The sequence below is a fragment of the Schistocerca serialis genome, chromosome 1 (genome assembly GCF_023864345.2).
Source record: "Schistocerca serialis cubense isolate TAMUIC-IGC-003099 chromosome 1, iqSchSeri2.2, whole genome shotgun sequence".
NCBI lineage: Eukaryota > Metazoa > Arthropoda > Insecta > Orthoptera > Acrididae > Schistocerca > Schistocerca serialis.
The window spans coordinates 664,070,372-664,214,550 of record NC_064638.1 but is presented as its reverse complement, the minus strand read 5'-3'; the positions used below and the strand labels follow the sequence as shown (position 1 = coordinate 664,214,550).

The following is a 144,179-nucleotide window of genomic DNA, read 5'->3' as shown; positions in this document are numbered from 1 at the left end:
TTTTCAGCAAACTCCAATCTAGTCTGTTTATGTTATGGCTTTAGATCAGATTTCTGTATTTGTTTCTTTAATGCAAAATGTTTGTCACGTGACAAAATTTGTCGTACACTCTTGGCAGTTACTGGAAATTGTAAATCAGCAACAAGCTGAGAATAACAACGGTTTGTGGCCCTTGCTTTGCACAGAAGTAACCGTTTCGATGGCTCAGGTAATTTTCTACTTTGCCCATATTTCCATGCTGTCCATATCGTGCGCCCAATCTAACGAACTTATCAGTTAGTGTACTTGAACGGTTCACCCTCTTGGCGATTTCACAATTAGAGGGTTCCTTTTTCATGTACATACTGACTTTTGCTTTTTCATCATATGATATCTTCCTAATGGTTTTGTCACAATCGTGGTTTATGTACACAACACGCTCTGTCACTAATTTTGTCAGTTTCCTATCTGCAGTAGAGGCACCGGGCACAGGGCCGGTTGCATTTACACCGAGTTCCATCCTTTACGACTTGAATCGTTGATGGATCGTTATACGCTGCACCACTGACATCAAATGCGATACCATTTCACTGCATTTGTTGGTATACTGGCTCTCGTACTGTTGCGTATACATTGTGCACCACTATTCCAACGGACAGTGTTAATTTTCGTTCAAATGTCCATGCATTTATACTGATTTCCACTACGTTATGTAGTTAATACTGTGATGTACCAACTGTTGCAGTGTGGATAGAGAGAAGCTACAGCCTCTGTACAGTCGAAAGGTGAGTGACTGATATAAACTGTCTTGTCCTCTGTTTGGTAATTAGTGAATATATGCACGTTCTATTTTGTAAGAAGCTTTGTGCAAATATAAGCAACGGCGTCAAATATTATAATAAAAACAATAACGAAATACCAGTGAAGTGCAAGAGGCGCCTGCAAATATGAAGAAATTAGTGTTTGTGCCTAAGCAAAAGTATATCAGCCTTTACTTTGTGCGTAATCCATGGAAATCAGGGTACAAAGCCAGTGAGAAGCTTCAAACGACCCAACAACAGTTTGACATGTACTCAAAATGAAGCTGAATATGAAACAAGCATAATTCAAATATTACAGGAATTGCAACAAAATACTATGTCATACGTGCGAATTATGCTACAACGACGCTGGCAGCGATGTAGCAAGAAACATTTGTTTCATGTCTCATGATTTGCAGTGAGGCAAACTTCCATGCGTCACCGCGGTTAAGTGGCACATCATCCTCATATGGGGTACATGAAACCCTTGAAACATAACTAAACATCAGCGTGACTCACCGACGATTAGTGCTATTTTTGTGACGTCAGAAGCGAAAAACGTATGGTCGATTACTCCAGCCTGAGCTAAGAGATGCCACTGACATTTACCCAGACAAGCCAGAACCGTGCTCGATGCAGCAGCTAGAGACGGATTCCAACAGTAACATTTTTCAGTGAGATGCCTTTCCCCCACACTAGGATATGATGGTTCGCACGTTTCTATATCAGCTTCTTCCAAACTGCTAGCGCGGTTGTTCTGAATATGACGATGCTGCGTCGTGCACTCGGCTACCTACATCTCTGGACCCGTCTAACGATACGGTGTCCAATACCCCCAATCCGCGAGCTACATAGCAACAGATGCTAGTTGGCGAGCCTCACTTTCTTGAATCTTCTGCAGGCTCCCAGCCCTTCCAGCAAGACAGGGCATTGTCGTGTCGCGACAACAATTCGTGATAGTAGCAAGGCGATAGTGGGGCAGACGCTGTCGAGTAAACATGTAGTGAAATTGTTGTGAGTCGGAAACTCACGAAGTTGAATTATAATGGGCACTCAAACGAAAGCGAGACAGATGGTAAAAAAGTAAGTAAACTGTTTATTATTTCAGAAGTAATCGCTATAACAGTTTCTAAGTTAAATTACACTGTGAGACAAGATGGAAAAATGAAAAAGATGGAGAAATGTTTGTTGTTGCCTACGGCACCGTGACTCTACACAGAGGTGCAGCTCTTCGCCCGAAGCAAATCGACAGTTACGAATGTCTTACTTGAGAGCTCCAAAAATATAGAAATCGCGTTGGGATGGTTTAGAACGGTATGGAGGATGTATAAGGGTATCTGATTAAAATTTACGCAGCTTAGTCGAAATATCCTTGACAAAATGAGGGCCCGACATTTGTTGGGTGACTGGTCGATTTGAGTGACTTGACCAGACAGTGAGGTCATCGGTCCCGTCAGATCAGGGAAGAATGGGGAAGGAAATGGGCCCTGCTCTTTCAAAGGATCCATCCCAGCATTTGCCTGGAGCGATTTAGGGAAATGACAGAAAACCTAAATCAGGATGGCCAGACGTGGATTGGAACCGTCGTCCTCCCGAATGCGGTGGCAGTGTGCTTAATCACTGCGCCATCTCGCTGGGTCCCAACATTTGTGGCCGTCGATTTGCTTCTGACGAAGAGGTGCACGCTGGATACGATCATGGTTCCGTATTCTCCATGAAGGCAATGACCGTCTTGTTTCAAAGTGGCATAAATGTATTAACAGTCATGGCGGTGACTTTTGAAATAATGAACATTTTACTTACTTCTTTTCTATCAGTCTCAATCGCGCTTACTTTTGAAATAATTAACATTTTACTTACTTTTTTTCCATCCGTCTCATTTTCATTTGACTGCCACTTATACAAAGTGCTTAGTCGCGCATTGAGAGAAATGTTTCGTTCGAATAGGAATGTGGAATCTTACGAAGTTTATTTGAAGTTGAGGTATGACATGTTATTTTATTGAAAATGATGGATTACACTCTCGATCCTTCTAACCTAAGAAAGATGTTCATGACATTTAATAAACATTTTTATTTTTAGTTCAGTTTCGGACAACATATTGTAGGAGAAATAATTTACTACTCGTATCACTTGTAGGTAATGCAAGGTGCATGGGTGCAGAACATCTGCAAAATGGGACGACGCGTTTAGCGTCTCCAACTGCTGAAGGCCGTTTGTTCTTAGACGTCGTGGCCCGGAAGTGTGTTGTGGCCACGGAAGAACGATGCTCACAATAACAACAGTGACGTCGTAGAAGCAAAACAAAAAAACTCTAATTCTGTCTTACGTTCTTGGTCGTTTTTCTCGTCATAAGTTTTCTGGTTGTACAAGATATTCGTATCCAAACATTTATGATGCGATTGTAATACACACACCCAAAGAAAATGAGCTCATTGCACAGAGAAGCTTAAAATAGATGGTTGTTGAAATACGGAATATTGTATTACCGAGTATTACAGCTTTCTTTCAGCCTCTAGCACTGAAGACAATGCAAAGGAGAAGTCCTCCAGCAAGAGCAGAAGCACGGTTATCCGTAATTTACTAGCTTATCCAGATACACTGCGGTGACAAAAGTCGTGGGATAGTGATAAGCACATATACAGAGGGCGGTACTATCGCATAAATAGGGTATAAAAGGACAGTGCACTGCCGGAGTTGTCTTTTGAACTTAGGTGATTCATATGAAAGGGTTTTCAACGTGATCATGGCCGCACGACGGGAATTAACAGACTTTGTGCGCAGAATGGCAGTTGGAGCTAGACGCATGGGGCATTCCATTTCGGGAGTCGTTAGGGAATTCAGTATTCCGAAATCCACAGTATCAAGAGTGGGCCGAGAATACCAATTCAGGCATTACGTCTCACGATGCAGCAGCCGACGGCCTTCACTTAACGGCCGGGAACAGTAGCATTTGCATAGAGATGTCACTGATAACAGACCAGCAACATTGCGTGGTACAACCACAATGAATGCGACGAACGTATCCGTTAAGACAGTGCGTCTAAATTTGGCGTTAATGGGTTATTGCAGCAGATGATCGACGCGAGTACGTTTGCTAACATCGCGACATCGGCTGCAGCGCCTCTCCTGGGCTCGTGACCATACCGGTTGAGTCGCAGACGACTGGAAAATCGCGGCCTGGACAGATGAGTCACAATTTCAGCTTGTAAGAGCTGAAGGTAAAGTTCTGATGTGGCACAGATCCCACGAAGCAATAGACCCACGTTGCCAACAAGGCGCTGCGGAAGCTAGTGGTGGCTCCATAATAGTGTGGGCTCTATTAAAATGGAATGGACAGGGTCCTCTGGTCCAATTGGACCGTTCATTGACTAGAAATAGTTACGTTCACCTTCTTGGAGACAAATAATAGCAATTAATAGACTTCATGTTCCCAAACAACGATGGAATTTCTATGAATGACAATGCATCATTGCAACGGGCCACAGTTGTTCGCGAATGATTTGGCCACCCATCAAATTTTTATGGGGCATAATTGAGAGGGCAGTTGGTGCACAATATCCTGTACCGGCAACACTTTCACAATTATGGGTCGCTATAGAGGCTCAATATGTCTTCAAGGAATTTCCGACGCCTTGTTGAGCCCATGCCACGTCGAGTTGTTGCCCTGTGCCTGGAATAAGCAGCTCAGATGCGATATTAGCAGGTATCCCATGACTTTTGTAAGATCAGTGTATTATACAACGAGACGGAATAAACTCCAAAATATGCAAATAACACTCCATTTTGGCTCAGTTCCGCGGTAGGACTAACAAGGAAACATCACCACCTCGATCTCGTATTTTAAGAGAAAAAAAGCACACGCAACAGGGATGTGAAAAAACGAGGAAGTATGGGATGATAAAGCTTGCTATGAAGATGCAATATTGTCGAATACCACTTTGCTCCTGTTCATAACAGAGGAGCTTATGAAACGAGCTTTCGCCCTTTGGAAAAGTGGAAAGAAGGGGAATCTGTCTTTCGGGACTTTCAAGAGGAGCTTTGAATTGTTACAACAAAAAATAACCCACGTTACTACAACAAAAAAGCTGAGTAGGGAGACAGCCATACTTGCTGCATATGAAGAGTTTGTCGCTACCACCGGAACTATAAAGGAAACGTTCGGTAGACAGAATGAGTGCAATATGGATCAGAGGCGTTTTAATTTAGAAATCACATCAGATCTTCTCTTGCCAAGAAAGGGGCAAAGACGTCTACATAGTCGTGCAGTCCATCAGTAACAAGACGCACACTAGCCAATAATGCCAACGGTATCTGTGGAAGGACACTTGTTGTCACCTCCGTAGTTTTAGAAGAGCCAATCACGACGTCTGGGCTGTGAGTCAAACAGAACCTGTTTCATGAGAGCAAAATTGTAGCAGTCGCTTCAACTTACGGAAAAGTCAACAAGGAAAGTTTATGGATTTGGCAACATAAGGTTTTTCGAAGATCGTGCAAGATGACAACAGAACAGAGTTAATTATGGTTTCATTTTCTGGCCACCAAACCTTTACCGTCAACCGCTGGATATATCTAGCTTTCGCGTATTGAAAGGGATTCGTCCACAGGTTTACAAACTCGACACGACTTCTGGACGCCGATGTGAACTTGACCAGCGGAACAACGTGCTTCAAAAGCAGTCTCTTCTTTACTTGTGTGCACCAGTATTTCGGCCACTCTTCCAGTATATTTGGTGTTGCACCGGCTACTTCAGTAAGCCGCCAGATTACTTTGAACACCAAATGAAATACCGTTTTGACATTGGTAATGTGCTTCTTTTTTTCTTTTTCTCAAAGAACGTGGTTCCTGGCACGTAACTGGTGCCAGAGGTATCTTGGTTTTGAACTTCTTTATGCTACGATTCACAGATGCATTGAAAATTAATGGAACTGATGAGTGTGCCATTAAAAAAGCAGCATAGCGCTATTTGGTTATTAACAGCGCTGTTGTGCGATATTTTCATTGGATTCTAAAGCTAGGATTGTTAAAATGAAGTACATTTTCAAAGGGTGCGCTGTTCTTCAGTAGGAGGCCACTGTCACCCCGCTATGCAGTACTTCGTGCTCGGGAGATAAGCGGGCGCAGTGGGGCGGAGCAAGTGACAAACAGATATCTGAAATAGTACTGGAGGGAACTGACACCATGAATCTTGTCCATAAATCCGCAAGAGTACGATGGGGTGGAGATCTCTTCTGAACAGCACGTTGCAAGGCATCGTAGATATGCTCAAAATGTTCGTGTCTGGGGAGTTTGGTGGCCAGCGGAAGTGTTTATACCCAGAAGAGTGTCCCTGGAGCTACTCTGTAGCAATTCTGGACGAGTGAGGTATCGTATTGGCCTGCTGGAATTGCCCAAGTCCGTCGGAATCCACAATGGACATGAATGGATGCAGGGGAGCAGAGAGAGTGCTTGCGTACATATAATATGTCAGATTCGTATCTAGACGTATCAGGTGTCTCCTATCACTCCAATTGCACACGCCCCACACCATTACAGAGCCTCCACCAGTTTGAATAGTCCCCTTCTGACATGCAGGGTCCATGGATTCACGAGGTTTTATCCATACCCGATGAGCCATGTGCGGCTAACGTTCATGTCGTTTGTTCTTTGGCATTTTACCTCCTTGAGAGGCAGCAGCAGCGCTTATCGATACTAGTGTTGTCGTACTATCTTTGGTCTGACCGCTAGTATCTCCGGGTGGTGGTGGTGTGTGTGGAGTGAGTCGGTTGGGACGGAGCAGCGAGGAAGTCTCCATGGCGCGAGGCCAGGCCCGGACTGCTCGCAGCGTGCACGCGATGTCGGATCGTGAGGCACTAACTGCGAGAGTGACAAAGTTCGTTGCCCACCAAAACTGGACGCTGCAGTTGTGTGATCAGTTAACCTGTTATGGAACCTCAACTACTGTGACATCTCTTCGTTCATTTGCAGGTTGTTGCTCCCTGGGCCATTTGGACTAGCAGCAACGTATGATGTGTTGGAGTCGCCGAAATCTTGCAGCCGTCTTCCTATATTGTGATTAATTTTTAAATTGACTATTACTTGCCAGTGAACTGCACCAGCGGTATTTTCTGCTCTGTGGCCGTTAACGCCCCAGTTACCTGCCCTGGTCGTTAGCATAGTTTTCCGGCAATGTGCCTTTCCTCGTCGTGTTGATGCTGTCTGGCATGGCGTGTAGTTCCATAGCCTTTTAAGTTGTTTGGTTCATATTTTGCTTAGAGTCGGCATTGTTCCCTTGGCTGTTTTTAGACGCCAATTTCTGAAGACGTAGTTCCGTGCGTATCCTCGTCCTCGACCGATATTTTCCATCGTTATGCCGTTGGTCGGATGGACGGGAACTGGTTAAATTGTTGGTCGGTTCTTGGGCCGTCCCTAGTTTGGGTTTCCATCCGATTATTTAACTTCATCTCTTGGCTTCCTGTCTCACCTCACCTTATGTTTGAGCTACCTTCTCAGGCCGACCCTTGGAACACTTCTGAGCACCATTTGTTCTGTTTCTTTTAGATTGTGATTTTCATTTTAGTTTGAAGCAATGTGTGAGGCCTTCGGCCGTGTATTAATTCAGTTCTTTTAAATTTTACATAAAGGCCTTCAGCTGTGTTTAATTAAAAATTTTGAAGATTCATTTTATTAAAAAATTATTTTTTCCTCAAAATTCGTTCTATCTGAAATTGTTTGGTTCCAGGCCCTATGCCGTTAGTTGTTCGATGTGTTATGTGTGGCCTTCAGCCGAGGATTTACGTGAACCTCTTTCAAAAAGGTCTTCAGCCGTGTGTATTCTTTAAAGGTAAATTTTTTTATAAGAAGGAAGGGGTTTATTTTAAATTGTTTGTCTGCCTTGTTGTTCAGGCCTTCAGCCATTGTTTAAATTTGTTTAAATTAGTTTGTAGCCTTCAGCGGTGCAATAAATTAATATTTCTTTAATTAGGCTTACGGCCATTCTGTTGTAAGTTTAAAAAGAAATTTCATGGTTAGAAAAAATTGTTTATTAATGTGTTTTAGTTATAGTTGTCCTTCAGACGTGCAGTGCAGGCCTTCAGCCGCTAATTGTTTTCAGTTGCATGTTTCTTTAATTTTTACCTTCTATTTTTAATTGCTTTTTAATTCTAAGCCAGGCCTTCAGCCGTTCTTGTTTCTGGTGCGGTTTTGGGCCTTCAGCCATGAAAGTATCTCAAATTTTCTTTAATCAGGCCTTCAGCCGTATTGTCTAATTGTGATCTTTTAAAGCAATGTGTAAATAAAAGGTTCTTAGAAAAATAAAGTTCTGTGTTTGTTTGTGCAACTCACCATAACCGTTTACGGCCCCATCCACAATCGTAACGGTCCCGGAGGAGGTTCGAGTCCTCCCTCGGGCATGGGTGTGTGTGTTTGTCCTTAGGATCAATTAGGTTAAGTAGTGTGTAAGCTTAGGGACTGATGACCTTAGCCGTTAAGTCCCATAAGATTTCACACACATTTGAACATTTTTTAACAACACAATCGTAACCTTATCCTGGGTGCTCTCTGAGTACCTACCAAACAGGTTTCACCCGCAGAAGTTCATCTGCTCGAGACAATTTTAAACGACGCTCGTCCGACCAGGCAACATGTTTCCAGTCATCAACAGTCCAATGTCGGTGTTTACGGGCCCAAGCGAGACATAAACCTTTAATAGTGCAGTCATCAAGGGTAGGGTACACGAGTGGACCTTGGTTTCTGAAAGACCATATCCATGATGTTTCGCTGAATGATTCGCACTCTGGCACTTGCTGATGGCCCTGCATTGAAATCTGCACCAATTTGCGGAAGGGTTGCACTTCAGTACTTCAGACACATTGAACGATTCTCTTCGGTCGTCATTGGTCCCTTTCTTGCAGGATCTTTTTCCGGCCGCGGCGATGTCGGAGATTTGAAGTTTTACCACATTCGTGACTTAAGTGGAAGGGTCGTGCTGGAAAATACTCACTTCATCGCTACCTCCGACATGCAGTGTCCCATAGCTCGTGCGCCGACTACAGCACCACGTTCAAACACAGTTAAACCTTGATAACCTGCCATTGTAACAGTTGTAACCGATGTAACAACTGCCCCAGACACTTGTTGTCTTATATAGGCGTTGCCGACCGCAGCGCCGCATTCTACCTGTTTACATATCTCTGTATTTGAATACGCATGCCTATAACAGCAAAAGATCTTGCTGAAAACCCAAGGAAATTATGGTCTTAAGCACAATCGGTAAGCGGGTCGAAGGCTTCCATCCAGTCACTCACTGATCAGTCTGGCCTGGCAACGGAAGACAGCAAAAGCTGAAATTTTAAATTTAGCATTTGAGAAATCTTCCACGCAAGAGGATCGTACAAACATACCGCCGTTTGAGTCTCGTACAGATTCCCGTATGGAGGGCATAGTGATAGACATCCCTGGGGTTGTGAAGCAGCTGAATGGGTTGAAAATAAATAAATCGCCAGGTCCTGATGGGATTCCAATTCGGTTTTGTAGAGAGTACTCTACTGCATTGGCTCCTTACTTACTTTGCATTTATCGCGAATCTCTTGCCCAACGTAAAGTCCCGAGCGACTAGAAAAAAAGCGCAGGTGACGCCTGTATATAAGAAGGGTAGAAGGACGGATCCTCAAAATTACAGACCAATATCCTTAACATCGGTTTGTTGCAGGATTATCGAACATATTCTCAGTTCGAATATAATGAATTTCCTTGAGACAGAGAAGTTGCTGTCCATGCATCAGCACGGCTTTAGAAGGCATCGCTCCTGCGAAACGCAACTCGCCCTTTTTTCACATGATATCTTGCGAACCATGGATGAAGGGTATCAGACGGATGCCATATTCCTTGACTCCTAACTAAGGTACGAGCATATGGGATTGGTTCCCAAGTATGTGAGTGGCTCGAAGACTTCTTAAGTAATAGAACCCAGTACGTTGTCATCGATGGTGAGTGTTTATCGGAGGTGAGGGTATCATCTGGAGTGCCCCAGGGAAGTGTGGTAGGTCCGCTGTTGTTTTCTATCTACATAAATGATCTTTTGGATAGGGTGGATAGCAATGTGCGGCTGTTTGCTGATGATGCTGTGGTGTACGGGAAGGTGTCGTCGTTGAGTGACTGTAGGAGGATACAAGATGACTTGGACAGGATTTGTGATTGGTGTAAAGAATGGCAGCTAACTCTAAATATAGATAAATGTAAATTAATACAGATGAATAGGAAAAAGAATCCCGTAATGTTTGAATACTCCATTAGTAGTGTAGCGCTTGACACAGTCACGCCGATTAAATATTTGGGCGTAACATTGCAGAGCGATGTGACAACCATGTAATGGCAGTTGTGGGGAAGGCAGATAGTTGTCTTCGGTTCATTGGTAGAATTTTGGGAAGATGTGGTTCATCTGTAAAGGAGACCGCTTGTTGTTGTTGTGGTCTTCAGTCCTGAGACTGGTTTGATGCAGCTCTCCATGCTACTCTGTCCTCTGCAATCTTCTTCATCTCCCAGTACGTACTGGAGCCTACGTCCTTCTGAATCTGCTTAGTGTATTCATCTCTTGGTCTCCCTCTACGATTTTTACCCTCCACGTTCCCCTCCAATACTAAATCGGTGATCCCTTGATGTTTCAAAACATGTCCTACCAAACTTACGACCTATTCTTGAGTACTACTCGAGCGTTTGGGATCCCGATCAGGTCGTTTTGAGGGAGGACATAGAAGCAATTCAGAGGCGGGCTGCTAGATTTGTTACTGGTAGGTTTGATCACCACGCGAATGTTACGGAAATGCTTCAGGAACTCGGACGGGAGTGTCTAGAGGAAAGGAGGCGTCGTTTTCGTGAATCGCTACTGAGGAAATTTAGAGAACCAGCATTTGAGGCTGACTGCAGTACAATTTTACTGCCGCCAACTTACATTTTTCGAAAGACCACAAAGATAAGATAAGAGAGATTAGGGCTCGTACAGAGGCATATAGGCAGTCATTTTTCCCTCGTTCTGTTTGGAAGTGGAACAGGGAGAGAAGATGCTAGTTGTGGTACGAGGTACCCTCCGTAACGCACCGTATGGTGGATTGCGGAGTAGGTATGTAGATGTACATGTAGATAACAGGTTCTTTGGCGCTGCAGTGTAGGTCGGTGGTATACTCAAGCAATTCAACGGAAGCCGGAATTGCCTATTTGCAATAGTCGTAATTTTATTCATTACGTATGTACATTTTCTGCCTACTTCCTCTATATGATGGGCAAACTTACGACGTTGGAGCAGAAATACTTCTAGGTAAATCGTTAATGCGCTTCTCTAACCGTTACACCATTTAATTTTCTTTTAGAGTTCCTTACTAGATGCCCTTTCAGTAGCAGGCACGTTGTTTTGTGAGAGGATGCAGAGATGAGCACCTTTCGCGTATGGCGGCCAGTGACCTGTGGACGGCCGCGCTGCGTAATCAGCGGATGGTGTAAAGCGCGGGGCGGCGTCCCCGGCGGGTGATCGCCCGTCGCCGGCCGGATTTATGGCGCCATTAAGCCTCCTTCGCAGGTGCGCGGCCAGCCGGCGCTCGGCTCACGCCACAATGGCCCGGCGCTGGCGCTAGCGCTGGCGAGTGGGAACGCTGCCAGGACTCCTGCAGCCGCAGCCTCACCTCGAGTGGAACACACAGACTCCTCAGCGCCACCGTCCCATCGTTTCTCGACAGCGCACCACGTCTCTTCTAAACAGTGGCCACACAGAACTACCAATTAACAAAACAGGGTCTGACAGTACAGGCCATTCAGAATGAGTATAGCAACTACAAACGGCTACACTCTGATGAGCCAGAACATAATGACCACTGCCCGCCGCGAGAACGAATGCCGGTTGTTGACGATGGAGCCGCGTTAAGGGCAGATGTAGGCCAAAATGCATACTAACAATAAAAATCCGGTATCTCGTACGATATCACCGCAAAATGTTAAAATCTGAGACTATCATGTGGAATATAGCGTGCGGTATTCTGTGCGCTTTTTGTTTTATAATTTTCATGGACATTAATTTTGTACGAATTTCTGTATTTATTTACCAGTGTACGTATAACGTACCTTTTTTCATAAATTAATCAAACGTTAAAGCTCAAACTTTAGAGATTAAAACGGTGGCAAAACATGTTTAACAGAGTTTTGTTTAAGCTGATACTTACATTCAAATGAATTTTTGAGTTTTATGTTAACCGAGACTGCTCTGTTTTTCTCATACGATAAAGGGGAACTTCCCTCAGACACAAGATAAAGGAAAAGTGCTGCACAGAATTGGAAGATAGGAACTAGAAATGGTAGAGGAATTTACCTATTTGGGAAACAGGTTTCAAGGTATGGTAGAAGCTGGAAGGAAACTGTGAGCGGAATGCAACAGGTCAAAACTGCATTTAATTTAAGAAAGAATTACTCACCAGCGAGAGAATCAGTCTGGAAATGGATTATGAAAGCATTTGTTTGGCGTGTGACCCTGACGGGTATGAAACTTGTATTATAAGAAAACAAGGGAGAGGATGGCTAAAAGCCCTGGAGATTTCATATATATAAGTATCATGAAAATCAGCTGGAGAAACAGAGTTACCAATGAAGAGGTGCTGGGAAGAATATAGGGCTCTGTGGAGGCACATGCAGAGAAGAAGACACAAACTCATACAATACATTTTAATATACAGTAATATCACTGGACAACAGCAGAAGGAATTACTGAGGGAAGGAATCGCCGGGGACAACCAAGGACGTCATACAAGCAGCTTATTATGATGAATTATGTCGGCTGCATTACATACGCGGAAATAAAGAGAAAGTCAGACAGAAAAAGGGAATGACGTACTACTACAAACCTACCTCACGATTGAACACCATAGAGAGAGAGAGAGAGAAGTAGTTTTGACAAAGAACATTTTGTTGTAACCCAGCGCCTGAGATCCAGAATCTAGCAAACAGCGAAGCTAGTTGACTGTTCGTGCGCTGCTTTTCGCAGCATCTGTGAGATGTGGTTGAGTGACTGTGGAACTACAAGAAGACGAGAAGATGCTGGACGCTCAGGCCTCATTACCGAACATGGATATCGGATCCTTGCCGGCTCTGTAACGCAGGATAGACAGCGGTCTGTGGAAAATACGACGACAGAGCGCAATGCTGGTGTAGGCACAAGTGTCTCGGAGCACACCGGTCAGCGCACGTTGTTGGAAACGAGACTCAGAAGCAGATGTGCCCCATGTGTCTTCATGATGATGGAATGGCACTGCCGATGATGACTGCAGTGTGCACGGGACAGGACAGTGGGTCAATGGAAACACGTTATCTGGCCGCATGGATAGCGTTCCTTGTTACATCAGATCGATGATAGTGAGTGGATGCCTGTCATCCAGGCGAACGTCTGCTCGAAACGTGCTGATGGAAGCAGAATTACGCTACGGGGGAACATTCACCTGGGCTTCGATAGATTCTCGACGTCTTGCTACCTACCGGCAGGACATCTATCTGTGCCGCAAGGCTACAGACGGTACTACTGTGGTTTGAGGAGCGTGATAGAGAATTCACGCGTCGATATTTTCGCCTCCAAATTTGCCTAATCTGTAACCAATGAAACACATCTGAGACCCTATTGAGCGTGAATTAAGTGCCCACAATTTATCGGTCTGTAATTTTCAGGAACTCCTTGAACTGTGCGTAGACACTGGTGCCATATACTTCCGGAAATCTACTAAGGACTTGTCATATCCATGCACGTGTAATATCTGCCTTATTGTGTTCCAAAGATAGATCAACAGGCTGTTAAGCATATGGTCATAATATTTTGGTTCAGCAGTGTAACTGTACATAGGTGAACAAAACTCAAGGACGAAAGTAACTTTCGCATTGTATGTCAGTAACACTGCTCTATGAAACTTGGGTGATACATTGAAAGAACTACTACGGTATAATACGCAAGGTAATCGACAGAAGGTAGTCCCAGTTTTCAAGAAAGGTCGTCCAGCAGATGTGCAAAACTATAGGCCTATATCTCTGACATCGATCTGTTGTAGAATTTTAGAACATGTTTTTTGCTCACGTATCATGTCATTTCTGGAAACCCAGAATCTACTCTGTAGGAATCAACATGGATTCCGGAAACAGCGATCTTGTGAGACCCAACTCGCTTTATTTGTTCATGAGACCCAGAAAATATTAGATACAGGCTCCCAGGTAGATGCCATTTTCCTTGACTTCCGGAAGGCGTTCGATACAATTCCGCACTGTCGCCTGATAAACAAAGTAAGAGCCTGCGGAATATCAGACCAGCTGTGTGGCTGGATTGAACAGTTTTTAGCAAACAGAATACAGCATGTTGTTCTCAATGGAGAGACGTCTACAGACGTTAAAGTAACCTCTGGTGTGCCACAGGGGAGTGTTATGGGAACATTGCTTTTCACAATATACACTCCTGGAAATGGAAAAAAGAACACATTGACACCGGTGTGTCAGACCCACCATACTTGCTCCGGACACTGCGAGAGGGCTGTACAAGCAATGATCACACGCACGGCACAGCGGACACACCAGGAACCGCGGTGTTGGCCGTCGAATGGCGCTAGCTGCGCAGCATTTGTGCACCGCCGCCGTCAGTGTCAGCCAGTTTGCCGTGGCATACGGAGCTCCATCGCAGTCTTTAACACTGGTAGCATGCCGCGACAGCGTGGACGTGAACCGTATGTCCAGTTGTCGGACTTTGAGCGAGGGCATATAGTGGGCATACGGGAGGCCGGGTGGACGTACCGCCGAATTGCTCAACACGTGGAGCGTGAGGTCTCCACAGTACATCGATGTTGTCGCCAGTGGTCGGCGGAAGGTGCACGTGCCCGTCGACCTGGGACCGGACCGCAGCGACGCACGGATGCACGCCAAGACCGTAGGATCCTACGCAGTGCCGTAGGGGACCGCACCGCCACTTCCCAGCAAATTAGGGACACTGTTGCTCCTGGGGTATCGGCGAGGACCATTCGCAACCGTCTCCATGAAGCTGGGCTACGGTCCCGCACCCCGTTAGGCCGTCTTCCGCTCACGCCCCAACATCGTGCAGCCCGCCTCCAGTGGTGTCGCGACAGGCGTGAATGGAGGGACGAATGGAGACGTGTCGTCTTCAGCGATGAGAGTTGCTTCTGCCTTGGTGCCAATGATGGTCGTATGCGTGTTTGGCGCCGTGCAGGTGAGCGCCACAATCAGGACTGCATACGACCGAGGCACACAGGGCCAACACCCGGCATCATGGTGTGGGGAGCGATCTCCTACACTGGCCGTACACCACTGGTGATCGTCGAGGGGACACTGAATAGTGCACGGTACATCCAAACCGTCATCGAACCCATCGTTCTACCATTCCTAGACCGGCAAGGGAACTTGCTGTTCCAACAGGACAATGCACGTCCGCATGTATCCCGTGCCACCCAACGTGCTCTAGAAGGTGTAAGTCAACTACCCTGGCCAGCAAGATCTCCGGATCTGTCCCCCATTGAGCATGTTTGGGACTGGATGAAGCGTCGTCTCACGCGGTCTGCACGTCCAGCACGAACGCTGGTCCAACTGAGGCGCCAGGTGGAAATGGCATGGCAAGCCGTTCCACAGGACTACATCCAGCATCTCTACGATCGTCTCCATGGGAGAACAGCAGCCTGCATTGCTGCGAAAGGTGGATATACACTGTACTAGTGCCGACATTGTGCATGCTCTGTTGCCTGTGTCTATGTGCCTGTGGTTCTGTCAGTGTGATCATGTGATGTATCTGACCCCAGGAATGTGTCAATAAAGTTTCCCCTTCCTGGGACAATGAATTCACGGTGTTCTTATTTCAATTTCCAGGAGTGTAGGTAAGTGACCTAGTAGATAGTGTCGAAAGTTCCATGCGGCTTTTCGCGGATGATGCTGTAGTATACAGTGTAAAGTTGTTGCTTTAATTTGTTATGAAAGCGGTGCTGATAGACAATAAAAGCGGGTTTAAAAGCTGTGAGCTGTCTGGGGAAATTAACCTTGCATTACTGAGCAACTGTTCCACCAGGTGTCCAATCCAGCTTACCAAATTCCCAACCAGACTAACATTAATTATAATCTTTTAATCGTCATACGACAACCGGTGATATATATATATATATATATATATATATATATATATATATATATATATATATATATATATAAAGAGAATTTAAATAAAAAGAAATAAATCAGTTTATATTTGGAAATTTATTTTAACATTGATCATTGAAATTTCAGCATATTAAACTTGATTCATAACTAAACTGGTGCCTTATTTAGGATTGTGAAAATGTGAGTTTGTAATCTTACGGAACACATCAAATATGTAGCCAAGATTGGGAGACTGCATACAACACTGCATTCATAAAATAACACACGAAGAACGTTGAAACATATGCAAGAGGAAATTAACCACAATCAACCGATTCAATTTTCACCCAAAGAAGTTCGTAGCGCAATCCTGTCCGTCATGTAATTATCACACACTGGTATACTAAATTCATACTAACTCTCGGTGAAATCTTCCCGAAAAGAATTGCTGAGGGCTACTTTGATGATTACACCACATGCTTCACGTGGTCAACTTGGTTTACACAAAGAGTGTAACTCCACAATAATTTTGTAAATTAAAATAAATTACATCGAAAAGCAATTTACAAAAGAAAAACCTCGAACTGGTTACTATCGTCTTACTATTAACCTGTTGGGTCAAACAATTGTATAAGCACGTGGTACTTGTCTCACAAAGTACACCCCACGTGGGTTGAACATAAAGAAAGGTTGCTATATTGAAAAATATTGTCAAGACGAGACGTTATAATCTCACCCACATTCGCATTTAAGATTGATGATCTTAGTTAGAGTTACTGATCAACACGTGGTTCCACTTTACTCACAAAGTAGTGACAAAGCAACTACTGGAAGATATTCTGAACTTCATACTCGAAATACACTGCGTTGCGATTTAAGATAACATTAGATATTTTAGATCTAAACCTGAAATAAAGGTGATTAAATTTTCAGTTAGGCTGAACTTAAGAAATCCATTGTCCTACGGACTTAGCAGACACGCGCTTAGCCGGAGATCTTACCACTTCACACGCTCGCCGCGGACAGACTGACCAGCGCTCCTACCGAGCGTGCTTCCCAGATACAAACGGAAGTGACCAGAGAGACAGCTTCCTATGCCAACATGACAAGGGACGGACAGGAACATACTAAGAATGGAAACCTCTCTGCTTTTAGAAAGCGTAGCTACCTGTTCCGACGTTGGTCCTACTGTTCTCTAGCAGACAGGCTTGTCTGCTACCATCAAGCATGCAACTAGAAATACATTTGCTCATTCATACTCTCACACAGAAGGGAAGGGGGATGGCAGTATCTTATTATATACAGAATATAAAAGAAAGCGGATGTAGGTTCCGTACGAGACTGTGTGACATGAATTACTTATAAACTGTGTTTATAGTGTAGTAGTGTGACAGCTCGTTCTTGTTTATGTGTAAAAGTAACACGTTTCACTGCTCAGTCTCCTCCCAGATAGTCAGAAACACCACAGTAAATTTAGAAGAGGAATATATGCCGTAAATGACAACAGATTTAAGAAATTAACATGAAAGGAATCCAACAGAGATTTTTCAACAGAGATGTTGCAGCATTAGAAAATTGTAACGAAATGCAGGAAGATCTGCAGCGGATAGGCACTTGGTTCAGGGAGTGGCAACTGACCCTTAACATAGACAAATGTAATGTATTGCAAATACATAGAAAGAAGGATCCTTTATTGTATGATTATATGATAGCGGAACAAACACTGGTAGCAGTTACTTCTGTAAAATATCTGGCAGTGTGCGTACGGAACGATTTGAAGTGGAATGATCATATAAAAGTAATTGTTGGTAAGGCAGGTGCCAGATTGAGATTCATTGGAAGAGTCCATAGAAAATGTAGTCCATCAACAAAGGAGGTGGCTTACAAAACACTCGTTCGACCTATACTTGAGTATTGCTCATCAGTGAGGGATCCGTACCAGGTCGGGTTGACAGAGGAAATAGAGAGGATCCAAAGAAGAGCGGCGCGTTTCGTCACAGGGTTATTTGGTAAGCGTGATAGCGTTACGGAGATGTTTAGCAAACTCAAGTGGCAAACTCTGCAAGAGAGGCGCTCTGCATCGCGGTGTAGCTTGCTGTCCAGGTTTCGAGAGGGTGCGTTTCTGGATGAGGTATCGAATATATTGCTTCCCCCTACTTATACCTCGCGAGGAGATCACGAAAGTAAAATTAAAGAGATTCGAGCGCGCACGGAGGCTTTCCGGCAGTCGTTGTTCCCGCGAGCCACACGCGACTGGAACAGGAAAGGGAGTTAATGACAGTGGCACATCAAGTGCCCTCAGCCACACAACGTTGGGTGGCTTGCGAAGTGTAAATGTAGATGTAGATCAATGAAACGAACAGGATGACACTTTTACTCTAAGACAGTAACAACAAACAAACCACCGCTATTGATGATGACCCCCGGACATTACAAAAGGCGGGACACGGCTCTTAGTAAGTTGAGTGTTCATTACGGACTACAATGCATGCTCTACAATGTGCTCCCATACTGGCCACAAGAGTGATAAGGAGTTGTTGTGGTAGGACGTACAGCTCGGTTAACGAGCTCAAATGGCTCTGAGCACTATGGGACTCAACTGCTGAGGTCATTAGTCCCCTAGAACTTAGAACTAGTTAAACCTAACTAACCTAAGGACATCACAAACATTCATGCCCGAGGCAGGATTCGAACCTGCGACCGTAGCGGTCTTGCGGTTCCAGACTGCAGCGCCTTTAACCGCGCGGCCACTTCGGCCGGCCTGCTGCTCGTTAATGCAGGTGAACGCGCTGCAGAACGTCTCACCATTGCATCCCGCACATGCTCGATGGGATTTAAGTCGGGGGAACGAATTACATACCTGGTGCTTGTTTCTGCTTTATTTGTGAGTTTGAGAAGAGTAGAAAATGGGTTCTCATCTTCAATCCTCAGCCTCCGTTAATGAATCGTTGGTCCGATAAATACAGCTGCACCATAATCTGGGACTGTAGACTACCGAACGAATCGACAGATTTCTCTGCAGTCATAGTACCGTGAACCTAAGCTGCGCCAGCCATACCAGTAGCCGAATTAAAGCAGATCCCACGATGTCTTCATCTGATACTTTCATTACAGTTTTGGAAGATGTTGCTGTCTTTTCGTCTTTTGTAAGTGACAACTTGCCAACTTAATACTCGCGATTAACAAATGTTTTGCGAGAAGTAACAATAAGCTACGCAACGGCGCATCACTGCTTCATTGTGCTAAGGTAGATGCACCAGACGTAGCTCTCTGGATGAAGAAATGGTTCTGCAAGAAGAATCCAGTAATGTTGTTAAGAATATCATATTCCTGTGGATATAAAATGTGCACTGGTATCATAATCTTTTCTTATTTATTAGGGTTCCGTACCTCAACTGGTAGAAACGGAACTGTTATAGGATGACTTTGTTATCTATTCTGTCTATCCGACTGTCCCTTTTTCTCATAAACTGGTGGGCTTATCAACTTGAAATTTAACTCACATGCTAATACTCACGATCCCTAGGCAATGTAAAAAATTAAAGCTCAAAAGTCAAAGCAGCCAAAAGATACGGCTATTCATGATACTTATTTTGATATTCGCAAACTCATTCATCAGAACTTATGGGGTACTTCCCGTTGACATAGAGTCATGAAATTTGACAGGAAGTGAGATTTCACACTGCAAGTAAAGGAAAAAATCCGAAAAGTGTTAACTCTTAACTATACCACACGAAAAAATATCTCTTTTGTCATTTTCTATCCGATGTCAAATTTTAAATTAAAACAATCCGTAGTTCTGAATTCAAGCTGACTGGGTCACAAAGGTAAAAGTCTAATATCAGCCAAGGAATGAGATTATTGCTCATATGACGTGTTTCAGAATTTGCCCACCATCAGATTCCCAGGAGCGATTGCTGCACCTAGATATAGCGTTTCAAATTGTATGTGAAACAAATATTCGCAGACAGTCTGCGACCCAGTCAGCCTGAATGCAGAACTACTGACTGTTATAATAATACCCGCCTACCTCCTGTGTAAATACGTAATTAAGTTTTTAGGGAATCTTCAGTGTACGAGTCCTACTCCCTCCTGGCCAATCCCTTTTTTTTATTTATTCAATTCAATGGTTAATGTAAATAATTTTGACTGCACGTTGTTAGTGGTTAACCTTTGCATCAGCATACGTACAATGTTGTAGTTCATAATGAGCGTATGGCATTGGTGGCCGGGAGACCCCTCGCGGGGCGGTTCGACCGCCGCTCCACAAGTTCTTTAACGCCACTACGGCGACTTGCGAGTGAAAGAGGATGAAATGATGATGAAAGACACACAACACCCAGTCATCTTTGTCCATTTGATCTCAGCATAATAAAAGACTGGTGGGCCGGGGGGGGGGGGGGGGGGAAACAGTTCTTACTATATTTCGAAACTGGATATCTGGTGTTCGAACGTCAAGCCTCCCCCAACCCCCCCCCCCCCCAAAAAAAAAAATCCCTCGTGGTGCTAAAATGTATTTTCACTTACCGCTTCTTTCATCTGTGGCTGATTTCTTAATGCGACAAATGTTAAGTTGTAAAAGAGTCTCCATGTTAATTGGGTAAGTCTGCTCCAAGACCGGAGAATACCAAGGGCAAACCAGAGGTATACAAGGAGGAGGGATAGGGGAGAGTGGGGGAAATAGACGCACCTAAGGAAAAATCGATGTGAGCCATTCGTTATGTCATTAAAACCTACGAAAATAAGTACATACCATACAATGGACATTTCTCTATATAATCCAATCGTGAGTAAATAGTTATAAACTGTACCTTAATTTTGAACATTAAAATAAAAAAGTGCAAATGCGTGGTATTCCCCACCCCTGAGGGTAATAACACGCAAAGTACTGGGTAATAACACGTAAAACAAACAAACCATAAAAATGTAGAATACTTGCTATTTTTATTTGCTTATTAGTTACTACAAATAGTAAAGTGTATATTTAAGAACGAAATAATGTAATTCTACAAACATCTCTTATAATTTTCGTTTTTTACATTTTTATTGATGTGAAAAGAGTTCATTTTCTCATACAGCAAAGATCGCACTTGTAACCTTTTGGACTGTTGCAGCCGCTACATTCTTCATGATTCCATCTGCTACAAGAAATACATCGGTACCATAGGTCTCCATCTTTCCCAAACGAAACAGACATCTTCTGAAATCGCCAATGGATCAATATCATCCATCCTCGCTGCTACTTTCACTTTCTTGGTGGTGTTTCTTGTTATGTAATGTCTGTTTCTTCTTCAATACTTTTTTAAGTTGCAGATTTCTGCACTTATCCGCTTTATCCTTAAGATTCCTTTTCTTGTTTTCTTCAGCTTTCTTTTTCATGGCTTCTTTTTGTTTCTTTATTGATAACTCAGTTAGCAGTTTATTCTTCTCTGGAGTTACTGTAAGGATCACTGACTTTCCCTTAGGCTCTCCCTTGGCTTGTTTCGTCTTAAAAAGAACTTGTTTTTGTTTTGGAAGAGGAGATATGTCAAATACACTAACGTGCTTGACATATGCACTTTTAGTTGATGTTGTTGTGACCTCTTCAAGGCCTACTAGAAGTGGAACATCTTCTGCTGAAGATCCAGTAGTCTGTTCTTGACTCCTTTTGGGGATATGTGGCTCGTTTGTGGATGCAACCACTTCATTTCCATTTGTTGCATTCGGAACCTCTTCATCTTCAAGGACAACATCTCTGAAGATCTCACATTGCTGTAAGTCGTCATGCTGAAATTTGTTTGGATTGAAAGGGCAAATCCCACATGCCTTAAGCCCTGACTGCCCTTTGTCCATGGTAGCAACCTTAATATATGCCTTATTAAAAAGTTCTGCTAACACATATGGTGTATTTTTTTGATACACCTGTGACTTCATATACATGTCACATTCACGAGTGAAGGCTGATTTCAAAGAAGAAAAAAATGTAACATCTAGTGGTTGAAGCTTGTGAGAAGTGTGTGGAGGTATGGTTACCATGACAATAGAACGTTTTTTACAAAATTCGAAAATATCAAATGAAATGTGGCTGCTGTGATTATCTAAAATCAGCAGCACAGGGTCATCAATAGTTGATTTTACATTGTTCTGAAAATGTTGGATTCATTCGAAAAATAATGACTCATTGGACCAGCCATTGATGGAACAATCATATATTGTTGCAACTGGCCCACCTTTACTTAAGAGATTTGACATCCTCTTCCTGTGGAAGATAAACATAGAGGGGATGTAGGTAACAGCAGCATTGAAACAACATATCACAGTCACGTTTTTCCCCCTTCCCCAAGACGTGGTCCCACCTCTTTGTTTAACACCTTTTGTACAGTATTTATGCCCGTTTCATCGACGTTGAACACTCACCCCTCTTTAAATTTATATTTTTCAAAGACATGTTCTAAATTTTTAAAAAATGCATTAACCTCTTCTTCATTAGATGCCTGTATTCTGTTATTGCTAGTTGCTTCAGGTTTTCTCATGCTAATACTGTTTCTTTTTAAAAATAGAGCTAGCCAATCCTTTCCAGCTAACCTAGATGACTTACCAAAACTGCTTGCAATGTTGTTAGCCTCTGCTTACTCAATGCAATCTTTCGCAGCTGGATGCATGTAATGCCATAGAACAGCTTGGCCATTGTAATAACATGATCCCTAATCTCATTTTCCTGTCCTGTCGAAAATGTTGGGTTTCTTCCAAGTTTTGGACCTTCCGTATTTTTAACCTTCCTTCTAGTTTGCAGAGTAGCTTGATGAATCCCGAAAGCTCTTGATACTTCTCTTGTTTTTCTTCCAGATTTGGTGGCGTCAAGAGCCTTACAAAGTTCCTCTTGTGTCCATTTTGCTCTCTGTGTTTTTCTTTTATAATATCTACCCACATGAAATTTAAAAAAAAAACTCGTTAGTATCGAAAATATAACCTGCAAGGGGGAATACCACGCACTTCAACATCTGCGTGGCATTACCCCACCGTAAGTTCAATGAATAATCTAAGCACAACTCGGTACCTAATTCAAATAGCGCGACAAATCTACAATTAAATTAAAGGTTTCATCTAGGGTTAGTAGTTGATACGCAAGAATTACATTAAAGCAACTTATGGTAGCACTTACCTTGCAAAATACAGCTGACCAAAATTACATGAGACACGCCGAAAGTAAACAATACTTCACTGCTCCAACAATGTCACTGGAAAATGGCTGGCATAAGCTGCGTAGTAGTTGTTACTCCTGTCGGCAGGATGTAGCACCAACTGAGAACAGCTTGCGCTATTCAAACTGCGTAAATCAGCCTGCGTGGGATTACCCACATGCGTGTAATTCCCCCACCTTCCCCTACTGTTTAACATCACACCGACATCGAGGTCATTAAAGACGGAGAAGAGGCTCGGATTACGGAAGGATGGGAAAGAAAATCGGGCGTGCCCTTTTCAAAGGAACCATCCCGGCATTTTCCTGGATCGATTTGCGAAAATCATGGGAAACTTAAATCTGGACGGTCGGACGGGGACTTTAACCGTTGTCCTCCCAAATGTGAGTGCAGTGTGTTGATTACCTCTGTCGGTAGAGGGAACAAGATCACTCCGGTGGCAGTAGTATTCATTTATTATAGGGTCTACTACCTGTGCACCCGTATTCGGTGGACCACTTTTAAGTGCATAGCAGAGGATATTTCCCATTGTATCAACATATTAGAGTTTCTTCTGTACGCTTCGACTATGCAGCGCAGGAAAAATGATTGCTTAAATGACCTTCCGCTCACGGTGATCAAGTCTTTGCAGTCCCCGCAGGAGTACTGAACAACCTGCTTTTCGTCATTTTCTTCGAAATACAGTCTGTAGCAACTACAATATCACAGTTGGCCTACAAGGTCGAAAAACTCGGTACAGGTAATCTACTTCATCGAAAAAACGATGTTTTAATCAATATTAATTAATTAATATTGTACCCGTGGTCTAGGGGTAGCGTCTTTGATTCATAATCAAAACGTCTTCGGTCACGGGTTCGATCCCCGCCACTGCCTAAATCTTGATAAATAATCAGCATTGGCGGCCGAAGACTTCCGGCATAAGAAGTCAACCTCATTCTGCCAACGGCCTTGTCTAAGACGGCGGAGGAGCGGATAGAGGTTCAGGGCACTCTCTTGTCCTAGGGGTGGGAAATTGCCCCTAAAGGCGGAAGAATCAGCAATGATCAACGACATGAGGATGCAGAAGGCAATGGAAACCACTGCATTAGAGACAGGTAACGTGTATCCACAGGACATGTGGCCTGTAATTGAAGAAGTGTCATGATGATCTCTCCATTGGCAAAAGATTCTGGAATAGTCCCCCATTCGGATCTCCGGGAGGGGACTGCCAAGGGGGAGGTTACCATGAGAAAAAGATTGAATAATCAACGAAAGGATAACGTTCTACGAATCGGGGCGTGGAATGTCAGAAGCTTGAACGTGGTAGGGAAACTATAAAATCTGAAAAGGGAAATGCAAATGCTCAATCTAGATATAGTAGGGGTCAGTGAAGTGAAGTGGAAGGAAGACAAGGATTTCTGGTCAGATGAGTATCGGGTAATATCAACAGCAGCAGAAAATGGTATAACAGGTGTAGGATTCGTTATGAATAGGAAGCTATGGCAGAGGGTGTGTTACTGTGAACAGGTCAGTGACCGGGTTGTTCTAATCAGAATCGACAGCAGACCAACACCGACAACGATAGTTCAGGTATACATACCGACGTCGCAAGCTGAAGATGAACAGATAGAGAAAGTGTATGAGGATATTGAAAGGGTAATGCAGTATGTAAAGGGGGACGAAAATCTAATAGTCATGGGCGACTGGAATGCAGTTGTAGGGGAAGGAGTAGAGGAAAGGTTACAGGAGAATATGGGCTTGGGACAAGGAATGAAAGAGGAGAAAGACTAATTGAGTTCTGTAACAAGTTTCTGCTCGTAATAGCGAATACCCTGTTCAAGAATCACAAGAGGAGGAGGTATACTTGGAAAAGGCCGGGAGATACGGGAAGATTTCAATTAGATTACATCATGGTCAGACAGAGATTCCGAAATCAGATACTGGATTGTAAGGCGTACCCAGGAGCAGATATAGACTAAGATCACAATATAGTAGTGATGAACAGTAGGCTGAAGTACAAGACATCAGTCAGGAATAATCAATACGCAAAGAAGTGGGATACGAAAGTACTAAGGAATGACGAGATACGTTTGAAGTTCTCTAACGCTGTAGATACAGCAATAGGGAATAGCGCAGTAGGTAGTACAGTTGAAGAGGAATGGACATCTCTAAAAAGGGCCATCACAGAAGTTGGGAAGGAAAACATAGGTACAAAGAAGGTAGCTGCGAAGAAACCATGGGTAACAGAAGAAATACTTCAGTTGATTGATGAAAGGAGGAAATACAAACATGTTCCGGGAAAATCAGGAATACAGAAAAACAAGTCGCTGAGGAATGAAATAAATAGGAAGTGCAGGGAAGCTAAGACGAAATGGCTGCAGGAAAAATGTGAAGACATCGAAAAAGATATGATTGTCGGAAGGACAGACTCAGCATACAGGAAAGTCAAAACAACCTTTGGTGACATTAAAAGCAACGGTGGTAACATTAAGAGTGCAACGGGAATTCCACTGTTAAACGCAGAGGAGAGAGCAGGTAGGTGGAAACAATACATTGAAAGCCTCTACGAGAGTGAAGATTTGTCTGATGTGATAGAAAAAGAAATAGGAGTCGATTTAGAAGAGATAGGGGATCCAGTATTAGAATCGGAATTTAAAAGAGCTTTGGAGGACTTACGGTCAAATAAGGCAGAAGGGATAGATAACATTCCATCAGAATTTCTAAAATCATTGGGGGAAGTGGCAACAAAACGACTATTCACGTTGGTGTGTGGAATATATGAGTCTGGCGATATACCATCTGACTTTCGGAAAAGCATCATCCACACAATTCCGAAGACGGCAAGAGCTGACAAGTGCGAGATTTATCGCACAATCAGCTTAACAGCTCATGCATCGAAGCTGCTTACAAGAATAATATACAGAGTAATGGAAAAGAAAATTGAGAATGCGCTAGGTGACAATCAGTTTGGCTTTAGGAAAAGTAAAGGAGCGAGAGAGGCAATTCTGACGTTACGGCTAATAATGGAATCAAGGCTAAAGAAAAATCAAGACACTTTCATAGGATTTGTCGACCTGGAAAAAGCGTTCGACAATATAAAATGGTGCAAGCTGTTCGAGATTCTGAAAAAAGTAGGGTTAAGCTATAGTGAGAGACGGGTCATATACAATATGTACAACAACCAAGAGGGAATAATAAGAGTGGACGATCAAGAACGAAGTGCTCGTATTAAGAAGGGTGTTTAGACAAGGCTGTAGCCTTTCGCCCCTACTCTTCAATCTGTACATCGAGGAAGCAATGATGGAAATAAAAGAAAGGTTCAGGAGTGGAATTAAAATACAAGGTGAAAGTATATCAATGATACGATTCGCTGATGACATTGCTATCCTGAGTGAAAGTGAAGAAGAATTAAATGATCTGCTGAACGGAATGAACAGTCTAATGAGTACACAGTATGGTTTGAGAGTAAATCGAAGAAAGACGAAGGTAATGAGAAGTAGTAGAAATGAGAACAGCGAGAAACTTAACATCAGGATTGATGGTCACGAAGTCAATGAAGTTAAGGAATTCTGCTACCTAGGCAGTAAAATAACCAATGACGGACGGAGCAAGGAGGACATCAGAAGCAGACTCGCTATGGCAAAAAAGGCATTTCTGGCCAAGAGCAGTCTACTAATATCAAATACCGGCCTTAATTTGAGGAAGAAATTTCTGAGGATGTGCGTCTGGAGTACAGCATTGTATGGTAGTGAAACATGGACTGTGGGAAAACCGGAACAGAAGAGAATCGAAGCATTTGAGATGTGGTGCTATAGACGAATGTTGAAAATTAGGTGGACTGATAAGGTAAGGAATGAGGAGGTTCTACGCAGAATCAGAGAGGAAAGGAATATGTGGAAAACATTGATAAGGAGAAGGGACAGGATGATAGGACATCTGCTGCTAAGACATGAGGGAATGACTTCCATGGTACTAGAGGGAGCTGTAGAGGGCAAAAACTGTAGAGGAAGACAGAGATTGGAATACGTCAAGCAAATAATTGAGGACGTAGGTTGCAAGTGCGGCTCTGAGATGAAGAGGTTAGCACAGGAAAGGAATTCGTGGCGGGCCGCATCAAACCAGTCAGTAGACTGATGACCAAAAAAAAAAATTAATTAAAACATACAAATGCATTAACAATTTGCAAACCACTTTGCTCTGAGAAACTCAGATTCAAATAAAAAAAGTGAAGCGCTCAGAAAACATCATCGGACGCCAATAACATAACGTCGTAAAGCTATGCGGATATGTGTACTCGAGTGAGACAGAGTTATCGGCACGAGACAGAATTTCAAAGTTTGTCATCATGGGTCTCCACCTGACCCGCTGGTCAAATCGTCCGGTATTCAGATTTGTGAGGCATTTAGTGTTGGACTGCATGGGAACGTGAGGGCGTCCACACTCGTTGTCAAGGTTTCGGTCGACCACGTCCGAACACGTCAAGGGAGTATCGCCGTATTGTGCATCAAGGACATCGTAACACCTTCACGGTCAAGTGCCCTGCCATCCGAGGGTTAGTGACGGGCTCTGTGCGTCATTCGGTGTTATCCTGTACCATTTGTCGGAGACTTGGCGACTTGTTACGGCGTTCCGTCTATACAGCTGGCAGAAGAATGTCACAGGTTGCCTACAAGGCATGCAATTGCTCCACACCAGAAGACAGTTTTGCAGCAGTTCCACTAGACTGCCCTAGCAATGGCACCAGGGATCACGGAACGGGGGGGGGGGGGGGGGGCGGGCAGGGGGGAGAGGGGGGCACCCTTTTGCATCTGCGATTCATGCGACCTACAACAGATCCTGTTATATCCCGCCGCGCGACAGTATTTAGGCTCGTGCACCGCTGTGCAGAGAGACTTCACGTCGAGCCACAGCTACAGTTGGACATCCGTTCCACCACGACGTCACTGTCTGCTGCCGACCAGCTGCGTCCTCGATGGACACCACCTGGCCTCTGCAACTTCGCTGACGGCCCGGTCTCCGTGGTTGCATGTCGTAACCTGGTTGACAAATTTTGGTAGAACATTGACTGTATGCTGTTTTTCGTAGGGTCTCACTGTGCACATACTAAACTCTTCTGAAATTTCATTAAATATACTCGCAATTGCAAATGTGGGCAACCATCAGCTGTAGACTGGAAGGACGGCAATGAAAATTTGTACCCGACCGGAACTCGAACCTGTACTTCCTGCTTATCGCGAGCGGTCGCCTTGTCATTCGGCTACCCGTGCATGACTAACGGCCAGACACGAACTTCCATATGTCGTCAAACATGTGTTGACAACTTCTACTCGTACATCCGTTATGTAGATTATCGTAAGGGCGAGACGTTTTACTTGAAAGCCGCTTGTCCGGTGTCGGCGGATAAATACGATATTGTAATCCCTGTGTTATTCCGATCATGATGATGATGATGATGATGTTCGGTTTGTGGGACGCTCAACTGCGCGGTTATCAGCGCCCGTACAAATTCCCAACCTTTGCTCAGTCCAAAGTCGTCACTTTCATGAATGATGATGAAATGAGGAGGACAACAGAAACACCCAATCCTCTCGAGGCAGGTGAAAATCCCTGAGCTCGCGCGGGAATCGAACCCGGGACCCCGTGCTCGGGAAACGAGATCGCTACCGCGAGACCACGAGCTGCTGACATGTGTTATTCCGAATGCGATGCAAAGCTCCTTCGGACATGCATGCATTTCCAGAGGAACTTAGCTTCGTATTTAGGCCTTCAGCCTGTCAGCTATTTTTTGAATGTTAATTATGTTTGTTCTTGGGAGCAGACGAGCATACTGTCTTTTTTCAGTGCACTGTATTTGCGTAAATTTAGTGACTTTAGTTCCGCCTACGGCCTGCGGTTAACATCGTAACACAACAGGCTGCATTTAGAGCGGTTGCGTGACCGGGAAGCCTGTAAAGCTGATGAATGGCACCGCACCGTGTCCTGTGATGAATCGTGGTGCCGCACTACACAGGATTACCATTGTTGGCGGGTGTGGCAACGACTCATTCTTCCAAAGTTTTGGAGAGCTACAGAAGTGTTATTCCGGCCGCCATGGGAGGGGGAGCGGTATGGGCATCAGGTATGAGTTCAGTTCACGGCCGATAGTGACTGAGGGAATTCCTTCGGCACAACAGTATGTCAATGGGTTCCTGTATCCTCATGCGTTACCTCTGATGCGGCATTTTTCAACAGAAAGTGCTCCTCCTCACATGACACGTATACCTTGAAACGTCTCTGTGAAGTCGTTTCATAAGACGCTTGTCGAATTCGGTACAACTTATTCACTTTACTACCCGATTTTAGCTCAATTCATGAACTGTTCCAGAAAGACTGGGCTCTCAAATAAGCCCTATTGAATATTATATGAGTGTTTTAATGTGGGGTTTCGGTTTTGTTTTGTGGGAAACGCTGAGTTGCCAATCGTCTACTGGGAGCAGACGATTTTGCTTCTCGTTCGAAGGAGAGCACGGGATGACCAACTTAGGTTTCCAGTACCTGAACAGAGAGGTTTACCCATCTTAGTCGAAGGCTGTGTCGAAGGCTGTTTTTGTGTGTGAGGTTGGTGACGGATGGATACTCCTCTGGTAGCTTCCGGTGCACGGGGAGCTAGGTAATCTCGAAAGAGAAAGCGGCATTCTTCGGTAAACGTTTGGTGAGTACGGATCGTAGCTTTTAAGGGGGGTTTCAGGTGATAGGAAGCAGGTTGAGTTAGGACTTCGTTATGTTTAAATGTTGAAATACTCAAGAACTTTAGCTTAACTGAAGCGTGTGAAGCGAGCTATTTTTCCGAATGTGCCATAATTACAGGCGATGAACAATGATGAAGTAGGATTTCAAACAGTAAATCTGATTAGGAAAAGCTGGTTAGGATCACTTCAACCGTACGTGAGTGTAATACTGTGTCGAAGCGAGTATGATTTTCAATTATTTTTAATCTTATATTTTGTGGAAGTTGCTTTTGTTTTTGTGTGTCGATTTTGTGCCACGTATTTGGAAATCAATGACCCTTCTAGTCCACCACAGCACCGTAATAGGCTTTATTTTAACAGTTTGCTTGTTTAATGAGCTATAATTTCTGCAAGAATATCCGTTCTTTCGTGCGCTTTCTACAAAGCAGCACAACAGTATGCTTCTGAGTGCACCACGTGCTCTATTTAGGCCGTTTGCAAGCAGCAGACTCAGTTAGTATGTTGAATAATTGTCGCACAACCTCGTGCATTGGTTAAACCTCTGTCCAGAATAGTGCATGCGTAGAATCGTAATGCGAATCTCACTGAGACATTTTTATGGTATGAATGCAAAGGAGATGATAGTATCATTGTCTCCCACCCCCGTTTTTTGTGTTTCTTCTTGCTGTAGTTAAATTGTGCTCTGTTACATTCTCACGTAATTCTTACTTAAATATTTCAAGTCAGGCACCAGTTATGTGTAGTTAGGATGTGCAACCAAATACTTAGATACAATAAATAATCTACGTGAAAGATAAATTCCGTGGTGTTGATCTTACTCACTTACTCCGATTTCCAATCCTGATTTAATCAAGTTGCTTCCTGCACGACATGGAGTGCTATTTATCTGGCTACTTAAAGAAATTTCCATACTTGTAATTAAATTATTAAAGTAATTAAACTAATAATTTTCCAGTTCCGTTTTTTTTCTAAATGGTTAGGAAGGGCTTGGGCTGGTAATGACCCTGAATTTTTGAATTTTTATCGTTATTTGTGTGAGAGAAGCGTATATCACTCGATGAGAAACGGCGTAAAGATAGTAATACGTTACAACCTACTACCCTTCTGCGCGATGTTGAGGTAATCCTTTGACCAGAAAGGTGCCCAAACCTTCCCACAAGATGTGCGGGACAATCTGCTCGGATGTTGACTCCGCCAAAGGGCTAGTATCCAGAATATGGAGGACGGGTTACAACAATTGTGGGTCAACGTGACGCATTAGAAGATACAACGGCTGTATGACACTCATCGCAAACGAATCAGTGCCTGCATCCAGGCCACGGGCCGCGCAGCGTCATACTGGCAAGTGACCCGATATCGTAATCACTGAAATGACATCACATACCCGTTCCATCCGTGCAATTTCATACCGTTTCTGCCTCTCCTCCTGGGTGCTTCACTATTTTGGTCAGGTACCATATACAGTGATTCTCGGTTTTCTATTTTTAAGCAACTTCAGTCTACGATTAAATCAATATAATTATTAAAATCGTAATTTTCATGTAAATAAAACTGCCAGTCTGTGAGTGTCTCCGAATTATACTTTGTTGCACTGAATCGTACAGAATTGGAACTGTATAAATGATCATTTCATTTGTAAGACACGTTGTAATTCTAACGTATGGTTAAAATCCACCATAATAAACGTTTTCTCCGACGCATGTGCGCAGTTGTAGACAGTGATAACACAGTCTTGCGTGACGACGGCTGATTACTTACAGAATGACAAGGGTAACAGTTTAGAGATTCGACTCTAATAAATACACTACTGGCCATTAAAATTGCTACACCAAGAAGAAATGCAGATGGTAAACGGGTCTTCATTGGACAAATATATTATACTAGAACTGACATGTGAGTACATTTTCACGCAATTTGGGTGCATAGATCCTGAGAAATCAGTGCCCAGAACAACCACCTCTGGCCGTAATAACAGCCTTGATACGCCTGGGCATTGAGTCAAACAGAGCTTGGATGGCGTGTACGGGTACAGCTGCCCATGCAGCTTCAACACGATACCACAGTTCATCAAGAGTAGTGACTGGCGTATTGTGACGAGCCAGTTGCTCGGCCACCATTGAGAGATCTTGAGAATGTGCTGGCCAGGGCAGCAGTCGAACATTTTCTGTATCCAGAAAGGCCCCTACAGGACCTGCAACATGCGATCGTGCATTGTCCTGCTGAAATGTAGGGTTTGGCAGGGATCGAATGAAGGGTAGAACCACGGGTCGTTACACATCTGAAATGTAACGTCCACTGTTCAAAGTGCTGTCAATGCGAACAAGAGGTGACCGAGACGTGTAACCAATGGCACCCCATACCGTCACGCCGGGTGATACGCCAGTATGGCGATGACGAACACACGCTTCCAATGTGCGTTCACCGCGATGTCGCCAAACACGGATGCAACCATCATGATGCTGTTATCAGAACCTGGACTCATCCGAAAAAGTGACGTTTTGCCATTCGTGCACCCAGGTTCGTCGTTGAGTACACCATCACAGGCGCTCCTGTCTGTGATGCAGCGTCAATGGTAACCGCAGCCATGTCTCCGAGCTGATAGTCCATACTGCTGCAAACGTCGTCGAACTGTTCGTGCAGACCGTTGTTGTCTTGCAAACGTCCCCATCTGATGACTCAGGGATCGAGACGTGGCTGCGCGATCCGTTACAGCCATGCGGATACAATGCCTGTCATCTCGACTGATAGTGATACGAGGCCTTTGGGATCCAGCACGGCGTTCCGTATTACCCTCCTGAACCCACCGATTCCATATTCTGTTAACAGTCATTGGATCTCGACCAACGCGAGCAGCAATGTCGCGATACGATAAACCGCAGTCGCGATAGGCTACAATCCGACCTTTATCAAAGTCGGAAACGTGATGGTACGCATTTCTCCTCCTTACACGAGGCATCACAACAACGTTTCACCAGGCAACGCCGGTCAACTGCTGTTTGTGTGTGTGAGAAAACGCTTGGAAACTTTCCACATGTTAGCACGTTGTAGGTGTCGCCACCGGCGCCAACCTTGTGTGATTGCTCTGAAAAGCTAATCATTTGCATATCACAGCATCTTCTTCCTGTCGGTTAAATTTCGCGTCTGTAGAACGTCATCTTCGAGGTGTAGCAATTTTAATGGCCAGTAGTGTAGTATGGTGGCAACACTGACGACGCCACGTTGAAGTAGAGAAAGATGTTTTGTTTTGTGCTGAATGATAATAAACGTTACGCTAAGTTCAACCATTTTAACTCGCCTCAGACGGCTTCAAATAGTGGAAAAAAACGTATCAAGTATAAATGTGTTCATTGGAATTGTGCATTTAATTATCTAATGATAGTGGCTCGTCTTTTATGCCCAAACAATGAAACAAAGGGAGATCTCATTATGTCAACAGAAAAAAGCAGCCTTACAGATTTTGAGAAGCCAGCTGTCTTGCCATACACCGTTACTCCTTCCAGGTAGTTCGCCCCTCTGTCACAGTGGTTTGCGGGCTTGGCCTACATTAAGGCGTAGGCAGTGGAGAGAGTACCTAGGGGAACCGACTATGCTCGTATCTTGTATCTGAACTCAGCCTCTGCTAGGACAGATCAATATTAGTGTTTAACCTTAACTGGGTGTTGTGGCTCGTGGTGTTCACTTAAACCGTACTAACTGATTTGGTAGCAGTGTTTCAGAACCCCGTTACTTACAGTGGAGCAGTGACAGGAAACAAACAGCGATATATAACTGACGACTCCTGAAGACAGCAGGTTTTCCGCTCTGAAATCTCACACATCTTTCCCTCGCTACTAGCGCAGAAAACGGTATTTTCTCATATGTAATAAGGAAATGTGGTTCTGTCCTGAGCAAATGCCGTTTTTTGTTTTACTACCCGACAAGTTTGGGAAACACTTCTGCATCTTCAGTGGGTTTTACTTATTCTCTTAGAACTACATATTGGTATTCAAAAGGCTGTTTGGTATTTGCAACACAGCTATAATTATTGCCTTCCAGTGTGTCATTATTTTGTAGATCTCTCGTTTTCGTGCTTCCGCGAGGTGTTTGAGTGGAGCTTACTAAGTCGCACTGTTTCACGTATTTATTTAACTGTTATATCTGCATCTATAGATGAAATATAAATGACCACACTTACTGTTTAGCATTGTGATGTTAAGAGTCTACTACAATGGTTCTGCTGTAAAAATTTTCTACAAGAGCCCTTCTATGAAGAACCTGAGCAAAGTTCCACAATAGTTCGCATCCACCTTTACTTGAGGACATCACCAAAACCGCTGATGTTCCAAGGAAATGACGTTCTGTAATGAATAAAAAATCTGGAGCCCAGAGGCACATATACCTCTTAGGTAAGTGCTCGGCTGACATCGAACGTATTCTACTCGTGACTACGTAAAATAACCATTAAACTTCGAGAGTAGCTTTCACAGTTCAGCATCATTTTATTTTAGCGCTCCAGGGAAACCCCCACTGCTGTAAGTCATTCAAGCAGAGCCCGCCGGGCTAGCCGCGCGGTCTAACGCACTGCTTCCCGAGCGGGATGGCGTGCCGGTCCCCAGCACGAATCCGGCCGGCGGATTAGTGTCGAGGTCCGGTGTGCCTGTCAGCCTGTGGATGATTTTTAAGGCAGTTTTCCATCTGCCTCGACGAATGCGGGCTGGTTGCCCTTATTCCGCCTCAGTTACATTCTGTCGGCGATTGCTGCGAAAACACTGTCTCCACGTACGCGTACACCATAATTACTCTACCACCCAAACACTGGGTTCAAATGGCTCTGAGCACTATGGGACTTAACTTCTGAGGTCATCAGTCCCCTAGAACTTAGAACTACTTAAACCTAAGTAACCTAAGGACATCACACACATCCATGCCCCAGGCAGGATTCCAACCTGTACCGCAGCCGTCGCGCAATTCCAGACTGTAGCGCCTAGAACCGCTCGGCCACACCGGCCGGCCCCAAACACTGGGGTTACACTCGTCTGAAATGAGACGTTCCCGTGGTAGGGGGGGGGGGGAGGGGAGGGGGAGGGGGTCCACTTTGGTGTGGGCCGAACCGCACAATAACGCAATAACGCTGGGTTCGGTGTAGGGCGGCGATGGGATGAGTGGACTGCTGTAGCCTGTTGTGGGGTTGTGTACCACTAAGGGCTACGGCGGGGACGAAGCGTCCCCGTCATTTCTAGGTCCCCAGTTCAGTACATACATAGATTTAAGTAGACGACATAACTTACTGCTACGAGAGAAATGATTATTGCGAAGCAGTTTCTGCTAACACTGGGGCGACGAGTGATCAATGAGAAATTTCATTTACGTAATCAAGCAGTAGTTCCTGTCCATCGATGGTCGCAAGTGATCGGAAAACAGAAATCTATATTGGCACATTAGTCATAACACTTTAGCAAACAAGTATAGTTAGCACGTACAGCAACGCACGATCTTGGTATATCTGGGACATTTTGATGATGCTGTTAGAACTTCTAGTTTTCTCCCTTAGTGCTATTTCCGATTTGTGACTGTGAAGGTACTTATCACATAACAGATATTAAATAATTGAACTTGCATTCCATTTGGAACTGATGTCTATCGTCAACAGCACTATGAGGTCTGACTACCACAGACACAAATACACTACCGTATTCGTGGTGGCATGAAAGCCAATAGCCTCCCAATGTCGTCTTTAGGAATTTCCTGCCGTGTCAATTCATAAAGACTGCTGGTTGGATTGTGGAGAAAAGTGTACTTGTCACTGCATCCCACACTCTCTGTGGGTGGTAAACCAGGTCAGTAGGCAGGCTAGTCAAAGATCTCGTACGTTCCTCCAAGCGTTTGTGTCCTGAACTGCAGCGTGGTATCTTTCATTATCTTGCTAATAACATGTCATTTGCTACCCTAGTCATAAAGGGTATGAAAACTGCCAGTCGGGCTCGGGCGGACACAGCGGGCTACCCTCGGCGGGGCTTACGTGATTGCCGCTCTGTGCTGGACAGTCACGCAGTCGAGCCGTACGCAGCTACTGCGTCGCCCAAGAACACGTCGTGGCTATCCCAGGGCAACCCAGAGAACTACAACACCCGAAGAATCGCTTATCGATTTTGGAAAGATCAATAATTCTTTTTAATCATAGGGTTCAGGTCACTTTTATTGATGGTAATAAACAGTCCAATCACCGTTCACAGAAATGTTTTCACATACACCATGATCTTTAAATCAAATACTAACAGCTTCGGTACCTTCTACCTTAAGTCTGCTAGGAGTACGGAGAGTCAAGGGAATATCAGAAACATAATATGACCTACCTAAGTCTTTGTTAACGACCTCACCAACATGATAAGTGTGATAAGAAATTGTATTATGCGAATCCATACTGTCCAACCTAGCAGCAGTAGAGGCAGTACTACCTTACCTTATTATAGCCACAGTCAACCAACGGTTATTATGACTAAAAGTATCATTGTTACTAATACTAAAATTAGATATACATTCTACAAAAACAACAGGACCGTCCAGGACAGAAGCGTGTGCAACTCTTTTCAGTTTATTTTTTGTTATACCAACACCAGTACCACTCTTCACTCCAATGTAGTTAATTGTCTTACAAACAGCTGAATGATCACGACAACGACGACAATTCCTACTAAATCAGTCTCACTGTCATACACTACTACCTATCTATGGACACGTTGACCGCCACAAAAAAGTGAATCCTACAGCTGAACAAAATAGAATCCCACTCATTGTACCAGATGATCCTGGCTCTACACCATGTAAGTCTCCATTGTCTATGATATGGTGTCAACGATAAATGACCCACAGAAACTAGAGATCTCAATCCAGATTCCAATAGTTTGTTACCGACGGTTCGTGGCGACACTTCGCCTTTAACATCAGTCCGGATTTCAGCTTTTGTCATCCGTCTTAATCAGAGCCAGTCGAGTAATCCTACAATCTTCTCGTGAAGAGAAGAACCCGTGGCTAATCGTCTTGCTACATCACCACCCGTTCTGGAAATCTACATGATTAGTGGCTCTCGAATTAATGCCGTTGAAAAGAAACTGTAGGTAGATCTCAACTGGTAGGAGGTAAGCAGCGATAATCCTAGAAAAGACGCCACAATCGGCATTGCTGACGACAAATCACAAAATGTTTGCCGTAGATAAGAGTTATCCTTTATCTGTTGAGTGAGACAGTCTGCTACAGAGGAGAGAGAATTTATAATAGGAGATAACACCAGCAGTGAAAAATGAGCGCACTGGGTAATGACAACGGCGTGAAGAGGAGAACCGTCAGAAGCAATTCATCACGGATTAAGTTCTAAGTAAAGTGTGCTTTTATACTCAGAATATCATGATATATAGATAAGAGGCATTAAATGCTAATCCGAGGTTATATTACTCAACACTTTCCGACTATCGCTGGTCTGTTCTTCCTGTAAGCTGACGTCATTGGAAATAAAAGACTAGAAGAATACACAAACTAATCTCTTCACTGCCCTGCAGCTATCAATGGACCTTGAAGCATTGTATGGGGACTAAAGTTTGTACAGGAATATGCTATCACCTCTGTTTTATAAACGAATCAACTACCTGGATGAAGGAATGGCGAGCTCTTTCAGAAATAGTGTCGAAAGATTTGACAGTTGTCCACGAAAGCTGAGAATGGTCTCTTCGTATTGAATTTGCGACGCACAATGTCTTTTCTAAGGACAAAAAATTTAGGCTCTAGTACTCAACGAGTGTTCAGGCCTTAATACTGGTCGTCTCCCACACGTCCATCGGTAAATGTCGTACGCCTTCATCATACACAAGTCGGCAAAAATACGAATGGGCTTTTGCGTTGTCACATACAATTATCAGCACTCGGCTTATGATAAAAGATGACATCCACTACAGTGATCCTCCAATAATAATAGAAAGATGTGTATCATTTAAAGTATGACATTTACGTTATTCGAAACGTTTTGTATGGTATCCTTTCGACTGGAGGTTTTTGGGACCGCGCCCGATCACTATTGTAAGAAAATAAAACACGTGCAGCCGTACTTTTGGTCTTATTTATTGAGTTGCTACCAGTTTCGGCACTGCAATGTGCCATCTTCAGACCTTAGTTGATGCTGCAGGGGTTATCACAATCAATATATACACTGCATTAGTAGCCAACATAAATGGTTTACACAGACTACCTGTAACTTTGGTATCAATGGCTGACAGCACAGTTACAGATAATCTGCGTGAACCAGTTATGTTGGCCACTGATGCAATGTTTATGTGAATCGTGATAATCCCTTCAGCATGAACTATAGCCTGAAGATGACGCACTGAAGCGCCGAAACTGGTAACTACACAATAAATAAGGTCATATGGGTGGTTGTAGGCGTTTCATTTACTTACAATTACTCGAAAGTGGTGAACTTAAATCCAAAGTTTGTCCAAGAATTTTTGATACACCCTGTACAACTTACCATCAGCTGCACTGTCTGCTGTTACATGGGAGGGCTTTAGATTGGCCAACGAAACAAGATGACTAAAGCCTCAGTCATTGATCATGGAGTAAGATACTTGTACCGGATCTCTGCTGTAATAGTGAACACTTTAATGGTAAGTGGGGTGTTTGACTGCGCTGAAGATGATATTAAAGTCCATCCACATGTTAAACGATCGATTCCTAAACACAGCTACGTGAAGGAATTTTTCCACTTTCATGTTGGTAAAGTGGGGTTCTCGTTAAGGAGCACCTCACTCACTGAAATATTCACTTGATCATCTTGAACGATGTTACTGCCCTACTACCACATGCATCGTAGTGCACTATCGGCACCGATAGCTGAATGGTCAGTGTGACAGACTGCCGTCTTAAGGAGCCCGGGTTCGATTCCCGGCTGGGTCGGGGATTTTCTCCGCTCAGGGACTGAGTGTTGTGTTGTCTTCATCATCATTTCATCCTCATCCAGCGCGCAGGTCGCCCAATATGGTGTCGAATGTAATAAGACCTGCACCAAGGCGGCCGGACCTGCCCCGTAAGGGGCCTCCCGGCCAATGACGCCAAACGCTCATTTCTATTTCCATCGTAGTGCACTATTCGTGCCATTTATCCTGAATAACTGTGGAAACCACTGGCAGCACTGGCGTCTGACTGTGACTGAACGATCTGGTTGTACTGTTGTTTGAGTATTGCCAACACTTAGACTGTGAGTGTCACTTCGAACTGAGCCCCGATGACCAGCAAAGACAGTGGTGGGATACATTGACCTGACTGTCACCCACCTTACTGCCCAACAACTATCCTGGGCTTACATTTCAACAAGATAATGCCTGCCCACATTCAGTGAGAGTTTCAACTGCTTCTTTTCATCCTTGCCGACCCTATCTTGACCAACAAGGTTGCCACATCTTTCCCCAATTGAGAACGTTTGGAGCATCATGGTCGGGGCCCTCCAACCATCTCGGGATTTAGGCGATCTGTCGCGCCCATTGGCTATAATTTGGCACGATATCCCTTAGGGGGGTATCCAACAATTATCAATCAGTGCCAAGCCAGATAACTGCTTGTATATAGGCCAGAGGTGGACCAACACATTATTAACACTCTCAATTTGTGAAATTCATTTTCTTGAATAAATCATCCGTTTTTTCTGAAGCTGTATTCATTTGTTTGTTTGTACATATAAATCAATCGATTTGTGTCTCATTCACATAATTCCTTCGTGGTAGGCGTTCTTTTGTTTTGTCTTGGACTGTATATTTACAGATCGTTCTTGTGGAGGGTAGCAAAGCTAGTAATTGAACCACATTATGTTCAAGAATGCGCTGAACTTTGGCTTGCTGAAGCAATGGTATGTTGCTTCCATCATCATATTGGGTTACTAAACATTGTAGACTTTCCAGGATGGCGTAGACGATATCAGTTCGTGCTGTTTTTACGTTTCTGCATCTACGTCCATGTCACTCTACAGCGGATAGAAGAGGGTGCTTACTACGTTATCTTATGATGTATAGAGCACAAAAAGAATGACAACTCTAATGCAATTCAGAGAAACAAAATATTAACATTCTATTAGTTAACTGCAGTTGCATGTATGGTAAGGTCCCGGAACTAGTCTTGTTTGGAAGCTGTAACAATTCCCACGTAGTAGGCCTGCTTGGGAGAGAAAGCTGGCTGACACCAAATGTCAATAGCAATGAAATTCTAAATTCTGACTGGAATTTATATGGCATAGATAGGTTGAACGCTGGTGATGGATGCGGTATTTATAGCAACCAAATAAAAAATACTATATAGCTACTGAGATTATTTTATATTCCTAATGCGAAATAATTTGCGCGTAGACAAGTGTGAAAGCTGGATCACACATGGTCATCAGATGTTTATACAGGCCCTCTGCCTAAGAGGCAGTAGTGGCGGAACATTAGAGGGGAAATTTGGAGAATATTTCAGGTAAATTTCCTAGTCATGTTCTAGTAATAGTCACCGGCTACAGACTGGAAGATTCAAGTGATTAGGGCGGGTAGTAGGGGCAGGGATTCGTGTGAAATTGTTTTAAATGCTTTATCTGAAAATTACCTTGAGCAATTAATCAGAGAAACGACTCGTGAAGGTAACATCTTAGGTGACGGACCCGAACTTTTCGATGCAGCGTACAACAGGGAATGAGTGATCATAAGGCCATTACAGCCTCACTGGATACTGCTGTAAATGAGATTAAAAGGAAAGGTACGAAGATCTTCCTGTTTAGCAAGATTGAGAAGAAACACATTTCAGTTTCAGATTACCTGAGCGATTAGTGAGAAAATTTAATCTCCAGCACTAACTACGATGCGTATAAATGGACAAAGATCAAGAGCCTTGTATAATAGTTTTAGGCAGTTCAGTGCCGAGAAAAGTTGTGAAGGATGGAAAAGACGACGTGGTTCAACAGCCAAGTCAGAAAGCTGCTACGAAGACGAAAAGAGCTTCGCTGCAAATTTAAACGTAGCCAATGCCTCACAGACAAACAATAACCAAAGAAAGTCAAAATTAACGTAAGGAAAGATATGCGTGAAGCATTCAACAAATTCGAAAATAAAATTCTCTCTGCCGACTTGACGGAACACCCTAAAATGTTTTGGTCTAATGTTAAATCAGTAAACGGATCGAAGCCATCTGTCCAGACACTCTGTAATCACAATCGTTTGAAACGGAGGATGACACAGAAAATGTCGACATACTGAATGTATTTTTCGGAAACTGATTCACACAGGAAGATCGCACTGTAGTACCTCCTTTAAATCGTCGCACGAACGACAAAATGGCTGATATCGAAATAAGTGACTACTTAACAGAAAAGCAACTGAAATCGCTCAGCGGACGGGAGGCACTGAACCTGACGGGATACCAGTGTGACTCTACACGGAGTCTGCCAAAGAACTCGCCCATCTTCTACCAGCAGTGTACCATCGCTCTTTAAAGGAGCGAAGTGTTCCTGATGATTGGAGAAAAGCACCAGTCATTCCCGTTTTCAAGAAGGGTCGTCGAACAAATGCACAAAACTGTGCGTCTATATCTCTGACGACGGGCAGCTGTAGAATTTGGAACGCGTTTAATGCTTGTGCATTATGACATTCCTGAAGACCGTAAATCACTTCTGCAGCAATCAAGATGGGCTGCGAAAACAACGGTCGTGTGAAACCTAGCTCGTCTGTTCGTCCACGGGACCCAGAAGGCGGTAAATACCGTTGTCCAGATAGATTCTGTGTTTCTTGTCTTTCATAAGGCATTCAACACAGGTCCTACTGCCACCTAATGAAGAAAATACGAGCCTACGGAATATCAGATCAACTGTGTGACTGGACTGAACAGTTTCTAGCGAACAGAACGCAGCATGTCATTCTCAATAATACGAAATCTTCAGACATAACAGTGGCTTCGAGCGTATCCCAAGGGAGTGTTAAACGTCTCTTACTTTTTATCATATATATAAATATCTAGGAGATAACGTTAGAAGTTCCATGAGGCTTTTGTCAGATATTGCTGTTGTATACAGAGAAGTTGCGACGCAAGAAAATTGTAGCGAAATGCAGGAACAAATGGTTCAAATGGCTCTGAGCACTATGGGACTCAACTGCAGAGGTCATTAGTCCCCTAGAACTTAGAACTAGTTAAACCTAACTAACCTAAGGACATCACAAACATCCATGCCCGAGGCAGGATTCGAACCTGCGACCGTAGCGGTCTTGCGGTTCCAGACTACAGCGCCTTTAACCGCACGGCCACTTCGGCCGGCAAATGCAGGAACACCTGCAGTGGATAGATATTCACTTATATTTACTCCAAGTCTCACATTTGTCGATTTAGGACTTTAGCCAGTTTTCTGTATCTACTATAATGTAAACTCCGCTGTTTTTAGGAGCGCTTTCAGCATGGTCTTGTTTTAGATCTGTGGAACACTGGATATACTTTCGAAGACTGAACCACTTGGGGAGCTACCTATCATACGAATGTATGAATGTCTACTTCGGACGGAATACCAATCCCAGAATTAGTACACCGATGCAAGATGGCGAACCATACGTTAAATTATATGCTTGTAGTTAGTTATGTGGGTAGAAAATAATTAAGAGGTACAAGAGACAAAGCAGTTAGCGTCCTCGTTTTGTCAGGGAAATGGAGGGGGGGGTTGCGGAGGGGAGGGGGGGGGGGTAGAAGTTGAAGCTATATCAACCGTAGCAGACGATCACATTTGTCGACTAGCTGTGACTCACGTCACTAAGTGAGAGCACCGCAATGCAATTGCGTTAATTTATTGACTATGACTGCGACGATGATTCTTCATATGGAGGCGTACCAACAAACGTTCTTACAGCGCATCATTCGCTATTGGAACAGGACAGGGGATCAGTGACAGTAGTACACAAAGTACCCTCCACCAAACGCCATGAGGTGGCTTGCGGACTGCACAAGGTGTACCAAAAAACACCGACAACGCGTAGTATGTTGTGAGGGAAGGCAAACATCGGTTTTTAAGCAGGAACCCATATCTGGAAACGCCCGGTTTGGGCGCTGGTGACCGTCGGAGTCTGAGAACGAACGGCAGTGACGGTTTGTTCAGATTCGTTTTGGCGCCTGAATACGGAAGATATGCACCATTTAGTCATCTGTGTACTGCGGATGGGTGAGGTGAGCCTAATAACATTCCTGCGCATGCGCTTCATTCTTCCACCCAGTCATTGTGCACATTGCACATCCTTCTGCGGACCTTGAGTGGTCTGGCAGTGCAGTAATGTTGCTGACAGCAGTGTGACATGTACCAGCACACAGCTGCGGAAACTACCAACATGGTGCTCGCATATAGCAAAGCGGATTGCTACTGGAGACGTGCTGCAAGACAATGTGGAACGTTTCCCAACACCATTCCACATTCTTGGCAGTCCAGAGACGCCTCAAAGAAGCCGGAAAGTTGTACTTAGGTATTATCTGTCTGAGATGTGCCCCTTGCACAGTAAAGTAGCAGCACTTTGTGTAGGCGATTAGTATCCCCAGTCTTTGGTAGGTCCCGAAACATGATGCGAGTCATCCACCCTCGGCTCGAACACTACAGCTGGAGGAGGACGGATTGACAATGTTCTAACCGAACTCAGCCACCAACACTCGATCCATGCCATCCGCAGAAAAGCCAGGCATTACGGGAGGAGGACTACTCATGACAGGTATAGTTTGCGCGGTGGTATTTACAACAATACACAGGCACAGACGGTGTTTAGAAAGGATAGATTGCATGCAACCGGTGGTGGCGTGTTTGTCGCTGTTAGTAGTAGTTTATCCTGTAGTGAAGTAGAAGTGGATAGTTCCTGTGAATTATTATGGATGGAGGTTACACTCAACAACCGAGCTAGGTTAATAATTGGCTCCTTTTATCGACCTCCCGACTCAGCAGCATTAGTGGCAGAACAACTGAGAGAAAATCTGGAATACATTTCACATAAATTTCCGCAGCATGTTATAGGCTTAGGTGGAGATTTCAATTTACGAAATATAGACTAGAGCACTCAGATGTTTAGGACGGGTGATAGGGACAGAGCATCGAGTGACATTATACAAAGTGCACTATCCGAAAATTACCTCGAGCAATTTAACAGAGAACCGACTCGTGGAGATAACATCTTGGACCTACTGATAACCACCAGACCCGAACTTTTCGACTCTTTAAGCGCAGAACAGGGAATCAGTGATCATAAGGCCGTTGCAGCATCCCTGAATATGGAAGTAAATTGGAATATAAAAAAGGGAGGAAGGTTTATCTGTTTAGCAAGAGTAATAGGAGGCAGATTTCAGACTACCTAACAGATCAAAACGAAAATTTCTGTTCCGACGCTGACAATGTTGAGTGTTTATGGAAAAAGTTCAAGGCAATCGTTAAATGCGTTCTAGACAGGTACGTGACGAGTAAAAACTGTGAGGGACGGGTAAAACCCACCGTGGTTCAACAACAAAGTTAGGAAACTACTGCGAAAGCAAAGAGAGCTTCACTGCAAGTTTAAACGCAGCCAGAACCTCTCAGACAAACGGAAGCTAAACAATGTTAAAGTTGGCGTAAGGAAGGCTATGCGTGAAGCGTTCAGTGAATTCGAAAGTAAAATTCTATGTACCGACTTGACAGAAAATCCTAGGAAGTTCTGGTTACGTTTAATCAGTAAGTGGATCGAAACAGCATATCCTGACACTCTGGGATGATGATGGTATTGAAACAGAGGATGACACGCGTAAAGCTGAAATACTAAACACCTTTTTCCAAAGCTGTTTCACAGAAGAAGACCGCACTGCAGTTCCTTCTCTAAAAACTCGCACAAACGAAAAAATGGCTGACATCGAAATAAGTGTCCAAGGAATAGAAAAGTAACTGAAATCACTCAACAGAGGAAGGTCCACTGGACCTGACGGGATACCAATTCGATTCTACACAGAGTACGCGAAAGAACTTGACCCCCTTCTAACAGCCATGTACCGCAAGTCTCTAGAGGAACGGAAGGTTCCAAGTGATTGGAAAAGAGCACAGGTAGTTCCAGTTTTCAAGAAGGGTCGCCGAGCAGATGCGCAAAACTATAGGCCTAATATCTCTGACATCGATCTGTTGTAGAATTTTATAACTTGTTTTTTGCTCGCGTATCATGTCATTTCTGGAAACCCAGAATCTACTCTGAAGGAATCAACATGGATTCCGGAAACAGCGATCGTGTGAGACCCAACTCGCTTTATTTGTTCATGAGACCCAGAAAATATTAGATACAGGCTCCCAGGTAGATGCCATTTTCCTTGACTTCCGGAAGGCGTTCGATGCAGTTCCGCACTGTCGCCTGACGAACAAAGTAAGAGCCTACGGAATATCAGACCAGCTGTGTGGCTGGATTGAAGAACACAGCATGTTGTTCTCAGGAGAGACGTCTACAGACGTTAAAGTAACCGCCGGCGTGCCACAGGGGAGTGTTATGGGACCATTGCTTTTCACAATATATATAAATGACCTAAGAGATAGTGTCGGAAGTTCCATGTGGCTTTTCGCGGATGATGCTGTAGTGTACAGAGAAGTTGCAGCATTAGAAAATTGCAGCGAAATGTAGGAAGATCTGCAGCGGATAGGCACTTGGTGCAGGGAGTGGCAACTGACCCTTAACATAGACAAATGTAATGTATTGCGAATACATAGAAAGAAGGATCCTTTATTGTATGATTATATGATAGCGGAACAAACACTGGTAGCAGTTACTTCTGTAAAATATCTGGGAGTATGCGTACGGAACGATTTGAAGTGGAATGATCATATAAAATTAATTGTTGGTAAGTCGGGTGCCAGGTTGAGATTCATTGGTAGAGTCCTTAGAAAATGTGGTCCATCAACAAAGGAGGTGGCTTACAAAACACTCGTTCGACCTACACTTGAGTATTGCTCATCAGTGTGGGATCCGTACCAGGTCGGGTTGACAGAGGAGATAGAGAAGATCCAAAGAAGAGCAGCGCGTTTCATCACAGGGTTATTTGGTAAGCGTGATAGCGTTAGCAAACTCAAGTGGCAGACTCTGCAAGAGAGGCACTCCGCAGCGCGGTGTAGCTTGCTGTCCAGGTTTCGAGAGGGTGCGTTTCTGGATGAGGTATCGAATATATTGCTTCCCCCTACTTATACCTCCCGAGGAGATCACGAATTTAAAATCAGAGAGATTCGAGCGCGCACGGAGGCTTTCCGGCAGTCGTTCTTCCCACGAATCATACGCGACTGGAACAAAAGGGAGGTAATGACAGTAAGGTGCTCTCCGCCACACACCGTTGGGTGGCTTGCGGAGTATAAATGTAGATGTAGATGTAGAATGAATAGCCACGATTCTCGAGCTTGATGCCTCACGGATAAATGCACGTTTACTAGAGACGGCGTATTAAACTTGCGCAATATGCATGTTTGGGTTGACGATAATTCGCGTGCTCGGAGGATTCGAAATCACCAACACAGCATCGGTAATTGGTGATCATATCACTGAGCTATATCTACTGCTAAACAGGTCAACAGGACCGATCTACTTCACATTTAGAGATGTTTTGCCTACCATATTGGATTTAGTGCCACTAGATGCTTGGTTGGACATGAGGGTGCAAAACGGCGGAGCTCCAGCACACTTTGATGTCGATGAGCGGAATCACCTCAACGTCGCATATTCCAATCGACTGGTAGAGATCTGCACCTCCTGATTATTTTCTGAGGCACACCTGTAACACCAACGGAGACAACTAAATGTGTTGACTCATGTGCATGAGACTCAGCATTGCCGATGTAGGCTCTGCATTGGTGTGGGAGGAATGTAGTTCGAAGCCCTTTTGTATTGCAGACAGCACGATGTGCTACTCGTGTTGGGTTTATTTATGTAATGTGGAACGCAAGCCCATCTCAGACACCGACGGTCTGCAGCGCCCAAGCCGCATGTTTCCGGATATGGGTTCCTTCTTGGAAACCGATCAGTGTGCCTTCCCGCAGAAAGTACTAAACGTTGTCGGGGATTTTTATTTTGGTCGCCTTATATATGTAGATTCCTCAGATGAGAGGTTCCAAAATATCCCAAGAGTCACGGAGACGTTGTAAGTTAAGAATCCTCAGACAGGTATATACACTATCTGATCAGAAGTACACGGATACCCCTATAAAATGCGTAATTGACCACAAGATGTGACAAGAGGCGAATCTCCCAGAGTAAAAGGAGGTGGGGATTATCGTGTTGTCAGTAGAGAAGCAGTGACACTATAATGGGTCGGTCAGAAAACTCAGTGTCTTGGAGTGTTGACCCGTCATTGGATGTTACCTGAGCAACACATCCATCAGGGACATTTCAACACTTTGAGTGCTGCACACGTCGGCTGTAGGCTATGTTACTGTGAAGCACCTTGCCATAAAGCAGCATCTGTGAGGCACTGGTTTGTGGACGATAATAAATCCTGAAATGGTCTGGCCTGGCCGCAGTCCCGAACAGAACCCAATGGAACACATTTGGGATGACTAAGAACATCGACCTCACTCCAGACTCCAGCGTCCGACATCACTACCTTCTCCAGTTTCGGCTCCTGAAGAAGACTTCAGCAACAGAGTTCGAGCCGTCATAAAGATGTAGGTTGGCTACTAATAGATGTCTGGTTACTTTTGATCAGATAGTGTAGCGCGAATGGCTGAGCATGAGAAATCGCCGTAGCATCGGGAATCAGGGAAAACTGCTGGAGAGCAGACTATTACAGTAACGACACTTTTGGAAATAAGAAACTGTTGGAGCAAGAGAGAAGCACTGATTTGAATAAGTGATGACGTAGTTTGCAGAAGCGTTCACCGGAACGTTTGCAAATCCCCGTTGACAGTGATGGAGAGGTTTTTACCTGCGACGTATGCAGACAAGAAAAGCTGGATACTGAGGACGCACGTCGCCAGTGTTATCTCTGTCGATTTAAAAACGCATTCAGCTAGCCTGCTGGGAGCAGATGGTTGAGCAATACTTCGCATATGACGAACGAAGGAGCATAAATGTTAGCACCTAGCGGAGGCTAACAGCGGTTAATAGACTGCCGGGGAAAAAAATTAGTACATCTTTGAAGAGGTTCGCATTTGGCTTAAGATTTATTATTATGACTGTGCATATGGAATACATGCAATGATTTCATTTACAGATCAATAGCATAAACGGTTCGGAGGTATCAGGTATCACCCGTGCCGAAACACTCGTATTAGTACGTGGTGTAACCTCCATGGGCGGCAATGCAGGCTTTAACTCTGGCATTCAGTTGATCGTATGGATGGCGAATATTGTTCTAGTATACATTATTCCACGTCTACTCGGCCTGTGCACGTAGTTCTGTAAGAGGTGTTAGCTGACGAGTGGCACGAGTCACTTGTCGTCCCATCATATCCCACACGTGCTCGACTGGAGACCAGTACGGGGATTGTATTGGCCAGGGAGGTTGCTGAAAGTCTTGCAGAGCACGTAGGGTCTCACGGGCAGCATGTGGGCGAGCATTGTCCTGTTGGAGCAACCATAAGGCCTGGGTTGGGACCAATGTGTCTTGGACGAATGCACTCTACGTGACAGAGCTTAGCAGGTCCACGTCGTACGCACAAACGATCGTCACTTGTGTGCAGGCATAATCTGCTATCATCGCTGAAGACCACGGCACGCCATTTCATCTTCCAAACGATCTGCTGACGGCACCAGTCAAGCCGTGAACATCGATGGTGTGGCGTGAATGGAAGACGGGTTGACGTGTGCGTGCCCCTAGTCCCACTGTTAACAAACGGTTCGCAACACTTACGTGTCGACACGTCTGGGCTCACAAGCCCTCTTATCTGAGCCCCTGTACGATCTGCCACTGCTGCCCTTACGATACGACGATCACGGGGGGCGTCTGTGCTGCGCGGACGTCCAGAACATCGTCTATAGGTGTGAGAATGCTCATGGGACCATTGATACCAGCATCGTTGCACAACTGACGCCGCACGTCCAACTTGAGTGGGAATTCTCTGGAAGAACGATTCCTCCACTCGGAAGGCCACAGTTTGACCCCTTTCAGATCCTTTGAGTTGGCTATGGGAAGAGCGAGTGCGTCTCTGTGCCACGGTTGCCTGGTTGCTTCACACGTCTGCACCACACTGAGCCTTCTGGCTTTTCCACTCCCTATTAAAGGGTAGACACATATGGGGCTCTGGTAGCTATATTTTCAACAACACGAAACCTCTCTTGTTTATCATCGTCTGTGTCACCCGATAACCAAAATTGATTTTTTTTTTTTTTTCCATAAGTCTTCTGACTGGTTTGATGCGGCCCGCCACGAATTCCTCTCCTGTGCCAACCTCTTCATCTCAGAGTAACACTTGCAACCTACGTCCTCAATTGGCTGCCTGGATGTATTCCATTCTCTGTCTTCCTCTACAGTTTTTGCCCTCTACAGCTCCCTCTAGTACCATGGAAGTCATTCCCTCATGTCTTAACAGATGCCCTATCATCCTATCCCTTCTCCTTATGAGTGTTTTCCACATATTCCTTTCCTCTCCGACTCTGTGCAGAACCTCCTCATTCCTTAACCTTATCAGTCTACCTAATTTTCAACATTCTTCTGTAGCAACACATCTTAAATGCTACGATTCTTTTCTGTTCCGGTTTTACACAGTCCATATTCCACTACCACACAATGCTATACTTCAGACATACATTCTCAGAAATTTCTTCCTCAAATTAAGGCCGATATTTGACATTAGTAGGCTTCTCTTGGCGAGGAATGCCCTTTTTGCCATTGCAAGTCTGCTTTTGATGTCCTCCTTGTTCCATCCGTCATTGGTTATTTTACATAACTTCATCTAGTTTGTGACCAATCCTGATGTTAAGTTTCTCGCCGTTCTCATTTCTACTACTTCTCATTACCTTCGTCGTTCTTCGATTTACTCTCAATCCATACTCTGTACTGATTAGATTGTTCATTCCGTTCAGCAGATCACGTAATTCTTCTTCACTTTCACTCAGAATAGCCATCAGCGAATCGTATCATTGATACCTTGATTTTAATTCCATTCCTGAACCTTTCTTTTATTTCCATCATCGCTTCCTCGATGTACAGATTGAATAGTAGCGGCGAAAGGCTACATCCTTGTCTTACACCGTTTTTCATACGAGCACTTCGTTCTTGGTACATCCTTGTCTTACACCGTTTTTAATACGAGCACTTCGTTCTTGGTCGTCCACTCTTATTATTCCCTCTTGGCTGTTGTACATGTTGTATACGACTCGTCTCTCCCTATAGCTTACCCCAACTTTTCTCAGAATTTCGAACAACTAGCATCATTTTACATTGTCGAACGCTTCTTCCAGATCGACAAATCCTATGAACGCGTCTTGATATTTTTTTAATCTTGCTTCCACTATTAACCGCAACGTCAGAATTGCCTCTCTCGTGCCTTTACCTTTCCTAAGGTCAAACTGATCATCTAGCGCATCCTCAATTTCCTTTTCCATTCTTCTGTATATTATTGTTGTAAGCAACTCGGATGCATGAGCTGTTAAGCTGATTGTGCGGTAAGTCTCGCACTTGTCAGCTCTTGCTGCCTTCGGCATTGTGTTTATGATTCTTTTCCGAAAGTCAGATGGTATGTCGCCAGACTCATACATTCCAACACCAACGTGAATAGTAGTTTTGTTGCCACTTCTCCCAATGATTTTGGAAATTGTGATGGAATGTTATCTATCCCTTCTACCTTATTTTATCTTAAGTTCTCCAGTGCTCTTTTAAATTCTGATTCTGATACAGGATCCCCTGTCTCTTCTCAATCGACTCCTGTTTCTTCTTCCCTCTCATGGAGGCTTTCAATGTAGTTTTTCAACCTATCTACTCTCCCCTTTGCATTTAACAGTGGAATTCCCGTTGTTCTCTTAATGTTATCATTCTTGCTTTAACTGTCACCGAAGGTTGTTTTGACTTTCCTGTATGCTGAGTATGTATGTCCTTTCGAGAATCACTTCTTTTTCGATGTCTTCACATTTTTCCTGCAGCCATTTCGTCTTAGCCTCCCTGCACTTCCTATTTATTTCATTCCTCAGCGACTTATATTTCTGTATTCCAGAGTTTCCAGGAACATGTTTGTACTTCCTTCTTTCATCAATCAACTGAAGTATTTCTTCTGTTACCCATGGTTTCTTCGCAGTTACCTTCTCTGTACCTATATTTTCCTTCCCAACCTCAGTGATGAGTCTTTTTACAGATATCCATTCCTCTTCAATTGTACTGCCTACTGAGTTATTCCTTATTGCTGCATGTATAGCCTTAGAGAACTTCAACCGTATCTCGTCATTCCTTATTACTTCCGTATCCCATTTATAGGCGTATAGATTCGTCCTTCACTAATGTCTTAAACTTCTGCCCACTCTTCATCACTACTATATTGTGATCTGAGTCTATGTCTGCCCCTAGGTACGTCTTACAATCCAGTATCTGATTTCGGAATCTCTGTCTGATATCTTCCCTTATCATCCGGCATTTACCAAGTATACTGGCCCCTCTTGTGATTCCTGAACAGAGTATTCGCTATTACTAACTAAAACTTGTTACAGAACTCATTTAGTCTTACTCCTCTCTCATTCTTTGCCCAAAGCTCAAATTCTCCTGTAACCTTTTCTTCTTCTACTTCCCCTGCAACTGCATTCCAGTCTCCCATGACTATATTCAATCTTTCAGTATCCTAGTACAATTTCTCTATCTTTTCATCTTCATCTTGCAACGTCCGCATGTATACCTGAACTACCTTTGTCGGTGTTGCTTTGCTGTCGATTTTGATAAGAACAACCCTATCACTGAACTGCTCACTGTAACACTCTCTCTGCCCTACCTTCTTATTCGTAACGAGTCCTACTCTCGTTATACCATTTTCTGCTGCTGTTGATATTACCCCATACTCATGTGATCAGAAATCCTTGTCTTCCTTCCACTTCACTTCACTAACCGCTGCTATATCTAGATTGAGCCTTTGCATTTCCCTTTTCAGATTTTCTAGTTTCCCTATCACGTTCAAACTTCTGACATTCCAAGTACCGACTCGTAGAATGTTATCCTTCCATTGATTATTCAATCTTTTCCTCATGGTAACCTCCCCTCTCGCAGGCCCCTCCCGGAGATCTGAATGTGGGACTATTCCGGAATCTTTTGCCAATGGAGAGATCATCACGACGCTTCTTCAGTTACAGGCCACATGTCGTGTGGATACACGCTACGTGTCTTTAATGCAGTGGTTTCCATTGCCTTCTGCATCCTCACGCCGTTGATCATTGCTGATACATCCGGCTTTAGGGGCAGTTTCCCACCCCTAGGACGAGAGTGTGCCCTGAACATCTGTCCGCTTCTCCGCTCTCTTTGACAAGGCCGTTGGCAGAATGAGGGGTGACTTCTTACGCTGGAAGTCTTCGGACGCCAGTACTGATTATTAATGAAAATATAAGCAGCTGCGGATTCGAACCCGGGACCGAAGACGTTTTGGTTATAAATCAAAGACGCCACCCCTTTATTTTATCTCATTTTGTCATTATTGTTCGTTGCATTTGTTCGTAGCCGACGTCCCATGAAACCTGTTCAGATTCATCATCGATCAGTTCACTCAGTTTTTTATTACAGAGGGCAGCTAATCCTCTGACCGAACACGCTGAGCTACCGTGCCGGCACCCCTAGACCATGAGTGTATATTAATATTAATTATTTACTCTATATAACCTTGGATAAAATATTCCAGAGATAAAATAGTCCACCATTCTGATCTCCGAGCGGAGGTTACTCGGGAGGATGTCGTCATCAAGAAAAACAAAATTGGCATTCCACTCGCTGGAGGCGCTGAAGACCGCAATGTTGAGCGCCCTAGCGATGCAACAATAACAAACCACTTGTTGATGTGTAGATTGTTAGTTCCCTTAATCGGGCAGATAGGTTAGAGAAATTAAAAAGAAAAATGGAAACTTTGAAGTTAGATATAGTGGGAATAAGTGAAGTGTGGTAACAGGAAGAACAGGACTTCTCGTCAATTCAGTACAGGTTTATGAATGCAACAAATAGGGGTAATACATGAGTGGATCTAATCCTCTACTAATATTATAAGTGCAAAGTAACTCCATCTGTTAGGCTTTCACGACTAACACGCTTTGCGACTTTGATGAAATTTTCTACGAAGATAGTTTGAACACTGAAGAGTAACATAGTCTACTTTAAAAATTGCGCAGCTCAGTATATTTATTGATCTGAATAACATAACGCTAAGTATGGAACAGTAATTATGATTTGAAAAAGCTGATTGTTCTTTTACTTTTGAACTTCATTACGTTTGCGAAAATCCTTTTCTTCTCTGATATGGTCTACATAACACGATAATACGTTTCAACGTAATGAACACAATGCTTATACAATCCTCTAAGGGCTTCGTGCCTAATATCAGTCGCAAGCTCTTCGCATTTTAGACACTGAGCGTCATGCGTCTCTTATAAATTCTAAAACGCGTTTAGATTTGTGCGAGCTGCTCGTGATCATTCGGTTAGCGTTACTGCTTGTCGGACGTAGGCTCCGGTGTTCGTTTCCTGTCCTGGTCGATTTTTTTCCTCTCGTAAATGGCTGTGTGTGAAGCCCTCATCGTAACTGTAACACTATCGACGCCCAAATCGGCGAAATGACGTCAAATAAAAAGACTTGCACCAAGCTTAGCAACATCCCGATCGGGATTTCCTGGACATTTTCTGTTATGCGAGCGCGGCCGAAGGTAACAGCTTAAAATACAATCCTCAACGTGTTTAATCCATACCAGTCCATACTTCCATACTAATATCAAAAATGCGAATGTAATCCTTTCAGTTACGCTTTCACGACTAAACTACCTGTTCGATATCCATGTAATTTGGCATGCAGATAGTTTCAACATGGAGGAAGATCATAGGCTTCTTTAGAAAGTTTTATCTTTTTGAGCATAATTAACATTTTGAAATATGGTGTGCGTGACTGGGATGCAGACACGCTGGAGCGATGATCGGCTACTCTGTGTTTATACACTTCAAATGGTTCAAATGACTCTGAGCACTATGTGACTTAACATCTGAGGTCATCAGTCCCCTAGAACTTAGAACTACTTAAACCTAACTAACCTAAGGACGCCATACACATCCATGCCCGAGGCAGGATTCGAACCTGCGACCGTAGCGGTCGCGCAGTCCCAGACTGAAGCGCCTAGAACCGCTCGGCCACACAGGCTGGCGTTTATGCACTGAAGAGCCAAAGAAACTGGTACACGTGCCTAATATCGTCTACAGCCCCCACGAGCACACAGAAGCAACACGACGTGGCATGGACTCGGCTAGTGCTAGGGGGGGGGGGGGGAGGGGCTGACACCATGAATCCTGCATGGCTGTCCATAAATCCGTGAGAGTACGAGGGGGTGGAGATCTCTTCCGAATAGGTAGCTGCAAGTAATTCCAGATATGCTCGGTAATGTCCATGTCTGGGGAGTTTGGTGGCCAGCGGAAGTGCTACATTCAGAAGAGTGTTCCTGCACCCACTCCGCAACAGTTCTGGACGAGTGAGGCGTCGTATTGGCCTGCTGAAATTGCCCAAGTCCATCGGAATCCACAATGGACACGAATGGATGCAGGTGACCATACAGGGTGCTTACATACGTGTCACCTCTCAGAGTCGTATCTAGACGTATCAGGAGTCCCATACCACTCCAACTGCACACACCCGACACTATTACAGAACCTCCACCAGTTTGAACAGTTTCCTATTGCCATGCAAGGTCCATGAATTCATGAGGTTGCCTCCATACCGGTACACATCCATCCCGACGATACAATCTGAAACGAGACTCGTTCAACCAGGCAACATGTTTCCCGTCATCAGCAGTCCAATGTCGGTGTTAAGGGGCCAGGTGAGGCGTAAAGCTGTGTGTCGTGCAATCATCAAGGGTACATGAGTGACCTTCGGCTCCGAAAGACCATATCGCTTATGTTCCGTTGAATGGTTCGCACGCTGATACTTGTTGATAGCCCAGCATTGAAATCTGCAGCAATTTGTGAAAGGGTTGCATTTCTGTCACGTTGAACGATTCTCTTCGGTCGTCGTTGGTCCCGTTCTTGCAGGATCTTTTTCAGGCCGCAGTGATGTAGGAGATTTGATGTTTTACCGGATTCCTAACATTCACGATACACTCGTGAAATGATCGTACGGGAAAATCCTCACTTCATCGCTGCCTCGGAGATGATGTGTCTCATCGTTCGTGTTCCGACTATAACACCATGTTGAAACTTTACTTAAATCTTAACCTGCCACTGTAGCAGCAGTAACCGATCTAACAACTGCGCCAGATTCTTGTTCTATTATATGGGCGTTGCCGAAGCAGCGCCGTATTCTGCCTATTTACATATCTCTGTATTTTAATACGTATGCCTATACCAGATTTTTTGGCTCTTCAGTGTGTAATGCAATCTTTCAGATTCGACATACCGCAAAATAGTAGAAACACATTCCATTATGTACCTGCAAACCGGCACTGCATAACTTTTTAATACAATCTCTACAGCAATATATACCCAGACATTTATAAACTACATGCCAACGGCCTCGATGCAGTGGTAACACCGATTCCCGTCAGATCACCGGAGATAAGCGCTCTCGGGCTTGGCTGGTACTTGAATGGGTGACCATGACAGTGTACTGAGCGCTGTTGGTAAGCTGGGTGCACTTAGTCATTATGAGGTAAATTGAGGAGCTACTTGCATGTGAAGTAGCGCCTCGGGTCTCGTAATGACCGTGAAAGCGGTGAGCTGGCCACATGCCCCTCCATATCCGCTTCCAGTAACTCCCATCGGCGGAGGATGACACGGCGGCCGGTCGGTGGCGTTGGGCCTTCCGGGGCCTACTCGGACGGAATTTTTATATTACTGCCATCACTCATCATAACAAAACTACCGACATGCGATCGCAGCCGCGGTTAACAGCCAGTAATGAATAAGAAAACAGGAATGCGGGTAAGCCGCTATGAACAGCATAGTCAATGCATTATTGTAGTCAAAGACACGAAGCCAACACCCACCACTATAGTACCCCAACTAGCTGCTCAGAAGATGAAGAGACTGAAAGAATGAATCTTGCTATATAGAAAATTATGCATGTCGTTAAAGGAGATGAAAATTTAATTGTGTTGGGTTTGTGGAATACGATAGCAGGAAAAGAAAGAGAAGGAAAAATAGTAGAACGATACGTACTTGGGGAAGGGAATTAAAGAGGAAGCTGCCTGGTAGGATTTTACACAAAGCATAATTTAACCATCGCTAACACTTGGTATAAGAATCATGAAAGGAAGAGTCCTGGAGACTCGGGTAGATTTCAGATTCATTATATAATCTAAGACAGAGATTTCGGAACTAGATTTTAAGCTTTAGACATTTTCAGGGGAAAAGTAGACTCTGATAACAAATTTTTGTTATGAACTGTACATTATAAATGAAGAAATTACATAAAGGTGGGAAGTGAAGAGGCATGGGCCTGGATAGATTGAAAGAAACGGAATTCGTTGAGAGTTTGAAAGGGAGCGTTAGGCAGCGATTTACTGAAACAGAAGAAAGGAATGCAGTAGAAGCTTTGAAAGATGAAATAGCGAAGGCAGCAGAAAACCAAGTATGTAAAATGACAAAGTCTAGTAGAAATCCTTGGATATCACATGACATATTAATTTATGAAAGGAAAAAATATTAAAATTTAGCAAATGAAGCAGGCGAAAGAGAATAGAGATGTCTAAAAATGAGATTGACAGAAGGTACAAAATGGTCTAGCAGGAATGGCTAGAGGACAACTGCAAGTCTATAGAAGCACCTATTGCTATGGAGAAGAAAAAACCGGCTGTAGGAAAATTAAAGAGATATTTGGCGAAAAGATAAGCAGCTGTATGAATATCAAGAGCTCGGAATGAAAACCAGTTCCAAACAAAGAAGGGAAAGCTGAAAGGTGGAAGGAATACATGGAGGGGCTACACATGGAAAATGACCTTGAAGGCAATGTCATACAAAGAGAAGAGGGAGTAGATGGAGATGAGAGTTTGAGACAGCACTAAAAGACGTAAGGCACAGCGAGCCACCTGGACTAGACGAGACAGCTGATATCCTTGGAGAGCCAGATATGACAAAATTATTCCACCTGGTGTGCAAGACGTAAGAGAAAGGCGAAATATCCTCAGACTTCAAGAAGAATGTAATAATTTCAAATCCAAATAAAGATGATGGGTTTAAGGGTTTAAATGCTACCGAACCGTCATTTTAATGTCATAGTTGCAAAATATTGGTAATTATTTACAGAAGAATTTGCAGCCGACTTTGGGGAAGAGCAATTTTTATTCCTGAAAACTGTAGCGTCAAGCGAAGCAATACTGACCCTATGAGTGATCTCAGGAGATAGTGTCAAGAAAGGCAGACCTACTTTTTATAGTATTTGCAGATGTAGAGAAAGCTTTTTTCAGTGTTAACTGACCGACATTCTTCGACGTTTTTAAGACAACAGATACAAAATATAGGCTATTTACAACTTGGAAAGAAACCGGCCTGCAGGTATAAGAGTTGAAGATCATGAAAGGGAAACCAGAGTTGAGAAGGAAGTGAGACGTAATTGTAGCGTATGCCTGACGTTATTGAATCTCTTCACTGAGCAACCTGTGAGGGAAACCATGGAGAAATTTGGGAAGAGAATTGAAATTCATGAAAGGGAAATAAAAATTTTTCCGCTTCCCAGTGACATATTGTAAATCTACCAGTGACTTCTAAGGTACTTAATCGAATCGGGGAGAAAATAAATTTATGACGCAGCTTAGATAAAAGGAAGGTTAGATAAAAGGTTAGTTAAAAGAAAGGACGCACCTTGAAACATCATGAAACTGTCTGTTTGGTAATAGAAGGAAATGTGGGGGCTAAAAATTTAAGAGAGACCGAGGTGTGAATACCTGGAGCAGGATCAAATGAATATACGTTGCGATAGTTATGCGGATATTAAGAGGCTTCCACTGGATAGACTAGCTTGGAGAGCTTTTCATTTATCATGTTTATGCGGTCTGGTTTGAGAATATCAGAGAACAGACAAATGATAATAGGTAATGATAGTAATATGTGATCAGAGTATGTTAATACGAACTTTGTGAGCTTGACAATGGCTTTTTGCGTAAGGTCCGTCCATTGTAAGTTTGACCGTGAGTGACTTTTCTTAAAATATTTCTTTGTCGGGCTTCTTAGAATAATTCCGAAGTTTTGGTTCGGGCTGGACTACTGATAATATTTGTAACACGGAACCTTTAGCCATGCCAAGACGCCGTTTAATTGGAACAAAAGCTTGCAGCATCAATGAAACACAAGATTAAATAATATCACTGTATTCACAAAAAGTATACTAACTTACATAGACACTTACATTAATTCTGTTGCTGTGTGTAACTATGAGTACGCCCAGTGAGGATGCGTCTCAATAAAATAAAATAGTGGCGGTGTGCCAAATAATTATCTGCAGCGATGGCAGATATGCGTTCCTCTCAACGGCTTCAAGAACTAAAAAGGTGCCGTCTTCTTTAAAGACAACTGAACTGCGTAATTATTCTAATGTTTCAGGGGTCGCACGCCACAATCAACACAACCTCTTATACTAATTAATATCTTAAGTATTTATTTATTTATATTCTGGACTTATATCTACGTTTTTGCAATATATCCATGCCAATGCTGCAAATGTGCCTTTAAAAATTGCATGAAACCAGTGTTCGGACTAAAGACCATAGCAACAACATTTGTATGATTTGTGTTTTATCGACTTTTTATCTTTGTTTTTCGAATTTATTTACTCTATTATTCATAAGTTATGTATAACAAAATACGTTCGTGGTCGCATTATTATGCAGCAAATGTCGATTAATGCGCTATGTGTATAAATACGGACCATATAATCAACTTACTCAAAATTTTAATGACTACACGCTGCAGACGCGATTTGAAATGTAGCTTATTACCCGAACACTGACCAGCAGTTAAATTTTATATTTGTTTTACGAAGAAAATAGTACAGCTGTATAAATAAGCACAATTCGAAATACGACATGTTGAGGAAAACATAACTCATGTTTCGCTTTCCATTGTGGTTTATGTATCTTGCACTAATTTTCCAGAAAGAAAGTTAATCAAAGACTATTGTTAAAATATGCTCAAACAATAAATTAGAGACATCTGTTCAAACACAGACATCCTGCAGTAACCAACCAACCAGATCAAATTTCCTAACTAGGAATTTCCTTTGTTTTCAGTTCTGGCCATTTTGGAATTCTAGCGCACTGCGGGGCACCTAGCTCACAGCTCAGCTTCGAAGACGCGGATCCTGGCGCTTGTGGTTGAAAATCTGGGTACACCGTTGGTCCTAATCTGTGCCGTGGCGACTACGCGACCAGAAATAGTTACTCGACTCGCAGTCGGCAGTGATAAACTGATGCGTGGCTTCTAATAGGATTGAGTGAAGTCACTGTTAATTGCTGAAAAAAGGGAATTCCATGGTCGTGGGTTGATTCTAAACCATGAACTTCACAGAAATACACTTCTCATTCTAACGAACACAATTAAACCAAAAACAGAAAATATTTAGATTATGGCGTAGGCGAAGTATCTGCAGGATTAGGTCTAAGAGCTGACTGACTGACTCGATACTCTACAAAATCTAATGTTCAGCACCATTCTGTTCCGTAAACACTGGAGTGACATTATCTCCGTCATATATTTACCAAAACTCGAAGTTTATTGTACTGTGATAATGTCACAATTATGACCGGTGACTCATGGGTTTCTTCTGAAATTGTCATCATCATGATCATCATCTCATAGTTAAGGATTTGCCGTTACGCCTCCTTATAGCTATTAGTACTCCTGACTTCTTCTACCTAAAAACGAGTTATTGTTGTTAATAAAAAAATGGTTCAAATGGCTCTGAGCACTATGGGACTCAACTGCTGTGGTCATCAGTCCCCTAGAACTTAGAACTAATTAAACCTAACTAACCTAAGGACATCACACACATCCATGCCCGAGGCAGGATTCGAACCTACGACCGTAGCAGCAGCGCGGCTCCGGACTGGAGCGCCTAGAACCGCACGACCACCGCGGCCGGCTTGTTGTTAATATTTTAATTGAAAGTATAGCTGTCTGGTGCTTCTCCTCGATTTACCTATCAGCGTGCAAGACGTCTCCTCACGTAACGTGCTGCCCCCCACACGACGGACTTGCTGTAAGCATCGTAAGCAGCGAGGTATCGTATTCGCTGCGCTACCTCTCCCGAAGTGGAAACAGCTTCCCACTATGATTCTCTATCTAAGTCATTGCTCGAGAAAATATTGTAATTTATGAGTCTTAGTAATTTAAAACCCTAATTAAATAAAATATTAAGGACCCGATTATGGCAATGTTCGTCGCTCGCTCTCAAAGACATTCGTCAGCTCCTCACCCTAGCATAATCATCAGGTCTGTTCCGCAGAGCCTATACGTGCGGCATGAAGGGGCAGAGCTGTGCCCGACCTGCACTACCACCTACGTTCCTTGGCATTATGGAAGTTGCAAAGCACGCTAAAACTCCCTAGGTGACGCACGAAACCTCTGGGGTCGTCTCTGAGCTTCATTAGTGGAGCAGGCTATATAAGCTACTGACATCATTGTTCAAGACAATCTGTTTGTATGTACCACCTTGCGACGTAAATGGTCGTATGGCGCTAGTGGCTGAGATAATCTGTCTGGAGCTGTTTGGCCGCCTGGTGCAAGTCTTTCTCTTTGACGCCACTTAGGTGACTTACGACCTTTGAGATGAAAATGAGATGAAATGATTATGACAACACAAACATCCATTCCCTGAGCGAAGAAAATCTCCGACCCGGACGGGAATCGAACCTTGGATCATCGATCGAGATGCAGCGACGGCAGCCAATAGACCAAGAGATGTGGATCAACCTGCGAATACGATCGTATGCAGTGCATGACATTCAATTAAACCTCAACGTAAGTAAGGTCTTAGTTTCGGGGCGTTCATTTATCATTCTCCTGTAGTTAATATATTCTCTCGCTTTTTTGACACTTTCTGGGTCTATGGCTATAGCCCTTACTATAGTATATGATCCGTCTCTGTAGTCCCAACACGAAATCAATACATTCAGAAATCACTAAATGTAAATCATTAAACTCAGTCGAAATTATCGCGTAGATAACGTGATGCCTGTAGTCCAAAGTGTGTGTGTGTGACATTTCTTGGGCTAGGTGCAGCAGTGAGCCGTTGTTTATACATACCAGAAAAAACCACAGCACCTAGAAGGAGTTGTGCGACATAAACGAAAGTTAGCAGGTGTGTTTCTACATCTGAAAAAAATGGTGTCTACTCAAATTTGCATGATTATCATCAGAGTGGCGCTAGTAGCGCCCCTATGCAAATGCAAATTTGCGTTAAATACTCGCTGTAACGGTCGTGAACGTGAGATTGGACGTAGAGAGTTGATGTCGGTCAAGAATGGTTTTACGGTGATAAAGACGCCATTACCAACACCTCACTGAGTTTGAACGTGGTCTTGCAATACGGCTACGAGAAACTGGATGTTCCTTCTACGATGCTGCAGCAACACTCGGCAGGAATGTAGCCATGATTGCTGGCAGTGGTGGTCTCACGGCCACGTGACGCTACCGAGAGGGAAAATAATCGTGTTCGGTGGATGGCTCTGGCGCATCATACTGCATTTGTAGCATCGATCTGAGCAACAGTTGATATCACAGTGACACAACGAACTGTTACAGCTCGGTTACCTCAAAGACATCTCTGAACCAGACGCCCTCTAGCGTGCGTTCCACTGACTCCAAACAACCACCGTTTGCGACGTTATTGGAGTCACGCGAGAGCTCATTAACGGTCCCAGTGATGGCAGTGTGTTGATTAGGAGGCCAGTTGAGGGCATTCAACCAATCTGTCTGCGTGTTAGACTCGCTGGACCTACACCTGCAGTTACGATCCAGGGTGAGATTTCGTAGGACAGCAGGAGCTCCTCCGCGGTTATCCCACGCACCCTAACTGGAAATCTGTGCGTCTGCCAAATGACTCGATATGCTTTGCAGGCATTCACGAGCAGCAGTCCAGGGTGTGCTTTCCAACAGGATAACGCTCGTCCACGTACCGCTTTATTGCCTTTGACCTCCTTGATCACCAGATTTGTCTCCAGTCGAGTACGTATAGGATATTATCGGACGACAATTCCAGTGTCATTCACAGACAGCATTAACTGTCCCCGTATTAACCGACCAAGTGCAACAGGTATGGAATCCATCCCACAAACTGACATCCGGCACCCGTACAACACAGTGCATGCCTGTCTCCATGATTGCATTCAGCACTCTGGTGACTACACCGGTCACTGATGTACCAGCATTTCCCATTTGCAGTTGCTTATCTCGTGCTTACGTTAACCTGTGGTTTGTAATGTTACTCACTTAATATGATTCCGAAATTTTATTACTGTACATTAACTATTTTTGGTGTTGCGATTTGTTCTGCGTCAGTGTATTTGGTTTGTCATTTATCATTCTGACAATAGAAGTTAGAAAATACATTTCACAGTTAACAACACTTCGTCACACTAAACAGGTTAAGGTGGTGCAACAGAGTGAGTGTACTTTGAGCGCTGAAATGTATTTTTAGTGCTACAGGTAGAAAAAAAGGTTCACCAGTACTACAGCGAGAGTACTTGCATGAAATATAGGCACACACTTAAGTAATGTTCAGATGGCTCTGAGCACTATGGGACTTAACATCGGAGGTCATCAGTCTCCTAGAACTTAGAAGTACTTATACCTAACTAACCTAAGGACATCACACACATCCACGCGCGAGGTAGGATTCGTACCTGCGACCGTAGCAGTCGCACGGTTCCAGACTGAAGCGCCTAGAACCGCTCGGCCACCGCGGCCGGCTCTTAAGTAATATAACTGTTTGTATCTTGCGTGTATAATAACAGAATATGTAAGTCGAAAGCGATGAATACAAATGAGAATATATACGCATTTCAGGCTACTGATGATGTCTCAATAAACTGAGACGAAATGTGCCTGGGAAAACAAATGTTGCCTTTATTCAGTTGCATAGAGATGCTCTTCTCCTAAAAATCGTTAATATAAGATAATGAATTCATCACGGTCATCCGCAAACGCCCAATAACCTTCATAACAGGTGGGAAGAAGACAAAGATAAACCAATACAACAAGAAGGTGACCCCGAATATCAACAGCAATACGGAATTCCTACATCTATCCCTAAAGTTTGTTTCCTGAGAATGGGACTAATTTTGAGTTTAATTATTGTTTGAGAAAATATTTTTCTTTCTTTATTTTCATTCTCCTTTTCTGTTTTCTCTCTATTTCTGACGTAAAACCAGCGCTAACTGCAGCATTTAACTGAAGAGTTTATTTGCTTCAGGCTTGCAAACAAAAATATGAACGAAGTTTCGCATTAGACGCAGTTATTTCCCTAAATAACATTACTACCAGGAACTGGTAACGTCAGCATTTTTCCGTGAAAATCTGTATCAGTTTTAATCTCACGTAAGAGCCACCATTAGTCAATCCCTTGAAGAGCATTCACTACTTACGGATCTGCTGATAAGATCTTCTGGTGTACACTTGTAATTTAGACAGACAGCAGCCTGATAACACTGGATTATCGGACGCTCAGAAGAAAAAGTATAAAACGTCGGTCCGAACTGGTACCAGCGTGGTAACTGCAAAGCCAACATCAGACCTCGCCATTACCATGTGGAGTTCGGTTGCCGCTCTCCTGCTTCTGGGGCTGACGGCGACAGCCTCGGCCAGTAAGTCTTCCATATTGTACTGATTTTTTTATGCAGTTTATCTAACTTTATTCACTTCTGGTCATTTACAACACCCCATATCCTAAGTAATCATCTGTATTGCCTGTCCAGACCTTAACTGCTCCTACATTTTATCACCTCTACTGCTATTCCTGAGTGTCTCCACATCACCCACTAATTTTCCCCTTCCTGTAGCAAAACTTCCCACAGACTTTGTAAGTTTGTTAGTTGCCCGGTCTTTTTGCTTGACTGTTTGTTGGTCGTCATATTGATTCGGCGCACGACTATTTATAGACAGCATTACAGTACGATCTTATTCACAAGGAATATGTATCACTGTAATATCTTCCATAAATGTGTGTCTACATGACATGTGTACTCTCAATCTGTTCTTCCAATCTTCAGTATAAGAAATAAAAATTAACTGGTTCATACTGCACACTACTATCCATAAACGAATACGCTGAAGGAAAAGAATACCATGAATCAGTTGTGTGGCATAGACGAAAGTTGATACGCATTTTTCTACATTTGAAAGATGATCTCTATTCCAGTTTCGTGCCAATCGCATAACAGTGGCGCTACTGGCGCTACTATGAGGACGCAAATCAGGTTTGCGTCAAATTGACATTGGACATTGTGAGTTGGTTAGGCAAGAGTGCCTTTAACGCGATAAAGACGCCATTATCAATATCTCACCGAGTTTGAACGGGGTCGCGTAATAGGGCTGCTAGAAGCAGGATGTTCCTTCTGTGATATTGGAGAAACACTTGGCAGGAATGTAGCCACTGTACATGACTGCTGGAGCGATGGCCAAGAGAATTTTCGTTCAGAAGAACACCAACCCTCGACGATCACGTTGCACTATCTAGAGGGAATACCATCGCGTTTGGCATATGGTTCTGGCGCATGGTACTGCGTCCGAAGCTGAAATTTGAGCAGCAGTTGACACCACAGTGACGTAACGAACTCTTGACACATTGGTTATCAAGGACAGTTCCGAGCCAGAAGCCCAGAACCGTGTATATCATTGACAACAAACAGCCGCCATTTGCGACTTCAGTGGTGCTAAGCTAAAGGTCATTAGAGGGTAGGGTGGAGACCTGTTATGTTTTCTGATGGAAGTTGGTTCTGCCTCGGTCTGGTGAAGGTCGTGTGTTGGTTATATGGAGGCCAGTTGAAGGCCTATAACCAACCTGACTGCGTGCAAGACACACTGGATCTACACGTGGAGTTATGGTCTGGGGTTGCGATTTCGCACGGCAGTATGAGCACTCTCGTGTTCATTCCACGCACTCTGACTGCAAATTTGTACGTCAGTCTGATGATTCGACCTGCTGTGCTGCCATTCATGAATAGCATTCCAGGGGATGTTTTCTAATAGGATAACGCTCATCCACATACCGCTGTTGTAAGCGAACGGGCTCTACAGAGTATCGGCATGTTACTTTGGCCTGCTAGATCACCAGACCTGTCTCCAATCGGACAACAACTCCAGCGTCATCCACAAACAGCATTAACCGTCCCTGTACTGACCGACCAAGTGCAACAGGCATGGAACTTCATCCCACAAAATGACATACGACACCTGTACAACACAATGAATGTACGTTTGCATGCTTGCATTCAACATTCTGCCCGTTGAACTGCTTATTTATGAACGAGCATTTCACATTTTCACTGGCTTATCTCGCGCTTATATTAACCCGTGGTGTTGCAGTGTTAATCCCGTATATATATGTTACCTAGACAAATGTATTCCCGAAATTTCATTCTTCTACATTAATTATTTTTTGGTGTTGCGATTTCTTTTCCGTCACTGTACTTTGCGCGAATGTTCGCACTAACGGGGCCCGTGACCCAATTCGGACTTTCTTATTTTATGAGCCAATCTCGTAGAGCCCAGTCTTAATTGTCTATCTCTCCATTTAATTGTTTGAGTAATTCGGTTGCAGTCCTTATCAAATGCTTCCTTTTCTTCTGCGGTGTTCCCAGTCTCACAATTTCAGTTCTATACAGTTATTTCTCTATTGCATGCTAATATTTGATATTATGTTAAAAACCGTTTCTCTCTTGCACCAACCGGTATCTGATATTATATTGCTATGCCCAGCTTGTGCAAACTTATGTTATAGGTAACATATTTTTCTTCTATTAAAACATCTTCCACACTTCTGCTGTTTACTTGGTCCATCTCTCATTCATCTATAACTTCTCATCACTGTCACCCACAATCTAAATTTTTTTCTATGCTGTGCATTTTCTTCTCAAAAATCTCTAACTTTCATTGATTATAGCGCCGAATGTTATATCATGTTTTATCTTAGCCCTTATTGTCTCTTACTATTGCACACTTATCATGGTCTGAAATTTCCTCTTCAGCTTTCAAGAAAAAGCGGGGGCGATACGTTTCTGCGCTGACATACACCATGATTAACATATATTTGTTACTGATTCAACTGTGGGTTCTTGGTGAAACGCTGTATATCGGATTAACTAAACGAAACATGTTTATCTTTGCTTGAGTCTCATCTTTGGTATCAGTTATGTACTAGAAAATCGTCTTATAACTCGTAATCTAGGTCGTGCAGTAACAACAGAGTTTGTGAAACAAAATCAAAAATGTGTTTCGTTTAGTCAGCACAATACACTTCTTTTCCTTTATTTTTCACTTTTGATGCTGCAGAGAGATATTATCTTCACATTGTTCTGAGAAATTTTCACGGTAATCTTTTCATGGCTTCTGGTACGCGACTGTTCTTGTGCCGTGTGTAGGACGATATACAAAATGTAATTCCTAATTTTAGTAATTCCTTAGTTATTTAATCAACTAACAATGATTATCTATGTTCTGTTTCACTCTGTACACTTTCAAATTTTGATCACTTTACTTGGTCAACTGTTTTATCTCCATAAAATTCCTCTTCTTATTCTAACTGACTTGGAGAAAACTCTGTCCATTCCTTCCACATACTGCTGTACGACACTTCATACAGACTTCTCATTAGCACTTCTTATGTTAACACTGTGACGTTTTACTTCTATAAATTAAGTAAATTTTCCATGTTAATAAGTCTACCGTTGAGTAACGTAAATGTATCGGAGATTTTTAAAAATATATGACTCTGATAACTCAAGTTCTGAAGCGACGCACTTGTTCTCTGTTTCTGGAAGGACATATACGAAGGTGACTCAGTGAGTAAGTTAACAAGAACACATGAGAATGTATAAATATTCCGCGTGAATTAAACTCCGTATCTGCATAGAAGAGACGATCAAAGTTTTCATACAGCTGTCCCACTGAGCTTCGAAATACAGTTTTATGATGGAACTGTTGACAGATACATGGGTGACGATTGAAGTGCGAATTGTTATAAGGTTTTTGCTTTTAAAGAAAACATATCAGCTGCAAGTCATTGTCAATTAGCAAAAGTTTACGGTAGTTACGTAAACAGATGTGGTTAAGGTGCCATGATCTGATAAAGGATTTCTTTAAAAAAAAAAAAAAAATCCAATCTAACCCTTTGTCTTCCAAATAAAAATTTTGCATCCATGCAGTCCACACGCTTTAATCACAGCATAACCTCTCGAATTGAGAACAGTGCCAGATGGCTCTTTGTTTTCTTAAAAATCGTGGTCTTCTTCCGAAGAAACGCTGTTTTTATTCTTCCCACAAATTCCCGAAAACGTAACCCTAAGTTTTCATTTACCCGGAAGAGAAATTGGATTAAAGAATACTTTAAAAATTAACAAAAAATTTATGATGCAGAACTGCAAGTCTTCGAATGCTATTCCCATTTGTCGTTCGACACGATAGCATGGAACTCTTTTGGAAGTTTCGTTGCTATTCATCACATTGTTTCTACTCGCCACATTTACGGTACTCTAAATCCTTAGAGACAAGTACTCGCCACATCAACATCCAGCTAACAACCGTGATCAACTACTTTTTGTGAAACATTTCGGGTTCGTTCTGTATTTCACAACAGTTTGTTTACATTGCACCAAACCGCAACCCCGAGATACAGCAGTACTTTCCTCCGTATGCAGACGCAGTGAGATGCCAGTACAGTAGCTACGCCGCATGATATCCTCTGGCGACGTCCAGTATCTTCTTTCCTCATGAGAGGAGTTGCTTTGTAGGTTTCAGTGCCTCAATCTCTAAAATGGAACCCTAATAAAATCGCTTTGCTGTCCGAATGTTTGTCCGACAATTAAGAACCTTTTTTCTCATGAGTGCGTAGACACCACATGTTCAGAAATCTATGGTTTCTTGGCTGTGTAAAAATTTTAAGATTTTATGTCATTTCAATTGAAAGATACGGCCATTTATGTCACCTATCTGATCGTCGGCAAATCACTCACCAAAACGCATAGAGTACTTCCTGTTGTGATAGAATCGTGAAATTCGGCAAGAAGCAAGGTTTCACAGTACAAGTAAAGTAAGAAATCTGAAACTTTTTAACCCTTTCACGTCTGAACTTTTTCTTTACGATGTAATGCTCTTAGGTGATTTTTCAATGATTTTAGGCGCCACATTTATACAAAAATATGTACCCGTTTTCAAACTTATACTTTTTACACTTGGTTTCTTTTTATGCACCAAAATAACTAATTTTGATATTCACGGTAAATGATAACAGCCAAACAGTTGCAGGATAAAGATTTATTGAAATCCTTAGCCACGGTTTCGGTATATCTAAATATACCTTCATCAGAAGCAAAAATACACTAAAATCACATCCTGCAGTGGAGATACATAAAACAGTCGTGCCAAAGGCGTCGTCAGTAGTTCATATTAAAATATCACCTCCATCTGTACAGCATAATTATCCATTCGATTTTTTTTATGTATCTCCACTGCAGGATGCGATTTTAGTGTATTTTTGCTTCTGATGAAGGTATATTTAGATATACCGAAACTGTGGTCAAGGATTTCAATAAATCTTTATCCTTCAACTGCTTGGCTGTCATCATTTACCGTGAAGATTGTCAACAGTTGCTGCCTCAGCCATGTTTAAAATTTTGTAATTTTGATATATTCACTGTTTTAATAATGAAACTGATCATTTAAAACTTTCAGGCAAAATAACAACAATAAATTCATTTTTTATGTTCGTCCTTGTGATTGGAGGTCTGGGGGACCACGGCCGTTCACTTATGTAAGGAAATGAAACGCCTACAGCCACCCTTATGATGTCATTAATATATAAAAATACACTGAAGAGCCAAAGAAACTGGTATACATGCCTAATATTGTGTATGGCCCCCGCGAGAAATGCGACAGTGCCGCAACACGACGTAGTATGGACTCGTCTAATGTCTGAAGTAGTGCTGGAGGGGACTGACACCATGAATCCTGCAGGGCTGCCCATAAATCCCTAAGATTACGACGGGGTGCAGATCTCTTCTGAAAAGCACGTTGCAAGGGATCCCAGATATGCTCAGTCATGTTCATGTCTGGGAGTTTGAGGGCCAGCTTAAGTGTTTAAACTCAGAAGAGTGCTCCTGGAACCACTCTACAGCAATTCTGGGCTTGTGGGGTGTGTCATTGTCCTGCTGGAATTGTCCAAATCCGTCGGAATGCACAATGGACATGAATGGATGCAGGTGATCAGACTGGATGCTTACGTACGTGTCACCTGTCAGAGTCGTATCTAATCGTATCAGGTGTCCCACATCACTCCAACTGCCCACGCCACACACCATTACAGAGCCTCCACCAGCTCGACAGTCCTCTGCTGAAATCCAGGGTCCATGGATTCATGAGGTTGTCTCCATACCCGTACATGCTCATCCGGTCGATACAATTTGAAACGAGACTCTTCCGACCAGGCAACATGTTTCCAATCATCAACAGTCCAATGTCGGTGTTGACTGGCCCATGTGAGGCGCAAAGTTTTGCGTCGTGTAGCCATCAAGGATACATGAGTGGGCCTTCGGCTCCGAAAGCCCATATCGATGATGTTTGCTGTCACGTTAACAATTCTCTTCGGTCGTCGTTGGTCCCGTTCTTGAAGGATCTTCTTACGGCCGCAGCGATGTCGGGGATTTGTTGTTTTACCGGGTTCCTGATATTCACGGTACCCCCGTGAAATGGTCGTACGGGAAAATTCCCACTTCATCGCTACCTGGGAGATGCTGTGTCCCAACGCTCGTGCGCTGACTATAACTCCACATTTAGACTCACTGAAATCATGATAGCCTGCTACTGTATCAGCAGTAACCGATCTACCAAATGCGACAGACACTTGTTGTCTTATATAAGCGTTGCCGACCACAACGCCGTATTCTGTCTGTTTGCATGTATGTGCATTTGAATACGCTTGCCCATACCAGTTTCTTTGGTGCTTCAGCGTATTTCTGTTGCAGTTAAGACACATTAAAAGATTATGTAGCAATTGTAGCCAGAGCGTCTGAAAGGATTAAACTGTAACTGTATTACACAGATAATATCCTTCTTCCATTTGCATTCATCACTCTTCAAAATATAATTGACGAATATTACTGTACGTTAACATGAAATGTAAGTTGCAATCATGTTTTAGTAACTAAATGAAAAGTGTTTCATTATATCTTCTCTCTCTCTCTCTCTCTCTCTCTCTCTCTCTCTAAACTGCAGTCCCTTGATCGTTTCTTTTTGCATGTCCAGGCTACGTTGAGAAACTAATGTAGAGATTTTGATACGGTCTTGGAATTCCCGGGATCAATATTTTGCCAATTTCGATATCAATAAATGTATGGATACATAAGGTGTTCCGTTTATCTTGGCCGGCCGGTGTGGCCGTGCGGTTCTAGGCGCTTCAGTCTGGAACCGCGTGACCGCTACGGTCGCAGGTTCGAATACTGCCTCGGGCATGGATATGTGTGATGTCCTTAGGTTAGTTAGGTTTAAGTAGTTCTAAGTTCTAGGGGACTGATGACCACAGATGTTAAGTACCATAGTGCTCAGAGCCATTTGAACCATTTTTGAACCGTTTATCTTGCTCACCCAAAACAACTTTTTTCTGATACGTTAAATGAAAAATTGCTTCAACCAAAGTTTTTTGACATCATTGGGTAGTTCTTGCTGAGGGTATACGTTTTATGTATCTCCGTAGATGTGGGAGATACAGGGTAGACGTTAAATTTTTTGAATGCAACCATGTACATTTCATTCAAGATTACACACACTCTCTCCAAGAGTTATTGAAAAATATATGACACTGTACAATTTTATGCGAAAGTAGTAGCTATGGAAATGATAAATAATACGTGTCTTCTCTACTTTAAATATCCCTTCAATGGATTTTATTAACTAAACCATTTGACCTCTTCAAGACACATTTGAAACTTTTACAAATTTTCAGTAAACATTGAATACAACAGTACTACAACGCATAGTAATTGGATCTTATTGTGTAGTATCTTATTACAGTACTTATTACAGTACTTACGACAATGCAGAAGCAAAATGGCCCTTTGTAGTATCTTTTCCTGTGGTACTACCACTGCATGGAAAACAGATCATTTACATCACATGAGCAAAATAACGACCACTGGCTTTCATACATAGGGTCACTCTGCGGATGAAGGACGCACTACATCATGCTACAACTTCCTCTGTGATGTCTGTAAAAGCGTCAATAATGCGTTACTGCATGTTCTCCGGTGTTGATCGAACGGTTTGGTAGACAGCATCATTGACAGCTACCCACAGAAAAAAGTCCAACAGTGTAAGATCCGGAGATCGGGCAGGCCAAAATAGCTAGCCCACCGCGTTCGGTCGACCTACCTGGGTATTTACGGTCCAGATTTTGTCGTGCTTGTAAGGCGTTAGGGGCAGGGACACATCATGCTGATACCACATGACTATCCTTTCATTCGGAGGTATGGCGTCCAAGAGAACAGGAAGTGTGTGTCTTAAAAATCGGGCATATTGTCTACCATTTTGGTTGCCATTTACAAAGAAAGATCCGATAGTGGTATCTCCAATAATTCCGCACCGAACATTAACGTTCCATGGACGTTGATGCCTACCTGTCGTAGCCATCGTGGATTATTGATGGATCAATACTGCATATTTATCATATCGACAATTCCTTTGTTGGAGAATGGCACCTCGTCGGTAAAAAGAACATCTGAGAAGAAAATAAAATTAGTCAGAAATTGTCGCTGAACCCACTCAAAAACTGAACCCTATTGTTGAAGTCATTCCCATGAAGATTTTGATATAAATGAACATGGTTAAGGATGGAATTTATGCGTTGCAGAATGCGATGTGCGCTTGTTTTCGAGACACCAACTTCATGTTGAATTCGTCGTGTGCTGACAGGATTCACGGCTTCGGCAGCGAACACAGCGACCTCAGCAGCTGACGATTTCGAGACCTTGCGTTTAAATTTCCCGTTTCACATTGGCGAGAAACAAGTCGACCAAACATCCACCGAGAAGGCGACAGCTTATCGGGGAATCGTCTGCTGTACAGTAGTTATGCCTGAACAAAATTTCGCCCGCCTACAGTAAATCATAGGACAGTTAAGCACAGTAGGATAGAAGAAAGAAATAATCACAATGTTCTCTAACAGTACTGAACACAAAAATGCAATTACAAAATTAATTCATGTCGACGTACGTTTTCTGCTTTATCGTCATGCTTGTACATCATACACCTTTAAACAACAAAAACTGTTTTCACAATGCGCGCTATCACCATGCAGTTGCTAAGTTTTTATGATGCCGACTACATTGCAGGAGAGATGAGTGCGTCTGTTTACATGGGTCGGAAATCATAAACAAAACTCACACCTCTACTACAGCACTACAATGGGTACGTAATTTGTACGCTCAAGGTAGTAAACTGCTTTGTTTCTCCTTAAACTGTGTACTCTTTATCGTTTGCACATCTACGTTTTATTCATAAAAATGATACATTCTCGAATAGCTGTTGGAGAGGGCAAGTGCATTCTTGAATAAAATGTCCATTTAAAAAATTTAGCCTCTACCCTGTATCTCCTACGTCTGTGGGATACATGAAACATATATCGTGTTCAAGAACTACCCAATGATCTTAAAAAAGTTGATTGAAACAATTTTACATACAGTGCTTCAGAAAAAAGTTGTTTTGGGCAAGCAAGGTAAATGGACACGCTCATAATTAAGTAGGTACGGGACCATCAGTCCTCGAACCCTACTCACAATTGGCCAATTTTTTTTAACCTCCAGCTACCCTATCGTCTTTCCACGACACCTCTACCCTGCTGACGCGACCTTGACCTGCCGCATAACGAGCGCTGCGAGGCCGGATCGAAGACAGTCGTATTAACCGGCGGTGGCCCGGCCTGTGCCTCTTTCCAACAGCGAGCGTGTCGTGCTACTGGGGCTCGTGGGCGACGTACCGCGCGGGCCCAGCCAACGTGGAGGTGGCCGACATCGACACCACGCTCTGCACGCAGGTGGTCTACGCCTTCGCTGGCCTCGACGAGACGACCAACAGCATCAAGTCGCTCGACCCCTACAACGACCTGGAGGAGAACTTCGGCAAGGGCAACTACAAGAAATTCACTGCGCTCGCCGACCAGGGCGTCGTGCCGCTGCTCGGCGTCGGCGGGTGGAACGAAGGCTCCGTCAAGTACTCCACGGCAAGTATCCACACACCGGCAGCAATGATTAGCACTTAACAGGAGCGTAGGCCCTCGCGGCTGGAGTCCATCCCAATCAGATCCCTCGCGGTGCGTGACTGTACCATATTTAAAAAGAAAACTACCAACATTTTGGCTGTTAGTGCAGACAGTCTTCATCAGGATGACTTTTCTGGCTTGTCGTGGCTGCTTTATAATTATTACTTGAAAATGGCTGTGCGTCTTGCCATCCTACATATTACACAGAAGTCATAAAAGCAATGGTATACCTCCTAAAGTCGTGTCTGACCTCCCTTTGCACAGTGTAGTGCAGCAACTCGACGTGATACGAGCTCAACAACTCGTTGGAAGTACCCTGCAGAAATACTGAGCCATGCTGCCTCTTCAGTCGTCCACAACTGTGCAAGTGTTACCGGTGCAGGATTTTGTGCACGAACGTAGCTCTCGATTATGTCTCATAAATGTCCGAAGCGATTCATGTCAGACGATCTGGATGGCCACGTCATTCTCTCGAACTGTCCAGAATTTTCTTCAAACTTGTCGCGAACAATTGCGGCACGGTGACGTGGCCTATTGTAATCCACAAAAATTTCATCGTTGTTTGAAAACATGAAGTCCATGGATGGCTGAAAATAGTCTCCAAGTAGCCGAACATAACCATTGACAGTAAACGATAGGGACAGTTGCAGCACCAGAGGACTCAGTACATTCCATGTAAACACAGCACACACCATCTTGGAGCCACCACCAGCTTTCACAGTGACCTGTTGACAACTTGCGTCCATAGCTTCTTGGGGTTTGCGCCACATTCGAACCATACCATAAATATAAAGCAGCAACAACAAGTCAGCAGTAATCAGCTTGATCCCGTGCAATAGCAGCCGAATCGTTGGTAGTTCTGTAATATATGACACGGTCGTCCATACACGCACAAGTACTAAATTCAAATGGAGATTCTCTTAAGCAGTATAATACGATAAGTGTGATTCGTAGTGGTGCTTCTCAGCTACAGCTTGAGAACGTGTTTTCGTTCCTTCTCCCTCTCTTCGATGTCACAACAGGTGTTAGATTAGTACTGGAAGGAAGTAACAGGGGTTGAATGAGTGATGAAGCAAGAGGTTGGAAGCTTGGTCCGGAAACGTATATTAAACGACGGACTAACGTGCGAACCGTCATCTACACTGATATTTCGTACTACGAAGTATGTCTCAAATGTTAGGAGAATGGCAACATTTAAAAAAAGGAACACTTTTCTCCAGTTTGCAACGTAACCTTTGTTGGTCGGACGAGGCTTTCGGTCGTAGCCTTGTTCGCAGAACAGATTCCAAACCTTCAGAAGGGATATCGTTCTAATTCTAACGTCAGAGCTCCACTGAGTATTTAATGGCTCAAAAATAATTTATTTACATCAAATTAGTTTATGTGAAATATGTACTTTCGCGACGGAAACAAACGGCTTTACCTCTGCACGAGTGGAGAAAGCTGCACGTGTGTGAATTCCATAAGCATTTTGCACATACAGGGATGCTATAACTCCAGTAAATGTAAGGGACATGTGATCTCACTTGCAACTCCTCGTCAGACACTACCTACGTGTTTTTTTCCTAAACTGATTAAGTGACTCAAACAAATTATTCAAAATCATATTGTACCACCATAATCTGTTATGAATAACCTCAGTTGTTGCTACTATCGCGAATCGTCGTCAGACACAAGTTCTTCAGTCTTTGGTCTAATGACGATTTGTGTTAGTCGAAATTGATAGCAAGACTCTCTACAGCAGCTGATGGTGGTACAACATGATTTTCGATAACTATCTGTAAGCTGTAGAACACGACCTACTGAAAATACACAAATTCCAATTAAAAATCAAAGTGCTTAACCAAAACATAACGCCGGGCCTCTTCTTCGTACAGGTGCAGCAAAGGAGTGTATAGAACGCTACATTACTACTTGGTCCATAGGTCATGAATACAACATTCGTAATGAAGTGGGACGTGTCAGTTTAACATAAATTATATACATAGCTTTTTTACAGTTACTGCCTCATGTCTACAAATTTATCTATTGACTATAAGAAGTTGTCATTAAGAAATTCTTTTAATAATTCGTTTTTTAAATGCTGGTTGGATATCTGTCAGACTTTTAATGCTATTTGGTAAATGACCAAAGGTCTTTGTGGCGGCATACTTCACCCCTTTCTGTGCCAAACTCATATTTAACCTGCAATAGTGAAGATTATCCTTTCTTCTAGTGTTGTAGCTATACACTTTTCTGTTATTTTTTAATTGGAATATCATAAGTGAATACATGTATTGTGAAGGTACTGTGAATATCCCTAGTTTCTTAAATAAAAGTCTGCAAGGTGATCTTGAGGGTCTCCAGCTATTATTCCAGTCCCCCATGCTTATTAGATTTTCATCTCCCTTTACACACTGAATTACCCGTTCAATATCCTCATATACTTTCTCTATCTCTTCATCTTCTGCTTGCAATGTTGGCATGCATAGCTGAACTGTTTATGTTGGTCATGGTTTACTGTTGGTTCTGATAAGAACAATTCCATCACAGAAATATCTGCAATAATTCACTGCCTACGCTACCTCTGTGATCATAACAAATCATAATCTCTTTATAACATGTTCTGGTGTTGCTGTTATTACACTATACTCGTCTGGCCAGAACAACTTTTCTCCTTCCTACTTCACTTCACTGATCCCCACTACATATGCACTTAACCATTTCGTTTCTCTTTTCAGATTTTCTAGCTTCCCTACCACGTACAAACTTCGGGAATTTCACTCTCCGACTCGTAGAATGTTACCCTTCCGCTGTTTTTCAATGTGTGGTTACTTCCTCCTCGACTGTCCTCTCCCAGAGATCCGAATGGGGAACTAATCCGGATCTTTTGCCAATGTAGAGATCATCGTGACAATTTTTCAAATACAGGACACATGTCCTGTGGATATGCATTGTGTGTCTTGAATGCTGTGGTTTCCACTGCGATATGCATCCTCATGATATTTCTTCCACATTTTGTAGGCAGTTTCCCACATAAGGGCAACAGGGCGCATTGAAACGCAGTCCGCTCCACAGCCCTATTTGCGAAGCGCGAGGGTGATTACACCTGAAGTCTTCGGTCAACATACTTTGTTTGTGACCATAATGCCTAACTCAACGTTTCCAAATATATTTCTTGTTTTGATGACTATTATTATTTATTGTTTGGCAATCACTGGCTGAGAGAAAGTTTTTCCATTTCTTGATTAGCCATTCTATGGGAGCAACAGCCTTTGCTCGATAATTTACAATTAAGCGGAGACAGTGCGTGTGTCTTGATAACAAACCTTTGAACCTTGGTCGTGTTTTCAATACCAAAAAACTTTATTCTGTATTGTGAAATGTGGTGGTCACTGACAAGTTATCGTTCACGATAGTGACCTACTGTTTTTTGTAGAAATATTCCGATAAAAAACTACATCGAAGAACTGACCCATTAAGACTAACACAATAACATGAGGGCAGTACAATTTAGACAGTTTGCAGCCCTCTCTGTAGCACAGTATTCATGTTTCATCTCCATGCCATCAATAAGTTACGTGCTTTTTATAACAGTAAGACAATGGAATGAGAGCCATTACCACACAACAGTCCCATTGGAACTGCTAATCTATCTTATTCCGGGACACAAAACAGGCAACACACTATTATTGTCTTTCTGGACACCTGTAACTTATTCATTATTTTAATTGTATCTTCATTTAGGGCCCGTAACCACACACCTAGAAGGATTTCCAGACTCAGAGCACGGAGAGAAAAGTAATAACAACCCGTAAGCATCAAAATGTACGTATCTCAAGTTACACTATGTTACTGGATTACTCATGAACAGAATCAGTGCCGATATTTAAGAAAATTGAAATTTTATTCTAAATTATACAGTATTCACTGCTTTAGCGACTGAATTCGATTGTCTCAGAATGACCGAAGAGCTTCGAGAGCTGCTAAAGAATGTAAAGGTCCTCAGTCTACCGGCGTGGTTCAATACGGTTTAATGGTAATCATAAAGTCGGACAAGGGAATATCATCGCACGTAAGAATATATTTGCATTGTAATGCAGTTCCGACAGTGCTGCTAACGCTACCTGCAAATACATAGGAACAATGTTACTATTGACGCAACATTCGATAGCATGCATTGTGACAGCTATTGACCAGTTCGTTCGAAGACACAGCACACAAAGAGCGTGCAAGAAAAACGTTACATTTATAGTTTCTCAGATCAAATCAGTTTTTAAAAGCTTCTGTGTTCTATACATTGGCAATATTTCAAGCGTGATTATGCTTTTGTAGTATCAATGTCAGGTTACTTCTTCACAAACTTGAAGCGAGAAAGAAGCAACGTAAGAGATGTAATTAATTTAGATAAATAATTCTTTATTTTCAACAAATAGCTAATATCTCAGGTGCACCAGTCTAAATTGCTAAAGATTATGTACTAAAAAATGGAATTTCCGCATCTTTCGGCAAAAAGTTCAGCAGACGTCTTCCGCGTCTTCTCGTTAACACGGTACTGTCTTCGTATGCATACACGAAGTTGATCTCTGGATACAGTCAACAGATCTTAAAGATGTCGTCTGAAAGCTGAGCACAAGACATCAGGAAGAAATATTTGTGTGGTATGCTCCCACCAAAGCTGAAAACAATATTTTTCGTCAGAATCGACATTTCAAACTGTAAAATCATATTTTCTCTTAGGAAGCCCACGTTTCACTCATTGAAGTACAACATTTATTTCGAGTAACTTCACTTCTAAAATCGCTATCTCAGCTTAGCCTTGAAGTGAAAATATATGAACGCATTGAACATTATGCTGACATGATTATTCTTTTATCAACAAAAAAGTTTAAGAATGGTGATAACCTTAAATTCGATAAAACCATGAGTGTGGAGGAGTGCCGCACTGATGTTTTTCAAAGACTTCCGCAGTTTACCCAAGTGCAGAAACCGTTTTTCCAAGACGGACATTATGCAAGCTTAACTGGAATAAAAACATTGTGATCTAATTCTCCATACCCGTCATCATTGTTGTTGCTGTGATCTTCAGTCGAAATACTGGTTTGATGCGGTCCTCCATGCTACTCTATTCCGTGCAAGCCTCTTCTCTCCCAGTAATTACCGGACCCTACATCCTTCTGGATCGGCTTAGGGCATTCATCTCTTGGTCTCCCTGTACGATTTTTATGCTGCACGCTTCCCTCCAATACTAATTTAATTAATTGGTGATCCCTTGATGCCTCAGAACGTGTCCTACCAACCGACCCCTCCTTCTAGTCAAGTTGTGCCACGAATTCGTCTTCTCCCCAGTTCTATTCAGTACTTCATCATTAGTTACGTGATCACCCATCAATCTTCAGCATTCTTCTGTAGCACCACATTTCAAAAGTTTCTATTCTCTTCTGGTCTACACTGTTTATCGTCCATGTTTCACTTCCATACATGGCTACACTCCATACAAATACTTTCAGAAAAGAGTTCCTAAGCCTTAAATCTATACGCGATGTTAACAAATTTCTCTTCTTCAGAAACGCTTTCCTTGCTATCACCAGTCTACATTTTATATCCTCTCTACTTCGACCATCATGAGTTATTTTGGTGCCCAAATAGCAAAACTCATCTACTACTTTAAGTGTGTCATTTCCTAATCTAATTCCCTCAGCAGCACCTGATTTAATTCGACTACATTCCATTCTCCTCGATTTAATTTCGTTGATGTTCACCTTATATCTTCCTTTCAAGACACTGTCCATTCCGTTCAACTGTTTATCCAAGTACTTTGCTGTCTCTAACAGAATTACAATGTCATCGGCAAACCTCAAGGTTTTTATTTCTTCTCTCTGTATTTTAATTCATACTCCATATTTTTCTTTTGCTTTCTTTACTGCTTGCTCAATATACAGAATTGTAAAGAGCCTTTCGCTCCGTGTCACCTTTAGAATTTAAAGAGTGTATTCCAGTCAACATTGTCAAGCGCTTTCTCTAAGTGTACAAATGCTTTAAACATAGGTTTACCTTTCCTAGGCCTATCTTCTAAGATAAGTCGTTGGGTCAGTGTTGCCTCGCATGTTCCTACATTGATCTTCCCCGACGTCGACTTCTAACGGTCGTTCCATTCGTCTGTGAAGAATTCGTATTAGTATTTTGCAGCCGTGACTTATCAAACTGATAGTTTGGTAATTTTCACACCCGTCAACAACTGCTTTCTTTGGAATTGGAATTATTATATTCTTATTGATGTGTGAGGACATTTCTCCTGTCTCAACATCTTGCCCACCAGATGGAAGAGTTTTGTTATGGCTGGCTCTCCCAAGGCTATCAGTAGTTCTAACGGAATGCCGTTTACTCCCGGGGATTTATTTCGACGTAGATCTTCCAGTGCTCTGTCAAATTCTTCCCGCAGTATCATATCTCCCATCTCATCTTCATCTACGTCCTCTTCTATTTCCATAACATTGCCCTCGAGTACATGGCCCTTGTATAGACCCACTATATACCCTTCCACCTATCCGCTTTAACTTCTTTGCTTAGGACTGGTTTTCCATGTCAGTTCCTGATATTCATGCAGGTATCTCCCTTTTCTCCAAAGGCATCTATCTTATCCCTAGTGATATATGTTTCTACATCCTTACATTTGTCCTCCAGCCATCCCTGTTTAGCCATTTTGCACTTCTTGTCGATCTCATTCTTGAGACTTTTGTATTCCTTTTCGCCTGCTTCATTTGCTGCATTTTTATATTTTCTCGTTTCATCAATGAAATTCAATATATCTTGTGTTAAGCAAGGATTTCTACTAGCCCCCGTCTTTTACACATTTGATCCTCTGTTGCCTTCACTATTTCATCTATCAAACCTACACATTCTTCTGCCACTCTCTTCCTTTTCCCTGTTCTTGTCAATCGTTCACTAACGCTGCCTCTGAAACTCTCTACAACCTCTGGCTGGTTCAAATGGCTCTGAGCACTATGCGACTCAACTGCTGAGGTCATCAGTCGCCTAGAACTTAGAACTAATTAAACCTAACTAACCTAAGGACATCACACACATCCATGCCCGAAGCAGGATTCGAACCTGCAACCGTAGCGGTCACGCGGTTCCAGACTGAAGCGCCTTTAACCGCACGGCTACAACCTCTGGTTCTTTCTGTTTATCCAGGTCCCATCTCCTACATTTTTGTAGTTTATTCAGTTTTAATCTACAGTTCATAACCAACATATTGTGATCAGAATCTACATCCGTCCGTAGAAATGGCCTACAATTTAAAATCTGGCTCCTAAATCTCTGTCTTAACATTATATAATACATCTGAAACCTTCCGGTGTCTCCAGGTCTCTTCCACGTATACAACCTTCTTTCATGATTCTTAAACCAAGTGTTAGCGATGATTAAATTATGCTCTGTGCAAAATTCTACAAGGCGGCTTCCTCTTTCATTCCTTACCCCCAGTCCATATTCACCTACTACGTTTCCTTCTATTTCTATTCCTAACACCGAATTCCAGTCTCCCATCACTATTAAATTTTCGTCTCTCTTAACTATCTGAATGATTTCTTTCATCGTATCATACATTTCGTCAATCCTTTCATCGTCTGCATAGCTAGTTGGGATATAAACTTGTACTACTGTGGTAAGCGTGGGGTTCGTGTCTATCTTGGCTGCGTTCACTATGGTTTTCGTAGTAGCTTATCCGCGTTCGTATTTTTATATTAATTATGAAACCTACTCCTGCATTACCACTATTTGATTTTGTATCTATAGCCCTGTATTCAGGATTCAGGGGGGGGGGGGGGGACTATTTTACCTCCGGAATATTTTACACAAGAGGACTCCATGACAGTTTAACACTTTAAGCATACAGTAAAGCTACATGCCCTCGAGAAAAATTACGGATGTAGTTTCCCCTTGCTTTCAGCCGCTTGCAGAACCACCACAGCGATGCTGTTTTGGTTGATGTAACAAGGCCAGTCCAATCAATCATTCAGACTGTTGCCCCTGCAACTACTGAAAAGGCTGCTGCCCCTCTTCAGGAACCACACCTTTGCGTGGCCTCTCAACAGATACCCCACCGTTGTGGTTGCACCTACGGTACGGCATTCCTTATCGCTAGGCATGCAAGTCTCCCCACCAACGGCAAGGTCCATGGTTCATGCGGGGAGGGGGGGGGGGGGGGGGCTGTCATCTTTATCAGTGTGTTATTCTGTTTCTACTGCAGTTCAGTACATTTTTCTTTCCTTTATCCTGAGTAGATGTTTGTAATACAATGACAAAGTGGTTTAGTTGCACAAGTTGTGAACAAGGTTTATTACTTTCCACAGTGCTTAGAGCTGTTTTCACAACGTATCTCTCAAAAAGTCCCTCACCGATTTCTAGTGACAAACAAACAACTTTTCTGAAGTGTATGAAATGTCAGATAAAAACCGTGTATCAGCATCTATAACTTTCATACTCACGGGAAGCAATCTTTGAGCTTTATTCGTTATCTCTTCGTGGGCAAGAGTGTTTTGACTTGTCATCAGTTCCATTGCATAGATTTCGTGAACTTTCCAGATAACTCAGGCCTTGTCTGATAAAAGACGTGAGGGGAGATAATATAAAATCTTAAACAGAACCAAAGCACGAAGTGTCGCAGATGTAAGTAACTACGTTCTTGATACCGAAACAGCAGCAATAACGCATACATAAACTGGATATGTTCACAATTTAAATATCTTCAAAATCCTCAGCAAAATGTACTTCTATTTTCTCAGAGTAAACAGAACATGTTATTTAAATAATATGCCGATTGCATCGGGTATCCTTCCGGTAAGAAAATACAAGAGGTCGGGAAAGGCGACGATCCAAGAGTCAGGGAAGCGGTCCAGTTAAAACGGAAAAACGAGAGGGTGAAGAAGGAAACACCCAATAAAAGACAAATTCTCAGGAAAACCACGTTCAGGCTCGTACGAAAAAACTATGTGCATTCTATCTTTCTTGTCTGTACCTTCACAGTTTATAAGTCTGGAACGACAAAGCCGTCATAGGCTAAAGAGAAATTTCGCGCAGGAACACTGTACGCAAGCTCAGTCCGTAGCACAAGATTCCATATCAGAGTTAGAAGTAAGAACCGAAGAGCAGTCCAAGAGAAAACAAGTCGGTAGCGAGTATGCGATGCCTGGTCTAGCGAGAGACTACAGGCGCCATACGCGGTGGACACAACTATGACTGTAAGATTTTCTTTTTTTCATTATCTGTCTGACCTACTGTGGAGTCTCTTCAGCCAGATGCTATAGGAGCTGGTAGTGGAGCAAAGGAAAACCCAGTTGGGAGAGGTTTACTAGTTCGGGCGTGACCCTTTCCTCGTGGATACGGCCACGTGTGTCGCCAGCGAGACATTACAATAATTGTACTTAGGGTGTCGTTCGGTTCGCATGGAAACACGTCTCTCGCAGAATCCCTTGTTCAACAATGTGCGCTGAACGGTGTGCTGCAGAACACTTTACAGAGAGGACGAGCCTGTGATCTCCATATTCCGTCAGCGGACGTCCAACAACTTGTGGTTTCGCCAATCTTCAACCACAACCCATAGACGCTCACGACCGCAGCACGCGAACAGCCAAGCGGCTTCGCAGTTCCCGAGATGCCCGTTCCCAGGCGCGGAACCACAGCAATCTGCCCTTTGTCAAAGGCACTTATGTATTTGCTGCCCGCGTCGTCAATATGATTCGTCGTCTCTGCTCCGCTCATACTCTTAGATTACTGAGAGAGTTGTCCGAACCGGCACCAGGCGACATGCAGTCTAGCGATGAGCAATGGCCATACTGATCTTCCTCATCACTGTCGATCAAAACGGTGTGGCGAGTGGATTAGTGCTGGTCTGTAAATCTGAAGCACTAAGGTTTCATTATTAGTCGGTACTGGGATTCCTTTTTCCTGCCACGTATCACTACTCCACTGCTCTAAGTCTAGGGGTGGTGGTGGTGGTTAGTGTTTAACGCCCCGTCGACAACGAGGTCATTAGAGACGGAGCGCAAGCTCGGGTTAGGGAAGGATTGGGAAGGAAATCGGCCGTGCCCTTCCAAAGGAACCATCCCGGCATTTGCCTGAAACGATTTAGGGAAATCACGGAAAACCTAAATCAGGATGGCTGGAGACGGGATTGAACCGTCGTCCTCCCGAATGCGAGTCCAGTGTGCTAACTAAGTCTAGGGGTAGCTCCTTTGACTAGCAATATAAAATGTCCCGGATCTCGGGTTCCAGCTTCGCCACTGCTTAAATTCTGAATAAAAGTCATCAGTAATGGCGGAAAGGGATAAGAAGTCACCGCTCGTTCTGACATCCGCCTTGTCAAAGAGGGCAGGGCGGCAAACAGATGTTCAAGGCAGTCTCTTGCCCTTGGGGTGGGAAACTACCCGTACAAGGTGGAAGAATCAGCAATGATAGACGGTATTAGGATGCAGAAGTCAGGGGAAACTACTACATTTAAGATACATAATGTGTATCCACAGGACATGTGGCCTTTAATTAAAAAGTGTCGTGATGATCTCTCCATTGGCAAAAGATCCAGACTAACCCCCATTCGGATCTACCGTAGGGGGCTGCCAAGGAGGAGGCGGCTACGAGAAAAAATCTGAGTAATCAGTAAAAGTGTAGCGTTCTCGAATCGCGGCAGGGAATGTCAGAAGTTCGAACGTGGTAGAAAAATGCTTAGGCTCAACATAGATATAGTGCGGGTCAGCAAAGTGAAATTGAATGTAGACAAGGATTCTTGATAAGAATGTCGTGATGATCTCTCCATTGGCAAAAGATCCAGACTAACCCCCATTCGGATCTACCGTAGGGGGCTGCCAAGGAGGAGGCGGCTACGAGAAAAAAACTGAGTAATCAGTAAAAGTGTAGCGTTCTCGAATCGCGGCAGGGAATGTCAGAAGTTTGAACGTGGTAGAAAAATGCTTAGGCTCAACATAGATATAGTGCGGGTCAGCAAAGTGAAATGGAATGTAGACAAGGATTCTTGATAAGACAGACAAGCATCGGCAATATCAACAGCAGCAGAAAATTACTTAACGGTAATAGCTTTCGTTATGAATGAGAAGGTAGCGCAGAGAGTCAGTTACTGTGAACAGTTCAGTAATAGGGTTGTTCTTATCAGAAACAACAGCAAACGAACACCGACGATAATAGCACAGATATACATTCCAACATCGCAAGCAGAAGATTAAGAGATAGAGAAATTATTTGAGGATATTGAAGGGGTAATCCACTACATAAAGCGAGATCAAAATGTAATAATTATGGAGACTGAAATGTGGTTGTAGAGGAAGGAGCAGAAGAAAGGATTATGAGAGAATGTGGGCTGATTTGTAAGAATGAGAGAGGAGAAAGACTAATTGAGTTCTGCAATAAATTTCAGCTAGTAATAACGAAAGTTCAAGAATCACAGAGCAGATGTAGATTCAGATTACAGTTCGATAATGATGGAGAGTAGACTAAAGTTTAAGAGACAAGTCAGGGGGAATCAATGCGCAAAGAAGTAAAATACGGAAGTGCTAAGGTATGAAGAGACGCTCTTGAAGTTTACTGAAGCTACAGATGCTGCGCCAATGAATAGCTCAGTAGGCCGTTCAGTTGAAGAGCAATGGACATATCTAAAAAGGGCAATTATAGAAGCTAGAAAAAAACAGAGGCACGAAGAAGGTAACTGCGAAGAAACCATGGGTAACAGAAGAATTACTTCAGCTGATCAACGAAAGAAGGAAGTACATAAACGTTCTGGGAAATTCAGGAATACAGATATACAAGTCACGTAGGAACCAAATAAATAGGAAGGGCGGAGAAGCTAAGGCGATGGCAGCATGAAAAATGAGACGAAATCGAAAGACAAATGATTGCCGGAAGAACTGACTCAGCATACAAAGAAGTAAAAACAACCTCCGGTGAAATTAAAAGCTTGTGCGGTAGCTTTAACAGTGCAAAGGGAATTCCATTGTTAAATGCAGAGGAGAGAAGGGAAAGAGTACAGTGAAGGCCTATGAGAGAGGGAGGACTTGTGTGACAACGTGACGGAAGAAGAAACGGGAGTCAACAAGAAAGAGGTAGGGATCCGGTATTAGAATCAGAATTTTAAAAAGCTTTAAAAGACTTCAGATCAAAAAAGGCAGAAGGGGTAGATAACATTACAATGGAATTTCCAAAATCATTGCGGGAAGTGGCAACAATACAGCTATTCACGTTGGTGTGTAGATGTGTGACACTGGCGATATACCACCTGTCTTACGGATAAATATCATCCACACAGTTCCGAAGATAGAAGAAGCCGACAAGTGCGAGAATTATCATACAATCATCTTAACAGTTCATGCAGCCAAGCTTCTGAGAAGAATGACATACAGAAAATTGGAAAAGAAAATGGGAGATCTGATCTGTTAGATGACGATCAGTTTGACTTTAACAAAAAAGGTAAAGATACCACACAGACAGTTCTGACATTGTAGTTGGAAATGAAAGCAAGACTGAAAAAAATCAAAGACACATACATACGATTAGGCGGGTGGTAAAAGCGTTCGACAATGTCAAATGGATCAAGATGTTCGAAAATCTGAGAAAAAATATGGGTAAGTTATAGGGAAAGACGGCTAATAATACAATACGTGCAGGAAACAGGAAAAAACAATAAGGCTGAAGACCAGGAATGAAATGCTCGGATTGAAAAATGTGCAAAACAGGGATGTAGTCTCTTGCCCCAATTGTTCAATATACACACCAAAGAAGCGATGGCGGGAATAAAAGAAAGCTTCAAGAGTGGGATTAAAAATCAAGGGGAAAGGGCATCAATGATAAAATTCGCTGACGACATTGTTAGCCTCACTGAAAATTAAGAATAATTACAAGATCTGTTGCCGAATGGAATGAACAACTAGTGGACAAAGTAAGCCGAAGAAAGATGACGGTAATGTGAAGTAGCAGAAATGAGAACAGCGAGGAACTTAACATCAGAATTGAGATTTACGAAGTAGATGAAGTTCAGGAGTTCTGTAACCTAGACATCAAAATAAACCATAATGGACGGAACAAGGAGGACGAAAAAGCGGACTAGCACTGGCAAAAAGGGCATTCCTGCCAAACATAGACCACTGTGCGGCTCAAAATGACCATCAGGGTGAGGACAGCCAAACTCTTTTATGTACAGACTAAGATCATGTGATTACCAATTGTTTTCTTATGAGGAAATGATGATTATACAAGGAAGAGCCAAAGAAACTGGTACATCTGCCTAATATCGTGTAGGGCCTCCGAGAGCACGCAGGAAGGCCGCAACACGACGTGGTATGGACTCGACTAATGTCTGAAGTAGTGCTGGAGGCAATTAACACTATGAATCCTGCAGGACTGTCCATAAATCCCTAAGAGTACGAGGGGGTGGAGATCTCTTCTGAACAGCACGATGCAAAACATCCCAGATATGGTCAATAATGTTCATGTCTGGGAAGTTTGATGGCCAGCGGAAGTGATTACACACAGAATAGTGTTCCTTGCGCCACTCTATAGCAATTCTGGGCGTGTGGGGTGTCGCATTGCCCTGCTGGAATTGCCCAAATCCGTCGGGATCACAATGCACATGAATTGATGCAGGTGATTAGACAGGATGCTTACGCACGTGTCACCTGTCAGAGTCGTATCTAGATGTATCAGGTGTCCCATATCACTCCAACTACACACGCTCCACACTATTACAGAGCCTCCACCATCTTAAACAGTCCTCTGCTGTCATCATCAAGGGTCCATGGATTCATGAGGTTGTCGCATACCCGTACACGTCCATACGCTCGATAGAATTTTAAACGAGACTCGCCCGAGCATGCAACATGTTTCCAGTGATCAACAGTCCAATGTCGGTGCTGACGGGCCCAGGGGAGGCGTAAGTCTTTGCGTCTTGTAGTCATCAAGGGTACACAAGTGGGCCTTCAGCTCCGGAAGCCCCTATCGATGATGTTTCATTGAATGGTTCGCACCCTGACACTTGTTGATGGCCCAGCATTGAAATCTGCAGCAATTTGAGAAAGAGTTGCACTTCTGTCACTTTGAACGATTCTCTTCAGTCGTTGTTGGTCCCATTCTTGCAGGATCTTTTTCCGGCCGCAGCGATGTCGGAGATTCGATTTTTTGCTGGATTCCTGATATTCACGATACACTCGTGAAATGGTCGTACGGGAAAGTCCGGACTTCATCGCTACCTCAGAGATTCTGTGTCCCATCGCTCGTGCGCCGACTATAACACCACGTTTAAACTCATTTAAATCTTAATACCCCGCAATTGTAGCAGCAGTAATCGATCTAACAACTGCGCCAACCACTTGTCTTATATAGGCGTTGCCGACCGCAGCGTCGTATTCTGCCTGTTTACTTATCTGTGAATACGCATGCCTATACCAGTTTCTTTGGCGCTTCAGCGTATGTGGGCCACTGAAAGTTTGATGTCGGTGATATCAGATGCAGACCACTGACTTCATCTCCTCCGTCAACCTCTTGATCTCAGAATAGTACTTACACCCAACATCGCCAGTACTTGTTGGACAGATTCCAAACTCAGTCTTCTCCTACAGTTTTTACGCTCTACAGTTCACTCTAGTACTATTTCCTGAGGTCTTATCATTCTATCCCTACTTCTAGTTAGCGTTTTTCTCTTATTTCTTTCTGCGTAACTTCTGCCGAGAACGTCTTCATGTCTTACCTTATCAGTCCACCTAATTTCCAATATCCTTCTGTAACACCACTTCTCAAACACTTACATTCCCTTTCTTTCAGTATTATCACAGTCGATGATTACTTCCATACAGTGCTTTACTCCGACCGTTCGTTCTCCGAAATACGTTTCTCAAAGTAATGCCAGTGCTAGATACTAGTGCATTCCTTTCGACCTGTCTATTTTTATGTCTTCCTTGATTTGTCTTTCAAGCGCAATTTTGTTTCCGCAATAGCAGAATTCTTTCGTTTCCTTTACGTCGTGGTCCCCAGCTTCAATATTAAGTTTATATGGTCCTACGGAAAATCGCTAAGTGGGTCTAAGGCTTCTATCCAGTCACTCGTTGACCATGCTGGTGTGGCAGTAGAAGATAGCAGAACGAAAGCCAAAGTTCTGAATTTCGCATTTAAGAAAGAGCTCACGCATAAGAATTGTACAAACATATGGTACTGACACTCTTATGGAAAACATAGTAATTGGCATCTCTGGCGTATAGATACAAATGAAAAAGCTGAAAGCGAATAAGTCGTCGGATCCTGATGGAATTCCAGTTCAGTTTTACAAAGAGTAGTGTGCGGCATTGGCCACTTACTTAACTTCCATTTATCGCGGATCTCTCGCCCGGCGCCAAGTCCCAAGCGACTGGGACAGGCGTAGGTGACACCTGTATACAAGGAGGATGAAAGAGTCGGCTTACAAAATTGACCGATATCTTCAACATCGGTTTGCTCCAGAATCCTTGAACATATTCTCAGTTCGAATACAATAAATTTCCTTGAGCTTCTGTCAACAAATCGACTTGGTTTTAGTAAGCATCGCTCGTGCGAAACTCAGCTTGCCCTTTTCTCACACGATATCCTCAGAATCATGAAATGAAGGGCAAAATGCGTATTCCATATTCCTAGATTTCGTAAAGGTTATGACAAGGTGCTACACAGTCGACTGTTAACGAAAGCACAAGTATAGGTTCCAGGATACATGAGTGGCTAGAAGTCTTCGTAAGTAATAGAACCCAGTATGTTTTCCTCGATGGCGAGTGTTCATCAGAGACAAGGGTATGGTCAGGAGTGCCTAAGGGAAGTGTGATAGGATTGCTATTATTTTCTATACACATAAATTACCTTGCGGACACGGCAAGCAGCAGTCTGCGACTGTTTGGTAGTGATGCTGTGGTGTATGGGAAACTGTCGTCGTTGAGTGATAATAGGACACAAGATTACTTAGACAAAATTTCTAGTTGATGTCATGAATGGCAGCTAGCTCTAAATGCAGAAAAATGAATGTTAATGCAGATGAGCAGGCAATACAAACCCGTAATCATTAGTAATGTGCTGCAAGACACAGTCAAGTCGTTTGAATATCTGAGCATAACGTTTCAAAGCAACGCGGAATGGAATGAGCATAGAAGGATTACAGTAGGAAGACGAATCGTCGACTCTGTTTATCGGGAGAATTTTTGGAAGGTGTGGTTCATATGTATAGGATACCGCATATACAACACTAGTGCGACCTGTTGTTGAATACTGTTCGAGTGTATGGGATTTGCACCGTGTTGGATCAAAGAAAGACACTGAAGCAATTCAGATGTGGGCTGATAGATTTGTTACCGGCAATTTCGAACAAGGTGCAAGTCTGGTGGAAGTGCTTCGGGAACTCAAATAGGAATGACTGCATGGAAGGCGATGTTCTTTTCGAGCAGCACAGACACTTGAGGCTGACTGCAGAACGATTGTATTGCGGTACATTTCGCGCGAAGACCGCGACGATAAGTTTAGAGGGATTAGGGCACGTAAAGAGGCATATGGACAGTCGTTTTTCCCCCTCTCTATCTGCGAGCGGAACAGGCAAGGAAATGACTAGAAGTGGTACAGAGTACCCTACACCACGCACCATATTGTGGCTTGTGGAGTATGTAAGTAGATGTAGATGCAGTTATAGCTGTAGCATATTCTATGCATATTATACTTTTCATTCCACTCAACTTTCTCACTGTCACTGAATAGAGCAGTGGCACTAGTGAATCCTTTCATGATAAATTTCAATGCCGCTCCTGAGCCTTTCTTTGAAACCATCATTGCTTCCTTAAAGTAAAGATTGAACAGTAGGGTAAAAAGACTGTATCCTTGTCTTACACCATTTTTAATCCGAACATTTCTTTCTTGGTCTTCTTTTCTTATTGTTCGCTATGGGTTCCTACCTGTTTCTCAGACTAGCAAAGATTTTCGAGAGGTGGATGAAGACAACTTTCTCATCGGGTGCATAATGTGGGCCAGAGAGGTTAATTTGATACGGAAAGCGAGGCGAAATTGGTAGATATTCATAATGGAAAACTTTGACGCCAGGCAGGAAAAGGTGGAGGACGGGACTGATGACTGAAAGAAGCCTCCTCTTTGTGACCCTACACAGATGGCGTCCACGGCAACGTCGCGCAGCGCGTTCGCGACGAACGCGGTCTCGTTCCTGCAGCAGTACGGCTTCAAGGGCTTGCAGCTGGACTGGCAGTACCCGGGACAGCGCGGCGGCAGCGCCGCGGACCGGGAGAACTTCGTACTACTGTGCCAGGAGCTGCACCAGCGCCTCGCCGACGCGGGGCTCTCCTTCGGCATCGCAGTTGGCGCCCTCCACGGCATGACCGAAACTTCCTACGACGTGCCCTCCCTCATCCCGTGAGTGCTGATGTGGTTTTAAGTCCGAAGGCTGGTTTAGCGCAGCTCCTCACTCTAGCATGGGCAAGCCGCTTCAATTGTGCATAGCCACTGCAACCTAGATCCATATGAAGTTGATCACTACAGTCAAGCCGTCGCGCAGATACCACTGTCCGACCCCTGGCTCCCGGCCTCCACTCCTCGGACAACATACTACAAACAGAATTAAATACCCCTATCACAGCACACGACATAGAGCAAGCAGTTCACAAAAAACGCAACACTTCCTCTGGTCACGACCGCATTTACCTGTCGAGACCCTAAAGAACGCCCCCTCTCCTTTCTTGCCACTCTTGCAACGCTTGACAACACGATCCTCTCACAGGTTACTATTCTAAACTGTATAAAACCTCCAAACTCCTACATTTTCTCTAACTTCACTAACCCCCTACCGATACATCCTATTACCACACTATGAGCCTCACCTCAGTGTCAGTAAGGTCCAACCACTCCCGATGTATCCATTAGCACCTGAACCAACTCTACTTACTTCCTGTTAAGTATTATGGCTTCAGTCCGTACTCCTCCTCTGATGAGCAACTCCTGTACTTCACTCACCTTGTATCCCACCAGTTCAACACCCAAAAATCCAAATTTTCGTCTCCCTCGACCTGGAGAACGCATATGACCGTGTATCGCATTGCAGTCTCCTTACCAAACTCCAGAGGTACGCACTTCCAATTAACTATGTCTGCCTTACAGCACCCTCCCAATCAAATCGCCCATTCTTTGTCACTAATAACAGTACCCACTTCCATACCATCCAGCCCACTGCAGATGTACTCCAGGCTCAGTCATCTCCCCTCTCCTTTATCTCATCTACACTTCTGATACACCCAAACCACCTCTAGCAGTCCACTTGCATAATTATACTGATAACACCACTTTCGTCGCCCTCCACCCTGAACTCTAAAAATCCCAACGATCCCTCTAAATCCACCTCAATCAGTTTACCACCAATGGCTTCCCAAGATCAATCCCTCCAAAACCCAGGCAATATTCGTAGGACGAACCACCCACAGCTTCCACCTCCTTGTCTTCTGCCTTACCATTTACAACCGTCCTAGGCAGTTAACTAACACACTGAAATACCTTAGACTAACACTCGATCACAAACTAACACAGAAACCTCATCTACGAACCATTCAACAGAAAGCCCACAGTAAACTAAAACTATGAAAACTACTAACTAGTTCAACTTGGTGTTTGCACCCCTTCAATATCTTCCACACCTACAAAACCTTGATCCGACCCGTCTTCTCCCACGGAAATGTTGCATGCATATCCTCCGGCCGGGGTGGCCGAGCGGTTCTAGGCGCTACAGTCTGGAACCGAGAAACCGCTACAGTCGCGGGTTCGAATCCTGCCTCGGGCATGGGTGTGTGTGATATCCTTAGGTTAGTTAGGTTTAAGTAGTTCTAAGTTCTAGGGGACTGATGACCTCAGAAGTTAAGTCCCATAGTGCTCAGAGCCATTTAACCATTTTTTTGCATGCATATCCGCTCCACCTGCGTTCTATTCGTCAGTCCAAGTCCTTCAAAGCCATACATTCCGCCTTGCTTTCCGCATCCGTTTACCTTCCCCCACGTGGATCCCCTACCGTCTCACCAAATTCCCACCCTTCCTCCCCACATCGACCACCTCCGCATATCCTGCACTATCCGCGAACTAGATTCCAATAACCTCAATGTTTTCCCTCCGACCACTAGTCCTGGTATGCTGCCGCGTCTATACCAACACATTCCACATCCATACACCAACACACACTCCCTACCGTAACCCAGCGCAACTTCAACCGTCTACCCTCCCAGATAATGAAATCCTCCGCTATCTTTGAAGACCTCGGCTGTAAACAATGATAAGCGATATTCTGATCGATTCGAGAAATTTTGCAGTTACGTTTCAATAAATACCCATAAATAAGATATTGCATGTACATTCTATATGACTTTTTTATTCATATAAGTCGCTGCCTTCACTCATATCTGTCGTAATGACATATTTTTAAAATGATAATTCCACTTACAAATACGCAGGCTCTTTATTGGGGTCATATGTATCCACACCATCGCCCAATTCGTATCGCTCGCAGCTGGAAAGTATTTTCTTGGCACGGCCACAGATACGTTACAATCACAGGCAGCGACGTTTGTGGCACTTCTCACTGTCTACATGCACACATCCAGCCAAGGCCACGACTGGCTAGAAAATGAATTTCGAGACAGAGCTGCTATCCTTCGGATTATCGGGAAACTTTCAACTAATACGTCTAAAGCACATCACTTACTAAATTTTGCATGCAATGACTCAGTTTCCATCGAGTGTCGCTTGCCACTGTTTACAGCCACATATCCCACTCCACTCCAACCCTGCCCAGTCAGCGAACTCCACTTTATTTTCTGTCTTCTCACCATCCATTCCAGGGCCTACCTTCACCTCCATAGATACTACCCAGCGGATCCCTATAGTGACAAGTACATCCTTCAACCTCATAGATCTTTTCCTCTCACCAGCATCTTTTTTCCCAAGTTCATGTCTTACAGCTTTTTAGTGGAAGTGCAGCGATCCCTTCTAAAAGAACGTGACCGTTGCTACATCATCTTTTCAATATATATTTTTGTTTTTGTCAATACATTTTTGTCTTTCAATTTTAAATTAAAAAAATAAACAGTTGAACGTTATGTAAACACCAAAAAATTTCTTATTTAAATATATTTGTAAATTTTTCACATTTAAGTCACATTTTGACGTTATAAATATTTTAAAGCTTTTGGCTAAAGAGCGGGCATAAAACCCCTTCCCACATAGGGCAAAGAGGATTAAACAACAATAAAGCAAAAAAGGTCAAGCCTTTAGCGTACCAACAGTGTGCGCATAGGTACAGTGTACATGTCAAGTAAGTCACAGACGTTACTCTGTAGAGGCATTAACATTTGCTCCTATACACGATGGCGAATCCAGTGGGCACGGGAGGGGGACCGGGAAGCGCTATCGGGCTGCAGCTCTCTCCCCCACCCCAGGACTATGCCTTTTTAATCTTAATTTTCCAAAAAAGTGGGAGGGTGGGGAGCAATGAATGTTCTTTGTACCATAACTTTCAGTCTCGAAAGCGCTAATACTCTAGAGCACAAGCCCCCCCTTCCCCCCCCCCCTCCCCAAACCAAACAAAAATCTTGGATTCGCCACAGCCTATAGATACACCAACCTTCCATATTCACCAAATTGACGACTTTTTGATACATCAAGATATGTTTAGGGACCGTTCCCTTCTTTTAGTCATCCTGTGTCATAAATTTCTAAAATGGTTCAAATGGCTCTGAGCACTATGGGACTTAACTTCTGAGGTCATCAGTCCCTTAGAACTTAGAACTACTTAAACCTAACCAACCTAAGGACATCACACACATCCATGCCCGAGGCAGGATTCGAACCTGCGACCGTAGCGGTCGCGCGGTTCCAGACTGTAGCGCCTAGAACCGCTCGGCTACTCCGGCCGGCCATAAATTTCTTTTCTCCCCAGTTCGATTCTACTATGTCACTTCTTTTTCTGCCCGAACAACAAAAACCGTGGACTAATTTTAGTGTGTCATTTCGTGATCTAATTACCGCGGAATCATCTAATTTAACCAGGCTAAATTCCATTACCCTTGATTTACTTTTGGTGACATTCATCTAATAACCTCTTTTCAAGACACTATCCATTCCGTTCAGCTTAACAACTAAGTCAGCCCGTTGTTGTTTCCGACAGAATTACAATGTCATCGGAAAACCTCAAAGTTTCTACTTCTCCCCTCTGAATTTTAATCCCCTTCTAAACTTAAATTGGTTTTCTCCACGATGTGCTCAATGTACAGAAGTATAACATATAGGATAGGCTACAACATTATTCTACTGCTTTCTCAATAAGTGTTTCCATTCCATATCCGACTCTTATAACTGTAGTCTGATTTCTGCACAAGTCGTAGATAATATCTCACTCCCTGTAATTTATCCCTCCTGCTTTCAGAATTTTAGTGAGTGTATTTCAATCAACATTGACAAAAACTTTAAATCTATAAATGCTATAAACGTAAGTCTCCCTTTCTTCAGTCTATCTTCTAAGGTGAGTTGTAGCGCCGCTACTGCCTCGCGCGTCCCTACGTTTCTCCAAAAGCCAAACTGATTTTTCCCAAGGTTGGCTTCTCAGTTTTTCCAGTCATCTGTAGAAAGATCATGACTTATTAAGCTGATGGATGGAAATATTCAAACCTGTGAGTGCGCTGTGGGGCAATTGGGGCTGTGGCATGTGGTCGCTATGCAGATATTATCTGATTACTCAAAAAGAATTACTTAAGTTTATGAGAAAACTAAGCTCTGACCACATTCAATTTTAGTGATTCATTTTTCTTTTTGCTGTCTGTTGCCTTATGTAAGCCTGTGTGTTGTACCACAGATCATCTGATATTTATTTAATATATTCTGTATGTTTGCAATAGGTCGCTTACTTCACAACTTAAAATATTAAAATGGGAAAGTTGCTCTAAAACATGACCGTTTACCACTATTTTCGAACGTTCTGGATCTTGCAGTTTAAATGCCATAATCCCAGCCTTTCTGTGAGAAGTATTAAAGTTGTTATCCTTGTATACGTGATCCAGGAAATATACTGCCTTTCCAGAACGTCATCAGTCTCTCATAAAATTATTTGGTCGTCAACAATCATTATAGCGTCTATTTAGTTATGTGGTCCTTTTTTAATGTTTCTGTTAACCTTGGTGCATCATTTCCCAACAGTTTCGTTAACATAGATATTAAAATGCGTAGGCGATAAGCTACAGCCATGTGTCACAACTCTGTTAACTATTATGGTTCCAGTCTTGTCCCTACCCCAGTACCGGTTGTCCAGCGAAGGAATCCCTGATTTCAGAATTAAATATCTCGAGTACTAAGATCGAGAGACGAATGCTAGAAAAGGTATGTTTACCGTGAAAGCTATAACAATATTATACAGAAGTTGCACAGGAGCTTCGAAATACACTGCCGAAAAAAATTAGTAGAGGTTTCCAATTCACTCAAGATTTGTTATTGCAACAGTGCATATGGAGTATATTAAATGATTACATTTACAGATCAATAGCAAGAGCGGTTCTGAGGCACCAGGTATCGATCCATGCTGAGACACTAATGTTAGTACGTGGCGCAACCTCCACAGGTGGGAATGCAGGCGTCCACTTTGGCATCTAGACAATCGTACGGATGGCGAATACTGTCCTGGGACACGTTGTGCCACACGCCTGCTTGACTGGTACACTTAGTTCTGTAAGAGTCGCACGAGTCACTTCTCGTCCCGTCATACCACACTCGTGCTATATTGGAGACAAGTCCGGGGATAGTGTGGGACAGAGAAGTTGCTGCATATCTTGCAGAGCGCTTTGAGTTTCACGGCCAGTGTGTGGGCCAGCTATATCCTGTTGGAGCAACACGTCACCTTCCTGTTGCAAGAACCGCCAAAGAACGGGTCTAACAACATTCTTTCTATGTGTACTACTTTGTTTCCGACAGTGTAGTTCAAATAGCTGCTAAGAAATGGCGATGCACGCTGTGCAGCTCATTCAGTATCAGTGTGCATAATTAACCTCGTCATCCGCAAGCAATCTTTGCAATCACATCAAAATCTTTTAGAAATGTCCATCATTCGCAATACGGGGGTGGCACAAACGAACAATGAAATTTGTCGTTCAATCCTGTAGTGTCTCGACGGAAATGGATTCAGGTGCCACACAGATTGCCGATTCAAGCTCGTCCAGCATGTTGGGATGGTCCAACATACAGTGTCTTTCAATGTTCCCCACAAGAAGAAGTCACTTGCAGTCAGATTTGGCAAATATGGAGGCTAATCCATTCCTGTGCCAGTAAATTTGCGATAATCCATCGCAGTGACTCTATTCCCGAAGATTTGGCAAATATGGAGGCTAATCCATTCCTGTGCCAGTAAATTTGCGATAATCCATCGCAGTGACTCTATTCCCGAAGTATTCATCAAGAAACCGAAACTCCTGTTCGGTTCAATGTGGTCTGGCATTAACCACTCGGTGCCTGGTCGAGCCTCCAACGCTAGAGGTGTAGCGACAAATTGTTCCAAAATAACAACGTAACGTTCACTAGTGATAGATTTGCGCATGAAGAAAGGTCCAATAAATCCTCTCCTGAATACGACAGCCCAAACAGTAACTTTGGGAAACAGTGGTTTCGCTTCTGACGAATGGGGATCTTTTACTCTATTCTCAGCTTCATTATGCATCGCAAGTAGCTGGGGAAAGAAAGTTAGATTTTGATCGAATGTTAGTTCCATGTATTTTGGTATTTTAGTTACAGTGCATCACAAAAGTATTCGACCACCCTCATTGTTCTTGAAATGTGAAGCTCTCTTCGAACATTTGAGGCCCACGAGAAGCAATTGCCGATCCTTTCTGTAGTGTGAATATTGTCTCACAATGTGCCACCAGCAGGTCGCTGTATAATATAATTAACTACGTGCAATGTATATTTGCGCTATAAGACACCACAACATGCAGTCACTTTATTATTCGGGCACATGTATAGGTGGCGGTGGTGTTAGCTGCAGACTGAGCAGGATCATTCTGTGCTGCGTTTCCGTGTCGTTAACACGCATGGTGCACAGTACGATGGGGTGGAAAGGAAACAATATGACATTTGAAAAGAGACAACTCGTTATTTTCCATCACGCTGAAGAACGTTCCGATAGACAGATTGCCGAATTGTTAGAAATGAGTAAGAGTACTGTAGGGGACATTATACGCATATTCAACAGAGCAGATAAAACTGAAGATAAACGCAAAACAGGGCGACCAAAGATGCTGAGTAGAAGAGAGGAAACCGGAGTAATTAGAAAAATTAAAACAAATCCAAGATTGCCGGCAACGAAAATTGCTGCTGCAGTGCAGCAGGAATATGGGAAGGGCGCGCACCCTGAAACAGTCCGACGAATTATCAGACGAGAGGGGTATAGTGGTCGAGTAAGCAGGAAGAAGCCTATGATAAGTGAGAGGAATAGAAAGAACCGACTGGACTTTGCGAAGCAGCACCTAAATAAAAGTGTCAGTTGGTGGGACGAAGTAATTTTTGTCGATGAATGTCAAGTGCAGATGTTCTCCTCAAACGGAAGGCCAGTGACTTGGAGAAAACCACGTGAAGAATTTCAATCGAAGTATCTCCAACTCACATTTAAATACGGTGGTGTAGATGTCATGATTTGTGGTTCCATGTCGTGATCTGTGGTAGGCGAATTAGCATTCATTGAAGGTACAATGAACAATCATAAGTATCTGAACAACCTAAAAGAGAACTTACCGCAAAGTGCTTCAAGTTTCGGGCTTTCGAGGACGTTCAAATTGTATCAAGACAATGATCCGAAGCATAAAGCGGATATTGTGAGACTATGGATGCTGAATAATTGCCCTAAAGTTTTGGATATCCCTCCTCAGAGTCCAGACTTGAACCCAATAGAAAATCTTTGGAGTGAATTGAAGCGAAAAGTACGACAAACGCCAGTGACATCAAAACAAGCTTTAAAGGAACGAATACTGGAAGAATGGCGACAAATAAGCTCTGATTATACGCGAAAGCTCATTCACGGCATGCCTAAACGCTTGGAACAAGTGATTAAGCGAAAAGAACTGCATACAAGGTATTAAAATGTACGAGGTTGTTATTCTTATACTTGTCGCACGAAAACTTTTGTAACTGTGATAGTGGGCATGTTTCTTTATGTATCGTTGTTTATGTTGTTTGAGTTAAGATTGCAAATAAGAAAATGCTTTTCTGTTATTTATTATATAGTCCTGTACCATTTTATGCTGAGACTATTCCTGTAACATGTATTGCCTGTATATTATTAAGTAAAAATAAAACATAACACTAGTGGCCGAATACTTTTATGAGTCACTGTAGGTGGATGAGACTGATGTGGACTGTTCGGAGGAGGACACTGCAGCAAAGACCTCGGGTGGTTTTTCCCTCACTTATTGCCTGGTTTCTTACAAGGGTGACTAGATTAACCGCTGGCTATGCCAAGCAGTATTGTTGTTCAGATAGAATTGAATGAAACAGGAACACAAGAGCTTAGAAATAAACGAAAATAAAATTCCGAAATCAAGGGTTGAGGGCGATTGTTCATCATTAATGAACGGGACAAATGCTAAATGAATTGAGTAAATGTCTTAGAATATATGATGTGAAAATGAGTTTCAGACTAATGAAGGTGCCAACACCCGCTGTTCTGCTTCAGATACGTGGACTGGGTGAACCTGATGTCTTACGACTACGCTACAGCGTCGACCGACAGGCTAACGGCCAATATGGCTCCCCTGTGGCCACGGCTCAACGTCACCAGCTACCTGAACGTGGTAAGCGCAACGCTACAGCTCAGACCGCAAAATTCAGTCCATTGGTTCTCAAGTCCTCCCACCTTCACCCCAGGCTGGTAACACGCTTTGCTGGGTTTCGGGAACACGCTTTATATACTTCATACACCAATAGCAAACTTTGTGGCATATTTCACTGGCATGTCTATCGTCTTACATTCAGACTGCAAGCTCCCGACAAATTACTTCCGGATATTCATTGCTTAGTTAGATAAGGAAATTTGCACCTAAGTGCTCTCCCGATATCATTCAGGAAATCAGTCATTATTCAAAAGCAGTCAGTTCCAGACCGCTACTTTGGTCTGTAACGCCAGGACTCTCCGAATTGTAAACTGTACACTTCTATTGTGAGTTTGAATTCTCTAACTTTATCTTCGTGGTCTTTTAGCAAGATACACATAGAGCGAAGCAACATATTAAAAGGTCCAGTCACATTTACGTGACCACCACCTACGTTTAATGGAATGGAAACGAGCGTTTGGCGTCATTGGCCGGGAGGCCCCTTGCGGGGCAGGTCCGGCCGCCTTGGTGCAGGTCTTACTACATTCAACGCTGCTACCGCCTGGACGGGTTTATATCGATAATTAGTCGGTACTGGCTGATCACTGTATTTTCGTAATATACTAGGAGAACTTCCGATACATCTACATTCGTCACAACACAACCAAAGACGGTGCGGAACAAGACAGTAATAAAACATAGCTAAACATGGTTGGTTCAACAAGACAGAGATGAAATATTGATACGTCGAAAGTTAAATCTTTGCCGCTGAAATAAATTTATGTATCATAGCAAGTAATGATAAAGAGTACAAAAAACATGTGAGATGCTTATCATAATATGCAAGTACAATTACAGATCTCTGATGGCGGGCAAATAATTCAAAATTTGTACAAAAATAAAATTGTATCATTTCTCAAAATATGCAAGATTTCAACCACAATACATGTGGCAATTCAGTCGTAATTTAATTCTGGTATAATGCTTTTTTTTTTTTTTTTTTTTAATACACATGGCTCGTGTATTGGCGACACTGGTAAAACTTTTAGGTTAAGCAGCACATGTCAAGGCTAAATTTCGATTGTAGTATCACACTTTACAAGCACAACGGATCTTCTAATTAAATATTTCCACACCTAAATTTTCTTTCTAATTTATTAAAATCCACGTAGCTCAGTTATTGTCACTACAGAAATAAATTCTAGGTTAGTAGATGACCACAGTTCGATTTTGTTCCATGCATTAAATTCATTTGTTGTTGTTGTGGTCTTCAGTCCTGAGACTGGTTTGATGCAGCTCTCCATGCTACTCTATCCTGTGCAAGCTTCTTCGTCTCCCAGTGCCTACTGCAACCTACATCCTTCTGAATCTGCTTAGTGTATTCATCTCTTGGTCTCCCTCTACGATTTTTACCCTCCACGCTGCCCTCCAGTACTAAATTGGTGATCCCTTCATGCCTCAGAACATGTCCTACCAACCGATCCCTTCTTCTGGTCAAGTTGTGCCACAAACTTCTCTTCTCCCCAATCCTATTCAATACTTCCTCATTAGTTATGTGATCTACCCATCTAATCTTCAGCATTCTTCTGTAGCACCACATTTCGAAAGCTTCTATTCTCTTCTTGTCCAAACTATTTATCGTCCATGTTTCGCTTCCATACATGGCTACACTCCATACAAATACTTTCAGAAATGACTTCCTGACACTTAAATCTATACTCGATGTTAACAAATTTCTCTTCTTCAGAAACGCTTTCCTTGCCATTGCCAGTCTACATTTTATATCCTCTCTACTTCGACCATCATCAGTTATTTTGCTCCCCAAATAGCAAAACTCCTTTACTATGGTTCAAATGGCTCTGAGCACTATGGGACTCAACTGCTGAGGTCATTAGTCCCCTAGAACTTAGAACTAGTTAAACCTAACTAACCTAAGGACATCACAAACATCCATGCCCGAGGCAGGATTCGAACCTGCGACCGTAGCGGTCTTGCGGTTCCAGACTGCAGCGCCTTTAACCGCACGGCCACTTCGGCCGGCAACTCCTTTACTACTTTAAGTGTCTCATTTCCTAATCCAATTCCCTCAGCATCACCCGACTTAATTCGACTACATTCCATTATCCTCGTTTTGCTTTTGTTGATGTTCATCTTATATCCTCCTTTCAAGACACTGTCCATTCCATTCAACTGCTCTTCCAAGTCCTTTGCTGACTCTGACAGAATTACAAGGTCATCGGCAAACCTCAAAGTTTTTATTTCTTCTCCATGGATTTTAATACCTACTCTGAATTTTTCTTTTCTTTCCTTTACTGCTTGCTCAATATACACATTGAATAACATCGGGGAGAGGCTACAACCCTGTCTTACTCCCTTCCCAACCACTGCTTCCCTTTCATGTCCCTCGACTCTTATAACTGCCATCTGGTTTCTGTACAAATTGTAAATAGCCTTTCGCTCCCTGTATTTTACCCCTGCCACCTTTAGAATTTGAAAGAGAGTATTCCAGTCAACATTGTCAAAAGCTTTCTCTAAGTCTACAAATGCTAGAAACGTAGGTTTGCCTTTCCTTAATCTTTCTTCTAAGATAAGTCGTAAGGTCAGTATTGCCTCACGTGTTCCAGTGTTTCTACGGAATCCAAACTGATCTTCCCCGATGTTGGCTTCTACTAGTTTTTCCATTCGTCTGTAAAGAATTCGTGTTAGTATTTTGCAGCTGTGACTTATTAAACTGATAGTTCGGTAATTTTCACATCTGTCAACACCTGCTTTCTTTGGGATTGGAATTATTATACTCTTCTTGAAGTCTGAGGGTATTTCACCTGTTTCATACATCTTGCTCACCAGATGGTAGAGTTTTGTCAGGACTGGCTCTCCCAAGGTTATCAGTAGTTCTAGTGGAATGTTGTCTACTCCGGGGGCCTTGTTTCGACTCAGGTATTTTAGTGGTATGTCAAACTCTTCACGCAGTATCGTGTCTCCCATTTCATGTTCATCTACATCCTCTTCCATTTCCAGAATATTGTCCTCAAGTACATCGCCCTTGTATAGACCCTCTATATTCTCCTTCCACCTTTCAGCTTTCTCTTCTTTGCTTAGAATTGGGTTTCCATCTGAGCTCTTGATATTCATTCAAGTCGTTCTCTTATCTCCAAAGGTCTCTTTAATTTTCCTGTAGGCAGTATCTATCTTACCCCTTGTGAGATTGGCCTCTACATCCTTACATTTGTCCTCTAGCCATCCCTGCTTAGCCATTTTGCACTACCTGTCGATCTCATTTTTGAGACGTTTGTATTCCTTTTTGCCTGCTTCATTTACTGCATTTTTTATATTTTCTCCTTTCATCAATTAAATTCAATATTTCTTCTGTTACCCAAGGATTTCTACTAGCCCTCGTCTTTTTACCTACTTGATCCTCTGCTGCCTTCGCTACTTCATCCCTCAAAGCTACCCATTCTTCTTCTACTGTATTTCTTTCCCCCATTCCTGTCAATTGTTCTCTTATGGTCTCCCTGAAATTCTGTACAACCTCCAGTTTAGTCAGTTTATCCAGGTCCCATCTCCTTAAATTCCCACCTTTTTGCAGTTTCTTCAGTTTTAATCTACAGGTCATAACCAACAGATTGTGGTCAGAGTCCACATCTGCCCCTGGAAATGTCTTACAATTTAAAACCTGGTTCCTAAATCTCTGTCTTACCATTATATAATCTATCTGATACCTTCTAGTATCTCCAGGGTTCTTCCATGTATACAACCTTCTTTCATGATTCTTAAACCAAGTGTTAGCTATGATTATGTTGTGCTCTGTGCAAAATTCTACCAGGCGGCTTCCTCTTTCATTTCTTAGCCCCAATCCATATTCACCTACTACGTTTCCTTCTCTCCCTTTTCCTACACTCGAATTCCAGTCACCCATGACTATTAAATTTTCGTCACCCTTCACTATCTGAATAATTTCTTTTATCTCATCATACATTTCTTCAATTTCTTCGTCATCTGCAGAGTTAGTTGGCATATAAACTTGTACTATTGTAGTAGGTGTGGGCTTCGTATCTATCTTGGCCACAATAATGCGTTCACTATGCTGTTTGTAGTAGCCTACCCGCATTCCTATTTTCCTATTCATTATTAAGCCTACTCCTGCTTTACCCCTATTTGATTTTGTGTTTATAACCCTGTAGTCAGCTGACCAGAAGTCTTGTTCCTCCTGCCACCGAACTTCACTAATTCCCACTATATCTAACTTTAACCTATCCATTTCCCATTTTAAATTTTCTAACCTACCTGCCCGATTAAGGGATCTGACATTCCACGCTCCGATCCGTAGAACGCCAGTTTCCTTTCTCCTGATAACGACATCCTCTTGAGTAGTCCCCGCCCGGAGATCCGAATGGGGGACTATTTTACCTCCGGAATATTTTACCCAAGAGGACGTCATCATCATTTAATCATACAGTAAAGCTCATTTAAATACGCAAAATAAGTTTTTCTGTAACAATGCAAAATACACCTGGGCATTACTGCTGATCTAACTTACAGTTTAAAGTGCACTTGTCAAAAAGAATTAACAAAGTAAACACCTTTATTCAAACATGTAAATACACCAATAACTCTTTGAATACCAAGGTCAGTCGAACATTATAGTGACCCGTTACCAGGGTATCAGTTTCATCAAGCAGTTTCAGACGTTGTCATCTTCTGCTATTACACAGTGGAAGCTTGGTGAAAACTGTATTCCTTCCAATCTCTCGGTAATTTATTACAAAAATGTTGCCTAATTAAAGTAAGCATTACACAGAGAGAAGAAATTTACTGTGCTGTATAAATCAGAGAGATGAAGTCATCTGCTGCGTATGTCAGCTACTGCTGGGGTGTCAGCTACTGAAGAAACCTGTATTCCTTTCTGTCCCACTGCAGTACATTATGATGTTACGTCATTAAATCAAGCAGTACAGTGCCAGACAGGAAATCACTGAGCTGTATGAATCGGAGTGATGAAATTTAATGATGATGATGAGGAGGAGGAGGAGCAGGACGCAGATGTGGCAACACTGTGCGTAATTTCTTTTATGCTGTTTACATACATGTGAGACGAAATTTGATGATAAGGCAAACAGTTTTTCAGAGATAGGGCACTATGCAATGTGTGTGCGTGTGTGTGTGTGTGTACCTGTATGTGTGTTTGTTTCTGTGTGCGTGTAAAATTTATAAGAATGTGCCCTGGAAAAAGTAGCATCTTGCTCCACAACTGTATCAACTTGCTCTGAAACTGTATCATCTTGTTGCTGAGAGTGTATCAGCTTGCCCCAGAATTGTATCTACTTGCCCTAAAAATGTATCAGCTTTCCCTGAAACTGCATCAGTTTGCCCTCAAACTATATCAGTTTGCCCCAAAACTGAATTAACTTGTCCCAAAACTGTACCAACTTGCCCCATAACTGTAACAACCAACTTAAATCTGAAGTCCCTATGTGCTCAAAATACTTGTAATCAGATACTTTGACGTTGTTTCCCTTTGTTGAAGCCATTATCTTACATTTATAGACATTGAAAGAGAGCTGACCAACAATTGAGCCATTCCTGTAATTTCTCCCGACCGTGCAGCAGCGATACTCTCCAATATACCGGGTGATCAAAAAGTCAGTATAAATTTGAAAACTTAATAAACCATGGAATAATGTAGATAGAGAGGTAAAAATTGACACACATGCTTGGAATGACATGTGGTTTTATTAGAACAAAAAAAAAACAAAGTTCACAAAACGTCAGTGTCTGCGCACGACAATCGTGTATAAAAGGAACTGTAATGAGAGAGAGAATCAGATGCGCCAGCAGTCGCAGCATATTGACGTTACCTGAAAAGGCGCTTTTGGTGAAGCTGTATTATCAGAATGGGGAATGTGCTAGTTCAGCGTTACGATCCTATTGCCATAGGAAGGGAATTCGAACGGGTAAAGGTCCGTTGACAAATGCAGCTGTGGCGAGAATGATTTCGAAGTTCGAAGCCACGGGTTGTTTAGACGATAGACCCCGTAGTGGCCGACCGAGCACAAGGCGTAATGCTGCTGAGACAGTTCAGGAAGAAATGGAGACTGTAGAGGATTCGTCTATGCGTGGGGAAGTCAGCGCTCGTTCAGTCGCACGTCGCACCGGCATTCCATACACTACTGTTTGGTTGGCACTTACGCGTACCTTCCGATGCTATCCGTACAAAATCCATCAGCGTTATGAACTGATACCTGGCGATTTAGTGAAACGGAGGGCATTTGCGGTGTGGGCGTTTCAAAAGATGGCGGAAGATGACGACTGGTTGAGTAACGTGTTGTGGACCGACGAAGCTCATTTCACGCTCCGAGGGTCTGTCAACGCCCACAACTGCAGAATTCGGGCTACCGAAAATCCTAGAACTGTCGTGGAAACTCCACTGCAATACGAGAAAGTCACGGTATGGGTTGGATTTACCACATCTACCGTTATCGGGCACTTTTTCTTCGAGGAAATGCGTGATTGTGGTTATCCTCCAGTAAAGAACATCATCTTTGCTTTGTCTTACTTTGTTATGCTAATTATTGCTATTCTGATCATTTTTTTAACTTTTGTATTTTTTTGGTTCTACTAAAACCCCCTGTCATTCCAAGCATGATTGTCAATTTGTACCTCTCTATCTACATTACTCCGTGATTTATTCAGTTTTCAATGTTATACTGACTTTTTAATCACCCTGTATAGCTACATCTACATCTACATCTACATCTACATTGATACTCCGCAAGCCACCCAACGGTGTGTGGCGGAGGGCACTTTACGTGCCACTGTCATTACCTCCCTTTCCTGTTCCAGTCGCGTATGGTTCGCGGGAAGAACGACTGTCTGAAAGCCTCCGTGCGCGCTCTAATCTCTCTAATTTTACATTCGTGATCTCCTCGGGAGGTATAAGTAGGGGGAAGCAATATATTCGATACCTCATCCAGAAACGCACCCTCTCGAAACCTGGCGAGCAAGCTACACCGCGATGCAGAGCGCCTCTCTTGCAGAGTCTGCCACTTGAGTTTATTAAACATCTCCGTAACGCTATCACGGTTACCAAATAACCCTGTGACGAAACGCGCCGCTCTTCTTTGGATCTTCTCTATCTCCTCCGTCAGACCGATCTGGTACGGATCCCACACTGATGAGCAATACTCAAGTATAGGTCGAACGAGTGTTTTGTAAGCCACCTCCTTTGTTGATGGACTACATTTTCTAAGCACTCTCCCAATGAATCTCAACCTGGTACCCGCCTTACCAACAATTAATTTTATATGATCATTCCACTTCAAATCGTTCCGCACGCATACTCCCAGATATTTTACAGAAGTAACTGCTACCAGTGTTTGTTCCGCTATCATATAATCATACAATGAAGGATGCTTCTTTCTATGTATTCGCAATACATTACATTTGTCTATGTTAAGGGTCAGTTGCCACTCCCTGCACCAAGTGCCTATCCGCTGCAGATCTTCCTGCATTTCGCTACAATTTTCTAATGCTGCAACTTCTCTGTATACTACAGCATCATCCGCGAAAAGCCGCATGGAACTTCCGACACTATCTACTAGGTCATTTATATATATTGTGAAAAGCAATGGTCCCATAACACTCCCCTGCGGCACGCCAGAGGTTACTTTAACGTCTGTAGACGTCTCTCCATTGATAACAACATGCTGTGTTCTGTTTGCTAAAAACTCTTCAATCCAGCCACACAGCTGGTCTGATATTCCGTAGGCTCTTACTTTGTTTATCAGGCGACAGTGCGGAACTGTATCGAACGCCTTCCGGAAGTCAAGAAAAATAGCATCTACCTGGGAGCCTGTATCTAATATTTTCTGGGTCTCATGAACAAATAAAGCGAGTTGGGTCTCACACGATCGCTGTTTCCGGAATCCATGTTGATTCCTACATAGTAGATTCTGGGTTTCCAGAAATGACATGATACTCGAGCAAAAAACATGTTCTAAAATTCTACAAGAGATCGACGTCAGAGATATAGGTCTATAGTTTTGCGCATCTGCTCGACGACCCTTCTTGAAGACTGGGACTACCTCCGCAAACAATCTCCGAGTGGTGCTGGTCCCATTTGATAAGTCATTTACGTCTACATGGAGAATATTAGAGGTCCTAAAAGGCTTTCTTGGTGCATTCGTGCATTCCTGTGTCTACAGGACGCAACAGTGCAGGAGTGGATCTCTGCGGGCGCTCCGGCGGCGAAGCTGCGCGTGGGCGCCCCGTTCTACGGGCGCACCTACACCCTGACCAACCCCGACTCGCACGGCCTGGATGCGCCGGTAGTCGGTGCGGGCGTCGCCGGCGCCTACACCCAGGAGGCGGGACTGCTCGCATACTTCGAGGTACGTAGCCAGCAAGGCAGTTCAGTCCGCCTGGTGCAGCGAGCGACGCAGTTCCCACCAAATGGTCTTTAACTGATCAATATATTGTAATAATTTTACTCTAGTCTCAGTCACTATACGAGGAGTAGTCGAAGGATACAAGCCATTCTGTCTTGGAAATGCACTGGCGGGATTGAAATGGCCTCGAAATTATTTGGAGCTATTATTAGTGAACGAAATTATTTATGCTATTTTGTCCAAAACTGGCATTCTGAGATCACTGTAGTAGGCTAAAGACTGCTCAGATTTCGTCACTACTACGCCGTCTGTAACAGTATCAACACTAGCAAGCACAATGAATTACAACAATTACAAAAGTCAGCGACTTACAGTAATACACTGACGGGGAAAAACATCGCAACAGGAAAAAATAACTAATGTAGAGTAATGAAACTCCGGATATACATTTGCCTAGCTAACATATTTAAGGGGCGACATTGCAGAATCATAGGTTAATGTGACCTCGGGATAAGCCATTGCAAATGTGAAATGCTGGTACATTACTAACCGGTGTCACAGACAGAATGTCGAATGCAAGCATGGAAACTTGTGTGCACTGTGTTGTACAGGTACCGGATGTCAGTTTGTGGATGGAGTTCTACGCCTGTCGGTCAATACAGTGACGGTTACTGCTATTTGTGGTTGACACCGGAACTGCCGTCTGATTATGTCCCATAAGTGCTCTATTGCAGACAGATCTGGTGACTGAGCAGCTCAAAGCAACATGTCGACACTCTTCAGAGCATATTGGGTTACAACAGCAGTATGTCGGCGAGCGTTGTCATATTGGAAAACACCCACTGGAATGAAATTTCCTGGCAGATTAAAACGTGTGCCGGACCGAGACTCGAACTCGGCACCTTTGCCTTTCGCGGGCAAGTGCTCTACCAACTGACTTACCCAAGCACGACTCACGCCCCATCCTCACAGCATTTGGAAACATCCCCCAGGCTGTGGCTAAGCCATGTCCCGGCAATATCCTTTCTTTCAGGAGTGCAAGTCCTAAAAGGTTCGCAGGAGAGCTTCTGTAAAGTTTGGAAAGTAGGAGTGAGGAGGGGGCGTGAGTCGTCCTTGGGTAGGTCAGTTGGTAGAGCACTTGCCCGCGAAAGGCACAGGTCCCGAGTTCGAGTCTGGGTGCGGCACACAGTTTTAATCTACCAGGAAGTTTCCTATCAGCGCACACTCCGCTGCAGAGTGAAAATCTCATTCTGGAAACCCGCTGGAATGCTGTTCATGAATAGTGGCAAACAGGTCGAATCTCCAAACTGACGTACAAATTTGCTGTCAGATTGCTAGGCATAATCACGAGAGTATTCCTGCTGTTATACGAAATCACACACAAGACCATGACTCCAGGTGTATGTCTAGTGCGTAAACAGGTTGCTGACCCCCAACTGGCCTCCTTCTAGCCAACATGCGGTCTTCACGGCACGAAGGCAGAACCAGCTTTCATCAGTAAACACAACAGACTTCCACCCTGCCCTCGATTGAGCTCTCTCGACAACACTGAAGTCGCAGATGGTGGTGCTTTGGGCTCAGTGGAATGTCCGTTACAGGGCGTCTGGTTCGGAGCTGTCATAGAAGCAACCGATGTGTAACAGTTCGTTGTATCGCTGGGATGCTAGCTACGGTTCAAATTGCTGCTGCAGATGCGCTATGATGCGCCAGAGCCATACGCCGAACACGTCGGTCTTCCCTCTCGGTAGTGTTACGTGGCCGTCTTCTTGCGACTGCACGTTATCGTTACCACCGCTGCAAGCAATCATCTACAGTGGCTACGTTCCTGCAAAATCTTTCTGCAATATAGCAGGAGGAACATCCAGCTCCTCGTGGCTCTATTACACGACCTCCTTCAGACTCAGTGAGGTGATGTTAATTACGTCTTTCTCGCCTTAAAGGCATTCTTGACTAACGTCAGCTCACCACGTCCAGTCTGAAAGGTAGCTAATGTTCACGACAGTTACAGCGCGTATTTAATGCAAACGTGATTTGTATACTCATAGTGGAGCTACTAGCACCACTGTTATGTGACGGGCACGAAATTGGAAGAGGCATCATCTTTCAGATGTAGAGCCACGCCTACCACCTTTCGTTTATGTTGCACAATTCGTTCTTGGTATAGCGATTTTTTTCCGCCAGTGTATTTAGATCAATGCTGTAGTCACAGGCCGGCCGGAGTGGCCGAGCGGTTCTAGGCGCTACAGTCTGGAACCGCGCGACCGCTATGGTCGCAGGTTCGAATCCTGCCTCGGGCATGGATGTGTGTGATGTCCTTAGGTTAGTTAGGTTTAAGTAGTTCTAAGTTCTAGGGGACTGATGACCCCAGCAGTTAAGTCCCATAGTGCTCAGAGCCATTTGAACCATTTTGTAGTCACAGGAAAAACCGGTTCAAACAATAACAAAAAAATATCACAACGTGCGTGGGAAGAATTTAACTTATTACAATCACTGACTGCAAGACATACCAAGTTCTGACATTAAATACTGTAAGTGAATATGGGCTACGTTATTAAAACTGAGCTCTACTCCTTTGAAGCAATACATGATATGAAGTAACACTTTAAACAAACCAACACAGTGATAGCGCAAACGCCAAGAGACGATGTCGGTTTGAAAGCTATAACTTGCAAAATTTATACGAAATCGGATTTCGACAAACGAACTCGCATCAACTCAAGTGCAAAATGAGAGCTGTGAAGTGAATGGCTTAACTAAATCTCACTGATGAAGTTTCCAATCCTTTGGCCATATTTACATTGAGGCTACCTGCGACCGGTTTCAGTGGGGAAGCGTATGAATATCTGGGGAAAAAATATTTCGAATCAGCCCCGCAAACAGGGCGCGAGTCCTCTTACATCACGTCATGAGACCCACAACAGAAGCCGGCCGGGGTGGCCGAGCGGTTCAAGGCGCTTCAGTCTGGAACCGCGTGACAGCTACGGTCGCGGGTTCGAATCCTGCCTCGGGCATGGATGTGTGTGATGTCTTTATCTTAGTTAGGTTTAAGTAGTTCTAAGTTCTAGGGAACTGATGACCTCAGATGTTAAGTCCCATAGTGCTCAGAGCCATTTGAACCATTTTTGAACTACAACAGGACAAAGAAATTCCACCGAAGTGTTTGGGTTACCAATGCTCCATTTTTGTCCGACCTAGGATGTACCTGAGCTTCGCAGAGTGACGGAGCCACAGGCAGATATACGTGTATACAGGCGCCCCAGGAGTGGTCAGTATTCAGAGATATGAGAGCAACGATCATTTGAAGCAAAGAATTTCATATGGACATATTTCTAACACATTCAGATCTCAGCTTTATCATACATGTCTCTTTACAGCTGTTATACAGTTCACAATAAATGTCAACTCCAGTGCAGTTGTGCACTCTCGGGAGAACATGTCTGAGTGGCTCTGCACGTTCCCTAATTAGAGCAGCACCGTTCATGATGCGACCAAACAGTTCATCTCGCGTGTTAACCTTCGTTTGTAAACCTCGGATTTCATTCAACTCCATAAACAAAGATCTAATGGCATAAGGTACTCATATAATCAAAAGACTAATTCCATTACTAATATATTATGTATTTGAATTGTAACTTTTTCTTACTAGTTAAAGACATTTTCATAGCGGTTTGAAGAAGCTACTGTACATTATCAAAATCTAGTCAGACTTTTGTTCAGAAATTCACTGTAAATTTCCTTTTTTATCTTTATTAATCTTTTTCTGAGAAGTGGGAGGCGTTGATGTAAGTTTTCTTGCTTGGTTTTGGTGATGCGAGCCCTCTTTTATTCGATGTGTCATATTTCATATTTATATACTGGATATTTTTCAAGCAGAAGTCTTCAGTAGTCGATATGTTACGCTACAGAGATCGTGAGTACAAGGGACGTGATCTTTGGTTGTCGGTAGCGTTGTCGCTGCCGATGTAGCATTCAGTGAGAAGTGAGAGAATAGACTGTTGGCCACACTGCTGAGTGGTCTGGAAATAACTAGCAGAACGTAGAGAGGCAAACACTGCGGATGGTGCGTTTTGGAAATATGATTTTGTAAAGACTGTTTTGAAAAGCGTGAACATACACAGGTAACGTCGTCGCTGCATTGCTTGCTCGAGCGTAATTTGTCACGTGTTTAAGAAAGGCAAATTTTTCTTATGAGTCTTCTTTACTGAGTTGGGTCAGTTTGCCGTCCTTGGAATAGGGAATATCTCCATATGAATTTTTGAATTTTTTGCTTCAAATGAGCGTTCCTGTTATGTTCCTGAATATTGAACCTTCTTCCTGGAACACCGTGTATGTCAAGCGATAGTCGACTGCAACATGGCAGACAGAAAAACTATACTTTTAAAACCGCTAATCATGTGTTGTAAGGCAATCGTTCGTAAACATCGTAAGTTCTCTGATGGCAAAACGTTGCGGAAGATTCAACCATCTTTTCAATTTCGAAGCACTTTTCGTAATGTTGCACTGGCTTCTTCTAAGGCTCTACATGGAAGTTCTCCTCCTGGATAGATCGGGATGTCGTGGGCACGCCCAACAGCAACATTTTAGCACCCATTGGAATAGACTTGCATTCTCAAGAAATATAATTTTTTATTCCTCTCCTGCTTACCTTCACACCTGGCAGTTAACGAAAGGAATCGTTAGTTTTGCATCTGCGATGTATAGGTTAGAAAGAAATAAGAAGTTGAGTTTTATCTTCAGTAACACTGGTTACTTTGAGTTTCCACTCGAAGATGGTTTTGACCTACTGGGGTTGGACGTCAGCTTTCACCCGCGACATAATGATGTCGCTCGTTAGGCCCTATGTGCGTAAAGAGTGATATAACAGAATACTGACAATTTTTTCTACATTAGTTTTTAGTGCAAAGCTAGAAACAGTAGACATGTAATAACGTTTTACAATGTTTTATAAATATACTATTTCTGCATGTTTTAGAATCAAAGAAGCCTCTGATAAGGCGTTATTTGTCGGTGAAACTAGTTTGGAAATAAATAAATGAATAACGAAATTATTTGACCTTCAAACCCATGTTACCAGAAGTACAGGCATAGAAAGAAGTCTAGAGAAAACTGGGAAAAATATTTCTCAGAATGTACGTCTTGATGATTTGATAATACCCTTATTTACTATACGTCACAGCATTGTTTTACAATTGTTGCCGCTGTTTCCGGGATATTTTTGTGTTTTTTTTTCGGCTTACATCATGTCATCTGCAGCTGTATGAGCGGCTGTTAGCAAAAAAGAAAAAAATACAAAAACGTGAACTTAAGTATGTCAACGTTAAACAATTGGAATTGTGATAGTGCTATGGATACAGTTTTGGTGTGTACTAGATTGTTACGTAGTTCGTCATATGCTCATGTTCGTTGGACGGCTTGCAGCTTGTTTTAGGCACAGAAAAAAAACTTTCGCACCTTGTTATATTTTTTTGTGTCTCAAAGTAGTCCAACGGACGTGAGCACATGACAAACTACGTAACAACCTAGCACACACCAAAACTGTATCCACAACACTACCACAATCCCAGTTGTGTAACGTTTATACACATAACTTCATGCGTTTGTTTTTGTTTACTAACAGCCATTCATACAGTTGCAGACGACATGATTTATACCGACAAAAACGGCAACAAGAAAAAGCAGAAAACATGCCGGAAACAGTGGCAACAATCGTAAAACTATGCTGTATATATTAAATAAGGTATTATGAAATTATTCACAGAAAACAATATTTGAAACGAAACAGTAGACATGTAATAATGGTTTAAAATGTTTTATAAATGTACTATTCCTGCATATTTTAGAATCAAAGAACCCACTGACAAGGCGTTATTTGTTGCTGAAAATAGTTTGGGAATAAATAAATGAATAACGAAGTGATTTGCATCAAGGCAGACTCTCAAACCCATGCTGTTGTTTTTATATGCAAACACAGACCAATGGAAGAGTTTCAAGACAAAATTATTGACTTGAATTTACATTCGATGTTAACAAATTCCTCTTTACCAAAAACATTTTTCTCGCTGTTGCTGGTCTACATTTCATATACTCTCTACTTGACTTCGGAATAGCCCAGTAACTGCGAAAAATAGCACAGCCAGCAGTAATGTCAAATATAAATATTTTCTGACTCAAAGCCATTGTGTGCTGCCACATGACTAACGTCGATCACGTGTATAAATTGGTATGAGACAACACAATACACAAGCGATTTCAGAAAATAAAGCCTGCTGCACTCGTTTGGACCTTTCAGAAACTAAATTAAAATGTATTTCCCGCTATCTGCGCCGTTCCCTTGTCAGAAGCCATCAAGGACATTAATGAATGCACCTACTACTTTCGTTTCAGATATGCATGGCGACCTGGACAGAAACAGTTATTGAGGACGGCGAGGCCTATGCCTACAGCGGCAACCAGTGGGTCAGCTTCAAGAATCCCCAGACAATGCAAACCTTGGTGAGTGATGGTCAAATAATTGAAATAACGAACTTCTAATTTGGAAACACAAATAATGTAAGTAACCAAGAAATAGGGAGAAACATTTCATGTAAAAAAAAAAGTACTCCATCTGAATATGCCTCGGAAGGCCCAACGGTACCGACCGATCGCCGTGTCATCATCAGCCGCTATGTGTCACAGGATACGGACAGTGGGGAGGGGGGGGGGGGGGGGGGAATGTGGTCCGCACACCGCTCTCCCGGCCGTTTCAGTTCTCAATGAAGTAGCCCCTCAACTGGCTCACAAGGGCTGTGTGCACTTGCCAACAGCGATCGGTAGCCCGGACGGTCAACCATTCAGTTGCTAGCCAACTCGACAGCGCTTAACTTCGGTGATCTCACGCGAACTGGTGTTACCATTGCGGTAAAGCCGCTGGTAAAATAAGTAGCCTACGCATACCACAAAAAAATTCAATGAGAGAGAGGAAACAAGTAATCAAACCACTCGTGATAGAGTACAGAGAACATCGGATAGAGGCTTCCTGCAACGTTAGAAATTTACTTCTTCTGAAAAACTGTTGCTCTATCGCAAATGACTAATATTACGAGATATTTCTGTAACAATTGTTATTAATTGCGTTTTATCCGTTAAGTGCGAAATACTTCATCTGGTGCCAGCTTCCGAAATACAGACAAATTCGTAAATGCCTTTTCCAATCTCTAACCCCTATTCTAATCTCCAGCCGTATATTTCTTCAAAACTTAAAGCCTTTAACGCCTTGCGAGTAACGATAAGTCAAAGTTTTGCTACCTGAGCGTAGTTCCCCTTTCACATATATGTTAATGAAGAAGAATACCATATAATCAGTCTGCTAATAATTTGAAGGTTTCTTCAGGCACAGTTTTGAAGTATTCGGGTCGCGTGTTCCTGGATACGACATTTGAATTTCCCATCCTCTTAACGGCTATACTTGTTTTGCCCAGCCTCAGAAAGCTTATGCAAGTCTCTACATAGCTTCTCAGCTATCATTGGAACATGTATTCATGCGGCGGTTGGACAAAAATAAGGAAACACCGCCTGGCATTCATGCTTGAACATAAATACAGGACCTAGCCAAGCCTGCACGATGCGCTGTTGTATTTGCCCACGATCGGCACCTGTGCAGTGTCCTCGATACGTTCCAAATGTCAATCTTGGTCAGAACACTGTTCTGCATAGTTGTGAGCGCATTGTGCCAGAGTTAAGTGAATTCGAAGGTGGTAAAACTGTTAATGATCGTATGGGTGGTGCTTACGTAACCAAGGGAGCTGAAGGGCTTAGTGATTAAGAGGCACCATATCTAAGATTTACACCATGTATAGGGCAAGCGGATAAAAATACCCGCAAAGCCACAACGCGGACGAAAGTGTGTGTTGAGTGATTGTGATGGACAGTCACTGAAGAGGATTCTGACGAAAACTAACAGGGCGACAGCTGGAAAAGTCAGTGCGAACCCGGTCGGCACCAAAACAACACGAGGGGAACTCCATAAGCAGAGAATTGCAGGGTGAGTTGGCGTAATTGATGCAAATCCCCACGTCGTAGCGAAGCCATAAAATCTGGACTATGGAGCAATGGAAGAAAGTCATTTGGTCCACTGTGTCTTGTTTCACACCGTTTCCAACTTCTAGATGTGTTTACGTGCCAAGAGTCAAATATGACGGGAGTTGGATGACGATTTGGGCAGCCATATCGTGTTATTCCATGGGCCCCATGGTTGCTCTACAAGGCAGCATTAGTGCGAAGGATTATGTAATGACCATTTTGGCTGATCAAGTCCATCCCATGGTAAAATATTTTCCCCCGATAGTGATGCTGTGTTCCCTGAGGAAAGCGGCCCTGTGCACACGGCTCGCATCGTCCAAGTCTGGTTTTCTGAGAACGAGGATTAACTGTCGCACCTCCCGCAGCCACCTCAGTCACCATATCTCAGCATTACTGAGTCTTTGTCGTCTACCTTGAAGAGCGCGTGATGGCTATCCACCTCCACCGTCGTTACCTAAATTTGCCCATATTTTACAAAAAGAATGGGGTGAGAGTCCCCTGGAAACCATTCATGACCCCGTATTTATCTCTACCTAGACGACTGGAAGCTGTTTTCGAATGCCGACGGATTTCCTACATCGTATTAGCCGTGGGAATGTGCTGTGTTTCTGGCGTTCCCATATTTTGGTCCAACACCTGTATTATTTGTATACTGTCAAAAAATTACCAGAACAAGAGCGGGACACGTATGAAAGACAACAAAATGGCAGCTACGAATATCAATTTCGTAATGTTGATGATTCGTTTCCAACCTGCCACTGATCGCGAATGTAGCATTCTCATTGGGGACCTGCAAAAATTCCCGAGTAGTGGGCAACTTCATAAGTAATGCTAACACAACCTGTGTGAGCGTGTGGGTGCTATTCTGTCATTCTGCGCAACGGATTAATCTGAGATGTATCCTTTACCCTGTGGCTCCTGCAAGATGCAATTTCCACCCCCACATTACTACAGATGTCAGACAGACGTTCCTAACGTTCTAAAGAGAAATGCCTGAAAAACTTTCAGTAATAAATATCTTCTGAAGTCTTCCACTGTAAGGAAATGACACAAAAATTCACAAAATTTCTTACGTAACTAGTGGGATACTTGGGTACTGGAGTGGTGCTAGTTGCTGTAAGAAAAACATGAAACTAACGAAAATTATTATTTTTTTGCAAAAATTCTGAGAAATCACAATGGCACTTTTAGTTATGAACTGAACAAGTTATTTCCGAGTTCTTTTCGGAATGTGAAGTTACCTCTTAAGGATAGGATTCGCTAATGAAATTTCTATACAAAGTTTAAGATTGTTATTGACTTGGCAGAATGGCTGAGAGCCGTACCTACTCAACTTGAATAATTATCCGTTAGAATGTTGCTAGGTATAGTCGAGGCTGTCACGTGTGAAATGCAGTGAAGTCTACTGTTGTGGAGGAAATATGGGGCTCGCAAGAGCTGTAGCGCACAATACCGTAAGCTGCGATGACTGCATCTGCGCCGCTCGCTGCTGACAAATAAGATAACTCTCATTCTATCTGGATTGACCTTCGCCAATCAATCTCTCCCTACGCCTTGATGAAGTCAAGGACTCCTATTCGCCCCTAGTCTAGCTATAGGCGTGGTACACTGGTCAGATAACCAGTCCACTGCGATGCCACTCAAAAATTCGCTCACAGGCGTTTAACTATAACTCTGTCTGTTCACACCGCCCAATAAGTGTGGCAGCCAACACAGTGATCAATGCTTAATCGCAAGGACTCAATATGGAGTCACACTCTGATTCGCTCTCAACAGAGGTGCTCTCCCAGTGAAGTACTGAGGAGAGACTTGTTCCTCACTCTTTGAGTACACGTATGAGCGCACACACTCTCGTTATGTGTTCTCGTTCCAAGGCGTCAGGAATATCATCTGCCAATCAGCATTGCTCTTCTAACACGGCGGGAGAATGACGTTTCGTTTAAGGCGACCAATCCGGAAAACTATAGCATCAGCGTTTGGCGTTTGCTGTCTCCCTGTGAAAACCTCTGAAACTGCATGCTATGTTCGTAAAGAACACGGGGTCATTCTGCCTTTCACTCAGGCAAATGCTGTCTGCTCTACAGCCGGTCGCCAGCCAACGTAGATAGGTTAACTCGTCCTCTGAAGGGGCCAGCCCCCCCAGCGTGCGGTTTACCTCTCCCAAACTAAAACCCCCTGTAACCGTCGTGTCTTGAATGTGTGTGTGTATGCCAGCCTTGATTATTGCAATCTCAGTGCGCACTTGCGATTTAGTAGTTATTTGCATATCATTTACATGAATTCATACAACATTGACTTTATCTTATCGAGTTTGGGTTCGAATGAAGTGTCTTGATGTGTGGAATATGATTGTGAGGGCGGAATATGTAAGCAATGAAGGTCAGGAGACCACGACATCTTACACCTACTCTCCTCTTCTTAACAGCACTATGTGTCGCAGTCCAAGCACACTTCGTCTTTGCAATATGCGTAATTTATGCCATTGTCGTCAATGAAACTGTTATTCAGCGGATTAACTATCTGCAGTGCACCGCTATATTAAAAAAACAGGCAACCTGACAAAAAAGTGAAGTAACCAGCAGGGGAGGAAGAAATGAAGCGCAACTTCTCAAGTTGAGAGGGTAAATTATGTGACGTTATTTCAGTGATTACAAAATAGTCAACTTTACGAAGAACTTGGCAGTATAAGCCTATTTATCAATATGATGGTGCGTCCCTTCTGGCCTGCAAGCAAGCACTGATTCAGCTGTCAAGGTTGTTATAAAGCCGTTATAACCTCTACTGAGGCAAGCTGACCCACAACTGTTGTAACTGGTATTTCACATCCTCGATACTGACCCTCTAGATGGAGTTGATGTGTCCGAGCTGGTCCCACACCTGTACTACCGGGGACAAATCTAGAGATCTTGCTGGTCGTGAGAATACTTCAACATCATACAATCAGTTCATAGAGACACGTGCCATACACGAACAAGCATTCTTCTGTTGAAAAACAGCACTACAGTAAAATGGAAATGTCGTGTGGCTAGGGCCTCCCGTCGGGTAGACCGTTCGCCTGGTGCAGGTCTTTCGATTTGACGTCACTTCGGCGACCTGCGCGTCGATGGGGATGAAATGATGATGATTAGGACAACACAACACCCAGTCCCTGAGCGGAGAAAATCCCCGTCCCAGCTGGGAATCGAACCTGGGCCCTTAGGATTGACAGTCTGTCACGCTGACCATTCAGCTACCGGGGCGGACAGCACTACGGTACTGCGGCATGGCAGGCAACACATCAGGACGCAGGATGTCAGTGATGTACTGTTTTGCTGTCAAGAGTTACCTCAGTCAGAGCCAGCCGTGACCCGAAGTCATACCCAGTGGTTCCCCATGCCATGATGCCAGAAGTAATACCACTGCGCTTCTCCAAAACATTGGAAGAGTGGGACCTCTCCCCAGGTCGTTGCCATAACTGCTGTCAATGGCCATCCGAGGTAGTACAGAACCGCAACTCGTCGCTGAACATAATGTTATGCCATTCATCAGTAGTCCATGCTTACTGATCACGGACCACTCCAGATGCTGCTGTTAGTGTTGTGGTGTTAACGGTAGCCTACGCATGGGACGATATTTCCCTATTTCAACTGCTACTAATTTCGGACCAGTGGTGAGAGCTGACAGCGAATGCTGCATGGGGACCATTACTTGTTGGTGGATTGCAGACGTAGACGTGAAGCGGTCATGACACGCCCGTGCACAACACGGCGATCGTCTGTTATGGTGGCCAGACATGATTGACTGGAAACTTGACGACGAGTATGCCGCCGGCCGGAGTCGCCGAGCGGTTCTGGGCGCTACAGTCTGGAGCCGCGCGACCGCTACGGTCGCAAGTTCGAATCCTGCCTCGGGCATGGATGTGTGTGATGTCCTTAGGTTAGTTAGGTTTAATTAGTTCTAAGTTCTAGGCGACTGATGACCTCAGAAGTTAAGTCGCATAGTGCTCAGAGCCATTTTTGACGAGTAAGCCTGCCGTCGGGTTCGCAGGCAGTTCACATTCGAATGCCCCAAAAATCTGAATATTGAAGGTTCGACCTGTCGGCCAAATGGAGACCCGCAGTAAGGTCCAACTCCGTCAGGTGCTGATAACGGAGTCTCACTCAACATGTGACGCTGTTCACGCCCATTATCTACCCTACCAGGCCTGCTAATGACACTACAGAGGAACGACACTAATGCACTCTGGTGGCCATTCTACCTGTCACAGAGAAATTCAAATCTAATCATTGACATATTCGCCAATAGTGTGTACCTGAACGAAGTTATATTGATGTCCAACCACGTCTTCTGGTTGTTTGACTGTTTTTCTTACACAAAGTACTCTGTGCTGGCAATGTCACATGAAAAATATGTTAGCCTATACGCCTTGTCATGTTTCCAGTGTTGTCTTGCTTTAACGTTGTATTAGACTTGTTAGCGAATCTAGTTTATTTGCTGTTCTTGCTGTAAGTATGCCATTTGCGCACATTCACATTGTTTTACATGACTACAAGTTAGGAACCGTCAATGATGTTAGGAGGTTATTCTCATTTGATAGCATATAAAGTCCTGAAACAAGTATGAGTGAAAGGAAAATAAATTAATTGACTAAGGCATAACGTGGAAATGTTCTCCAGTTTTTCATTGCAATAACAGAAATTAATCAGACTACAATATCCAGAGAGTAATTATCCTCAAAGTGTTTCGAAAAATCTCCTTGCTGTGATCCGGAGATGCTGTGAGTGTTATCTTTCCAGTGAGCATAACCGTACCCAGAAGGTTCATGTTATTGAACATGCTCTTACTGTGTGACAGCTGACTGTTTCTGGTTATTTGTCACTGTAATGTTTCTTGCGTTCAGTAATTAGAAGGACTTTTCATTATTTTGATATGCAGCGTGGGCAATTCAACTTGATTTTCGTACTATTGATTCAAAATACATCAAACAAACGCGTAGTGTATACAGACTGTCCCAGTCATCTGTACCACTCCAAATAATTTTTTGCCCAGAAGCAAACCACAAATTATCAAGTAAACGCTGTTTAGCTACCACGAGGACATTAACCAGCATGATTGCCTACCTTGAAACTTTGTTTGTTGCAAAGATATGTACAGCAGTACTTCTTTAAAATAATAATAATCTTATATTTTTTATTCAGTACTCCACTTCCTCTCCTCAAGATCCATTCAGAGGCATATCAACAAAGGGGACCATTCACGTAAACATGACGTTAGTAAGCATATAAAACAAAAGGGCCTATGACTCTCCTACACTAGCAAATAGTCCAAGTCGCCGGAGTAACGTAACTCATCCACTTGCTGGAGTTCACAGTAAACAAATGGAGACATAGAGAAAATACACAGTGGTCATTCTGTCAAGCACCGTCAGTTCACAATTCGTTTGAGTACAATATATACCAGAGAAGAGAAGGTAAAACGCATGTAAGTTAGCGGAACAGTAACTGCAGTATCGTTTTCTTATTTACAATATAGGTACATACGAGGTGTGGCTAGAAAAAAACCGGACTAGTACTGGTGAAACAATAAAACGAATGCAATAAGGCTGAAAGTCGCGTGGCCTGTCACGTGACTGTCGCTCCGCCTACTGCTCGAGTTTCATCTGCCTCCTGCACTCAGTCTGCCCGTGGCGTCTGTTTTAAGTAGTTGACGTTTTGTCTGTGCGTCGGAAAATGTTGAGTGTACAGAAAGAACAGCGTGTTAACATCAAATTTTGTTTCAAACTAGGAAAATCTGCAAGTGAAACGTTTGTAATGTTACAACAAGTGTACGGCAATGATTGTTTATCGCGAACACAAGTGTTTGAGTGGTTTAAACGATTTAAAGATGGCCGCGAAGACACCAGTGATGACACTCGCACTGGCAGACCATTGTCAGCAAAAACTGATGCAAACATTGAAAAAATCGGTAAACTTGTTCGACAAGATCGCCGTTTAACAATCAGAGCAGTGTCTGAGTTAACAGGAGTTGACAAGGAAAGTGTTAGGCAGATTCTTCATGAAAGTTTCAACATGAACAAAGTGTGTTCAAAAATGGTTCCAAAGTGTCTCACAATTGAACAGAAGGAACGCCGAAGAATGATTTGTTCTGACATCCTGGAAAACATTGAAAGTGATCCCATCTTCTTACAAAATGTTATTACTTGCGATGAATCGTGGTTTTTTACTTACGATCCCGAAACTAAACGCCAATCGATGCATTGGAAAACTCCTGGTTCTCCACGACAAAAAAAAGCACGAATGTCAAAATCGAAATTCAAGGCAATGATGATTGTTTTTTTTTTTTTTGACATCAAAGGGATTGTGCACATTGATTGGGTACCAGAGGGACAAACAGTGAATCAGCATTATTACATTAGCGTCCTGGCTACCCTACGTGAGCGAGTACGGAGAAAACGGAACGATTTGTGGAGAAAAAAGACGTTTTTGGCAAAACACAACATTCCCATCTTAGATCATCCACCCTACTCACCTGATTTGGCCCCCTGTGACTTTTTTCTTTTCCCTAAAGTCAAGTCAGCTTTGAAAGGAACTAGATTTGAGACTGTTGAAGCAGTAAAAGAAAAAGCGACGGAAGTAATGTATGGACTTACCGAAAATGATCTGCAGCATTGCTATGAACAGTGGAAAATTCGTATGGAGCGGTGTAGAGACCGAGGAGGAGAGTACATTGAAGGAGATAACATGAAATTGTAAATAATTGTAAATAAATGTTTTTTCCAGCATCAGTCCGGTTTTTTTCTAGCCGCACCTCGTACAGCGCAGTACCGTTGTACTAAGGGGGGGGGGGGGGCTCAACAAGTAATGCAACATATATTTTTTTCCGAAAGCGGGTTGGTTTTATGATTTTATTCGGGGCTGCAATGCACCGTATTATCCGCACTCTCTTGCATACAAAACCCCATGTTTAACATAGTCTCCGTTCAATGCGACGGCTTTACGCCCCCCGCCCCCCCCCCCCCCCCCCCCAGACCTGTATGCCCGCATGATACCACTCTAATAGTCGACGTTAGAGTCAACGTCTTGCTGCATCAATAATCTCCCCGTAACCCACGTCCTATTTCCCCCGCAGTGCACCTTTCATTAGGCCAACAGGTAGAAGTAGGAAGGTGCGAGGTCCGGACTGTAGGGTAGATGAGGGAGAACAGTCCAGTGAATGAAGTTTTGTAAGCTCCTCTCGGGTGCGCCGACTTGTATGAGGCCTTGTGTTATCGCGGAGAAGAAGCATTTTTGTGTCGACGAACACGCTGAAGTAGTTTCTTCAATTTCCTGAGGGTAGCACAACACACTTCAGTGTTGATGTTGTACCCTGAGGGAGGACATCAAACAGAATAACTCAATGAGAGTCCCAGAAGATCGTCGCCATGGCTTTACCAGCTGAGGGTGCGGCCTTGAACTTTTTCTTCGGAGGGGGAGTGGTGTAGGCGAAATGAGGAACCAATATTACATCGTTTGCGACGATGTTCGATAGGCAAAAAATTGACACGATCGGCTCGTAATCTACAAACCATTCCTCACAGAAGGCCGTTCGTTGTTCTTTATAGTCTCCTTTTAGGCAGCGAGGAACCCAGCAGGTACACACCTTTTTAGTACCCCATATGGCGGATGAGTCTGTCAGCACTACCAACAGAGACGCCCAATTGAGCAGCGAAGTTTTGTGATTCTGATTCGTCGATCACCTCGAATGAGAGTGCCCGCACGTTCCAACATTGCATGAGTCACAGCTGTATGCGGCGGCCGGCACGCGACAGATAAGACGAGCTTGCGCGACCTTGTTGCGATTACAACAGATGCCTCGCCCAACGACTCACCGTGCTTTTGTTCACTGCCAGAGCTCCGTAGAGGTGTGAATATCTACGATCCTCTCTGCTTGTAATGTACCTCCGTTAGAGTTGTCATTTTGAAGCCTATGTGCAGTCCAGGCACTATCTGAAGCTTTGGGGCTGAAGCGGGAATGTTCTACTGTGTCCCACAACAAATTTCGCCTTTTTTCAACCGCAATTTGCCGAGGAAAAAAATGTGTTGCATTACTTACTGATTTCAAACGATATTTTATTTACAATAAAGGCCGCCTTTGATTAAAGATTGCATCAATATCAGTTTTCTTTTATTATAGTCGAACATAATGCTGTTTATGTAGAGCAACAGTACAGATAGGAATATCCTGACAATAACCCACCTTGGCAACGTATGTTTTTTAGTCTTACTGTGACGCCTGAGCAAGTGGGAACTTTCAACTGAATGCAACGTAATGTCAAAGAACATGCACAAGCGAAGCCAATGCAGTTACTGTTATCACTTCTGCTCCAATGAATCCATACGTGTGCGCAAAATTGCTTGAACAGGAGATTTACATTCCTAAGTACCGCGTGTATATCGCATTCCTGCACGTAACCAGTTATAACCTTATCATGTACACTTAAACCCAGAATTACATATGTGTATGTTCTCTCAGTGCATTTCCCGTGTTTTCATTTGTTTACCGTCATCTCCAGCAAGTGGACGAGTTATTTCATCCCAGGTACCTGCACTCTGTCTGAATGCGGAAGAGTCATGGCCAGTTTTCCGTTACGTTTTTAATAAATTCATGTTTACCTGAATGGTACGCTGTGATATATTTTTGCAACAGCTCTTGAGGACTAGATGTGGATTACAGAATAAAAAATACAAGGTACCTTTTGAAAAGCACGTACTGTTGTTCAGATCTTTGTAATGAACAAAGTTTCAAGAACGGAAATCATGGTGGTTTATGTTGCTCTGGAAGCTAACAACAACATCTGCTTGATACAATTTTTGTTTTGCTTCTGGTAAAAAGTTGTTTTCGGAGCTCAAGATAATGGAGACACCTTGTATGTTATTATGTTTCTCTTTCCATTACAGACCAACAATGATTCCACTTTTATTTCATTTCACTTCACAGAAATATGTCGACTCGCTTCTTTAACTCCTTTACCTTGAATGTGTAATTCACAGTGTACGAGACAGACTGAAAATGGTTGCTTACAATAAGTGATATTTAAAGAAAAATCATCACTTAAGAATATATTGCACATATAACTTACCAAATGAAATTGGTTTGGAAACGACAGTGATTTGAGATTGTTACACAAGGACCATTTTACAAATTCGTACATATTATAAAGATGGTTATATGTATGTGCTAAGGTGCTTTGATAAGTCTGGTAAAGAAAAAGCATGGAAAAATGTTTGTTTCGTAAACTACTCACTCTATTTCTCGACATAGTCTACTTTGAGCGAAATGTACATTCTCCAGCGATCCTCCAGCATTTTCACCCCATCAGAAAAATTGGTTCTATCAAACTGCAAATTACGCATTCATAGCAACTATCACTTCCTCATTTGATTAAAATTTCTTCCCAGCAAGCCAAAGTTTCAAATTAGGGAACAGGAAGAAGGCACTTGGGACTAAGTCTGGTGATGAATATGGTGGATGACGAACCAGTTCAAAGCACACTTCGTGCAGTTTCGCCATTGTTATCGCTGGTGTGTGGAATTATACATTATCCTGGTCTTTTTTCAGCCAGCGCAGGTTTCAAACGACCCAGCAATGAAGCATAATATGGTCCAATTATGGTTCTGACTTTTTCAAAGTAATCTATGAGGATTATTCCGTAGGAATCTCAAAAACCAGTGACCATCACCTCACCAGCTGACAAAATGGTCTTTGCCGTCTTTGGTGCACTTTTAACAACCTTTGTGCATTGTTTTGACTGCCATTTTGACTGTGATGTGTAATGAGGATCCAGGTTTCATCAATAGTCGCAAATCGGAGCAAAAAGTCTTGTGGACTGCGATTAAACGTCGCCACACCTTGTGTTGAACTGTTTTCTAGATGCACTTTTGGTCGACTGAGAGCAATCGCGGCATCCAACTCACTCACAGCTTCTTCACAGTCAATTCTCCATGCGGGATATTATGCAGTCACTCATCGAGATGCTTTAAGTCTCAGTAATCTCACTAATATTTATTCGGTGGCCTTGTGTTACCGTGTCATGGATTTTGTTGATGGTTTCCTTTGTGGTGACTTCAATTGGACAGCCAGAGTGCACTTTGTCTTCAGTGTTCAACCAGCCACATTTCAATTCATTAATCCAAAATTAATGGTCTTCAATGATGATGCAGTATTTAATAACAGCACGAAATTCCGTTTTCGCTGTTTTCAATCGCAATAGTTTCACTGACCAATTCAGACGGCTGTCAACAACTGTAGGCCGTACTTTGTTGAAATTGTTTATAAGATCCTTGGAATCATCAAGCTTACCAACCATGGAGGCGCAACAAAACTATTCCATAGTTTCACAGAAACTTACCAGACTTATCAAACCATCACACGTGTGTGTGTGTGTGTGTTCGTTCCACATCTCTTCCTAAATCATTGGACTGTTTCAACCAAACTAGGTACACTTATCCTTTATTGTCAGGCAACAGGCGCTGTGGGGGTAAGAACCTATCATAGTTCATGAGACATGACGTCATAAATACTGAGATGCGTGACAAAACGCCTCATCATGCATGAAGTTTTAATACATTCATTCTTTATTGCTAAGACCTTTCCACGTTGACTCCTGGCAGCGCTGTTGGCAGTTTTTAACTGCGAAGCGCGAACGTTTGTAATCGAGAACGATAGCCTTCTATAAAACGACGAAGAGGCGTTGCTATAGAGACTTTCACAAAATCGCGTTGTAGACACCGAAGCAGCTGCGCCCAGCGTAAAGAAACCATCTGGGACCATGTCTCTTTGGACACTATACTTATATCCTCGTACATTATGCATATTTCTTTGTATAGCTGTTTCATAATTTCAGAGTTGTTTTTACGAATACATGGAAAGGAATTTTTTTCGATGCTTCGCTACAGATGTAGTTCATTTTTTGTTTTATTTTGTAATAGAAAATTTGCAAAATGAATGCTGGGCAAATACCGGGATTGTGAACTAGTACTTGATAATTTGCTGAGATAAACCAGTAAAGTAAAAAGTATAACCATGCGGTCAGAGATATCTGAGATCACATGAGAAAAAAAAGTGTTGATGTTCACCTTTCAAAATTGTAGGAGATATTGCACATGGCTGATTTTTGTCACCGTCACTCCTTCGTCACTCTTTTCCATTTCTGAATATGTACATATATGCGCGCATAGTATGACGTGACAACCGGGTGACACTTTTGTCTGCTAGCTGGGCGCGCATGGGTCACAAAATTATCGCTCTCCGTGCATTCTCTCCGTACATTTGATTTCCGATTATGGACAAATGGATATATGGCAACAACGTCTTCACACATTGTGGCCGGCCGAAGTGGCCGTGCGGTTAAAGGCGCTGCAGTCTGGAACCGCAAGACCGCTACGGTCGCAGGTTCGAATCCTGCCTCGGGCATGGATGTTTGTGATGTCCTTAGGTTAGTTAGGTTTAACTAGTTCTAAGTTCTAGGGGACTAATGACCTCAGCAGTTGAGTCCCATAGTGCTCAGAGCCATTTTCTTCACACATTGTGACTGTGCGCAACGACGATATCAATAATTATAATAAAAAGAGCAGCACTTCTCGGCAAAAACAAAATAAAGGATGGAAAGAAATTAGTCGAATTATATTTTCAAGTGCTTGGAACAACTTGAGTTTATTTGTGACAGACAATATCATGTTCATATTTGTGTTTGTTAATGGAGGTAGAATGCGAAACAATTCACCAAAACTTTCAAAACTCATTCGAAAATAGCGAAAAATTCTTTTGTTTTTTGTCGAAACATTGTGTAAAACTTTCCACTCATAATCTTGTCACTATAAAGGACGTGTACCCACTATTCTTTTTTATGATATTTTCTTTTACATCTCATGAATCTCAAATAATGACCTCTCTTCAAAATCCAATCGACAAATAACAATTGGTTTTCAGAAAAAGTTCAGTGACTGTCATTTTTGAGGGTACACTCCACTTTGATGACGTGACAGTGACAGAAACTTATTTTGGTGACAAAAATCACCCGTGGACGCTAGCCCTAATAACTACTGCAAGTCCCTTGAAACCAATATTGTCTTACATGACTGCAATGTAAGTATTATGAATGCTTAATGATGTCAAGCAACTAATCTCATTTACCATCCAAATGAAATATAATGTGTTTTCAGATTCCTAAACATGTTGTTGTTGTTGTTGTTGTTGTTGTCTTCAGTCCAGAGACTGGTTTGATGCAGCTCTCCATGCTACGCTATCCTGTGCAAAGATCAGCACATTCCTCAAACTGTGGAACTATCAAGAATGGGGTTCCACAAGGGTCGGTCTTGGGTTCTTTGTTGTTCTTAATATATATTAATGACTTGCCATTCTATATTCATGAAGAGGCAAAGCTAGTTCTCTTTGCTGATGATACAAGTATAGTAATCACACCTGACAAATAAGAATTAACTGATGAAATTGTCAATAATGTCTTTTAGAAAATTACTAAGTGGTTCCTTGTAAATGGACTCTCACTGAATTTTGATAAGACATGGTACATACAGTTCCGTACAGTAAATGGTATGACGCCATTAATAAATATAGACCTTAATCAGAAGCATATAGCTAAGGTAGAATATTCAAAATTTTTAGGTGTGTCCATTGATGAGAGATTAAATTGGAAGAAACACATTTTGATCTGCTGAAACGTTTGAGTTCAGCTACTTATGCAATAAGGGTCATTGCAAATTTTGGTGATGAACATCTTAGTAAATTATCTTACTACGCCTATTTTCACTCATTGCTTGCATATGGCATCATATTTTGGGGTAATTCATCACTGAGGAATAAAGTATTTATTGCACAAAAGCATGTAATCAGAATAATAGCTGGAGTCCACCCAAGATCATCCTGCAGACATTTATTTAAGGATCTAGGGATATTCACAGTAGCTTCTCAGTACATATACTCTCTTATAAAATTTGTTATTAACAACCAAACCCAATTCAAAAGTAATAGCAGTGTGCATAACTACAATACTAGGAGAAAGGATGGTCTTCACTATTCAAGATTAAATCTAACTTTGGCACAGAAAGGGGTGAATTATACTGCCACTAAAGTCTTTGGTCACTTACCAAATAGTATCAAAAGTCTGACAGAAAACCAACAAGTATTTAAGAAGAAATTAAAAGAATTTCTGAATGACAACTGCTTCTACTCCATAGGGGAATTTTTAGATATAAATTAAGAAACAAAGAAAAAAAAACAGAAATTAAAAAAAATAATTAAAAAAGTTGTTATATTAACTTAATTATGTTGTTAAATTAACTTAATTATGTCATGTATCGGAAAATTTGACTCGTTCCACATCATTACGAAATATCGTATTCGTGATCCATGGAACTAGTATTAATCAAATCAAATCAAATCAAATCTTCATCTCCCAGTACCTACTGCAACCTACATCCTTCTGAATCTGCTTACTGTATTCATCTCTTGGTCTCCCTCTATGATTTTTACCCTCCACATTGCCCTCCAATACTAAATTGGGGATCCCTTGAAGCCTCAGAATATGCCCTACCAACCGATCCCTTCTTCTAGACAAGTTGTGCCACAAATTTCTCTTCTCTCCAATTCTATTCATTACCTCCTCATTAGTTATGTGATCTACCCTTCTAAACATGTAACTGACACATATGTCTTATGTAAATTTGTTTTTATCTTCCAGGGAGAGTATGCTGTTCAGAAAGGCCTGGACGGGGCACATATTTGGTCCATTGAATCTGACGACAACCACAACACTTGTGGAGGTGGTGCGAAGCCTCTTCTTAACAGCCTAAACAAAGGATTAGGTCTTCAGTGAGAGATTATTAGCTACATGTGATCTCTTCTCACAATGTGGGAGGATCAAGACTGAAAACATTTGTATCTATCTGAACATAAACAAACAATAGAACATTAAATATATAAAAGCACTTAAATATGAACACACCAAAGCATGAATGATTTTACAGTTTCATACGTGTAGTGTAACATTATGTGACATCTGAGAGTTAAAGTCTCTTTCAGTCAGAAGCTGATGAAGTAACATGAACACTAAGGATATACTGGCATTTACTGGATTATTCTGTCAAAACTTAAATCATCAGTTTATATGTTGAACCATATCAGTTCCTGTCTACAACAGGACTGTATTTCCAGAAAAAAGTATATTTCACATACTAGCTGTTATCACATAATGTGTTGTCTATATAATAAGTAATAATAAAGGAAAATAGGGAAATCTATACTCAGAATTGTTTTGGTTGTGTTTTTACTGTGATTTCATATACCATATGTTATATCATACACCATATACCATATACCGTGATATCATATACCATACTCTAAATCTCACTACCCTTTTATAAAGTTTGTACATATTCTGAACATACCAGAAAAAAGTGTTGAAAATTAGGCAGTCTGATGGTGTACACAAGAGTAAACTGGAAAAGCATGTGTTTTTCAAATTTAAATCTGAGATCAAAACCGTAAGTTTTTCAGCTGCTGCCTTGTACAATTTTTAAAGAATTACAATGGTTTCCTGTGCAGACAACACAAAATGGTAAAAGTAACTAAACTGCTGAAGAAACCATGGTAAATAATGCGGTAATAATGATGAATCTAAAAGTAGCATCTCTTCTATTTTTGAGCATTGTAATGATCTCTTAATAGACATTAGAACATGAGAAGTTAATGCATTACTCATAACACTTTGCAATGATAATATTTTGAGATTTGGTCTTCTCACTGTCTCACTGTCTTGATCTGAATAACAGTGTGTGTGGTGATTTGCAACCAAAAAAACTACTGAACTAACTTACAACGTCAGTTATTCTTGCAATTCAACTGCTTGCAGAAAACTATGTTATCATGTTTGTAACATCTACTTGAAGATATTTACAACTTCCTGCTACAATTGCAGTTTGAGTGTTACAAGGCACCATACTGACAAATTAACTTGGAAGCAGATTACTCAATTTGGCAATTATTGGCCACCGAATATGGAAGTCATAACTCAGCATTAAAATTGGTGAAAATCAGGATCTTAAATGTTCCAAAGCAGCAGAAATACACAGAGCTCGAAAAAAATTTGTACATCTGGAAAGACGATGATGATTTTGTTCCAGTGATGGCCTATGCCACCTGGGGGATAGTAGATGTACTGATAATGGTTTCAATCTCATCCACCAATAGATAGCATAGAGGAATAGCTACCAGAGCACCATCTTTGTCTACTCTGCCATAAGGAATGCTCATGCTCAGAGAGCTCAGTGTGATGCAAATGTGTGAAGCAAGCAGGCAATTGCGCCACAGAGATACACTCATGCTTCTTACATCCAACTTAGCAAGTTTAAAGGTCCTTTTGGAGAATTTCCAAATGAGTTGGATGTGCTGCATCAGATGTGCAATGATATTGGTATCAGTGGTCACTTGAACAATCTCACGATTGTAGATGAGGTCCTTATTGTAAGGGAAGCAGTGGCTGATTGTACAGCTGCCACAGCACAGACAAGAGGGCTTGTGAGCTCAGACATGCCAACAAGAACTGTTGTGAACCAATTATTGGCAGTGGGGCTATGGGCACATATGCCTCTAGCTCATCTTCCATTCACACCACAGCATTGAAATGCACAACTCAACTAGTGCTGTCAGAGGATCACTTGAAAGACTGAAAAGTGTGCTGTGGTCTTCAAAAAAATGAAAGTAGATTCTGCCTGCATGCAAGTGATGGTTGTTTGTGTGTCTGACAAAGACCTGGTGAGTGCTGTCTCACAGAGGGCAATCAGCCAAAATGCACTAGCCTGATTCCAGGCCTTGTGTCTGGGGTGTGACAGGCTGCAACTGTTGCTCACCTATGGTGGAGAGAACACTAACCAGAACTTGGTATGTGCAGAATGTTGTTAGACCTGTTCCTTCATCATTCTTGCAGCAGGAAAGTGATGTGTTGTTTCAAAAGGATAATGCTCACTCACACACTGCCCATGAAACTCAATGTGCTCTGCAAGACATGCAGCAACTTCTCTGAACTTGTCTCCAATCACACATGTGGGATATGATTGGTCAAGAAGTGACTCGTACAATTTGTCAACCAACAATTCTTACAGTGCTGTGCATACAGATGAAGGATGACAACGTATCCCGGGGTTCTGTAAGATTGGCCAGAAACCAGAGCCAGTGTCTGCATTGCTGTCCATGGGGTCCATGCCACGTATTAATATGGGGTTTCACCTTGGGTCGATACCTGGTACTCAGAACCGCTTGTGCTATTTATCTGTAAATGTAATCATTTCATACTCCATATGCATTGTTCCAACAATAAATCTTGAGTGAAGTGGAAACCTCTAAAATGGTATACATTTTTTGTTTCCGACAATGTGTTTTCTCTGGGCATCCTATCTAAGTGCAAAGTTTTCTTTATCAAAAGACAGTACAAATATTCAATATTGTTAGTCAAAGATGTAGTTGCAGACAAACATTTAATGTATAGTGTAGTAGCATGTACTGTCTAGAAAGCTAACAAATGTGCAGAGACAAGTTTTTCAAAATCTGACACGCTAATTAGAAGGAAGTTACCATTGTGCACAAACTCGTAAGAAACTGAGTCTTTGAAATCACAGACAGTTTATCAATGTTTTTGACAAAGAACTGTTCATGCATTAAAACTTGAAGACATGATGTCAGCTTGTATAAGAAACGGTTCATCAATAATACCTGCCAACTTGACAGTTATCACTTTGAAAAGTTAGTATGAGCTTCAGTTTTGAAATGCTCAAGTCATTTATCACAATAAAAAAATAATATCCTTTTCCACCCATTAGTTGATTGTCTTCAAGAATCCTCTACCACTGGATAATTAATGTTTGGAACATGATGTACATGTACAAAAAAATTTAACTTCTGTTCAAACAGAATAAACCTCACTCTCTGAAATATTTCTTTCCTTAGGGAAATATGAATCTACAACAGCCAGCCACAACAACTGTAAGTAATAGGTCAGTATCACTCTTCAGTCGGAAATACAAAAGGCCTTTCTATTGCATCAGAGTTTCTTTGTAGTATGTAAATTTTGTTTCTCCACACCAAAGTTCAGATAAGTATGAAAACAAACACAGATGTCAATTTTGAACAAGTTATAAACTAGAATGGAAAATTTATATTATAATACTCGTTATGAACAGCGATTCTTATTAATGTTTTAAAAAACCCAAAACAATGTAGATGACTCTGAGACAGGTAAATAAGCCTATGAACAATTCAACATTTCTGCTTTTTTTTCAGTGGCCTCCTGCAATCCTAAAATATTGACCTGCAACACATAGGTGGTATAAGGGACAGCAGTAAAATAATTTTATTTCATATAATTCTCACAACTTCTTTGTTATAATTTGCCTAGTATTAAACCATCCAGCTCTGTGCTCAAACAAGTAACTCATTAATCTGATTGTATTATAAAAGTAGACATTGATACGTTTGAGAAGTTATCCATGTAAGTTAAAACCATAGCAGAGGGCACTTCGAACTGTATAAGTTAACAGAGCCTTCCCCATTCCATCCATATATGGTACACAGGAAGAATGATTGCTTAAGTACCTCAATGTGCACTGTAATTAGTCAAATGTTCTCTTTGTGATTTCTGTGGGAGCAATGTACAGGGATTTTCTGGATCTTCCAAGATTCATAACTTCATTGTACTGCCCTTTTTTGTATAAGTTCAATACCCCTATTAGTCCTATTTTGTATGGGTCCCACACACCTGAGAGATATTCTTGGATGGGTTTCATGAATATTTTGTAACCAATATCTTTTATAGCCGCCCCCCCTCCCCTATGAACCATGGACCTTGGCATCAGTGGCTTGGCATGTGAGCATGAGCAATATAGATAGCCATACTGTAGGTGCGATCTCAATGGAGGGGCCGGACAATTGTGTGGTTCCTGAAGAGGGGAAACAGCCTTTTTTTTCAGTAGTTACAGGGGCAGCAGCCTGTTTGATTGACTGATGTGGACTTGTAACATCAACCAAAACAGCCTTGCTGTGCTGTTACTGTGTATGGCTGAAAGCACAGGAAAACTACAGCTGTAATTTTTCCTGAGGGCATGTAGACCTACTGTATGGTTAAATGATGATGGCATCCTCTTGGGAAATATTTGGGAGATAAAATAGTCCCCCATTTGGATCTCTGGGCAGGGACTACTCAGGAGGATGTCATCATCAGGAGAAACAAAACTGGTGTTCTACTGATCAGAGCATGGGATGTTAGATCCCTTAATTGGACAAGCATCTTAGAAAATTTAAAAAGGGAAATGGATAGGCTGAATTTAGATACAGTGGGAATTAGTCAAGTTCAGTGGCAGGAGGAATAGGACTTCTTATCAGGTGAATACAGGATTATAAATACAAAATCAAATAGGAGTAATGCAGGAGTGGGTTTAATAATGAATAAGAAAATAGAACTGCACGTAAGTTACCATAAACAGTGTAGTGAATTCATTATCACAGCTAAGATAGACATGAAGCCCACATCCACCACAATAGAACAAGTTTATATTCCAACTAGAACTGCAGATGATCAAGAGATTGAAGAAATGTATGATGAAATAAAGGAAATTATTCCGATAGTTAAGTGAGATCAAAATGTAGTTCTGTTGGGGGACTGGAATTCAATTGCAGGAAAAGGGAGCAAAGGAAAACTAGATGATTATGGATTGGGGCAAAGGAATGAAACAGGATGCCACCTTTTGCACAGAGCATAATTTATTCATTACAAACACTTGATTTAAGAACCATGAAAGGAGGCTGTATATATGGAAAAGAGATTTATTATATGAGGATCACTCCAAAAGAAATGCACACTACTTTTTTTTTAATCCATTTTTTATTCTACATGTTTGAAAGTTTTACAGTGTGTAGGTACATCCTTTAGGAACAATATTTTCATTTCTCCACATAATGTCCATCCCTCTAAAGTGCCTTACGCCATCTTGGAACCAGCGCCTGTATACCCGCACGGTAAATTTCTGGACCAACCTGTTGGAGCCACTGTTTGGCAGCATGCACAAGGGAGTCATGATCTTCAAACCTTGTTCCATGAAGAGAGTCTTTCAGTTTCCCAAAGAGATGATAGTCACATGGAGCCAGGTCAGGCGGGTATTTCAGTGTTTTACATCCGAGTTTTGTGATCGCTTCCATGGTTTTTTGGCTGACATGTGGCCATGCATTGTCATACAACAGCAAAACATCCTGCTTTTGTTGATGTGGTCGAACATGACTCAGTCAAGCTTGAAGTTTCTTCAGTGTCGTCACATATGCATCAGAATTTCTGGTGGTTCCACTTGGCTTGATGTCCACAAGCAAGAGTCCTTCGGAATTGAAAAACACCGTAGCCATAACTTTTCCAGCAGAAGGTGTGGTTTTGCATTTTTTTTTCTTGGGTGAATTTGCATGATGCCACTCCATTGATCGTCTCTTCGTCTCTGGCGAAAAATGATGGAGCCATGTTTCATCACCTGCCACAATTCTTCCAAGAAATTCATCTCCACCATTCTCGTACTGTTTCAAAAGTTTGCTGCATACTGTTTTTCTTGTTTCTTTGTGAGCCACTGTCTACATCCTGGGAACCCACCTGGCACACACCTTTTTTAACGCCAACACTTTCATTATTCTGCAAACACTTCCTTCCCCTATCCCAACATAGCATGACAATTCGCTCACTGTGATGCATCTGTCAGCAGTCACCAATTCGTTAACTCTGCACATTGTCTGGAGTGTGTGCAGTATGAGGCCTGCAGCTGTGAGGACAATCCTCAATATTGCTGTGCCCGCTTTCATCACGTAACCTGCTTGCCCATCGACTAACTGTACTGCGATCGACAGCAGCATCTCCTTACACCTTTTTCAACCTCTGGATGTTTCCCACTGTCTCGTTTTCACAGCACAGGAATTCTATGACAGCATGTTGCTTCTGACGAACGTCAAGTGTAGCAGCCATCTTGAAGACATGCTGTGATGGCGGCACTCAAGGAAACAGGTTGAACTAAGTTTGAAAACAAGCGGGAAGGATGTATCTACACACTGTAAAACTTTCACACATGCAGAATGAAAACTGTATTTTTACAAAAATAGTGTGCATTTCTTTTGGAGTGACCCTCGTATAATGGTAAGTCAGAGATTTAGGAACCACATTTTAAATAGTAAGACATTTCCAGCACCAGATGTGGACTCTAACCACAATTTATTGGTTATGAACTGCAGATTAAAACTGAAGACATTGCAAAAAGGTAGGAAATGAAGAAAATGGGACCTGGATAAGATGAAAAAACCAGAGCCTGTCGAGAGTTTCAGAGGGAAAATTGGGCAATGGTTGACTAGAACCGGGGAAAGCATGACTGGGTAGCTTTAAGAGGTGAAGTAGTGAAGGCAACAAACGATCAAATAGGTAAAAAAAACAAGGACTAGCAAAAATGCTTGGATAACACGGGTGGTACTGAATTTAATTGATGAAAGGAGAAAATATAAAAATGAAGCAGGCAAGAAGGAATAAAAACATTTAAAAAATTAGACTGACAGAAAGTCTAAAATGGATATGCAGGAATGGCTAGAGGACAAATGTAAGGATTTTGAATGATCTTTCACTACAGGAAAGACAGATACCACTTACTGGAAAATTAAAGAGGCATTTTCAGAAAAGAGAAGCAGCTTTATGAATATCAATAGCTCAGATGGAAAACCAGTCCTAAACAAAGAAGGAAAAGCTGAAAGGTGAAAGGAGTATACTGAGGGCATACACAAGGCAGATTAACTTGAAGACAATATTATAGAAATTGAAGAGGGTGTAGATGAAGGTGAGATGGAAGATATGATACCATGAGAAGAATTTCACAGAACACTGAAAGAGCTAAGTCAAAACAGGCCCCCAGTAGTAGACGATATTCTGTTTGAATTATTGACAGCCTTGGGAGAGCCAGCCATGACAAAACTGTATCATCCAGTGGGCAGGATGTATGAGACACGAAATACCCTCAGACTTGAAGAAAAATGTAATAATTCCAGCTCTGTAGAAAGCCAGTGCTGACAGCTGTGAATATTACTAAACTATGGGTTTAATGAGTCATGGTTGCAAAACACTAACATTAATCCTTTACAGAAGAATGGGAAACTGGTAGAGACTGACCTTACAGAAGATCAATCTGGATTCTGGAGAAATGTAGGAACATGTGAGATGTTACTAACGCTATGACTTATCTAAGAAGATAGTTTCAGGAAAGTCAAATCTACATTTATGACAGTTGTAGGGTTTGGGTGTACCTGTGGCCTTTGATCAGTAATCAAAACATCTTTGGGCCTGGATTCAAATCCCACCACTGCTTAAATTTTGATTAATAACCAGTACTCGCAGCCAAAGATTTCTGACATAATAAGTCACCCTAATTCTGCCAATGGGGTGGGAAACTACACCCAAAGGTGGAAGAATCAACAATGATCAATGACATGAGGATGTAGAAGGCAGTGGAAACGACTGCATTAAAGATATATAACCTTTATCCACAACACATGTGGCCTATAAATGAAAAAGTGTCATGGTGATTTCTCTATTGACAAATGATTCCAGACTAGTCCTCCATTTGGATCTCCAGGACGAGACTGCCAAAGGGGAGGTGACCATGAGATAAAGACTTAATAACAATGAAAGGGTAGCATTCTATGAGTCAGGGCATGGAATGTCACAAGCATAGCGTGGTAAGGTAGCTAAAAAATCTAAAAAGGGAAATGCAAAGGCTAAATCTAGACATAGTATGGGTTAGCGAAGTGAAATGGAAAGAAGACGAGGACTTCTGATCAGATGAATACAGGGTAATATCAACAACAGCAGAAAATGGTATGATAGAAGTAGAATTTGTTACGGATAGGAATGTAGGGCAAAAAGCATGTTACTGTGAACAGTTCAGTGAATAGGGTTGTTATTATCAGAATCGACAGCAAACTAACACCGACAATGATAGTTCAGGTATACATGCTGACATTGCAAGCTGAAGAAGAAGAGATAGAGAAAGTATATGAGGATATTGAAAGGGTAATGCAGTATGTAAAGGGAGATGAAAATCTAATAGTCACGGAATGCTCTTGTAGGGGAAGGTGTAGATGAAAAGCTTACAGAAGAATACGGGCTTGGGAAAAGGAATGAGGAAGGAGAAATACTAATTGAGTTCTACAATAAATTTCAGCTTGTAATAGCGAATACTCTGTTTATGACTCATAAGAAGAGGAGGTCATTGTCAGACAGATTCCACAATCAGATACTCAATTGTAAGGCATACCCAGGAGCAGATATAAAGTCAGATCACAATTTAGTAGTGATGAAGAGTTGGCTGAAGCTTAAGAAATCAGTCAGTGGGATGCAGAAGTACTAAGGAATGATGAGATATGCTTGAAGTTCTCTAAGGTTATAGATACAGCAATATGGAATAGCTCAATAGGTAGTGTAGTTGAAGAGGACTGAACATCTGTAAAAAGGGCAATCACAGAAGTTGGAAAGAAAATCATAGGTACAAAGAAGGTAGCTGCGAAGAAACTGTGGGTAACAGAAGAAATACTTCAGTTGATCGATGAAACAAGGATGTACAAAAATGTTAACGAAAATTCAGGAATGCAGAAATAGAAATCACTTAAGAATGAAATAAATAGGAAGTGCAGGAAAGCTAAGATAAAATGGCTGCAGGAAAAATGTGAAGAAATCGAAACAGAAATGATTGTCAGATGGACTGACTCAGAATATAGAAAATTCAAAACAACATTTGGTGAAATTAAAAGCAAAGGTGGTAACACTAAGAGTGCAGCAGGAATTCCATTGTTAAATGGAGAGGTGAGAGCAGATAGGTGGAAAGAGTCTGTTGAAGGCCTCTATGAGGAGGAAGATTTGTTAGATGTCATAGAAGAAGAAACTGGAGTCAAATTAGAAGAGATAGGGGACCCAGTATTAGAATCAGAAATTAAGAGAGCTTTGGAGGACTGGAGATCAAATAAGGCAGAAGGGGCAGATAAAATTACACAAAACTTTCTAAAATCATTGGGGGAAGTGGCTACAAAACAACTCTTCATGTTGGTGTATGGAATGTATGAGCCTGGCGACATACCATCTGACTTCTGAAAAAACATCATCCACACAATTATGAAGACTGAAAGAGCTGACAAGTGTGAGAATTATTGCACAATCAGCTTAATAACTGGTGCATCCAAGTTGCTGGCAAGAATAATATACAGAAGAATGGAAAAGAAAATTGAGGATGTGTTAGACAACAGCCAGTTAAGCTTTAGGAAAAGTAAAGGCACCAGAGAGGCAATTCTGATGTTTCGTTTAATAATGGAAGCAAGACTAAGGAAAAATCAAGACACGTTCGTAGGATTTGTCAACTTGGAAAAAGCATTCGACAATGTATGAGGGTGAGTCAAATGAAAACCTTAAATATTTTTGTAAATATTGTTTATTGTGCAGAAGTGGTACAAAGCTGTATCACTTTTCAACATAATCTCCTCCACACTCAATGCAAGTCCTCCAGCACTTACAAAGTGCATAAATTCCTTTAGAAAAAAATTCTTTTGGTAGTCCGTGCAACCACTCATGCACAGCGTGGCGTACCTCTTCATCAGAACGGAACTTCTTTCCTCCCATTGCATCTTTGAGTGGTCAAAACATATGGAAATCACTTTGAGCAAGGTCTGGTGAGTATTTTGGATGAGGAAGACATTCAAAATGCAGGTCTGCGATTGTTGCAACTGTTGTATGGCAGTGTGGGACCTTGCAATGTCATGTTGCAAAAGGACATCTGCTGACAGCAATACACATCAGTTTGATTTGATTGCAGGCTGCAGACGATTTTTTTAGGAGATCTGTGTGTGATGCACTGGTGACAGTGGTCCCTTTAGGCATGTAATGCTCCAAAATGATGCCTATTTTGTCCCAAAAGAGAGTCAGCATAACCTTCCCTGCTGACGGTTCTGTTCAAAACTTCTTTGGTTTTGGTGATGAGGAATGGCGCCATTCCTTGCTCGCTCTCTTCGTTTCCGGTTGGTGGAAGTGAACACAAGTTCGTCCCCAGTACCGAATCTTGCAAGGAAGCCATCACCTTCTCGTTCAAAGTGCTGAAGAAGTTCTTCACAAGCATCAACACGTCGTTCTCTCATTTCAGGAGTCAGCTGCCATGGCACCCATCTTGCAAGCACTTTGTGAAACTGGAGCACATCATGCCCAATGTGTTGTGCTGACCCATGACTAATCTGTAAACATGCTGCAATGTCATTCAGTGTCACTCGGCAGTTTTCCTTCACTATGGCTTCAACTGCTGCAATGTTCTGTGGAGTCACAACTCGTTGTGCCTGACCTGGACGAGGAGCATCTTCCACTGAAGTCACACCATTTGCGAACTTCCTACTCCATTCATAGACTTGCTGCTGTGACAAACATGCATCACCGTACTGAACCTTCATTCATCAATGAATTTCAATAGGTTTCACATCTTCACTACACAAAAACTGAATAACAGAACACTGTTCTTCCCTGGTGCAAGTCGCAAGTGGGGTGGCCATCTTTATACTGATACTGCAACGGTATGTGCGCATCTGCACTATGATGCCACCTACAGGCCATTCTGCACGCTGTTTGTAGCATGCTTACTAACTTACAGGATAACGGCGTGAAATTACAATTTGTTATTACAAATTTAAGGTTTTCATTTGACTCACCCTCGTCAAATGGTGCTAGATGTTCGAAATTCTGAGAAAAATAGGGGCTAGCTGCAGGGAGGGATGGGTAACATACAGTATGTACAAGAGGCAAGAGATAATAATAATGATGATCAAGAACAAAGTGCTCAGATTAAAAAGTGTGTAAGACAGGGATGTAATCTCTTGCCACTACTGTTCAATCTGTACACTGAAAAAGCAATGATGGAAATAAAAGAAAGGCTCAGGAGGGGGATTAAAATTCAAAGTGAAATGGTATCATGATATGATTTGCTGATGACATTGCTATCCTGAGTGAAAGTGAAAAAGAATTATATGATTTGCTGAATGGAATGAACAATCTAATGAGTATAGAATATGGATTGAGAGTAAATCAAAGACAGAAGAAAGTAATGAGAAGTAGCAGAAATGAGAAAAGCAAGAAACTGCACATCAGGATTGATGGTTATGAACTAGACGAAGTTAAGGAATTCTGATATCTAGGCAGCAAAATAACCAGTGACGGACGGACCAAGGAGGACATCAAAAGCTGACTAGCACTGGCAAAAAGGGCATTTTTGCTCAAGAGAAGTCTACTAGTGTCAAACATAGGCCTTAGTTTGAGGAAGAAATCTCTGAGAATGTATGTTTGGAGCACAGCATTGTATGGAAATGAAACATGGTCTGTGGGAAAACTAGAACAGAAGATTAATTGAAGCATTTGAGATGTGGTGCTATACACGAATGTTGAAAATTAGGTGGACTGATAAGGTAAGGAATGAGGAGGTTCTGTACAGAATTGGAGAGAAAAGGAATATCTGGGAAACACTGACAAGAAAAAGGGACAGGATGACGGAACATCCGTTAAGACATGAAGGAATGACTTTCGTGGTACTAGAGGGAGCTGTGGGGGGCAAAAACTATAGAGGAAGATAGAGATTGGATTACATTCTGCAAATAATTGTGGACATAGGTTGCAAGTGCTACTCTGAGATGAAGAGGTTGGCACACGAGTGATGATTTAAAAAAAAAAAAAAAATTAAAAAAAGCAAGCTTGAAGAAGGGCTTAAAGATAGCTTCTGAAAATGTTGGGTGAAATGCTCTCTTTGAAATTCTGAAGGTAGCAGGGGTAAAATACAGGGAGCAAAAGACTATCTACAACCTGCACACAAACCAGCCGGCAATTATAAAAGTCGAGGGGTGTGAAAAAGAGGCAGTGGTTGAGAAGGGAGTGAGACAGGGTTTTAGCCCATCACTGATATTATTCAATTTTTACATTGAGCAAGCAGTACAGGAAAGTGAAGATAAATTGGAATAGGGATTAAAGTTCAGGGAGAAGAAATAAAAAATTTGAGGTTTGTTGAAAACATTGTAATTCTGTCAGAGATAGCAAAGGGCTTGGAAAAGCAGTTGAATGGAATGGACATGTCTTGAAAGGAGGATATAGGATGAACATCATCAAAAGTAAAACAATGATAATGGAATCCACTCAAATTAAATCATGCAATGCTGAGGGAATTAGATTTGGGAATGAGACACTTGAAGTAGTAGGTGAGCTTTGCTATTTGGGCAGCAAAATAACTGATGAGGGAGGATATAGACTGGCGATAGAAAGAAATGCGTTTCTGAAGAGGAGGAATCTGTTAATACAATATATAGATTGAAGTGTCGGGAAGTCTTTTCTGAAGGTATCTGTCTGGACTGGAAGTGAAACATGAATGATGAATAGTTTAAACAAAAAAAGAATAGAAGCTTTATGAATGTGGTGCTACAGAACAATGCTTAAGATTAGAAAGCTAGATCACTTAACTAATGAGGAGGTACTGAATAGAATTGGGGAGAAAAGACATATTTGGCACAACTTGACTAAAAGAAGGATCAGTTGATAGTACACATTCTGAGACACCAAGGAAGCACCAGTTTAGTATTGAAGGGAAAAGTGGGGATCAAAACCATAGAGGAAAACCAAAAGACAAATACAGTAAGCAGATTGTGAAGGATGTAGGTTGCAGCAGTCATTCGGAGATGAAAAGTCTTGCACTGGATAGAGTAGCATGGAGAGCTGCATCAAACCAGTCTTCAAACTGGAGACCACAACAACAATTACTACAACTACACTACTTTTGTAGACTGATTGACTTTCCCTTATATTCTACCAAAGGACTGAAGGCTGCCACTTGTGTTACTTACAAATGAGCATATGTAATCATTCCATTCTATATCCTACAAATTGTGACTCCCAGGTATTTTTGTGAATAAACTGCTTCCAGCTGTGACTCTGATTTTGTAGTCATAGGTCACTACGGTTTTTTTTTTTTTTTTTCATTTCATGAAGTGCAAAATTTTCCAATTCTAAAAATTTAAGGCATGTTGCCAATCTTTGTACTACTTTGAAATATTATCAAGATCTGACTGAATGCCTACATAGCTTTTTCAGACAGAACTGTATTACATGTAAGTGCATCATCTGCAAAAAATCTGAGGTCACTATTGATATTATCTGCAAGATTGTTAATATATAACATAAACACACTTCCCTGTGGCACACCAAAGTTACATCTGCAGCTGCGACAGCCAAAATAACATGCTGCACCCTCTACACCAAGAAATTCTCAATACGGTTTCAAATCCATGGCTTCCAGTACGTCATGTGAGAAAAACATGAGTTGTGTTTCACATACCCAATTTTTTCAGAATTCCTGATGGTTAGCATGGTGGATGTTGTTCTTTTGAGTTGCTTCGTTATGCTTGAGCTCAGAATACATTGTAAGATTTTACAACAAATGGATGTGAAGATTCTTGGGTGTATTTCTGTGGATGACTACTGTTGCCCTTCATGTAGAAGGGTATGCCCTGGGCTTTCGTACAACCACTGTTTATTGTTCAGCGGATCTACAGTATATTATGGATAGACAAGTGGCAAACTCAGCCACAAACTCAGTATAGAATCTGACAGGGATTCCAATTGGCATTGGAGCTTTGGTCAGTTTTAACAATTTAGCTGTTTCTCAATGTCACCCATCTTTGCAGTCATGTGAGATTTAAATTGAGCAACACTTGTGAATTTTCCTTTGTAAAGGAATATTGCAAAAAGGAATTCAGAATTTCTGATTTTGCTTTCCTACCTTCAAAACACTGACTGCTGTGAGGCCACTGGGAGACAAATGCTCCACTATATAATGCAGTACTGAATGTTAATTTTGCATTATATAATGCAGTACTGAATGTTAATTTTTATTTCTTGATGGATTTGATGCAAGAGTTCAGGAAATCAGACACAATACCTTGTTCAACATTGGGAACATTGTTTTTTGCAATGTTACATGCTATGTGAAGATACACTATACTGCACAAAGTGGAGCATGGGAGCACCGGCAGGCACATGGCATCAGACATGAACCTCTGCTGTGGCTGTCAATGGCCTCTCGGCAGTCAATATGTCAAATTCAGTCCCTGTCGTGTCCATGAGTGTCTAGATGCTAACTTTGGTGCTACTAACAGGCTATCCATATGACTACAATTTCTGCAGACCTTGTGAGAAATCTTTCAAAAACATTCTGCCTACAGTAGTTGAAGATGTCACTCATTGCCCTCTTAACAGCCAAATTTGTTTCATTCAACTTCAGTCTGTAGCATAGCACATAATTTACAGAAATCTCTCTTTGTTGCTTTAGAGTGACTGCATAGTACGGATGACTCCCATTATGAACTGTTCTACTGGGTACATACCTAAGCAGCACCTGGTTAGCTG

General features: G+C 42.6%; 1 protein-coding gene across 1 annotated transcript; it reads left to right on the top strand.

Moving 5' to 3' along the window:
- The first annotated feature begins 27,876 nt into the window (after window positions 1–27,876).
- LOC126421871 (chitotriosidase-1-like) lies at window positions 27,877–129,693 on the top strand. The gene is made up of 7 exons (XM_050087240.1): window positions 27,877–28,090; window positions 73,058–73,338; window positions 90,521–90,780; window positions 99,107–99,224; window positions 107,444–107,629; window positions 114,011–114,118; window positions 129,399–129,693. Exons 1-7 carry the CDS (start codon window positions 27,877–27,879, stop codon window positions 129,531–129,533), a joined length of 1,302 nt encoding a protein of 433 aa, XP_049943197.1. The 3' UTR covers window positions 129,534–129,693.
- Window positions 129,694–144,179: the final 14,486 nt, after the last annotated feature.

Bases quoted from the DNA above. Each gene is read 5' to 3' on its own strand.
- LOC126421871 (XM_050087240.1), top strand. From the start codon at position 27,877: ATGCGACCTACAACAGATCCTGTTATATCCCGCCGCGCGACAGTATTT. The intron at 90,781-99,106 runs GTGAGTGCTGAT...GTTCTGCTTCAG, and splicing joins GACGTGCCCTCCCTCATCCC to ATACGTGGACTGGGTGAACC. The intron at 114,119-129,398 runs GTGAGTGATGGT...TTTATCTTCCAG, and splicing joins CCCAGACAATGCAAACCTTG to GGAGAGTATGCTGTTCAGAA.